We start from the raw sequence: 144,179 nt of genomic DNA, 5'->3' as shown, positions 1-144,179 counted from the left end.
ACAGTTTTTTTCACAGTCAGAATATCAAGCCAGCAACACGAACCCCAGAAGAGGTTGAGAATTCAATTGCCAATTTTATTCATTTTTTTGGCACATGGTATCGCCAAATGGTATCGCTAGCATGGTCCTAAATATTCCACTTTCTGTATTGAAAGCTTCTAAAAACAAACTGGGGTAAATTATCGTAGCTCCTTCGCCTACTTGCTCGGAGAGACCAACACCCGTTTGCGGTAGATTTGGTTTGCCATATTGTGTTAAAGAGTGTCTTTCTGCTAGCAATTTCAACATCGGTTGGAAAACTAATTAACCCTACCTGGAGTGGTGAAAGTGGAGCGGCAAATTCCTCCATTATTTCCTTATTGTAGGGGATGGCCAACCTCAGCACCCAATCATTATAGGTAAGGTTAATTGTATCAGAAAAGGGAGTGAGCTCTTTTTTTCCCATCCAGTCGGTAAAGGTAGAGCTCACTTACTCAAAGATGTATCCCCATGCACCAAACATGCCCAAACCCTCTAAAGACCATTCTCGTCACAGTGCTTCTTGGGGAGGTTATGCTGAAACTGGCATAAATAAAATGCAGATTTCTTAGGAGCATCGAAGCTTGGTCAGAAGCTTGGAATATGGAAATTGGTGTCTCGGGTAAAAAAGATTTTCCACTCGACAACTCAGGTCTTTTGTCTAGGGCTGTTGAAGTTGAAGCATCATTCAGAGAAGGTGTGGTCCCGGATTCATCCATTGCATCCTCCAGAAAGAAAGAAACTGAGCCCAGCATCATTGTCATATTTTGGAGTTGCTTAAATAAAGTTCTGTATCCCTTAGATGAAAAATAATGCCTTTTTAAAATATATCCTTTATCTTACAGCAAAGAATTGGAGCTGACTTTTACTCTAATTCAAATGCCTCTTTGGAAACCACAGTTTCTGTTGTTATCTGTTAACTCTAATTAATATTTTGTTAGTTTTAACTGCAGTTGCAGCCCTGACATCTCAAAACTAAACAACAGGAATGTGTTAAATGGACACACTATAGAAAGTTACAGAGAACCTACCGAAGGTTACCATAGCAGCAAGTTAATGGACATGAAAGGCATGCAATAAACTCAAGAAATGTCTTTATTATTTTTCTTACAGCTAGATTTCATTTTCAAGACACAATTAACCTTCTTAAAATCTTAACACGGAAAAGTTCACGATTATTTTTCCAAAAGAAAATCTGAGAAAGTGTTACTATAATTAGAAGGGATTTGGATTTAGAACAGCAGAATACTGACTAAAACTCGATTAAATTTACTAAATTATTTACTGTCATCTGACACTAACATAACTCTTTAGTTAGCAGACATCAGGATAAATCCGATTTTGTCAGTTCTAATAACTGTCTCCTGCAGCTCAAGTGATTCTATTAGAAACATTCTTAGTTTTTCTTATTCCTTTTAAACTCCTCACCCTCTAAGAATCAGAAACCCATTGCCGTTTGACAGATGATTCATATAACAAAGCCTGTTTGTGTGTTTCTGTTTGACATATCAGGAGTTATTTCTTCAGAGGAGGCAACACATATTAAGCAAGTCAACAGAATGAGTTGCTGGTTGAAGTGGGCTAACTAGGATCGTCAGTGGCAGAAAAACTCTTAAAGAGCACATTGGTGTGTGAAAGTTACAAACAAATCAAAGCAGGCTGCTCTCTGTGGTGTGCACTTTAAAGACAGGAAAAATAGCTGTTCTAAAAATGCTTTTTCTTTGTCAGGAAAGGATAACACACATATTTAAGACATAAAAAAATTAGAAATATCCCTGTTTGTGACTAGCTCAATAAAATATGCTGTTGGGTGACAGTTGGGATTTATATATTACACGATCTTTTGACGTATTTTACACGCACACAGACAAAAAAAACACAATTTATGGAAAAATATTTTCGCAAATTCTTAAAACACTTTACTTTACTTCCATTTAAAAAGTTAGGATATGTCTATGAATTATATGTATTTAATTTTCTGCTCAAAATAACTTACAGATAATTATACATCAACTCCTCAAACACACTCAGTTGCTCTATCCAAAATGAAGATAATCAGAGCCCCTTGCTCCTATTCCTTTTCCTCTTTTGGGGCAAACCTTAAGAACACTGTCATAGGTAGCTGGGACTCCCTGTACCACATCCAGACCTTTTAACTGCCAGCACTTTTTGGACTTTTATTTCTACTGACTTGCTGTATTAGCTTCCAGCCAATGTTCACACTTGCTCTTTACACAGATGGAAATGGTTGTAAATAGATGAACTACAGTAGAACAGTATATCTCTGTTGATGAAAGCTAGAGAACAGTTTGGCTTTGTTTGCGTGTTTGTTGTTCAATATTATGCATTTGTTTGATGAAAAGTTATGAGTATGGCAGTTTCTATCCAGGAGGTTGTGACTCAGGTTGTGTTTACGCATGACGTAGGTACAGGCTTACAGGCTATTTATTACCCCCATCTACTGGGCTGGGATGTTTTTTTTTACAACTAGTGGTGTCCCATTTATTTGACAGAAAATCTTCAAACCCCTCACTGAGTGTACTTGACTGTGGAGGGAACTCGCTGCAGTATTCTCAGAACCAAGTGAGAGAAATGGGACTGGGCCAAATAGTTTCTGGTTCCTAGTGTCCTGGGTCATCCTCTAGGTCCCCTCCCAGTGGAACATGCTTGTAACACCTCCTGAAGAAGGGGCCATCTGAAAAGGTTCCCTAAACCACCCCAGCTGACTACTATGTGGGCAAGAATTGGCTTTAATCTGAGCCTCTCCGGAATGATTTCCTTGCTCTATCTTTAAGGGAGTGCCCAGCCTCCCTGTTCATTTCAGTTGGCTCTTTGAGTCACGATCCAGATTTCATAACTACAGGTGAGGGTAGAAAAATAGACTGACCAGTAAATCAAGAGCTTTGCCTTTTTGCTCAGGTTTCTCTTTAACACAACAACCAAGATTATAGTAAAAATAATAGTTTTTACTATACTTTATGCTAAAAGCTATTGGCAAAGAAATTCCTTAAGCTGCATAGAATCCAACACAAAATATTAAAAACATCAGAATAAAACTTTGATCCATGAGCAGAGAAAGATCAGAATATCAGAATCAAGCTTGAAGAGCTACTCTCACTGTGCAGCCACCATGAGCAGTACAGTTCTAAAAAGCAAATGCAGTGTGATAAAAATCATCAACTGCATGTGAACTCTGTTGGTGTGTTGTGTCACACCAACAGGCTAAGCAAATCTGCCAATCAAAACTCATACTGTTTAGAATGACCTGTGGAAAACAGCTTTCACATGATTTTAAACTCATTTTCTTCTTTAATCTGGGATGTTTCTGAGTAAGAGAAATAGATTAATCATCTTTCTTTCTCTTTGCAACTTTGCATATTTCAGTGAAATTTGCCCTTTGTATCTAACCATCCCTTATAAAGCAAAGAGCTCCATTTCTTCAGCCTCTGAGGCTAAGGATCTTGCTCATGAACCGAGAGTGGCAGTCTGTAAGATTAGAACCAGGGAACTTTCATCCTTCCTAGAATGCTAAAAAGATGTGTTAATCCTTTCATCCATCTTTAAGGGAGGTAACTCATAACAATTTTAGCTCAGAAGAGGAACTGCTGAACATAAATATAAATCATCCACATTTTTCTATGATTAAGTACTTCCTCCAAACTGAACCAAACTACTCTTTGCTGCTTGAGCAATAATGAGGTGATGGAAGGACGACTGCTACTGATGTGATAGCAAAAATGTTGTGATAACAGAGCAGATAAAGTGCCTGTAAATCAGCCATAAAATTGCAGGTGATAATCCTCTAAATATGGTAAATGACTACCATCCTTTTCTATACACACATCATTACCTTACCAATGAGATGGAACTTTGTACTTATTAGAAGGTTTTATTTCTCCATAACAAATCACAAATTGTTATTAGAAAAAAAATATATAAGAAGTTTCAACATTGTACCAATAATGCTTTCAGCTAAAAAAATACTTTGTCATGGGTCATGATTTAATTTACTATCCTATCAACATCCTCAAGACACAGGCATAAACACAAAGCCTTAAAATGATTTAGAGAGACATAGATCAAGTAAAGATATGTGAGCTCTGCAAAAACAAAACATGCAGTCGTATTCCGGTCAGTTAGACAATGAAATCAGATAATCTGCTTCAACATCATATAAGCATCATCTGTTGACATCTTTCATCTCCTTCAATGAAAATAAGATCAATGTCCTTGAGGCTGTCATTCCTGGAAATAATCTGACTGCTGGAATATTATGATTTGTCTTGAAATGGTGTATTTTTTTATGTCGGCGAGTGCACCTTAAATTTTTTTTTTTTTTTTTTAACACATTCTATTTAATTAACAATTAACAGAAAGTCACAAACTTCAAGGTTCAAGACAGTGGAGAATTTCATTGGGGAAAAAAGAAATTTACTTTGTAAATTCAAATCTGGCTCAGATAACAAGTTTTGATTTTTCTATGGATGTTGAAGAAAGTGTCATGCATTGGTATCAAATAACATATGTTTGAATTCCTTCCTGTTCCAACTACACTATTATAGTGCAATAGTGTAGTGTATAGTGTATAACGTTTTTTAGTGGTATTACATTACATGGAAACACAAAATGATTTTTTAAATTACAGTGTATAAGCTAAAAGATGTGGTGTCTATTTGCATGAGTTAACCTCTTAAATCTGAATTAGAACTTGCCCATTGATCATAATTTTAAGAAAAGAAAAAGCAGTTACACCACATTCCCCTGAACGGGCTGTACTGAAACTGAATTTCCCTTTGGGATAAATAAAGTATTATTGAATTGAATTAAACCCTTTATGACCTACCATAGAAAGGTTGACTCCCCCAATGAAGCAGTGTTAATGGTTCACAGATAGCGCCTTCCTCGTACTCTGCCTCTTTCCGAAAACACCACGTGCCACAAGCTGTCTTGTCCTCACCTTCATCAATGCTGCACACAGAAAGAGTTACACTATGTGTTAGATGTTTTCATATCAAGAATAGTATAATGGTAATGAATAACAAAATGAAATTGGCATCATGGGTGCCTTTATGTCGCTACCTTAATCCATTCCTACCATGAAAATCTGAAAACAATCTTCAATGCTGCAGACTGTGCTTTTGATAAGTTTCTTTGTGGGGCCAAGTTGCAGTGATGGCTGCTTTCAGTTGAAAGTAACTCAACCGTCTTACAAATATGTAAAAAGTTATGGCTGTGGATCTTTTAAGATGTCTTTCTTCCAACTATGTATATATTTTAACTGGGATTTCTGTCAATTATTATTAGTTACATGCAAAATTGGATTCCCTTGTGACATATCTTCAGCCTGGAAACTGCAGTACTCATCCATGACTTGTGGTCGCTCCTGATCTTTGTGACAAACCAAACACAGCCATATAAGTATGATTGATCATTGTGGCTTCTCATCCACGTCTAGTAACCACTCTGTCCCCACTCGGGCGTCACTGCATGAACCACCCATTTCTACCTGCAGCAGCCTTAACCTTAAATCAACTTCAATCTGGATCTCTTCATGGTTTCAACCACCTGCAATGCACAACCTTGGATGTACTTTTCTCCATGGAGGCATCTGCTTCCATCTCATAAACCAAGATCTAGACCCTCTTGTTCATCCAGTTCTATAGTTCATTCCCAAGTTACTCATTTTTCAAATTTTCTAGAGCTCCTATTCTCCTCCCATTGCTGCAGCCCATCGTATCATTATTCTCACATTCTCTTTCTATACAGTACATTTTATTTAATGGATTCAACATCTCCTGTAAGTGCTTCCTGATAATATAGTGGTGAAACCATGACAGAACGCTCTGACAAAACTGAGACCCCGGAGGCCCTCAAGAAAATGTTAACAGAACAAACAGGTATAATTTACTCTAATGGGACAGTCGTCTGATCTCTTTCAGAAGAGCAAACAGCCACTTACCAACCTCTCACCCAGTTTTCTAAAATTTTTAAATCTTTGCTACCAGGTTCCCTGATTCCACCACAGAGGGAGCTTCTGCCTAATCCCATTATTAGCCACCTCTTTTAGTTCTACTGACTTAAGATTGTTACATTTCTCCGTTGCAAAGGTATTCTAGTGAGGTGGGCAGACGCTGGTTTTCCTTTTGCAGTGCTCTTACTTTTTCTAATCATTTATGTTGGTCTCCATGATGAGATCAAGATTTGATATAATTTAGGAAGGTCCATGGAAGACCTTAAAGCTCCACACATCAGAGTAGATGGTACTCTGAGCCAGAAAAATTAAGATATATGTCTTCATATAGCATCTCATACCCAAACCACCATCTCTAACCAGTCTTGTTCTCCTCACATAGTCCCACCAGAGAAGAAACATTCAATCCCAGAATCGGAACCCATGGGGGTCTGTTGGACCCATCTTTCTCCTGATGAATGGCGGAGGAGGATGCAGTTTATTCACTGCCTTTTAATCGCAGTCTGCCCACTTAAAGGAAAAGAAAATGTCCCGAAGAAAGTCTGCTTGTGATGTCCTGGGGCAAAGATGAATCAAAGCATACCACTAGATCACCCTTGACTCCTAATGCCAGCAACAATCTCCTTTAAAAAAAAAAAAACTATAATCCATTAAGTATGTGAACAATCTGACATTCCCTAGTCTATGTTACTTGGTGAGTTTGTAGCTTAGAACCCCCCTTTGGCTACAGCCTTGAGTTGAACCACTTGACCAGAAAACTCATATCACCCATCCCATCCAGCTAATATTTCTGTTGAATTTTATTCTATGATTTGTCATCCTCATAACCCAATTATAATTTTAGGTTTAAACTGGCTCAGACTCATCCATTGATTCTCAGTATCAGCAATGACAATAAGGGGTTTTTGATCTCAAAAAGGGTTTGCAGTAAAGATAAGGCCTGTTCATTTCCACCTCATCGACCGTATGACTGTGCCATCAAACTTTTACTGGAAGCGCCTTTACTGACCATTCATTTTTAGAACAGCTCAAGCCTTGTACGTTGATGAAGCCCCTTAATGACTCCTGAGCTGGTAGTCCCATCTGCCTATCTTTCTCTGAGGTAGGGATTTTTTCCTGTGTCTAAAAAAGATGGTTGGTATATTTGCCAAATGCTCGGGATCTGACGAACACCTTCATCCTTGTGCCCAAACCCACTAGAATAGATTTACCATACGGGGGACTGGGCACTCCTGGCCATCAAGCTTGCCTAGGGGGACTGACGCAACTGTTTGGAGGGCATAATACATTAGGTGCTCGTTTGGAAAGACCACAAGAATCTCTCATAAATTTGGTCAGCCATGCCTTCATTCATTAAATTCCAACTGGCCACTGTTCATTCAAAGACTTAACCAGTTGCCCTCTCCAGACAGTTATCCTAGCTGCATTGTTAGTTTGGTAACCTGCGAGATTGAGGTGATAGTCACCTAAGCCCTTCAACAAGAACCTGATCCCAGACCACCTCCTCAGTGCACATGAGGTGTCTATGCCCAAGTGCTGTACCTGTTCTATACTGCCAAATTCTCTTGTCGTACTATTGCTCTGATCTTATGTACATTTGGTGTCCCAGTATTCACAGATATGTCCTAGATTACATTCAAGCCGCAGTCTCACATAGCTATTGATTTCATCATTAGACTTCTCACCTCTCAAGGTATGACCACCATATTCACAGTTGTCAACAGATTTTCTAATGCCAGACATTTAATCCTCTAAGAAAACTACCCTCAGGCATGCAAAATGCCAAACTTGCGGACGAACATGGCTTCAGATTGGATTCTCCAAGAACATTATGTTTGACCAAGTCTGGAAACATGTCTTCACAGCTCTCAATTCCAAGGTCAGTCTCCCATCTAGTTATCATGCACAGTCCAAAAATTAGATGGAACATCTCAAGAGGGAATTGGAAGCTACCCTTCCCTGTCTCACATCCACCAATCTGTCTGACTTTATGTTACTGATTCAACTTCCTCTGGGAGTCCTTCCTGTATGTGGGTCAGATGATTAAATAAAACAATTAGACTACCAAGGATACCTGGGAAGACATTTTTCTGCACTTCGAATGGGCTGTTATAACATTTCCTCCTCCATTTTAGATGTGATTGATCTATTCCTGTTACGGGATTACGTAACTCAGGCTTTTAAGGTAGCTGTAATTAAACCTTTCCTTTAGAAAGAGTCTCCTGACTAAGATGACTTGGACAATTATAGACTTATATCCAATCTTCCTTTCTTATCTAAAATTCTTTAGAAAGTAGATGGAAAACAAGTGTTTGATCACCTGCAGACAGAACAGAAGTTATAGTATTTGGACCAGAGTCTTTGAAAACGTAGCTGATTAGTCAGTCACTTCATCTGGATTGGATTAAATGGATCTCAGTTAATAAAGTAAAATATCTTGGTGCTATTTTTGATCTGGAGCTGTCATCTAAATACCATATTTAATTTAATATCCATATTTCATGGTTCTGTTTCTCTGACTTTGACTGGATGTATGTGCCTACTTTCATCCTCTGACATGGGAGCTGGCTACAAGTACATTTCTCCACTGTGAGTTCAATAAAGTCAATCAATATTCTTCCTGATCCCTATGCTGCCTGGGAGAAAATAAAATTCCTGCAAGCAGTGGATGCCTCAAACATCAGGAGAGCATGTGGATTTTTATATGTCTTCAAGCATTAACTCTAAAGCCAATCTAACTGTTAATATCAGATAGAAAGGCCCCACAGCCTAAAAAACAGGCATTCAAAATACCAAAAAAATGTATCATATATACTGAATCAGGAGCCTGTGGTTAACATCTCTTATTCTGTCCCCCAAAAATGAACTGTTCTTTATTATTTCTGTTTTTCTTTGTTACTTTTTAAGGTCAAATGCATGAGAACTTTGTCCGCTATTACTACTGTATACCAAACAGAGGCTGATTTCCTTAAAGCGGGATTGCATTCAGAGCTTATCCCATGGTAATTGCTGGTAATATCAAAATCCCTGAAATACAAACATCTGACATCCACTCCTATCAGGATCTTTATTATCAGCTTTCCATGAAAGTTATTTTAAAAAAAATCCACTGGACTTGGTTTCCATGGTTTGATGACGTTTCGCTTCCCCTCCAGGAAGCTTTTTCAATTCAAATGTCTGGATCCTCAGTGAGTTTGAGTCTTTATATAGACAGGGCCTTGTATTGCTTGGAAACATGCAAATTAAAACCGATGAGCGGGTCGTTTGGTTCCATTGTTAGCCTGTAATATCTGAAACCTGTCTTCATTATCAACTACATGTTTTAATGTGCAGGCATTAAAAGCTGATAATAAAAATCATGTCTGGTTAGAATTAAGAAGTAGCTGTGGGCCGAGAAAAGAGGGCACAGTTAAGGTCAGCCCACTGAGGAGATGCCTTATGTCTTCAACAAAGCAGTCAGACTGTGCTTTTTTCTGGCTGATAACCCTACAGTACTATGTGTATACATAATAATTAAGTAAATGTCATGGTTCTGATTGAAAAACCACACCTGAAAGTTTCCGTGCAACTGAGTTTTAACCTTATGAAACCAAATCAAAAATGATTTGCAAACAGACTTAAACTTAACTGACTTTTATAAAATAAGCAATTTGCAGTAATATTGTTGACAAAGAGTATTTTAGCAAATGGGACAACAATAGATTTTAGGGAGTAGGCTGTCCTACTATTACTATTATGATATTTTGCTGCTGCTCATCTCATCTATAATTGAATTGATTACCCGTTCAGAGCACAAAGATTGATGAAATGATTTTGAAATTTCTACTGAAAGAACAAAATATTTATTGGGCTCTGATCTATTTTCTTTTTCCCATTACTGCCCCTCCAGTGTGGACAAAATTAGCAGCACAGTTGTACTTCTGACCACATATATGGGAAGCTGGATTAATAACTTGCTTCAGCCCTGTAGTGTTTCAAGCAATTAGCTACATTCATTCGAATATCGCTTCCCACCCTACTTTGCCTTCTCCTTTGATGCATCAGTGCATTTTTATCCTCCTATTTATGCACTGCTCTGAAAATCGAAGCAGGTGATAGTCATTATACTGTGTATTTCCTCCACATCCATCGCAGCCCTGCAATAAAAACTTCATTTATGGAAGTAGAGCTGCATGAGTATCCATCAAAACCATACAAACTCTAATCTGACTGTGTGTGTTACACTCACCCAGATGGCCTGTAGATTAAACAGCTAATGCCCCCAAAAGCTTTTCATGACTGGGCCTCCATATTTAAATGTGTTTCTCAACTCAACTTCCCAGCCTAAACAGAAAAACGGCATCATCGTTTTCAAAGTAAACAGGCAATGAAATAGCAAGAAAACAATCTTTTTCCCACTTCCCTGCTATGGGGCATTAAACTACGTATATAATTTAACATATTCTCTACAAAAGTGGAATGGTTGAAAATGAAGAAGTTCTTTTATTGAAAAGAAATCACAATTGACATAACATTTTATACCCCTGCTTTCAATGATTAGCACCTTCTCTTATAAACAGAAAAGCAGGTTAGGTATCCTTCCTTGCTAAGCTCGGATTAAAAACTAGGTCAATTCCTCCCGAGTCTTTGGTTCTCGAAGACTCTTGCTAACATGATTTAGATCTGAGGACAGTGGTAGGCAATGGAAATTATTAATTTCGGGTTTCATTAAATATTTCTGTACTGTATCACTCTAAAAAAAAAATCTAATAATGACCTCTTTTTACTTTTCCGACAGAAGCTTTTCCAAGCTTCCAATATAAAAAGCATTTGGTATTACAAAGTCTTCGTGATGACAAGCTGGCTAGCAAGGTTTCCAACACTGAAAAAAAAAAAAAAAACAGAAACAGACCAAAAGCAAAAAAAAAAATGTTAGGTTATCTCCATAAGCAGTTTTCTACTGTACTTAGAGGCAAAAACACTGTCCCTAAGTATTTGCGGAGGAGCGAGCTCTGCATAGGGTCCAATGTGATTCTCCCAGCGCGATAGGAGACTCGTTTTGAGGAAACTACGGTTGTAGCTCACTGTCTGCCTTGCTGTGGTTGCGGAGAGGTGTCTGTCTTGTAGAATAAATCATCTGCCAACGAGTTATTAATCCAGAAAAGCCGAATCTGTGAATATATTGCCAACGTTACTGCAGTAAATCCCGCATGGTGCCAACACTCCCCTGTGCAGCCTTCATAAACAGAACTACAATGAAAGCCATCAGCTCATACACACTCATTTTCCAGCCCTGTTCTGTTCTACGACTCTGCAATTTGCAGCCCTGCACTGAAGTGACTTGAGTTATATTTGCCCTCTATTAAATTGGGCAGATGTTTATTATTGTTTAAATATTCTTCCTTTCCCTCTCTACAGCGTTCCAGCTCATTAAGCTATTTTCATTGTACAGATCAGTTATCGTCTGATCGCTGTGCTGGTGGCTCTGCTGTCTGCAATCATTCCGGTGTTGGCAACATTGATGACGTAGACCTGGTTATATTTAATTATAAATATGATTTTTTTGCCCCCTGCTCTCACTCGTCAACAGAGAGGCTTGAGCTAAAACCAAACCTGAAGGGGAATGGTTCGCCAACAAGAGCGCCAAGGGGGCATTTACATTTGAAAAGGGATTCATGAGTTGTGAAGTACTGTTGCGGGGACTGGAGGCTGATGAAAATTATTGTATCTCTGGGCTTTCTAGTGTTAAGGGATCCATTTTGGTGGCCTTAGGATCACATCTCTGTTATTCACAAATGATGTAGTTCTATTAGCTTGATCAGGGTGTGATCTACTCCTCTCAAAGGAGCGGTTCGCAGCCAAGTGTGAAGCTGCCGGGATCAAGATCAGTGCCCCCAAATCCGAGGAAATGATCTTGAGCCAGCAAAGGGTGGAGTCCGAGGAGAACTCAGAGTAGAACTGCTGCCCCTTCATGTTGAGAGGAGCCAGTTGAGGTGGCTCTGGCATTTGGTTAGGATACCTCCTGGATATCTCCCTGGTGAGGTGTTCCAGGCATGTACCACAAGGAGGAGGCCCAGGGGGAAACCCAGGACACGCTGGAGGGACTATATTTCTTGGTGGGCCTGGGAGCTCCTGGGGGTTCCCCGGGAGGAGTTGGCCCAAGTGGCCTCTACCTCATTCTAATGTCAAGCGACCACAGCTCCAACACCTTACCAAAAGGGTTCAGATAGCCAAAACGCAATTCATGACTGAGTTTGTGTTTCTTTGAGCCTTAGTTTCAACAACACACATGGAACCCCCGAGTGATGCATTGCTAATGAAAGCCAAGAAGACACTGAATCGGCCAAAGTCAAACATATTAGCAAAACTGATTATTTACAGCTGACCACACAACAAAACGCAGAAAAAAACATAAAATCTGTCCTACTTTTGCTGTTTTTTTAATCAAAAGATGTTTTAATCTAAATAAAAGTCTGTTTATGGAATTTATCCAATAATAGCTTATTATAGCTCATTGTCAGCTATACTGTATTACAGTACAACAGCATGCACATATTTGGAAACTGTATCTGTGCGTAAATCCCCAAGAACCCTTCTACTCTTTGTGTGATTTGCTGGAGCTTCTATCTCAAATTGCTGCATATCAATGCCAAATGTGTTTAGCTAAGATAAGGTAGTGAGATTAAGCAAGAAAACAAAACCTTTTTTAGTGTGAGATACAAATAGCAAACGTTCACGACATCCCTGAGTCCTGACAACATATGGTTTGCGACTTAATTATTTATGTCAAGTTTATCATTTAGCAAATGAACCATAAAAAGTCTGTCAGAGTGCTAAAAGTTTAATTTCAATCCTGCTCAACTTCTTGATAACACTGATGTTTTATGTTTTCCCCTTAGGGTCAATAAGCAGAGCACAATGTCATGGGAAAAAAGTATTCATCCTAGTTAAATAAACGGGGATCGATGGATTTCACTCAGTCGGCACATATATTCATATCTTTGCAAAGAGAGAACAGTCATCATACAGCACCTAATGGCACAGCATTCTGCCCTGTTCTGCTAGAGCAGCGTTCGCCCCCCTTACTAACAACAATGCAAAAGCAGTCAAAGTCAAAACAAATTACAGACTCTTTGGTTAAACAGTAACATGTTATGAATAAACCTTGAGAAATAATCTGGTTTGTTATGGGAAGAAGCTATGTCTGGTCTACAAACACCATCCTGCAGAGAATGTTGTGGCCTTGAGAGAGAAACAGACTGAGTGAAAACTTTTATAGTGAGTATATGGGAAAAATTAATATATAATAGAAGAGAAATAAAAATTTTCCGACAACAAAAAGAAATGGTAGAGTAAGAAAAGCGAAATAAAGTGAAGCATGCACCTGGATAGAACATGACCCATGCTTCATCTGACCTGCCATTGTTATGAATCCAGAGAAAAGCAGAGTTTCAAGAGATATTAAATGAACACCCATCTGTCTGCATCCCCTGGGTCCCCTGATACTTTTGCTCCTTGCCATGTGCTCTCTGCTGTAGCCTACATTTTATAAAAGGAGCCAACTGGGCCCACATTCGGCATCTGTTTGTGCCAGATATGTCTGTCCATGTTGGCCCCTGTCCACATTCACCACCGCCATCTTTGGAAGCAGTCTCTAAGGCTTCCTATTTATTTTTTCTAAATGATCACCTCCCCAGAAAGAGAGTGCTGCTCTACACTAAAGTTTGGTTACTAATTATTGAGTTCCAGGCTCAAATGGTTGACATGAATTTGTAAACATCATTATCCTCACTTCTGGTGTTCAAATAATGGTGTGGGTTAGTTAGGATTTAAGTACCTGACAATAAATGCTTGAAAATGTTGCAGTACTCTAACCCATGATCTGTAGTGGTGTAGCTCTAAATATGTGAAGTGATTGTAAATGTAAAAAAAAAGCTGTTATTTAACATCAATGATAGAAAATCAGCGAAGGCTGCTAATTTCTTTGGTTTATCTTTTTTTTCAAATATGTCCTGATGCCTATTTCACCTAAACTGAATTCAGAAATCAAGGATAAGAGGTGAATGTTTCGAAAGTTGATTTTTATCTGCAGTTGGAGAAAAATGGAGAGTGCAGTGATTGTGTCCTGGGCCATTTCTCTCATCTCCTCTACACAGCAATACACTTTTAAAGGCCTTTCTATCAAATATACAGAAAAAACTGCAGTCTGTAAAAATGCAAACTAGCTGTAACAATATCAACAAAAAAATATAATGTTAATAATGCTATAGGCTAACATAACAATTGTTGGGATATATTGCCAAAATGGAGCTAAATCAGTGGGGTGAGCCATCTGAAACCATTCCCCTTGTTAGCCACCTGGAACCCATCCCCCTTCTCTTCTCCACAAGGGAGAACAAAGGATTCCCTCCAAAACAAGAACAAAGAAGACCCGGCCCACTGTGGGAGGCGGCCACCTCAAATGGACCAATCAGCCGAATACTCCAACAGGAAGTTCCACCATGTCACTCATGGCACAGACAAATCAGCCGTTACTTCCACAGGAGGTGCTCCCGTGTCACACATGGTTTAAAAACGCGGCGCGAGAAGACTTCAGCCTCTTTTCCGGTGGGTTTTTAACCCGATAGGAGAGGCTCGTTTCACGTGAAATACCAGAAGAAAGCTGACTGAAAGTAGCTTTCGTTTTCCTGCGTCAAAAGTCACGGATCGCAGTGTTCCATCATGCATAGCGGCTGCGCCAACTGGGGAGACAGAAGCCTTTGAAGCTGACCGCGGAGTGAGTTTTGTTTTCCCCTTTCCTTGGACAAATCGGCTGAGAGGACGCTCTTTTGCCGACCACCTCCTAAAATCCATCCTCTTCAACTCATGAGCATATCAAGCCCTCTGCTGTAGCACCGAACTGACTGAACTTTCCCGAGGGGCGGACCGGTGGCAGAGAACCCTGCTGAATACCTGCTGCTAGCGGACATTAGTGAATGTATTAATATCTGGCATATTTTGGACAATCTCAGACGCCAGTAAACGGACTCTTATGGTTTTATTTCTTTGTTTCTATCTCGTTTAATTCTTTATTTTCAATTTTTTCTTTTAAACTAGTCATTTAATCTACCTCGTGTTTATTTTTCTAGTAGTGTGTAGTGTTTGCATAGATGTTAGATTTCTGTAATCCTGAATTATTAGAATAAAGACATCATTGGTTAATCTGTAGTGGTTTTGGTCGTTCATATAACGGAGGGTTTATCACTCAGCGCAGATCCACCCCCTTTTGGTAATAGTGCGAATAAACAGAGATAGAAGGTTCTTTATTGATAATTTAATAGCTTTGCTGATAACTTAACTGGGGCCACTAGACGGGTGGATACCTGGATTTTAACAGCCGGTCCCGGAACCCTCCAGTTGTGGATCAACAACCGGTAAGTAGATAATTCAGGGCTATAATTATCCACCTAAGAACACTAAATTGATTTTGCCTTTGATGTTGAATAGGATAATAATTAACTATAACTCCAGTTCTAGTTAACCATCTATTCATTATCTGCAGGACATTATTTTTGCACAACATAATGATAAAATGTTATAGTAGCTACTTGAGAAAAAAATAATACATAATGTTGTCATGTTTGTTGAGTGGTGAAAACACACATGGAGAACACACTCAGAGGACAGATCTAATAAATTGACGTTTATTAGCAAGATACAGAGAATCACAGGAATCAACTCGGATCTGGACACCTCGGGAGGATCAGAATGAGACTGGATCTGTGAGAGAAGAAGGAATGTAAGTAACCGAGGAGAACAACGAAAGAGAAGAAATAAGGTGTTTATCACCGGGTTCGCGAAACCTATCCGGAAGGAGCGGAGTGAAGAGCCGAGCCCAGCCGTAGATGTGCAACCCACAGATGGCTGAGTGCCGGGTGGAGCGGAATTTGGTGGAGATACACTCTGTGTGTACAAAATTATAATAAAATCTGTCTAAGTCTAGGAAGTTCCAGGTAAGGAGATCAGGTTTGTGAAGGTGGCCCAGCTTGGTAGCACCAATGGGTCGGAGGAAGCGTTAGCTGGAATGGATGTCAGCTGCTCTGAAGTACAGGCAGAAACTGAAGCGGGATTCAGCGTTCTCACCCCGGTTACCCTTAGAAGCAAGGAAACAGAGAGGAATCTGAACAGCACCTGGAGCACAGAGAGAGAAACAAGGTCAACCATGGTAAACTGAAGCTGTCAACAGACAGAGGCCATGGCAGCAAACCACGAGAGGTACGTTAGCACACCGGCGACTTCTGGCTGCTTCCTTGCTCCTTTTAGCTGCCAGTCCTCAGCGCTGTAATGAGCTGCAGCTGTAGAGGCACGCCCACCTGTTAGCTGCAAGTCATCTGTTGGGAAGAGGAGATGGAAAACACAACAAAGCAAGCAGGAACTGCTTACCACATCGCTGAGCCCTGACAATTGTGTTAGTGGTTTTTACTATAGGTTAATGAAAAAGAATACCGGAACACGTAGTCAAGGAAGCAGAATCATTGACAAAAGTCATCAATTTCTGATAACTGTAAGTAAAGTTTCTGATTGTCATGATTTTAACTAAAGCTCAGACCCACATGCAGTGAAGCCAAACAGAGAGACACAGAGTAAAGGTTCAACAGGTTTTATTGAAGAGTATTTTGAGTTGGGTGCAGAGTTCCTCCGAACTCTGCTTGGCCGGGATTTGGAAGACGAGGGGAAGACAGACTGTTAGATTCAGGCTAAGTGGGAAATTGAAGTTGTTAATCTTGAAGGAGAGGATTTGTTGCCACTCATGTTTCCAGAGAAGAAGAGACACGTAGACTCCAGTCTGGGTGTTGTTCTTCCAGAGTTTGTTTGATTCGGTGGAGGGCGGAACAGGGTTTACCCGGACGGAGTGGAATGATGCAGCCGCTGGTTGCAACTCAGTTTTCCTGTGGTACTTGATTGGGTTGTGGTGAAGATGACTTCCTTACTCAGAGAGTGATCTCAGTGTGCTCAAAGGTGGCTGGATCTGAACCTCCTGTTTGGAATCCGTCGCTCAGTGTAAGACTCAGTTGATCCCACTTGGGAGAAGGCGGTCCGAAAAGGTCCAGTTTGCAGGAATGCTTCCTGCCGAAAGACAAAGAACAAACAAGGTTGAGTCTCAGGGAGAAACAAGCGCTCAGTAAAACTCAATGTGACCTCAGCTTGGCTAGAGGACTAAAAATCAAAATGCAAAAACTCAGATTAGACTCAGAATAAACAAGGCTTGGCTAGAGTACCCCAAACTGGCAAACACTCTGGCGTCAAAGTAGTGGCAACCAGCAGCTTAAGAGGATTCCGGTGATGAGGTAACCGTTTGCAGGTGTGTGAGGAGGCGAACCGGAGCCAGGCGCCTCCTGGTGGAGGAAAGGAGAAACACAAAAGACAAGACAAACAGACAACACAAAAACTGGGATCCTGACACTGATAAGTAAAATAGACTGGGCAAAGTGGCTGAAGAAGTCAGTAAGCAGATGTCCAGTGTAGCAGGTGGTTTATTTAGATAAAAAAGTGCCAAAAAAACAATGTACAAAAGAAATGTCTCGAAAAATAACTTAGAGGTTTCACATGGCTTAACAGAACATTGACTGAACTTAAATAATGTCAAGTGCACCCAGCTACACTGACCTGGTTCTCCTCTCTTCTGAACCCCACAATTGTTTTAACTTATACCTTCATGTCTGAGAGACCCTTTAACTTACTCATGTCAATAACTTTAGGCAACATCTATAACAATCACCATACAATTACATACACATTAAATGAACATAGGCAATGTCTCAATTTCAATACATCAAATGATTTAAGTTTTCCATTCCACCTCTTCCTCTGGTACAGTACATTCCTGTGTACTCAGCTCTACACAGGAGGTTAGAATTGCAGGAACTAAGGTCACACTTCCTCCTGAAACACAGATAAGGTAAGTTCACCAAAATAAAACACAGAAGATAAATAATCAAAGCAAGAAGTTATGCTAAATAATCTGTAAAAATGAAAAACATAAACTTAGGTTGTACGTGAATGCAATCTAGAGAATTAATAAGAGATGCTTAAGTCAAGCAAGAAAGATAATACGGCAGATGTACTGAACTGGCAACTGCTGTCCTTCCACATTGCAGTAGAGGTTTCTGAATCAGGTAATTCTTCAGATCATTGAAGGCATTCTCAGTTTATTCAGACCACTTTAGTTTTGTAGGGCTGTGATCCCCCAATACTGACAAAGCTAAAAACCAGGCATTCCTGTCAGGCCAAAGTTGGGTGAGTTCTCTAGCTATCGCAAGGTCAAAGGCTGAGAAGCAACAGGATAATGCTTTGAATTGTGATGAGTTACCTTTTGCAAAGGAGGGTGTGCCATTGGGTAAGGTTAACATTTGTAATAATATGAGAAAGAGCAAATGGGTAAGAAGACGTGAAAAGGTCAGGGGAATAAGAATAGCTGGGCACATTTTAGAACCTTTAAAGGCTATTGATGTTGCTAAGCTACAGAAAGAAGATCCAACACTTAATCTTTTGTTTGCTAAATGTGTTCAAGAATCAACTCTATGTAAGGACAGAGAGGAAGTATTAATGTTTAAGGGGGATCTGTTGTATATCCGCAGCAGGATTAGTGACCAGTTGGTGATCCCACAGAGTTTTAGACCTATAATTTTGAAGATGAGTCATTCTATTCCCTTGGCAGGAAATTTGGGGCAATCAAAGGCATTTGCTTCCCAAATTTTACTGGCCCCAACAATTCAGTTACACAGTAAGGTAGTATAAAGCTTGTCCACAGTGTCAATTAACAGCTCAAGATAGAAAGTCAGACAGGGCTCCACCTGTTAGCATGCCTATCATTGATAGACTTTTTTCACGTATTGCAATGGACATAGTTGGACCTTTAGAACGGAGTAAGGTAGGTTATAAGTACATACTTGTGGGTTGTGACTCTGCCACAAGATAACTGAAGCATTTCCCCTGAAGAAAATAAAGTCTCGTCAGGTTGTAAACTGCCTTATATAGTTTTTCTCTAGAGTTGGAATCAATAAAGAAACCATCAGACCAGGTCACCAACTTAACTTCAAAGCTGCTTAAAGAGCTCTACAGCCTAATGGGAATTTTAAGGGGTCAAAACCAGTCCCTATCATCCACAGACAGCCGGTCTTGTGGAAAGATTCAACAAGACCTTAAAATCAATGCTCAGGAAGTTTGTTAATGATACAGGTTCAGATTGGGACCAATTGCTTCTATTTCTCTTATTTGCCTAGGGCAGGGGTGTCAAACTGGTTCCAGAAAGGGCTGTGTGGCAGGTTTTCTTTCCAACCAAGCAATAGCACACCAGACTCCTATCATCTCATCAAGTTAGTCCAATCTGAACATGATGACATTATGAAATGACTGGAGTCTGGTGTGCTATTGCTTGGTTGGAAAGAAAACATGCAGCCACTCAGCCCTTTCTGGAACCAGTTTGACACCCCTGGCCTAGGGAGAGCTTCCATAAGCGTCTACTGGATTTTCACCATTCCAACTGCTTTATGAACATCCATACAGAGGTCCAATGCATGTTTTGAGAGAAGCTTGGAAGGGATAAAGGTCAGAACAGTGGTGCACTGAGCTCTCATATGTTCTTAAGATGAGGGACAGGTCGGAGCAATTTCAAGAACTTGCCAATACTAATATGGCTCATGCATAACAACAGAAACCGAGGTATGATAGAGCTTCAAGAAGAAGAGTTTTTAGTGAAGGCCAAAAAGTTCCTCTTCTGTTGCCAGCTTCAGAGATCGGTCTTCTTGAAAAGTGGAAAGGACCATATCAACTCACGAAGAAGACAGGAACGGTCACATACCTGTATAAGCTTCATCTGCCAGAGTGTCAGAGGACCTATCAAGTTTTTCATGTGAATCTGTTGAAAGAATGGACGGTTCAGCCAGAGGCTGCAACATCTATGTGGGCACGTACAGTTGTGGACAAGGATTAACCTCAGGAGGAATACTTTCCTTCTTCAGCTCTGCAATCTTTACTACCAGACCTTCATCAATTGTCATTGGAAAGTCATCATGAGGTGCAGTCTCTTATGAAAGAGGAACTCTTCAGTCTGAAGCCAGGTCGTAAACACCTCATTGAACACAAAATCTCTCTGCCTTCTTCAGATCAACGGCCAATCAGAGATACCACTTGCCGAATTCCAGCTAAGCTACTGCTGGAGCTTAAGAATGAGCACGAGGAGATGCTGGCTGCAGGGATCATCGAAAGATGATTCTAAACCCAGATTTTGTGTAAACTTTTCTAAGTTAAATTCTGTATTAGATTTTGATCCTAATCCAATGCCAATGGTTGACAAACTGACTGATTGCTTGGGACAGGCTAACTTTCTTACAACCCTTGACCTCTGTAAAGGATGTTAGTAGGTGCCATTGACAGAATCTTAAAAAGACTTAACAACATTCAGAGTACCTTTTGGATTGTTCAGGTTCACATTGATGCCTTTTGGTTTGTATGGAGCTCTGGTGACATTTCAAAGGTTAGTGGATCAGGTTTTAAGAAAGACAGAACAGTGCATAGATTGATGATATTACTGTCTTCAGTCATACATGGGAAGATCATCTGAAGCATCTGGATGGGCTTGTCAGAAATGGTCAGAAATGTAAAAGCTCCAAACCTTGGGTGGAGTACCCAGGGTATCGGGTAGTATCCCTCCTCATTAGGCAAGCCAAATATGCAGTCGACCACCACGTTGGGAGTGAGAGAAAAAGTGTGATGGCAGAACTTCTGGATAAATTAGAGGAGAGTAAAGATAGATTGAAGAAGTGGATTGCATCTCCAAACTCCACTACTGCTGCTAGTTTCTTTTTTTTTTTTTTGCAAGGGTGGAAAAGCATCCACAGATGAAACAGGTTGTCTGATGCAGGTGTGTGAACTTTTTCCCATTTTTTTCCCTAAATCCTGAAAATAAAAATAACACCAAGGAACGCTGGTGACAGAGGGTTTGGGATTTCAGGGTTAGGGAGCTCTGCTCTGATGGATGTCAGTTCCTGCTTGGTTCCTTATGAATCAATCAACTCCTCCCTATAGAAACATGTCCACCATAGAAATAATCCTTTATCCTGTTTCTATCATTTCATCAATGCAAAAAAAAATTATACCACGCGGTGAAGTGCTTCACTGCCCCACCGTGCACTTTGCTTAAGCATTTTTATAAGCACTTAAATTCCGAGCACTCTGACAATTATTTGAATGAACTTAAGAAATGACAAATTAATGAAGAAAGTTTGATCTCGTATTTTTGAACTCAATACATTTTTCTTATATCTGAAAAAAAAATTTTCAACTAAATTATTTTTTTAAGCTAGCTGTTATTTTCCGAATGGGATTTTTTCCCCCTTTGGAACAGATCCCAATTTAAGGATCTTTTGGGCTTTTAAAGGACTGAAGTATAAAACCTTTAAATTAAATTAAATGTGACGTCTCTGAACTTATTTCTCATAAATCTTTGAGTTTGAACATTACTAAGGAGATGTTAAATTAAATTGCAGCAGAACGATCTGTCACTGAGTTTTTGCTTTTCTGTTGCAGATAACATTGGATCTAAAGCCCAGGTGACCTATTTAATTGAAAATGTTGCTCTGATAAGGTCTTGGTCCCCAGATTCAGGTGATCTGCATAGAATAAATCAGGTAGTGGAAACAAAAGATTACAGACATCAGATTCTGAGTCTCACAAATGATGTCAGCTTGGCTGGACATGTTGGTGTTAAAAAAAACATGTTACTATGTGTTGCGTAATTTTTTGGGGCCAGTCTGAAGTGGTGAATTATTGTTGGCATGTCACACATGCAAATTAGTGGGGAAGCCAAATAAACCAATTTTAACAGTGCCTCTTCATCCCATTCCAGCAGTCGGTGAACCATTTGAACTAGTTTTTAATAGACTGTGTGGGCCCTTTACCAAAAACCAAGTCGGATTATCAAATCAAATCTAATTTATTTGTATAGCCCTTTACAATAGCCAAATAGTACCCAAAGGGCTTTACAACAAAGCCATAAAACAATACATAACGCATATAAAACATACAGATACAAATAAAAGTGCTGTAGTGGTGCAGCGCTGCAGGACAGTAAAAGCCTTCCAGAGGTGCATAGAAAGGATTATCTGTAAATCTTAACTATAATGTGTGCTGCAACTCGTTTTCTGGAGGCTATTCCATTAAGCAAGTTAAAGGTGAAGAACATTGTGAAAGGCCTCATAATTTTTTTTTTTAACCTTTGGGTTTACCTAAAGTTGTTAAACAGATCAAGGGACAAATTTTATGTTGAAGGTATTTGCGCAAGTTTTGAACAAACTGAAAATTAAACATCAAACCTCCAGCCCATATCATCCAGAGTCCCAGGGTGCGCTGATGAGATTTAATCAAACTTTGAAATCCATGTTGCGCAAATTCTGTGTTAAATCTGGTAAAAGTTTGGACAAAAGTCTACAACTTCTGCTATTTGCAGTTAGAGAAACCACTCAGGAATCCCTTGGATTCAATCTGGCAGACTTGGTATTTGGACACACTGTTCGTGATCCACTCCAAATCGTTAAAGAGAAATGGTTGTCAGAGTCGCGTCAAACTCAACATAATGTGTTGGATTATGTTAGTAGCTTTAGAGAGCATCTTTTTCATGCGTGTCAGTTGGCCCAAGAAAACCTTGCTAAGGCTCAGAATAAAATGAAAGCTCGTTATGATAAAAAATCGGTGAGCAGAGATTTCAATCCCGGTGAAAAGGTTTTGGTGCTACTTCCCTTGAGTGAATTGAGTCTTCATGCACAATTTTCTGACACTATAAGGTGGACAGAAAAACAAATTAAACAAACTATGCGATTGAGACTCCTGATAGAAAAACAAGGGTTTGTCATATTAATATGCTCAAAGGTTATATTTCCAGGGAAGGCATTGAAGATAAAAACTCATCTGTTGCCTCTGTTTCTCTTTACTCGTCATCCCCAACATATAATTTTGCAGATGCTGATTTGAGGGAGAACAGCGGTTGTATGCCTGTGGCTCGTTTGCTGAACTCGGAAGTGATGGGAAATTTGGAATCTTTTCTATCACATTTGCCACAGCCTGCAGGAAAAGATGTCAGTGATCTGATTGAAGCTAATTTATTGCTTTTCTCAGACCATCCACACCAAACATCCGTGGTGTTCCATGATATTGATGTGGAGAATGAGAAGCCAATTAAACAACATAATTACAGAATAAATCCAACAAAGTTCATTTTAATGCAACAGGAAGTGGCTTATCTGGTTGAACATGGTTTAGACTTAGACTTAGACTTAGACTTCTTTATTTGTCATTTTGTATGCACAGGGTGCATACAGAACGAAATTGCGTTACATACAGCTTATGAACGTTGCATTGATATTTCAAATGGCACAAGTTATAGAAAAATACAAAAAGTGCAGCAGTGGTCAAAGTGTGAACAGTGCAGAGGATAAGAGACAGTGTGCAAGTTGCAGTGGTTCAGTGCAAAATGGCATTTGTGCAAAAAATGCGTTATTGAAAAATAGAATGAGATGAACAATTAAAGGGCTAAAAGTTAAAAGTTCAGCAGCATTTGATGCCCGATAATGTGCAATAGGTTTAGCAGTGCCCAGTAACAGCGCATGGTGTTTGCCCTGTATTCTAGTCCCAAAACCAGATAATACAACTTGGTTTTGTACTGGCTACAGAAAGGTTAATGCTGTCACCAAGCCTGATTCTTTTCCACTTCCTAGAATAGAACACTGCATTGATCGTGTTAGCTTTGCTAAATTTGTCACAAAGTTGGACCTGTTAAAAGGTTAATGGCAAGTTCTGTTAACGCCTAGAGCTTCTGAAATTGATTGTTACCTTCAATATACCGTTATGCTGGGTTGCGTAACGCACCTGCTACATTCCAATGCTTACTGCAAAATTTATTATTTGGAGTGAAAAATAGTGAAGCATATTTGGATGATATAGTCATTTATTTTGCAACTTGGTCAGAGCATTTGGAAACGCTTTCAGAAGTGTTCAGTCATTTTCTTGATGCTTCTCTCAGATTGAACCTTTTGAGTTTGGTAAAGCCACAATCACTTATCTAGGAAAGCAGTTTGGGCAAGGACAAGTACGTCCTATTTCGGCTAAAGTGCTGTAGATAACTGATTTTCCCATTCTGCAGACAAAGAAAGATTTGCGATGATTTTTGGGAATGTGTGTTTTTTTACTGTGGGTTTTGCAAAAATCTTTCAGGTGCAGTGCACCAGTGCTGGCTGCACCAATTTTTGAGCGTCCCTTTAAACTTGAAGTTGATGCAAGTTTGCTTGAAGATGAGCAAGGCATAGATATCCTTTCTGCTACATTTAGAAAAAGTTTAATAAACATCAGCTTTATTACAGCACAATTAAAAAGGAACCTCTTGCTTTATTACTTGCGTTACAGAACTTCAAAGTTTATATTGGTTCTAGTGTGAAATCTGTACAAGTCTTTACAGATCATAATCCACTAGTTTTTGTCAAATGCGAAATTCCAACCACTGAATGAAGCACTGGTCTCTGTTGCTGTAAGATTTTAACTTGCATATGAACTAAAAAAAGGGTAAGGATAATCTAGTAGCTGATGCTTTATCTAGAAGTTTTTTTTATTATTATTAAACACTTAGGGGTGTGTGTAATTCTTGTGAATGGGGGTGTTATGACTGGCGTTAACTTATGTAAATATCAGTGTGCAGGTGCACATATATATATATATATATATATATATATATATATATATATATATATATATATATATATATATATATATATATATATATATATATATACACTCACCGTCCACTTTATTAGGTACACCTGTCCAACTGCTCGTTAACACTTCATTTCTAAGCAGCCAATCACATGGCGGCAACTCAGTGCATTTAGGCATGTAGACATGGTCAAGACAATCTCCTGCAGTTCAAACCGAGCATCAGTATGGGGAAGAAAGGTGATTTGAGTGACTTTGAACGTGGCATGATTGTTGGTGCCAGAAGGGCTGGTCTGAGTATTTCAGAAACTGCTGATCTACTGGGATTTTCACGCACAACCATCTCTAGGGTTTACAGAGAATGGTCCGAAAAAGAAAAAACATCCAGTGATCTGCAGTTCTGTGGGCGGAAATGCCTTGTTGATGCCAGAGGTCAGAGGAGAATGGCCAGACTGGTTCGAGCTGATAGAAGGGCAACAGTGACTCAAATAACCACCCGTTACAACCAAGGTGGGCAGAAGAGCATCTCTGAACGCACAGTACGTCGAACTTTGAGGCAGATGGGCTACACCAGAAGACCACACCAGGTGCCACTCCTTTCAGCTAAGAACAGGAAACTGAGGCTACAATTTGCACAAGCTCATCGAAATTGGACAATAGAAGATTGGAAAAACGTTGCCTGGTCTGATGAGTCTCGATTTCTGCTGCAACATTTGGATGGTAGGGTCAGAATTTGGCGTCTACAACATGAAAGCATGGATCCATCCTGCCTTGTATCAACGGTTCAGGCTGGTGGTGGTGGTGTCATGGTGTGGGGAATATTTTCTTGGCACTCTTTGGGCCCCTTGGTACCAATTGAGCATCATTGCAACGCCGCAGCCTACCTGAGTATTGTTGCTGACCATGTCCATCCCTTTATGACCACAATGTACCCAACTTCTGATGGCTACTTTCAGCAGGATAATGCACCATGTCATAAAGCTGGAATCATCTCAGACTGGTTTCTAGAACATGACAATGAGTTCACTGTACTCAAATGGCCTCCACAGTCACCAGATCTCAATCCAAGAGAGCATCTTTGGGATGTGGTGGAACGGGAGATTTGCATCATGGATGTGCAGCCCACAAATCTGCGGCAACTGTGTGATGCCATCATGTCAATATGGACCAAACTCCCTGAGGAATGCTTCCAGCACCTTGTTGAATCTATGCCATGAAGAATTGAGGCAGTTCTGAAGGCAAAAGAGGGGTCCAACCCGTTACTAGCATGGGGTACCTAATAAAGTGGCCGGTGAGTGTATATATATATTGGGGTACAACTGCTTTTCTATTACACTGTAAATGAAGTGCGTGTTTTCCATTGAGTTATTTTTCTCAGCATGCTGCAAGAATCTTTTTTAACAAGATTAAGTTGGATCCGGAACCTAGATCACAATAATGAGTGGATCATTAGCAATAATGACTCCAAGTCTTCAGTCACAGACTTCCTATTGATCATACAAAATATGGGTTTATAAAAAACAGTCACACCACCAACAACATTACTCTATTATAAAATCTGTTAACAAATGTCTGCTTTTATACAATTGTATTACTCATCCATTTGTCCTAAAAATCTTCAGAAACACTTTGTAGAACCTTCAAACATCTAAATATTTTTTATTGTTTGGGTGTGATTCATTCTTTTCTCCCCCTGCCTCCTTCCTCAAAAATCGTTGCTTGCAGGAACCAATGCGTTGATGAATGAAGCATTCATACAAAGTGAGTTGCACACGGCCTTTGGGATCAGGGGAACCAATTCATTTGCAGCACTACTGTGATATGTCGGGATCAGTCCCCGAGATGTCAAGCCTGTGTATTCTGAAAAGAGTAACAGACTTGAGCTGGCATTGGAAGCTCAGCTCAAATCCAAGTGAATCTTTATTTTGAAAAGCAAAAGCTTGCTGTGACTACTGCAGGATTTCTCATTATCTGTCATGAGAGGAGTAGGACATTTGATTTTCTTTTAGATGTTTTTGGGAGGAGATTAATAAGCATCTTCATGTATGTCCAGTTGAAATGTGATATTAGATTTTTAAAAATATGGTAATCCCTTTGGTATGAAGGATAAAATGCAACATACTATGGAAATGTTATCCCTTTTTTAATACATTTGTAGCAGTTGATGATTTATCATTTGTTCTAGATTTAATTAGCCTGAAATACAGTACTATGGCCTTTGATTCTTTTCATCATTTAGCTAATACCATAATGAACTTTTTGAAGAGTTTCAGTTTGGCTTTAGAGCTCATCATAGCACTGAAACAGTTCTGGTGAAAGTCGCTAATGATATTGTCATGGCCTCAGATAATGGACTTGTATCTGTAACTGTCCTGTTAGATCTCAGTGCTGTATTTGATAAAGTTGATCATAATATTCTTTTAGAAAAACTTGAATATTTTTGTAGGAATTAAAGGAACAGCACTAGACTGGTTTAAATATTATCTATCTGATTGATTTCAGTTTGTTCATGTTGATGACAAATCTTCCTCATGCTCAAGTGTTACCTGTGGAGTATCACAGGGATTAGTGCTAGGACCAATTGTCTTGAAGACATAAAAGCCTGGATGAATCTTAAACTTGTGCTCCTGAATGGAGAAAAAACGGAAGTTATAGTCTTTGGACCAAAGTCTTTGAAAAAGAAGCTGATTAGTCAGTCACTTCATTTGGATCGGATTAAACTGATTTCAGATAATAAAGTAAAAAATCTTGGTGTTATTTTTGATCAGGACCTGTCATTTAAATCCCATAACAAAGATGTTTCTAGAATTTTCTTATTCATCTACGCAATATAGCAAAAATAAAAAATATCCTTTCCAGGGGTGATGCTGAGAAACTAGTGCATGCATTTGTCACTCCAAGGCTGGACTATTGCATTACTTTACTATCATAAAGTCCACAAACTGTAGTTAAAAGTCTTCAGCTGATCCAAAAAGCTGCAAATGAGTTCTGATGAACATTAAAAAGAGAGATCATATCTCTCCTATTCTAGCTTTTCTTCATTGGCTCCCCGTTAAAAAAAGAATATAATTTAAATTCCTTTCTTCCAAATATAAAGCCTTAAATGGCCAAGCTCTATCTTATATCAGAGATATGATTGTTCCTTATGTTCCTATAAGAGTACTTCACTCTTAATCTGCAGGTTTACTATTGGTTCATAGAATTTCTAATAGAATGGGAGGCAGATCTTTTATCAATCAATCAATCAATCAATCAATCAATCAATCAATCAATCAATCAATCAATCAATCAATCAATCAATCAATCAATCAATCAATCAATCAATCAATCAAATTTATTTGTATAGCTCTTTACAATAGCCAAATGGTACCCAAAGTGCTTTACAACAAAGCCATAAAACAATACATAACACATACAAAACATACAGATACAATTAAAAGTGCTGTAGTGGTGCAGTGCTGCAGGACATTAAAAGCCTTCCAGAAGTGCATAGAAAGGAGCACACAGAAAGATGACATCTAAGAGACAGTATTATCCTAGTCAGAACTAAATGCTAATTTAAAAAAGTGGGTTTTAAGCTTTTTTTAAAAAAAGGCTGAGGTCAGTAGTGGTGCGGATGTCAGGGGGTAGTTTGTTCCACAGTCTGGGAGCAGCGATGGAAAAAGAACGATCCCCCCACTGTTTCAGTCTTGACCTAGGGACCTCTAACAGAAGCTGACCCGAGGAGCGTAAAGCTCTGCCACAATTGCGAAAAGTTAAAATCTCAGACAAGTAAGAGGGGGCCAAGCCATGAATGGCATTAAAAACAAACAGCAGAAATTTAAAATCAATTCTAAAATGGACCGGAAGCCAGTGGAGTTACGACAGCACCGGAGTAATGTGTTCACGTCTGGACGTGCTTGTTATCAGGCTCCTCTCGTGTGGAACCAGCTACCAGTTTTAGTCTGTGAGGCAGACACCCTGTCTACTTTTAAGGTTAGTCTTAAAACTTTCCTTTTTGATAGAGCTTATAGTTAAAGTGGCTCAGGTTATCCTGAGATATCTCTATAGATACGTTGCTATAGGCTTAGAATTCTGGAGACATAGGGACCCCTTTTTCGTCATTCTGCTTCATTCTATCTTTATTCTCCCACTCTGCAGAATCTGTTAGTTTAATCTCTAACATTATGCTCTCTCTGCTTTTTCTCATAGTAGCTTGGCCTTGTCTGTCCGTTTGGCTGGAACACCATCTTGGAGAGAAATATCAGCTGTGCTGGTGCCATTAATGCCTTTGTTTATAGATGTCGGAGATTGGCCTGTTTTTCAGTGTAGTCCTGTTTCTCTGGCTGTGACTGACTGGATGTGCTCTCTTAATCCTCTGACATGGGAGCTGGCTCAGAGCTCATCTGCCTGGCTGTGTGTTTCTTGGATGGGGCCGCCTTTTACAGTTGCCTTTTGTACCTGTTTCTCCCTGTGGTATAAGGAATATAACAGTAAACAAAGCAAAAATTTCATCAGTTTTGTCTGCAATTGCTCGCCTTCAAATTCACCTGGTCAGTGAAAGCAATTCTCAGAACAGGTAAATTCATTCAGCGGGCGAAGGGCTCCTACATCCCCTGGTCATAGGACATTGGTCATTGATGTGCATGAATTAATGGGGCAGCTGGCAGTGCTGCTTTTACTTTTGAAAGCCGAACGAAGCTGTCAATGTTCCTGGGCTTACCAGATTCCCAGAGATGGAACCAGTATGGGGAATACCTCCACCTGCTCCAGATGCTACATCTGGATGACAGTACTTCTGCCCACTATTTACCCACTATAGGGCCCTGCTGTACTGTTTTGCGGGATGAATTACCAAAACAAAAGGGGGAATGTGAGACAGGGACCTGGAGCTCTGGCAGGAGCAGCAGGAAATCAGTGTGAGAACACGGACAGAGACAGAACCAAAACCAGAAAGAGGCAGCCAGCCGTGTCCCCCTCTGAAGCTAAGGAACCGGGAGATACAAGGAGCCCGCCAGGGAAACAGCACATTTGATCAGAGAGAGAGGAAAATTTTGGGTAAAAGAAAAAGAAGCTTGTCTCCGATGCCTCCTTCACTGTAGCTCACAGCCACATTTAGTCCCTGATTGGACTTTGTGATGCAAATGTAAACAAAAGTTCAGATTTTTTTAACTCCTGCAAAGTGCACTTTGTTTTATTCACAGGCGTGACAGCGATCAAATTTAGCTGATTTCACCAAAATTGCACCATTGACGGTGCTAAATTTGCCACCTTTGTCTCGATCAGCTTCATTTCAGACCAGCCTTTGATAGGGTTAATAATAATAACCCCTTATTGTAATACCATTGTCAACCAACACAAACACAGGTTACTTTTCTGTAGAAGAGGAAAGTGGAACCAGACGGAGAATGATACTCCCTGTATGTCTTGGCTCAACTCTGCCGGTTCATCTCTGTCTTCTCTGCCTTTATTATTGGACTTCAAAGAAGTATCAGGAGGGGTCAGAGGTTTACACATACAAAGGGGTGGTGGTGCAGTTTTATTGCGGGTGGTGATCAGTCACCTGCAACCACACAGTTGGAAAAGGCACAACACTTCCAATTCTGGGAGAACCATTTATTCTCCAGGTTTGAAGTTAAAACAACAGAACATTCCTAGCAGGCCAAATGCCTGTAACTTAATACAAATAAAATAATGACATTTACATTTTCTCACAGCCCCCTCTATAGAGCTGGCATGGAAATCCTTTGCTCCAGCTGCAAAATTTACATTTGAAAATGTAAAGTAATTCCACAGTTTCAAATATGTAGTGTCAAAGTGCATTGACTCTTTTAGAGTTATTACATCAACAACTGGAGTAAGATATACACTATGTAGAGTTCTAATTTAAAACTAATTCCGAGTGGGACCAATTGCACTCTTAAAGTGTTACTTTAACACTGCAAAATTTACTGTGCATTGTCTTTCTTTTTACTTAAAAACCCTCAGCATTTTAACCAGGGTAAATTTCTGTGATTTAACAGCATGGTAGATATATCACCTGACAAAACATTTGATCTACTGTTTTCTTTGCTTCCCTGAAGTCTCCCTCACAGCTCTTTTGGGTGAAACATTGAAGGAAATTTATACAGCCGAAGAAAGGGCTTCACTTTTCGTTTCCTTTTTACTTAATGCAGCTATTTTTTTTTCCCCACTACAAGACCTTCGAGGCAATACTGACGTTCATTTGAGTCTTGTATTATTTATACCTCTGATTTTGATGAAACGCTGCTGGAGTGCTTTGTCTAGGGGAAAAGCGCTCTCGCTCGTCAGAGTAGCTCTTGGAAGTCCACCTTGTGCTTGAAGTCATTGACCCCCCCTCTGCTCTATTCATCACTCAACAAATGGTGATGCCCAAAGAGAGGTTTGCCTTCTATCCCCTGCTGTGAATTCCATTAGCAGTACAGACACACAATAGAGCCTTTTTTTTTTCCTAGAGCCGTTGAAATTGCTATTGTAATGGACTGGGGTCGTGACATGATATGTAAGCTTTGAGGCATATAGGACTGCTTAAGCCTTTGCTGCTGTACTTTATGTCTTTCACCTCTAACATATCCGCTGCTGCAAGGGCATCATCTGAATAACATCTTATATTTAAGAGTGTGACCCCATGATTTGCTGCAAATACCAAAATAGGACCTATTCACTGACTCACTTGTGTCACGCCTGGGGTGTTCCATGTTCTAAATACAAATCTAGAGAGGAGGTGCAGTGATAGAGCAACCTGAATGTTTCTTACCGATGCACTACAGACAGAAATCCATGGTTTGAATGAATGCATGGGACATTTCTTAGGCATCTACTGTTTTAGGGGAAACACTGATGATTATTGGCAAACAGGGTGTCAAGATAGAGCTACTGAGTGAATAAATAAATTAATTAATTATTTAATAAATAAATGAATAAGTAAATTTATTTGACGGTATTATTATTATTTTTTTTAAATCAGAAGTGTTAGACCCAAAATATAAAGTGACTGTTTACATCAAATGTAAACTATATGTCCTTATAGCATGGTAGGAAGATAACATGCTGAAAGGATGGTAAAGACTCACTGCACAAAAAATTGGCTTATTATGCAGTGTGAGAGTTTACTGGGAGTTGTTACAGAAAAAAAAAACGCTTAAAAACATGCTGGTACTCGGTAGAGTACCTGGCCATGGAGATGCCACAGGATGCCACATATATATGTAAGTCTTTCGAAACAGGTAAAATGATATATAATAGGTCTATGTCAAATTGTATAGTTCATTAATAACTACCAATAGACTACGAATAGCTTACAAATACATTATATTTTCTAAATGCATTTTGAAAAATATTTTTTTTTACCATCGCATTAATTGAAAGTAAATACAGAACAGACTGCCGGCTTAGTGAAACCTTGTGGCAGGAGGATCTGCTTATAGTTACGGTGGCTGGACTGCCAGCCATGTGACACCTTGTGACAGGCAGCTGGTAAAAGTTCCACAAGCTTTTAATATAGATAATATAAATGAAATATGATTATTTTGTAGAATAGGCATCAAGAGCAAACAGTTTACCCATAAATCGCAATAGAAGTGCTGCAGGTGGCCTGCTAGCTTGGTGACACCTTGTGGCAATCGCATGCCAGTGAAGTGCAACTGGAAGTACCACTACTCTCCAAGTACCAAAAGGCAATGTCACTAGTAGATCTAGCTGCCCCCTGGAAGTGCCACTACCAGGTGCCTCTGTGGTCATTGAAATCAGTGGCAGGCAGTCTGGCACCTGCTCCCGTAGCGTGGCAGGACATGGAAATCAGTGGCACCACTCCTGTGACACGGCAGGTCATAAGAATTAGTGGCAGGCTGTCTGACACCTCCTCCGGTGCTGTGGCAGGTGCCGTTGCCCTGATTTGCACCTGCTGTCTCTCAAGAGATGTCTACATTGTCCTTCTGCTTTGCAGGTCGCTTTGGGACTGTGGAATGAGGGTCATATTGATATAGTGTGAATGACCATGTCAGAAAAAAAACTAAGGATTTTGGCTAAAAAATTAAATTGTAGATGATGTGTGACATCACTTGAAAGATGAAGGGACTGCAAAGGAAAGGACTCACATTCAACACAGTATAACCAGGGGCTGTAAGAATAATTCTAAATCCTTAGAGGTAGCTCTTAGTGTCATTATTTTAATTGTAGACTTACTTAAATTCTATGATTTGTCTTAGATTTCAGCCCAGAGATTAAAGGTACACTATGCAACCGGTGTTGATTTTCCAGTGAGGCTCCCTCCAGAGGGCGAAAGTAAAAGTGCACTGTCGTAAATATGCACAGCTGTTCTCCTGGTTTCTCCGTCAAGCCAGGCGCGGTTGTTTTGAGCTTAGCAGCGAATGACTAACGCTGCGTTCACACTGGATATAGCTGGCGCGACAGAAGCAGCGAGTTTACATGCAAAGTCAATGGTTGACGCGCGTCAAGGCGCAGCAAAAGGTCCCGGGGCGCGTTTTGAGATGCAGGCGCAGCACGTCTGAGCGGCTGCAGCAGCGCGTCGGGTGCGTTTAACGCAGGGAGAGAGACACAGCGCTGATGATCACTGCTCTTAAACAGTTTATTGACGCCTAAATTAACTTAAAATGCAGAAATCTGCCGGCAGAATATGCAGTTTGGATTATTTAGATGAGAAACACCTACCAGCTGCCGTGGTGAACCGCTGCTGATGAAGGGATCAATACTGTTGGCCCATCCCTGGTATGTGGGGGTCTGAGCGGCTCCGACAGAAAAAATATTGAAGGCAGGATAATAATCTGAATGAACTGACTGCACTGATTACGTTTTCAGGTGTATTTTCTCACTTAAAAACATATTAAAACTACTTTATTCCCACTGATCACAGCAAATATAGCTGCAAGGCAGAGAAAGGATAGTGAAGCTCCGCCCAACGCGCCTCAGACACACTTTTGCAGCCAGAGCAGCGAAGCTGCTTCAGCCGCGCGTCAGAACTAACTGGTACAAGCAGCAAAAATGAAGCAGCAGACGCGATTTTGCTGCTTTTGCTGCGTGAACGTAGCATAACTGCACAAAGATTGCCACTGTGCTAGCAACGAGAATGCTTTTAACTGGGGGCGTGTAGCAATTCTCGCCGTAAAGCAAGACTGACTCTCACGAGACTTCTGAGCCTGTGGGTGCGGGTCGGTGCTCCTGCAGTTGCAAGTGCAGTATTTCCCCCACAAACCACCAGGGCGGCCGAGAATACCTTTGTTCAACCTGAAATGACTCATTTAATCATCCATAACGTTATGGAACACATTAATTAACTGAAAAATGTTGCATAGTGTCCCTTTAAAAGTTTTTTTTATAAAGCGCCTAGAACTGTTAAAGAACTAAGTGGAATTAAGTGTTAAGCAGAAATGAGAAGCCTAAGAGTGTCTAAAGCAGAGAAATTGTAGAAACAGAGTGAGGAAGGAGAATTATCCTTGCACAATGAACGATTAACTCATGTTGTGGTTTACCTCATCAAGGAAAAGCTGATGTTTCCCACCCAGTGCATAGTAATGCCATGACACCTGAGATGATGGTCAGCACAAACTGCAACACCTTATTATAGGAAAAATGCAGCTGTTTTTAGTGATGACTCAGGTACCAACTCTCTGTCAGCAGAGTGGTCAGTGAGACCATGATGGTGCTGAGGTCGCGAATATGGGCCCAAGTGTATAGCTACATTGGTGAATAAATTTTCTTTGAGTTGTTCAGCTTCAGTACTAGTCTACATTGAAGTTTCGGTGCTATAAAATGACGAGGCATCATCTATGCTGGGCCTATAATTACCAATTCCCTAATTAGCTTAAGGCTTTGTATATCCTAAACTCTAATTAAACTCAAGGTTCAAAAGACCGCTGTGCTGCAAGTAGATATGGTGAATATGGTTACTTGAAAAAAAGGAACTCTTTTATGACTTTGTATAACTTTGGCCCTTCCTCTCTAAGTGTCGCTGCAGCAATCTGCCAGGTAGTAACTGATATGAATCCAAAGCAGCCTTTGCTTCTACCGCAGCAGAGATTAACAAACCCCCCTACTTTTTACCAGCTGGTCCATGAAAGCCCAATGCTGCATACAAAAACATCGTCTTGTTGGTCTTGCAGATGGGAGTATTGCTTGTTAAATGTGACTGGAGATTTAACAGACCTATTTGAGTCTGGCTAAGTGAGCTCGGAACGATGATGCCTTCCAAATCAACACAATCTCTGTAGATCTAGAAGGAAATGTGTAAAATTGTAGATACTTAGCTGTGTCCTAAAAATGTTACTGTCTCAAATGATCCAACTCCTCTCTAGAAAGCAATAGACTTTGAGTCAAAGAATTAGGCAGGCCTCTGCATTAGAGACTGACCTTTTTTCGGGAATCCCATGGGTCACGGGATTCCCGTGGGATTCCCGTGGGATGGGAGTCAGTTTTAGTAACGATCACGTGATTGGGACGGTACAGGATTAAACATTAACGGGAGCAGACGGGAGCGGGAGAAAACCAATAATAATAATAAAATAAAAAAAACAAGGATTGATGCCAAAAAATAAAATAAAAAAGAAAGAAAAAAAATCCAGTACTGGCGCGGCGCCGCCATTTTGTAGTTTTTTTCCTTGAAGCCTACACTATAATGCGAGTCAAAAAAACTACACGACCCAAAAACCAACAGTGCTTGCGCTCTGAGTTTTTCTGAATGGGAGCGGGATGGGAGTGGGAGTAATTTCACCAGGAGTGAGATAGGACAGGATTTAGATTTCTACTCTGGCCTGGGATCGGGACGGGACACAATTTTTTTCTGTGGGAGTGGGACGGGACAGGAGTGAAAATCCACTCCCGTGTCAGTTGCTACTCTGCATGTTTAGGAACACACTCAGCTCTTGACACAGCTTTAATAAAGAGTTAAGGCCATTCATAATGACTTCCAGAGGGTTTATTACTAGGTCCTAGCCTTTACAAAATGAGGCTGGGAGTATTTCAAGCAGACATGAACCATGCAGTCAGAACTCTCATGTTGATACTCTTCACTTCCTTCAGACATAATTTTTGCTCCTTGATTTAACCTCTGCTCCTGCCTAGTTTGTCTTCTGTTATTTGTTTTTGTCCTTTTCCTATCCCGTTTTGAAGCCAAAGTGAACAAACATGAAGACTTCACTGTGATGTGACATTGGTGAAAAATATGCTTCCAGTGGGATAACTTGTCAAACAAACTGCAGTTTATTCAGATGGAATGAGGTGGTTGCTTTTTCTCCATTTCAATTTGCAAGAAAAAGGGCAAAGACTTGTTTCTGGAGGTATTAATATCCTGCAAATGCAAATAGCAATGAAGGTTTCAGGAAGATTCATGATCTCGGGTCAGCGATGACTGAAAGCAGACAGACAGAAGAGTAACACAAATGTAGGAAAGTAAAGCAATTTAATGACATAAAAAAGAATATCAATCGACATTTGTAACATGCAATGGCGATTCTTTACAAACCATGTCCATGTTTGTTAATGGAAATATGAAAAGAGAAAAACAGTGCTTTGCATGGAAGTGTAAGGCTTGTTAGGACATTTAAATGAAAATTACTGCAAGTTTTGAATGTCAAGTATACGCTGCCAGATAAAGTTATCAGATTATAAGGACCTTTTGGTCCAGTGTGTGTTGAAATAAAACTGGAGAATGAATAAAAAATGCAGAAAAAAAATTCTGAATTATCATGTGTTGTTTAAAATGTCCTAGCATGTAGCACGAACGAACACTTAACAAGGAAAGTTTCACATCTTGTAAAGATATACTTATACGTGTCTTTTATGCATTAGCTGCAAATTATCAGATCCATTTCCATTTGTTGCCACAGACATTGTAAATTAGTCAGCAGTCTCAAGTTTTCTGCACGCACTGATGACACGAGGTTGACACTTAAGATTTGCAATTTGATCCCATCAAACTGTGTGTGTGTTTGTGTGTGTGTTTGCAAATAGGCAAATAAACTTCCCCGTAAAATTGGCCAACCCCGTAACTGTTGGCCTTTTTGTCACGTTACATCTGAAAACTTCAATGCATTAGAAATAATGTGCATAATTTGAAAAAAAGGCATGCATATGTATTCAACCCCTTTAATTCAGCTTTTCTCTGAGGCTCTCAAAGGTTTGTTAATGAACATTACTGAAGGGACATGGAAACCTAAACACAGCAGACAGGCCAGGAAAGTGCTGTGGGGAGACTTATGAAAATCTTACTGTTCTCTGTTGGGTCAATTACGGAAAATATTTTGACTATGGAGCAGCTGCCAACCTGCCAGGATTTTACCATCCGTGTGGTACCTTAAACACACTACCATCAGCTTATTTCGACCCAGATACAAAAAGTTGCACAATATGCCCTATTTATATAATTTTCCATATGAAAACCATGTCGGTGAAGATGGGAAGATGGTTAGGTCTTAATAGTTGGTAATCCTGAAAGAAGACCAGTTGGACTCTACAAATGATTGAGGCCCGAAAAAGATTCTATAGCATCGAGAATGCAGGTGCATTCTACATGTTAGATTTTTATTTGTAATAATTTTTGAAAAATATAGACCTTTTTCTCATTTTGTTAACATCTATTACATAAACTACCACTTGGTCATACTAAGGTTGGTGGTTGAACAGCATAAAAGATGAACGAATTTAGGGATAGAAATATTTTTTCAACTCACTGACATTGGAAGTGAAATATTTTAGGTTATGCTAACAGTGTTGAATGTCTGTAAGTGCACCTTTCAGATCAGAAGACATGTAGTAAACACACGCAGACTTCAGGTGTGACATACAGTTCTGTGGGAGAGTTGGCCTAGTGGTTAGAACAGTGCACTTGTGCTCTAAAAAAGTTGCCAGTACCTGGTTTGAGCCCCACAGCCTGTCCTCCTGGTTCCTAAGCAGAAACCTTAACCCCAGGCACCACACAATGGCAGCCCACTGCACCCCAATGGGATGGGGGACAGTAAAGGGATTTATACATTTAAAAAAAAATTTAATTACAGACGCATACAGGCTTTTCTTTTGACTGACTATATCCTCAGACTATCATTTCAGTCTTAACAAGAGGTTAAACTAAATAACCACTCACTGTAGCTTTGAACATTGTTTGCTTGAGTTGGAACTGGCTGCCTTAAAATCCTGAGCAAACTGGGCTCAGGCCAAGAGTTCCCTTGTAAACTTACATGTCTAAAATCTTACCTGAAAAAAATAAAAATCAGTGATCATCTTACAAAAAATATTTGATGCTTCTGATTTAGACTCATGACTCAGGATACTTGCGGCGGTACAAATATTTTCACATTATTTCATAAGGTATAAAACCACTGAGAAAAATAAGTTAATAGGAAACTTTTTACACAGCTTACATTATATTTAATGAATAGTTTCAAATATAAAAGGTCAGTAATAAGTTCTCCACTTGAAAAATACCAACTCATCTGTGGCCTGCTACACAGTGACATCAGTGGCAGAAATTCATTTCATGATGAGGAAAGCAATGGAGAGTTTACCATTTGTACAAATCAGGGTGCAGCTCAAAACACCAATATGGAGGTGAAATAATACAAAACAAATCACGACCTCTAAAGTTTTTGTGATAATTATAAAAAAAAGGAACACTTAGCACATACAATATACACTATATATACATGATATTTAGTAATGCTCGTGTTGCAACATGAAAGAACAGAGCTTTAAAGAATGAGAGTGGCAGTGTGCTGTTGGCAATGACTGTTTATGACACAAGTGGTTTCTTATTTGATAAAGTCGTTGTGCTCCTCCATATGTGGCTTCTCCAGAAGGTGGAATGGAGTCAATGTGATGATATGCTCATCTGCTCCTCACGCCGTGGTCTGAGTCGGGGCTTTGATCTCAGTGGATGCCCTCTTCTCCTTCCGGCTTCCATACTCGCCGATAAATGAGCCGTCTTCGTTGAACTGAACGTCCTCATCACCGTAGTCCACCAGGCTGTCGCCGCTGTCTGCTGCTTTGATCTCCCTGCTAAGGGAGCGTTGGCTGCCCTTCAGTGGCTTCTCGTCGTTGTCGCTATGGGAGAGGCACAATGAATTTAGAATTCCAACCCTTACACCTTTGATTTTACTCTATGGACTAGAGGAGAAGATGGAGGGCAGGTAGGAGCTATCACTTCCTCCACAAAGAGTTTCAGTGATCGACACCAGCTTCTACCATGGGCAAACCAATGGGAAGTAATCACACAGGTGAGACGAAGTAACATCCAATTTTAACGTGCATTGATGCTTTTGACAAAGGATAAAAATTTAGCCATGGCGGGGTGACGGGGTATCATGTACAGGGATAGGGCTGATGATAGCTTGTTCATGCTGTCATCCTCTGATGCATTTTACCAGTGAGAGTATTACATAGAATGTTCTATGTAATATTATGTTAGCTTAACTAAATATTGAAACTTCTTATTGAGAATATTTATGCACAAAGCAACAAACAGGTGAATAAAATGTTTAATGCTAAAAGAAAACATTACTTGCTTAACCCAGCAGGAACACCAGCTGAACAATATTAAATAACGCTGTGAATAGGAAAGATTTTTGAAAAGGAGCTCCCTTCCAGTTTTAGTCTCTTATTGCATCTTAAATCATGTCAAACACAGTTTCATATCAGACAAAGATGACCAGAGAAAACCCAGAAAGCTGTAGAAATCAACCTGGCCCTGTCTAGAAAAGTTTAACGACAACATCCTATACTACAACAGTTTGCTATGAAGTCCAGATAGTGACTAGTTCTCACCTAGAATTTCATTTTGCTTTAAGCAAAGAATGGATTATTTTCCCGCTTTCTAACAAATACCTGCCTGAGCTACCTTTTCTAAGCTGGTGGCATGTTCTCCTCCTGGAGTTTCTGCTAGACTTAAGATTACAGGGTTCTATTTATTACAGAAAGTCATACCTGTCCTGACGAAGCAATGAACCCAAGAACATTTCATTACCATCCCCTTGTTTAGCTGCTAAGTTTTAAAACAGATGTAATGGTGTAATCCGCCTTGAATTGTTACTTGGTACCAGATCCATTTAAAAACTACTTGGCCAGGGTTTGAAGAGTTGAGATAAAAAAGAGAGCACAATGTATCTGATTGGCTACAAGGTAGGGCCATTGGTTTCACCACTAAGGGTGGGAATACACTGTAGGGTATATTAAATCTTTGTACTCGACTATAGCTCAAACTGTACGACAAAACCACATGGTTCAAAAGTTCAGAGGTCACGATGTATGATGTATGATAGAAGTAGAGGAATTCCCTTGTTTGCACAGTGCGTGTGGTTAAACACATACCACGAAATCTGTTTTAAGCCTTTTTCTGCCATCGGATGGTTGAATATATTTGGATGACTTATATGCAATGAAATCCCATACTCAATACTTAGACCATATTGTATGTCTGATTTCAGTTTACAATCTGTACTTGGTAGCTGCTGATAACATACAATCCACAAACCTTTGTTGATGTTTAATCTCTTTTTCTCTGTATTATAACTGACTAATATTGCCAAACATACAGAAATTCAAAGTTCTAATTGATCTAAAAAAATATCTAGCTAATTATGTTTTTTTAGTTACAGGGTGGGACCTTCCAACTTTCTGTCTTTATTATGAAATAAACCTTTTTGACGTCTGGCAAAATAAAGAGTACTAAATGCACTTTTTATCATATCATGAGGTAATGTGCAAATTCTAACAGTGGTTATAGCACAACATTTTATGCTAAAGTAAGGAAAGTAAGGATTATAAACAGGATTTTGGTAGATATAATTTCATAGTCAAAAAAAATGAAATTAACTTCAGGATGGATTTTATACATGTCTAAGGAGCCATACCTTGATATACAACTACCATATCAATACTGACATTGTCAACAGTATTAAATAATAATAACACAAAGTTACATCTACAGTAGAGTTTGCAAACTCCATATAAATTACAACCCTAACCTCTTTTCATGCCATTATAATCTATGCAAAGCTAAGTGACTGCAGCCAATTTTAAAGAGAAGTATAAATCTGTTTTTCAGAAAATCAAAAAAAATGCTGAACTTAGTCAGCGGTTATTTCAGAATTTGTGTATCTTTATAAGTTGTCACACCACAGTGACGTTCTAGAAAAATTAATGAATCCACAGAGAGCTAAAGCTACTAGTTTAATGTCTACAAATACATGACTGCATTCAGTGTAAAAAAAGCCTTCTAGTGTAAACTGTATCAACTAGATGTAGCTGTAACAATCCACACCTCTTTTGCCCTTCAATAAATATTTGGACTCCTTGACTTTTCTATAAACTTATTATGATAAGACTTAAACTAGTTCAGGTTACTGAACTACTAATTATTTGAAAGAGTTTTATCTTAAGTTTTTTCTTTTTAAGTTTAAAATCTTTTAATGGTAAAATTATGTATTAATCACTTGAAACATCAAAGCTTTAAATACTGACTGCAAATTATCCATTTGATGCAAATAGTAGGTGATGCCAACCATTTAAAATGCAGGTCAACGGGCTTCTGAAGTGAATATGAATAAAGATAAATGCTGACACGCTGATCAACTTTAACTTCATCACATCAGAATTTGTTGTGATATGTAGCCTAGTAAATTAGCCCCACCCGCCAGCGGCCAAAATCATTTTTGCCTGCGACTGGTCTGTCCTTGATCAATCCCCCACGCCCTAGAACTGGCAGGCCAATCACAACGCAGATATGTGTTTTGAATTTCTGGATGCAAAGCGGGCGGGGTTTTGAGGGCATGATGACAAAGCTGGGCGACGCTGGAGAAAGCACAACAAGGAAGATGGCAACAACTCTTAAACATTTCTCATTTGACTCGGCTTTGGAATCAGTTTTGGAAGGATGAGACTTGACGTGAGCAGGAAGAGGCTCTACGCTCATTAATTTTGAAGAAGGATGTATTCGCTGTTTTACCGAGAGGTTGTTTGTTTACACTCCCCCACCAGCTTTCTGATGCACTACCGTCGTCAGTCAGTTGCGCTCATTGGTCAGAGTGTTGGCTAAAAGGTACAGACAGAGGTTTGAAAAACAACGGGTTGTTCTCATCAACAATCTCCGATGTCTCATTCATCGGGGCCTGACTAAATGACACATTTAATCTCACATTTAGTCTGGTATATCAGGCTATATGATATGTAGACCCCACTGATGGGAGAATTAGACAATAATGAATAACAACACTAAAGGATCAATGCAACAAACAGTGACATTACTGTCCAGGAGATGAGGCGCAATCAATTACATTATTTTAGGCTTCTGCGGGGTTCTTGGCAGCCAGATTTTAGCTTCTTTAAATTAGAAACATCAGAGCAGAACAGTGGCTCCCTATCAGCTCTCTGAGCTTTCACAACACACCAACACAACACCAAATCTAAGGGCAACTATTTTGATGAAGCCGATGTGTAAACAGCCATTTCACTCTTGCCGTTTATCACATACTTCACAGTTACTCAGTCCGTCAAATGTCTTCGGCAGGACAGGTGCGAGGCTCCATGGGAACCTCGTGGAATCTGGGGCGCCTTTTTAGGGAAGGCAAGAAGGCAAAGAGAATTATTGTGAAGAGAAGATGGAAAAAGACCAGCTGACATTCACAGGGATGTGGTGAGGTGGTGGAACGTTCTTCTCATGGGGAGGGGGGGCACTTACCTATATTCACAGAATGTGTCATCATTCATGCCCTGGGATTCCACGTCTGGATGAAGGTCTTCTTTTTCTTTCACTGCACACAAATTGATGAAACATGATGAGAGATTTCTACTAGAGATCCCTTCTGCTGAAGTTGAATGGGTCCCTTGACTGCTCTTTGAACAATAATAAGTAATTTCTCTACTTGAAACATCAATGAGAGCATTTTAGAAAAAGTTTTAACACTTCATAATTCATAACATTTTGTTTTCTTTACTAAATGTTATTTACACACTGCAAACACCATACACACTCACACCCTCTGATAAACATCATTCATCAAAAAACATTTTCTTTTTAATGCACCTGTCTGTCTGTCCGTCTGTCTGTCAAACGAAAGTGAATATATATATATATATATATATATATATATATATATATATATATATATATATATATATAATTTGGTGTCATTTTTTTAATGAGTTTTGACTGTAAAAGAGAATGGTGGACCCATTTACAGCTGTGGCGTTCCCAGTGGCATAGTAGACTAAAAAGGGAGACAGGTGAACCATATCAAAATCGGCTAATAGAAGTCAGTGATAATGAGGGCTAAAATGAGAAACACATTTTAGCTTTTTTCCGCCTTTACGAGCAAAGTAGCAGCAACCTCTAAGTTATTAGTTGTGAAAAATTATGTTGATAAGGGCTCCTAATTCTGCAATGAGATGAACAGCAAACTCGGATAGCACTGAGCTCATGTCATCACTCTTCTTGAAGTAACCTTGTCCACAAGATTTGCATTTGTCTCTTTGTTTTGATTGTTTGTTGAAGCTTAAACCCCCTATGCAAGCCATGCAAAAAATTAAAATGAGAGACATGCAGGGAAATGTTCATTCTTTCAACAGCACAGCACTCTATTATGTCAATATTTGCATTAAAATAGTTTTGCTGTCTAGAAATACACATTCCTACAGTGTCTTCTTGAATGACTGATCACTCCTTTCACATGAACAAACAATATGGAATAAAAATGATACTTTAGGCAACAATTAGTATTCAAACATGGAGATCTATGTGTGTATGTGTTTATGGCCATGTTTTTAATAAATCCTGGGGATGATTTCCCAGGAATAAGCTACATTTTGGGGATTTATAGGCACTTCTGGGGACTTACGTAGGTTCTCTTTTCGGGTGGGTGTCAGAATAAGAACAAAGGTGTGAATTGAGTTTATACCAGATTTAGGATTAGGTATGTGTTGGTAATGGTTAAGATAAGAAATGAGTGGGAAATGAATGGAAGTCAATGGAAAGTCCCTACAAGGAAAGGATGATACAACGTGTGTGTGTGTGTGTGTGTGTGTGTTTACACCTACCAGAGTACTTTCCTCCTTTATTTCTATTGACAAAGCAGGCGATCAGCACAATGAGTGTGAGAAGAGCGATGGCACACATCAGACCAATAAACCAGCCCTGGGTGGATATTCCTCCGTGGATGCTAGCCAGACCTGTGGAGAACAATGGCCCATGACTTTGACTCGGCTTGGCCTTTTCATCAGGACACTTGATTGAATGTTTGCATCGACAAATCTTATCTGATGCTCGGGTAGAAAGTGGCAGGCTGAAATGCTGATGGAAATGGTCCAGTATTAATATTAAACAGCTAATCTTGCTTGTCTAATTAATCAAGCAAGGAACGTTGGACAAATGTAATTCCTCTTGGTGAGCTAAATTAAATTCTATGGACAGCATGAAGGACTGCCACGTCGTGGCATAAGGCAGAACTCAAGGACACGGCTCTGTATTCTAATCAAGAGGTCAATAACTTTTCTGTTCCTTTATGTCTGAGAGACCCTTCTCACCTGTAGACCCGGTCGTGATAACATCTTCAAATATACTAGAATTATCAAGCCATCTGTTAGGAATCAGGCGCACAGTGTAATCAGTCTCAGGTTCAAGCCCGTCAATGATGTGAAAAATCATAGAGGTGTTTAAGGTCTCTGATATCTTCCAGTGACCCTCACCTGTGCACAGGGGGAACCATTGTAAAGAGTCAGCACTCGTCAAAACTCATAGTTAGTGCTATCTAATGCAGTAATTACTTAAAAGGCACAATATATCCTACAGTGCTTTGCAAAAGTAGAAAGTATTTAACAATAATTTTGTACTTTTAAAACAGCATATCTCAAGATATTTAATAGAGATTACATATGATAGACCAAACAAGTAGTGCATCAGGGTGAAGTTTTCCAAATATTAACCAAAAAACTGTGGTAAGCCTATCAAATCAGATTTATATAAAATGTTTAGATTTTGATCTGGGGTCTGGGTTAGAGCCTTGTGTAGGCACAAAAAGGGGCCTCACAATTTGTATTGCCACTTTCCACACAAAGGTTGGCATCTATCAAAAATAAACTTGGTATATAAACATGTGGTCTCTTCAGGCCAACTCTGACCCATGCGTACACAGGTTTTGGAAGGGAAAACATGGCAACACAGACTGTGAGGTGAAGGATTAAAGCCAGATTACATTCTCTCAGACCTTTAATTTCTCTCTATCATAAAACATGAATCATAGATCGACTTAGCTGATTTATGACAAATAGACATCACTTAAGGATGGGTTTCCTCCTTTGTGATACTATAGTATGCTAGGCCTTTACTGCAGCAGTTTTCAATTGTTGCCTGTTTGTGAGTATTTATGCTATATGTTTTGTCTTGAGCAAGGGAAATCCATGCTTAATTGAGTTGAGATATGTTGATTGACTCAGCAGTTGCAGAATATTACCCTTCTTTGATTTAAAAAACTCCTGGGTTGCTCTTACAGTACGTTTGTATCATTGTCTATCTGTACTTTGAAGCACAGTTCAAATAACTTCCCTGCATTTGGCTCAACCTGAGCAGAAAGTATATTCCTATAGAAAAATATTTCTTGGAATTGAGAGTATATCCCTCAGAATTGAACTAGCCGCTTCTATCTTTTATCAAATCATCAATAAAGATATATGATCCAGTTCCATTGGAAGTCATGAGTGGCCATGCCATCATATAGCCTCCATCATTTTTTGCAGAAGATGCAGTGTGCTTTGGATCATGAGTTGTTCCAATCGTTCTCCAAACCTTCCCATTATTCTTGAATAATGAAATCTAAGTATCACTTGTCCAAACAATACTGTTCCAGAACTGGGCTGGAACGGCTGTTTTTCGGCTGTTTTTGGTAAAGCCAGTTCTGGCCTTTCTAAGTTTTAGGCTGATAAATATGTTTGCAAGTTGTGGTGTACCTTTTGTATTTACTCCAATTTTTTTAAGTTCTCAAGCTCACCAGTGCAATCTTTTTTTCACGAATGTACCAAACTGCTGATTTGACCACTCCTAACATTTCTGCTAACTGATGAAATTCTTTTGTTTTCATCCTCAGGATGATCTGTTATACCTCCATTGAGAAGTTCTTTGACCCCATGTTATAGGCTCACAGAAACAGCTTTCAAATGCAAAAGCTACTCCTGGAATCAATCCAGACATTTTATCTCCTTCATTGATGGCAGGTTAACAAGGGAAGAGCCCAATGTTACCTTGTGTGAGTGCTCTCAAATTACATCTGAGGGTCTGCACTTTAAGCCCACATTGATTACATCATTGTATCCTGAATATGTTTTTTTTTTTTTTAACAGCTGAAATAACAATATTTAATTCATAGTCTGAATATTTCTGGGTAAATGAAGCAGAGAAAGTGGATGGTTACACCCTAACAAGTACACACCACACTCTCCAGATTTTTTTTTTTTAATAATGTGTCCTTTTCTTTTCACTTCACCATGCACTGCTTTGTTCTGTTTAATCACACAGAAAATTTGAGATTTGTGTGTGAAAGAAAAGAAAACTGTAAAGCCCTTCAATGACAAGTTTACTGCATACTTTTTCAAGGCACTGTGGATTGTATTACTGCTACTCTAGAGCAACCACAAACTGGGGCAGAAAGAGATCCAAAGGGCTTACGGTTGTTCATATATGCAACATAAAATTCTTTGTGCTGTCCTCCAGGTATCCAGCTGATATTTACAAAGCTGCTGTTAACAACTGAGGTGACATTCAACAGGGCTTGGACTATAGGAATAATGAGACACAATGAAGGGAATGAGAGAATAGAAAGTAATTGTTAATAAAGGGTAAAGCAGATGAATCATTCATTCAATTTAAGTGTTCAGGAGTTTTGGTTCAAAGACATGTATCTGAGAATGCTTTTTAAAAAAACCTAAAAAACCTAAAAAAAGAAAAATGATATTTTTACTACATATTTTTTGGATTAGTGAATTTATTGACTATCCTCTATCCATCTTATTTTAATTTGCCAAATAAATGCGGCTTGTATTGTCAAGACATTTCAACAGCTGAATATCTGCCCTATATGTTAATGATAATCATTCTTAGAAAGCAGAATGCAGCACTGATAAAAGTTGGATTGTAGCACTTATTAACACCAGATGGTTTAATCCAGGGCATGTTATTGTTTTTTGCTCAACTTATTGTTAATATAACGTGATAAGGATGGTGAAGGTTTATCACCCAATGCCTTCCGATGCGCTGTTGAACTTTAGTGCCAAATGTCACCTTTAGTGACATTTAATGCCTTTTAAACCCACATATGCCTTGTTTTACAGTGTTTTTTTTCTTGGGTTTTTAGGTTTACAAAATATGGGGGGAAAAATCTGTAAAGAGTATTTCTGCCATGGCAAAGCACTGTGTAAACAGACCACCTCTGTAAATCATGTCTCTTTGAAACGCATTCAACTATGTAATATATATATTTTTTTGACAAACTAAATTTCAACCATCCAAATCTTAGACATGCATTTAGCTTACTTTTTAACTGTATACTACAAGAGGGGTTATTGAACTATTTAACTGAATTCAGGTAATTTTAATTTTATTTGACTCCATCTTTATGTCTGATATTAATATTGAAAATACAAATAGGTGCTAAAGATACCTCAAATTAGTATCATGAATGCGGCGCTAATTATAATGTATATTTCAAGGAGCGATAATGATTTGTTAGTAGTTAAACCTTCCTCCAAAGGTCTATGAAGTGTTCTATTCTTTTAATTGGATAACAGCTAATGCGGGGGAGTAATGTATGTTAGGTTGAAAAACAGGTGCTTTAACAGCAGATTTCTAAGCTGGTCAACAAAGCACGAACCAACTCTTCCCAATAAGACAAATATGCAAATCTTCCCCTCTGTCTCCAGCTCAGGTGCCTTATTTGTTCGGGTGATAATTCAGTTCACAAACACACCTGTGCCAAGCCTGTCCATCCCTAACACAACATGACACTCTCCTGGTAATGCAGATGGATTAGAGTGTAGCTATGGTAATTCAAGTCACTGCATCTGTCTGAGACTTCAACTTGCAAGGGCTCTGGACTAAAAATACTGCAGCGCACATTGCTGTGTTTTTGTCTTCTCTTTCCTCAGCCTGCAATTAAACGCTGCACAGAGCAGCAGCTCAGCCAGCAGGGAGCCTGAGCTCTGGAAGACGCCCCTTCAAAGTCAGAATCCTCTTGGTAAAAGGCAATGCTAGGAAATACTCTGATACAGGTGCTTTCATCAGCTTCCACTTATCCACTTAGGGCTGTTGAAATATCACCCTCCCAACATTAGCTCACACAGTACCTTAGTCCTGGCATGGCCTGGAAGAATGTCCTCCATGCTTCCTCTCTTTTAATATGGCTGCACACATCTTTTCTTTTTTTTTCTTTTCTTTTGTGGCTGTTTACCCAGTTGAAGATTACATGGAAATCTCAGGTGGCTGCTGGGTCAATATATAGCCGTGTAAAGGTGGGGCCAGGGCAAAACAAATCAATCAATTACAATTAGACATATTTGTCCTGTTCAAGTGACTGCTCTCTGCAGACACACTAGTGAAAAAGGATATAGATCGTATGTCCTAGAGTTCCCTGTTGTATGGCAAAGATATTAAACTACTCTAACAGTAATAAAATAATAAAAAAAAATGTTAACTTCTACTTATGTTGCTCTAAGAACGGAGTCCTCTTCCAATACCTCAGACATGCATTTAGCTCTATTACCTGTGAAAATGGTCAAATGTTACCATTACGTTTTACTTTCTTGGAGGGGGGGGGGGGGGGGGGGGGGGGGGCGTCAAAATAAAAAAAAAACACACTGATAGAAACACACATTTTTATAGTTTTTAGACCAATGTCCACTAATAACATTGGTGCTACTGTATGTTGCCATAAAAAGCAGGTAGTATTGTCAGAGAGCATCATGTCGTCACTTCTTTCACACCAAATTCAATAATGTCGGCTAGATTATTTTTTTTACAGATTGCATTCTCACATGTTTTGCTGCAGACATAAACACACTACTAAATGCCTTGAAGGGGGAATTGTATCAAACACATGCATTTGTGAATCAGGGATAATAATACCACTTGCTTTATAACATATGTGATGTAATGAAAGACATGTTCATGTAAAAGCATTTCTAGAGGGGAAGGGTAGATTTTAGATTTAAACATTGTTTTATAAACCATATGGAAACACTGTTTATGACATTTAGTCCTTTAAGGTTTAAACCACATTTAAAGTGTTTGGTTTGACAAAACGGTCTGGCAGTAGCTATAATAGTTTCCTTGCCGTTTGTATCAAAAAGGTCTGCTGCTATACCTATGCTCGAACGAGTGGGTTTGGTTACATGTGACCTTGGAGTGCTCGTGGTTGAAAGGGACTTTCCTAAAAGACAAACAAATCTTTTGGTTATAAGAGGCAAAGCTAGTGGCTATACATCTACAAATACTACAAAACTACACATTTATTTTAAACAACAAGTAGTTCTTAAAGGATGATTTATTACCATAGCTACCACTGTGACATGAAGCATGGAGATTGCTGTTGCTAGATTAAAGTCTACTTTTGTTTACAGGTGCTAATAAGGGGAAATTAATATGAGTTTACAATTAGCTTACTCATTACTGCTGTTATCATAGGGGAAGCCACAAACTTTAACTGAGAGGAAGTTGACATTTTTCTAATGAAAGGAGGCATCGAGTGCTCTCTGCTGATGGCGAGAGCAAGCAGCAGACAGGGTCAATTATCTGCAGACGAGCTGTAATTTCAGACTGCTATAAAGGACCAATAGGATGTTTCCTTTTGATTGAAACTGAGGCCCACAGCAAGCACTGATGTCTGCCCACCTACATCTAAAACATGCAACTGCTACTGTATCTAATGCATCTAAATTATAGGACAACTCATACCAACATGCAACATGTTCATAAGCATTTAATACCGAGCAAAGGTATTCAGGGCTTCACATTTTTCTATTTTTTTCCTATTAAAACTACAAATTAATTTCATTGGAATTTTTTTTTAGAGCAAAACAAATTAGAAGACAATTGTGAAATACGCTTTTACAGATTTAAGTCTGAAAAGTGTGGCATTCATAAAGATCCCCCTCCTGTTATTTTTATACACTTTTCTAAGATCCACATTTGTGAGACCATTTTGTTTCTATAATGTTTTGCTGCTCTAACACCAGAATTTCTCCATAGTGGGACAATAAAGGGATTTTTCTATTATATTATATTCTATTCTCTTCCCTTTACTCTAATAATCAGACCTCTGCAGCGTTTAATAGTGCTGAGGATGGAATGAAAAGATTTGTAAGAGGTGTGCTGGAGCAGTATCGTGTGTCCCAAGCATTGAGTTTGTAAAGCACTGATTTAGTTTGTTTATGTGTAACAATGGACAAAGCCAAAGACCCAAATCCAACAGAGAATCTGTGGCAAGACTTAAAAAACTGCTGTTCATCATGCTGCTCTCATTCAAATCTGACAGTACCAGAGCCATTCCAAAAATAAATAACTACATAAATCAACAAATTGGAAAAATAAATCTTTTGATGGAAAAGAAACATACCCCAAATAGCCTGCATGTACAGTATGAGCCAAAAATTGTTCAGTATATTTTGGCTAAGATAGGCTAAATAGAAATGCATGCCACGCTCTTCAGAGTTAAAAAAACAAAAGACTTTTAACTCCATGAGTTCAATTTTGTTCTACTATGCGTTAGCTTATCACTAAAGCCCCAATTAAATATTACAACATGAAAAGAGCATCCAAACATTATAATACATATTTGCAAAAAAGTAAAGAAAGTTATAGTATGCATGTTGGTATGATGTCCCGATTTCTGGATAAACAGATCTACATACTGATGCCAACAGTAGGGGCCGAAAAAGATGCTGAAAGAGGAAAACAATATGAGAACAAAATGAAAGGAAGAGCACACAAACATTGCATGGCTGAGCAGATGTACGACATTCACATACAAATTTACAACACACACTGAATGATCAAAGCAAAATCAGAAAGCAATGCACAATTTAGTGGCATGTAAGAGTACAGACAGAGGGCCATTAGCAGAAACAACACTGACATGTTTGGTGACTGAAAGCAGAGCACCCTCAAATAGCTTTCTGTCTCTCCACCACACATAAAGCCGCCCAGTGAAATTATAAGTAACTATATAAAAATGAGTCATTCTCCTTGTAATCATTTTCACTGGCTTTTAAGCTTGAAAATAAACCATAGCCAATTAAGTGTCTTTCTGTGATTATGAGGATTTCATCTTTAAACACCAAGTAATCTTTGCATAATGAGCTCCAGTACAGCCAATATATTGGTCTTGCAGTTAGGTAAAAAAAAAAAAAAAAAAAAAAAACACAAAAAATGAAAAAGAACAACAAAGAAAAAAAAACTGTATGCAGTGATTTTCACCACTGCACTTCATTTACAGACACTAAAGTAAAATCAATTTTCCGAAGTGAAGTACGCATTCAAAAACGATAACACGAACACATGCTGGCTCACAATAATTTCCCAGAAATTTAAACCTTTGTTTTAAATTTTACAGAAAGCCAGATGGTTCTTTACTGACATGGGAATCTACTCAAAAGTAGTTTTCTGAACAGACCCTCATTTACTAGACTAACGTTGTCTGTGCAACGTTAGTCAACCCGCAGACCCGCAGTCTGTGCATTTTCGCACACTGTTCACTTGTTAACCTTAGTAGAAACACAGTCTGGGATAAGCTGCCGGTCTAGACCCCCAGCACCCACCGCCTGTCACTCACTTGATTGCAGCTTGGTGATGCTCTCCTCACTGACGACAGGCCCACAGCCAACTGCGGTGCAGGAGCGGAGATAGAACTTGTATTTGCTCAGAGGCTCTAACTCACGCAAGATCCATTTAGTGGTGTCAGGGTTGTTTATGTCAACAGCCTGTAGGGCCCCAACTTCCTCCGTGTCATTAACTACAAAAAAAAAAGAAATAAATTAATTGAAAAATGTTAGAATAAGTACTGTTAACATTTACAGCATCTAGACGTTGGTTGATGTGAAGTTGACACTCTTATTATTATTTAATTTTATATAAGTGCACATGTGATTGTATTGTATGTGATACTGGCAGTTTTAGAGAGGATGTCAAAAAAAAAAAAAACAGAACAGGTTCTAAAGGAAATAAATGTGGAAAGAGCGAGAAAGATCTTTGTCTGTTGATTGTCAGTGGAATATATCAATTTGGTCATTACAATATTATCTTCATATTGATGAACCAACACACATAGAAAAAGGTTAGCACATCTGCTGAATTGCAAGCCCAAATTACTTCTGCTTTGTGGGTACAAACTAGCTTGTTTTAAGACTTGCAAACTTTCTGAGGATTAAGGTCTAAGATTACACTGCAAAAAACATCTAGAAATAAGTAAAAAATGTCTTAAATTAAATGTATTTACCCTTAATTTGAGCAGGTAAATAAGATGATCTGCCAATGGAATTAGTATTTTTACTCCTAAAATAAGATAATTAGATAATATACACTTGAAATAAGACAAAGCAATAGTTTTTTTCTTATTTTAAATGTAAATTTTCTTGTTCCATTGGCAAAGTGCCTCACTTACCTCCTCAATTCAAGAAAAAATGCACTTAATTTGAGCAAAAATGACTTATTTAGATTTCCATTTTTTGCAGTGTACATCCAGGAAAAGAAACATTTAAAAGATCACTCTGGACATTCGAATCCAGGCATGTGAATCATTTTGACTGAATTTTATGTTCTGTTTTTGCTTTTTGAAATGTAAAGAAAGGTTGGAATGACCAGAGATTATGCTTTTCGTTGCACCTTTAAGAAGGTAAACTTACCTAAATGTATTTACCTAATGTGCATTCTATGTAGAGCATAATTAAAAATAAACATTTTTGTCTTTTGACTTACTGCTGTCTTCAGATTTATTGGGTCTTATTTTTCACACAGTGTAAGGCTCCCAGGTAGGTATGGATATGGCATTTATGTTCATTGTAACAACAATAAAAAGCAGGTGTTAAGGTGACCTTTGCTATAAAAGAGGTGCCATGTTTTTCCCTGCATTAGGGCAACTGAAATACTGACAGGAATATATTCAGTGTGCATGACTTTCTTCATTGGAACCCTTTCCTCCTCAGTAAAAATCTTGAAATTTGTTGATTTTCCATTCAAAGGATAAAACTGTTTTTGGTAAATCATGCAATCCAAACTGGAGCAGAGAAAATGCCACATGCCGGATGTTTCCATCTTGCTAATGCTTGATGTTGTAACTCTTCCACAAACCATGTGGCCTGCCAGCTTGTGTTCACAATTTTGTAGAGTGAAATGGTGAAAGGCTGCAGACTCTTTCTTGTCAACTGCTGACAAACAACAGCAAATCCAAATATTCTTCAGCCCAGCGCCAACCATGGCTGGCTTTATAAAGTGTGAAACAAGCCAGAATTTGCAACACAGAGAAAACTGATGCCAAAGTCATTTTCGACACCCACTTGGATCAATATTGAATTTCACTGGAGTGCAAACTATACTAGACTGGTTTTAAGTGTCCGTGCCCATTTGTACAAACACAAAAGCTATAAATGAAATAAAATAATGAAAAATTAATTTAGCAGTGTTACTTTTTAACTCAGAACTTTGAATGACATCTGTAGATGTTTGCTAAAAAAGGACCCAGTCTATATACCTTTGATAAAACTAAAAACCACTTGAGATGCAAGGAAAGGTGACCAGATGTTAAGCATCATCTGCCCTGGTCAATGATTGGAATATAGAAGCGTAAAATCATAATCTGTTGATAACAGTAAATGCTACAGATTGCACTGACAGGAGAATCTTACAGCAAGAGTGCAACAAATAGCAGATAACAGGCAGGTATGATGTGTACACCAAAGTTGCTCCAAGCTTTCACCATCTTTGCATTATGGAGCACCAGTCTGGCATTATTTGGAAAATGTCAGTTTAGGAAAGGCTCCACATTCATGTTTATTTCACTAAAACTATTTAAATGTCAGCTCAGTAATCATTTTATATTTTCATTTGCCCCAGTTTTTGACAGTTAAGAAATAAAATTAAAAAACTACATTCTAAATAACTTTTTTTCCACATTAAAAATTTGCATATTAGTAGTGATGACGTTTTTATGATAGGCAGTCTAATCCTCTTGAACCCTGTAAAAGACTCCTTACGCACTCTTAATAAACTATTCAGATGTATTGCCATCAAGTTAGTGGCACCAAAGCAGAACAAATCAGCCTGATTAATCTTACAGTCATGAGCAGTTAATATTGCTGTTAACGCTTTGCATTTGCACTTTGCATTTTTATACTTATATGCACTGATCTGTTTAAAACTTTTTTGATGTAACATATTAATTTCTATCAAGTATATTAAGTAAACTATTTAATGTGTAGGATGTTGCTGGTTTGTCATGGTAAGTTAAAAAAATTTGAAGACATTTTTTATAAGGGATTTCAACTCAGTGATAATCTGAACAGCCCAGACTATTAAACATGTCATGTTAGAGGTTCGTCAGAAACCTGTGAGAGCTGATGTTACTGTATGGCTGCCTTGGTTCCTGAACAGCTGTGCTGCAGCTTGAGATTTCACTTAAGTCACTGATGATACTCTAACAGCTGGCTGAATTGTCCTCAGCATTTCGCACAACTTCCGTCAAGGGTACTTCAACAAAGAGTCACACTTCAAACAGCCCATCAGCCTAATTGCTGTGGCACACCATCTGAAACGTCCTTTCCTGAAATAATGCCTGATGCTAAGCCATCTTGTGCAGTGACCAAATCAGCAGTGGCGGCCGGCCCATAGGGGGCGCTGGGGCACCGCCCTCCCTGATAAGAAGAGAGAAACGTAAAATATATTTTTAGAAATTAACTCATAAATGTCAGTTTTACTCTCTAGACTGTGTAACTATAAGCAAAACAAATTATATATACTACATTTCCCTATCTACTGTCATTAATTTGTGGATTTCCACAGACAGACTCCTACCGTCTCTGTTCTGGGGGCGTTGATCAGACTGACCCACATTTGCAGAGAATCTGTCAATCATGTACTATTGCTAGGTGAATTTAATGGCCAATCAGCGTCTCGGAACTTTATGGTATTGGGGCGCTGAAAATACTGCGCTTTTACAGGCTTCTGAACCCAAGCGCAGGTGCAGACAATTAGAGGGAAGATGGCGAATGTAACGAGCGAGATGCAGCTTCCACCAAATTCGGTGAGATCCTTATTTATCTAACCGTTTGCCAGAAGAACATCCCTGTTGTATGATATGAACATTTCATTTCATGGTTATTGGGACTGTGACGAATCCACCTCGTCGCTTAAAACAACCTCTCTAACTTTGCGCGCCACACACACATTCCTGTTATACTGTGCTTGTGAGGACCAATACACTCGCGCTGAGATCAGTAGCTCCATGAACTTAAAACACACAAGCTGTTCCTGGTTACCTGCTGGCGTATTGAGGGTGCACACTTAATATTTCAGTGGGGTTAGCCGTGTGTGTGTGTGTGTGTGTGTGGGTGTGTGGGGGGTGTGGGTGTGTACGTGTTTATGCGGGGACTTGTCATCTTCAGTCTGGCTGCGTCTTTGCTGGGTTCAAACCCAGTTTGGTGTAATTGAATAAGTCAATGAATCTCTGTAAAAGAATTAAGTTGTAAAAATTATTTGTTTTTGTACATCAATTGTTTGTGGAGGTAATATATGGACAAAACTGATTAATGAGAAGAAATCAGAAATAAGAGAGCCTGAGGTGAGGGGCTTAAACTATTTAATGAGGGCTGTGGGAAGAAAAGCGGCAATTTTTGTTTTCTGTTTCTTTGTTACATTGCTGGTAACTGGAGGGAGGCTGAGGCCCAGAGGATCTTGTATATGTTTAGTTTCTTTTGCACCCTGTTTTGAGTTTTTGAGCTCAATAAATCACCAACACCGGTAACCCGACTGAGACTGGATTCTTGGAGGCCAAAGAACCCCGTCACAGTGACCCAAATCATCACTGTTACTGTTATTATATAGTAAATTAAATCATTACTGTTAAATTGTATGTATTGTCCAATTGTTTATTTGAATTCTTATTCCGGGTTAGTTGGAGACATACACTAGGCTATATCAGCCCCACCAAAAATATTTTTCACCAGCCGCCACTGCAAATCAGACTCCATTTGCTGAGCTGCACTAAAGCCGGGCATACACTGTACAATTTTAATCGTTGCATGCAGTTACAACTCGAACTGTATGACGACATGGCTGGGTTTAAAAGTTCACAGCTCATGATGCATGTTCTCACACTGTATAACCCGATGCTCTGATGCGATCTACCTTCTCACGCTGCACATTCAAAAACCACATGTCGGACTCAGTGCCGAGAGATGGCGCTGGTCAGACTTGTCAATCTGGAAGAATTAGAAGGAGAACTCCACTGTTGGCACATGCGCAGTGCTCAAGGTTCTGGTAAATCAGCTCGTAGCTCTGCTTCAACAGAAGGATTTTTCCACAAACACCTCACCACGGCTGACTGCATTTCAAACATGTTTGATTATCTCCCAACCTTATGATTTCTGATCGGGAGGTGGTCCTGAGCGGCTAATCACCCCTAGTTACCCTCTGTATACTACACAGCGCAGGACATATGATCAGGCTGAAAGTCTGGAGAATCAGCTCGAAAAGGGCAAAGACTAATATATTGTATGCTTGGCTTTAGTCATTACCTTTGTTATGACTTCTGCTCAAGATCAGCAAAGCATGTGCACATGTCAGGTGTCTGGATACAACACTCTGAGATACAGCAAGCTTAATACTATTTTCCACTAACCAGCTTATGTTACTGCAAAAGGTAAGGCTAGAAGATTTGCCAAAAATTTACATTTCTATTATCTTTGAGCAATATCGCAAAAGCAATTTTCTTTTGCACTTACCACAAAAATGTAAGTTTTTCACCCCAGACAAATATTGTGTTTATGAACTTGAAAGCTTGCTTTTTCAATCTCCATTTTGGCTGGACTTTACTATCATTATTGTGCAGGAAAGTGCTTACTTCTACTCATTGACGTAGATCTAAGACATAACGGGAATTCTTTCTTCCCTTCTGTGTGGCAGCAAACTGACTTTAAGCGTATTACTGCCACCTAAAGGGTTGGAGTGAGTCAAGTCAGTATGTTATGCTTGTTAGAAGTCATGTGACCAAAGTTGAGGGACCAAAGCTATATAATTTAAAGAGCCACAACTGGCTTGCAAGTTGCACTTTGGACATCACTGAATTATGTCATCTTATACTTGTTTATTTTAAAAGATTTGTCTATAGACCGTATTTCCGTAAAACATTTGTAGTTTTACTGAAAGTTTTTATAAAGATAGAATTTCATACTTTACAAGGCTTAGTGCAACATAGTACAAAGGAAAGTATCAATATTTAACATGTGAATATTTGACAAATGATAAATTTAAATCTAGCTTGTAGAAGCATACTTTAGAAGGAAGAACATCTCAATTCAGCATCATCAGTCTTACCAGTTAAAGAGAAATACGTACTCAGTTGGTACTCCAGAAGGTACCCTGTTAGAATCCCATTAGGCTCTATAGGAGGGCCCCAGGCCAGAGAGACAGATTCCCGCTTTACATCAGTGACTCTGAAATCTGAATTTTTCTCTGGGACTGATAGGACAGGGAGCAAAAAGCACACAGTAAGTAATAGAAATATACTTTCTTGGTTAGACCTTTCTTTTTGAAAAGCTGCAAATCAATACTGCTTTGCCAGAACCTTACCTCCCTCTGGGGTTTTGAAGTTGACTGGATGGCTGCCTGGACCGTTACCCCGCCCGTTGAAGGTCATGACGATGAGGCTGTACTCAGAAAAGGGCGTCAGGCCCGGCACTGTGGCATGGGTTCGGTCCCCAGGGAACGTCAAGGAGTGCTTGTCTCCGTGGCTTTTCTTCGAGTCCACCAGACTGCGCAAACGCCACCAGTTTATCTACAGCACAGACAGAAGCTTTCTACATTATGCATATACATCTGTGCAATGAGATGCCAAAAGAGTTGTTGCGAACAAAGAAAACACTGAGATTATCAGTGTAGATGGCAGACAGGGGCACGAGAAGCAAACGTTGAGAGCAAGGTCGAGGCCATTCCTTTTAACTGTGTCTGATAGAAAGGCTGTGTTTTAAGAGGCATTACCCTGTAGCCTCCCAGATGTCCATGCAGCTTGTCCTTGTGTACGCGTGTCCAGGTAACCTTGACTGCTGAGCTGTTCATCACCTCCACAGCAACATCATCAGGGGCAGCAGAGGGAACTGCCAAGGAAAACACACATCAGAATCAGTTATAAGCTGAGTCAGTCTGGGAGAGCCATAGCAGCGAGACAAGGCTAGTCTGAGGAACTCTGTGGACAAGTTTTCAAAAAAAAAATAAAAATGACACTTTATAATCTATAAAAACAAAATCCTTTTAAAACACACAAATGTTTGCTTGACTAGCTATAGAAAAGGGGATCTATGGCTCAGAAAGCAGATAAAAAGCGGAACCAAATAATTAACACTATATTACGGATTGCACACAACACTGAGGTGGTGTTATAACCTGAGGTGACATCCACAGGACAAGTCCAGAAGAATGCTAAACACAGGAAATACATGTTTAACACAAACATTGTTATCTTGGATTAAATCATACATTACACCTCCACTACTCCGGACCCTGTTAGAATCCAGCTGTTTGAGACCTTTAAAAAACTTTAGACCATACAGAAAATATTACTGTAGCTGCCTCTGCTCGTTAGCGAGGCCCTGCAGCTGGACAACACAACATCATAAAAAGTCAACAGCAAAATGCTGTTATACTATATTGCAGCTTAAAAAGGTATTTTCAGAGGTAACAAATATTAGACAACTGGTCTGCACTTGTGACATTAAGTGAAAAGTCAATTAATTAGTTTCATTAATTGAAGTTTACCATACAGTGAAGACAAATAAGATGAAAACATTAAAAAAAGGTAATAACTAATAAAGCAAACCATATATCTTAACTATTTTTTCACATTGTCTGAGACTAAAACCACAACTTTCTATATGTTACAGTATTTCGATAATATGGGGTAGACCAGCACAATGTAATGCATCTCTGCAGAGTGGAATCAGAGGAATTTGTGGTTATTGCCCTGCTAAAACCTGAAGCTGGGCCTCAATCTTAAGTATTTTCTTACAGCTTTTAGGCGTTTATCTAGAATTTTTCCAGCTTTAGCTCCATACCTCTTTTGAATAACTTTCCTCAGCTTAAATGTCCTTCCTGGAAAAAAAGCACCCCGACAGCATGATGCTCACACCACTATGCATTACAATATGAGTTGTTCAAGGAAACAAAGAAGCTCGACATATGTATACAGTGCAGCACTTCACCATTAGGACTGTAAATTAAATTAATGAATATGATGATTTTGGTTTTCAATATCAGAAGGAGGAGTAAGATATGTGACTTTCAATGGAAGGCATTTAACTTGTGTTTTATTCTCCAATTCCCACTCTTGTATTCATAGACGTGACAATTTTTTTGCTAGTGATAGGTGATCTGTGTATGGAATATATGCAGAAGTCTAAATTAATATGCATCATACTGTGATTTATCTTTACAAAAAGTGTAAGCTTCGTTTTTGAGTTTTCCTTAAGTTTTGGTAATCACATGCCAGCTTTTTGGTTCAAACCAGTGCTTCTTGACATAAATCAAATATTAACGGAGAAAAAATGAGAACATAGTAAGAAATTAAGGTTTGTGATTTTTAGCCCTGTGTTACATCAAAGCCACAGCTTGAGGTGAAGGTTTCATCTTTTGTAAGATATCTTATAGAATGGTGTCAAAGAAAATGACACGGTGTCAGGTTGTGTGGAGGTTTTTAGACGACCAAAATGCAGAGAAAGAAGCAAGAGGTGGTTTCTGGTTGATTTAATAAGTAGTGGCAACAGAAGCATAAATCCAAAAAAACAACTGCTCAAGCTGAACAAAAAAACAGAACAACAGGGAACACATGGGTTAAGAAAGGAATGAAGAGACTTCAGCAAACCGCAGAGGAGGAGGAGTATATATGCCAAACAGAGCAAAGAATGGAGTAATGAACTGATTGGGAGCAGGTGTGGATAGAAGGATCTAGAAGGGAGCTAGGGGAAAGGAGACTGACACAAGGGGACAAGAGGTTAAACAAGAAATACATAAGAACTCAAATGAAACCAGAAAACAAATAGAATGACACAAAATGGATATTAAACCAATAAAAACTCAAAAAGAAAAATTAAACAGATCCAAAATATGCACAATCATGACACAAAGGCTGATGTTTTTCTTTTGCAAATGTAGAAACATTTCAAAAGAGAGTGAAATGTTGATAGAGGGCTAAACTGTTATCAAAATATAACTGGCTCTAAAGCACTATTCTATTTGATAAAAAAATATCACCATATATCTGTTTTAAGTAAGTCTAAATTTGTGTAAAAATGTGTTAGGACTTGACAATTTTTACTCTCCTTACTTTTAGAAGGAATACAGCTAATTTATCAGAGCTTTTAAAGCAGGCTATTGGAAGCTAGTGTGTAATTCTGAGCAAAATCTAATGATCAGACGACAACAACATGAACCACTCCCCCCACTGCTTCTTCCTCTCCAACAATACAAAGGCTGTCATGGTACAAAATTAATTCTGCAAAGTCTGCATCACCTATCTTGTCAAGTGATGACAAGGTTTGTTTACAAAGGACATTTTAGGAAAATATTTTATTACTCTGTGTAGCATACAGTTTTTATGTAGACTTAATTTGCAGCAGTCACATTCAAACATAATGGTGATCTCTGTGATACCAGAGCATAAAGATGGCTGCCTCCATACATGCGAGGCCTGTTTCTATGTATCTAGAAATAGCAATTTGTAAGGCAGCACAAACATAAAGATTAAGACTTTCAGTTTTTAGGTCATAATAAATCACATACTTATCTATAATATTTTACAATTACGTTAGTAAATCCCTCTATTTATTACACCCTGTAGCTTTAATGGATATGGACAGTAGCCACATTAATGACACTAATAGTTAAGATTTGTACAAAGCCTAAAAATAAAGTAAATAACTATTAGTGGGGATGGATCAATTGCAGCATTGTAGCTGATCACCATCTTTAAAGACCTTACCTGCAATTTTTTATTTATTCTGATAATATTTTTATGACAAACACTTTTAGTTGCAAACAGGAAATATACAAAAAAGTTCCGCTTTGTTTTCGAAAAAAAATTTTTTTAACACCTGTGATAACTAAATTTTTTCTGCGTTCACACGAGATAGCACTCTAAAATGTAAATTACAACTTTAGAGTATTTACAGTAGCTAATCTTGGGACCTCTGCGGAGGTAGATTGGATGGGGCCAAGCACTGACTGATTGCACATCATCCAAATGAAATAAATCAAGGCTGATGTAGCGGTAAAAGCCTAATAATTGCAGCAGTCTTTAAACAAGAGTGTTCTGAACAGATGAGACAGAACCTTTGGACCTTAACCCAAAATGCTACATGAAGAGGAAAACTAGTACTGCAAGTCACCTTGAATATATCTTAACAGTACTACATAGTGAAGGTTGCATCATACTGTGGGAATGTGCTAGTTATAGCAGGAATTTTGTTCGAAAAGCTTTGCTGATTCTATTTCAAATTAGAATTTCTAATCATGGAATTATATTCAGTTGAATTAATGGAGCCTAGGTGGAAGTTCAACTGAAATAACTCATTGCTGTCCTACATCCACCTGCGACACAGCCAATCAGTTTTGAACCACACCTCCGTGAAAGCCAATAGGCATCCAAAGTTCATCTTAAAAGGCCTCCGATCCACCTGTCTGCTCTGTGCGCAGGCGGCGGATGCGCTGTGTGACTTCATTCAGATTACACTGTTTCAATCCACCTCCAGCCCCTCCTCCACCATCGTAGCTAAAGCTTCATCAGAGTGTCATTCCTCCCGGACTCTTACTGCGTTCCTTGTCTCATCTCAACCGGTCCAGCAGAAGACTGCCATGTTGAGCCTGGTTCTGCCAGAGGTTTCTACCTAATTGGGAGTTTTTCCTCTCCACTGTCACTCCATGCTTGCTCATCATGGACAGGTTCTCTCAACCTGTGTTATCCAACTGGACTTCCATCTTCCAGTTCCCTGAGTGAAGCTCTAGCATCAGGTCACGCAATCCACTGGATCTCCCCATAAAGCTCAGCATACTGTCTCACTAACCAGCAGTCTACAGACTGACCAACTTCATCCATCTCGACTCCACCACAAGTTTCAGGCCTGGAGGGAAACAGCCTTATTCTTCGCTCCGCTTCATGCATATCTATAAAAATTAACCGCTATGTTTCCTGCCGAGGTCTGAGGGCCAAAGACAAAGTAATTGCATAAATACATTTCTCCTAATTGTCTTTTCTCATCGTGTGAGTTTTTCAGATTGAAATACACTTATAATATCTGACTCAAGTCAGGAAATGTCAGAATAATTTATACTAAATTTATTTCAATATTTATGGAACTTTTAACATGGGTTTGTAATAGTGTTTCCGATTCCGATACCAGTATCGGGCGGGGCCCCGATCCAGCACTAAAATGGTGGTATCAGTATCGGTGAGTACCAACAAATAGGGCACCAATACCATTTTGAGAGGCAAATGTTCATTCAACTATTGTCACCCATTCCAGGTAGACAATAAAAAGTTCTACTGGGTTCAATTTGTATCAGTCTTTTTCCTGATCACAAAGGTAGGCAGCAGCTTGACAAAGCCATGATGGCAATTATTTTACATCCAAATAGTATGCAGTTCATCATTTCATGCACATCAATTTCAAATTGATGGTATCGGTATTATATCAGTATTGGCCAGTTGTTTTTATTATGTTGGCATTTTAAACCTTGCCCAGGGACTACAGTTGAAAATTAGCTACTTAGCTAACACTGGCTCATTTACAGAAATGTTTATTAATGTGCACTGTCCCTGTTCAAATAAACACATAAATAAAAAAAAAATAAAATACTGCACAGCCAGATATCGGTATTGGGGCCAAAAAATGGCATCAGCGCAACACTAGCTTATAGTAATGAGTCTAAAAGCACAACCAAAATATGTGTAAGATGAAATGCCATTAGGTATCATTAACCAGTTTCTTTTTGTACCATAAAACCTTCTAAAACCCAAATAGGTATAAGTGAGGATTCAACTGAAATGCTGTAGTACTCACAGTCTTCTCCTGAATAGCCACTCACAATCCTGGGCTCTGGGCCCCAGCCTTGATTGTTCTTGGCTTGGATCTTGACTTCGTATGGAACGAATGTGGGAGTGTTCCAAACAACAAATGAGTGCCTCTTCACAGTGTGCTCCTTCCAGTCTTCCTCCACATCCTGTCGCCTGTAGCTCACCTTATACTCTAGACCAGGGCCATTGTGCTCTATAGGCATCAGAGGCTGTATGTGTGAGACAGAGGGAATAAAAGTTTCATTGACACATTCAGAGTTGCATGAGATGCTTTGTGGGTGTGACTAGTTAGTGTCAATCCCAGTGTGTGCAGGATTAAAATGACAAGCATAGCCGGGGAGCTGCACTTGGATCTGTGTCAGAATTTCTTCCTGGTGTCTAATAAAACACTGGAGCCACTGACATGGTCCAGCAGCAAGGCTTTTATTTAATACAGAGCTTGCTAAGAAGCTGCAGATAAAAAGATTAATCTTCTCACTGAAATCAGAGTGTGAGAAATAGAATAAGATACCATTATCCACAAAAGCAAATCATTAACAGTGGGAGAGCTTGAATCCACAAATCAGAGGCTATATTATGGTGACAGGGCAAGCAGATAATAAGTGAAGAAGAGATTCATCTTTCTACAATAAAGGCAAATGGATGACTGTGAACGTTAAAAAGATTTTCTTTTCACCGCCTTCTCTTTTGCTTTCTAATCAAAGAAAAGAAGCTGCTTTCAATAGAAACATATTCATAGCAATACCAGGAAAGGTTTTCCTCAGATCTCCACTAGAGAGAAATATCAGAAGTAGACCATTTCTACTTCTTCAATTATTTCTGCTTGAAAATGAAACATTGATAAAACTTCATCTCTGATCATAGAGAGGAATTCTATGAGCTCAAGCGAAAAGGAAAATCATACTATGCAAAGGTAGGGTGCAAAATTTGAAGTAAAAAAAAATAATAAAGGGCCATTCTCTGCTTCTTACCTCCCAGTTGATATCCATTTCATGTGGCAAACGACCTTCGATTTTGATATTTTCTGGGTTCTTGTCAGGGGCTATACAAAAGAAGAAATATAGATTTTTGTCAGCATTGTTAGTGGAAGAAATCTTCAGTGAAAGGGGTGCACAGGAGAGCAGATTTTCAACAAGAGTGGATTCAATTATGCAGCAGGTCTGGCCGCTTTAAAGCTCACAGAGCCGTGGCATAGAAAAGCTCAATGGCCTTCGGAGACCTTATCACAACATGGAATAAACACCTGACGGGGGAGTTTTGTATCTTTCTGTGGGCGCACTAGGTGGCCCTGCCCCAACATCGCTGACGGCGTACACCCGGAAGCGATATTCGATGTGACCGTGGAGTTTGAGGACAGCAGAATTGTGATTTCCAGGGACTCGGAGCAGCTCCTTCCAGTTTCCCGGCTCCCACTTGTTTTCCTCGTATTCAACGATGAACTCTGTTGACAGACATAAAAATCATTAAAGTGGACCCTTTCCAAAGGATTGCTTATCTAAACTCCAGCTGTGCTGAACCCTCCTCAAACCATCCTTTTGGCTTCCCTCCTCCTCTGGGACACAAACCAGAATTCATGCTTGGATTAATCAATAACGGATTTAGATTTTACAAGATTTAATTAAACAGTTCTGTGATGGATCCAGTATGATGAGCAGAAATGTGTGACTTATTAATGCCATTCATGGCTTTGATGTGGTGTGTTCTGTGTATGTTTACACCTATGCACCTGTGGGTGGGCTATTGTGGTCATCCCCGGGTATCCATTTTAGCTTCACACTGTTACTCTTGTGCTCAGACAGTGCCAAGTTCTCAGGAGCATCAGGGACATCTGAAAATCAACCCAACAAAGTAGCTTTTAGTGAAAGAAAAGAAAAAAAAAAACACAGACACACACAAAAAGAAAAAAACTGATACACACAGACATCAATCTCTACAAGCAAGAAAGGCCAAAGCAAAAAATGTTCAATCAAGTTGTCCCAAGAGTCAGAGGATGTGGAACGATCTGAATCTCTGACGCTTTTGTGTTTACCATTGTGAGATGTCAGCAGTATCTTGCACTACGGCTATGGGGGGCAGGGGATGGTTTAGTGGCTTGTCAGAAATGCTGCTGCGCAACAAAGGCAAGCACTGTATTTTCTGTACTCCTGATCCTTTTACAAATATAATTCTAGTTTTTTTTTATGCTTTGACCACGAGAAAAAGTAGAGATCCTGTGTTTTCTCACCTAACACCATGAGGGAGGCTGAGGCAGTGTCTCTGTCCAATGGAGTCTTGGCCACACACCTATACACACCCTGATCGCTGTGGCTAACATTGACGATGTGAAGATTACTATCCTCCAAAATGTATCTACTGACAGAGAGATGGAGAAAGAAAATAGGCTGACTAATCTTATCTTGTTAAAACATTAATATCCCTAAATGTACACTTTTATTTCAAACCATAAAAACATTTTTTTAAACAACACACATTCAGACATGTTGTATTACACTATCCTTGTGGGGACTTTGCGTTAACTTCCATTCATATTGTGTTCATTTCATCACTGACACATACCTAACCCTAAACCTAACATAAACTCTATACATGCCCACATACATGCATGCTTACACCCATGGTAAATTCCTGCATTAATTCAGAGCAGCCAATCTGTTAAATAAATAGTAAACAGGGCACACCTGCACATTATTTGAGCTCAGTCTAAATCCAACTGTTCTGTAAATGCCTGAGAGTTTTGCTAGAGAACAACAGGTAATCAGAAAGATCAAGAGACACAGCTGTAGAGAAAGCCATGAGGCAGGCCTAGTGGTTAGGACATAGGGCTTGGAATCCTGAGGTTCTGAGTTCAAGCTCCACTCCCACAGATTGCCACAATGGCAGCCCATCGCTCCCCAAGGGGCTGGGTTAAATCACAGAGTTCATTTTGTTGCTCTGTATTTGTGACAGTGTAATGAGAATAAAAAATACTGGAACAGAAAAACATTATATATTAAACTTTGGAGATCTATTGGTGGTAATAACTAGAAATGGCCATACAGTCTACACTTGGTGGCATATTTGTCAACTATTAAAAAAAGTAGGAGCATATATCATCTCAGTTTGGGGATATGAACCTGTCAATGACATGTAATCTCCCTGACTGCTCTGACTAAAAACAGACAATCTGAAAAATGTTCTTAGTATACTTCATTAATAAATTAAACAAAGAGCTGATTGTATGGCAGCCTTACTTCTATCAGTCTGCCCCAGGGCAGCCTTAACTACAATGTAGCTTACTGTACCAACATCAATGTGTTAATGAATAAATGAATAACTGAATGTAATGTAATGTGCTTTTGGGTACCGGTACTTGAACTTGATACAACACTATAAAAGTACAGGCCTTCAACCATTTTAATAACAATGTTGTTCAGAACAATTGAGAGAGTGTAAAGTACAAAAGGACTGTTATTAAGGCCTTAAAAAAACAAAACCTTAAATAAACAGGGGGAAGCATTATGGGGTGAGGGAAGGTATAAAAAAGGCTGCAAAGCAGTTGAAAAACAGGACCTTTCAGAGGGAAACCCCAAAACATATAGAGCTACAATGCAAATATGTAAGTAAAAGTAGTCATTTGTAAAAAAAAAAAAAAAAAAAAAAAAGGTCCAGTCAAAGTCCAGGCCTCAATCCAAATAAGATTATTTGACACGGTTAGATATTCATATACACAGATTTTCTTTATTTAACCTTAGAAAACTAGTTAACTAAGAAGAAAAGGCAACCATGTCACAATAACCCATAAAATGCTAACAATAATAGCAGCATAGAAATGGAATAAAATTCAAGAACAAAGACATTTTTGCCAAACAGTGTAAGGTAGAATAAAAACTACTATTTGAGCTTTGACTATATCAGCAATGTTTGAAAAATAAACAAAAATCAGTATCTTACCTTGAATCCTCAGTGTAGTTGAGTGCTATTTCTGTGTTATCTTTCTCCCATAGGAGCTCAAAGTCATTGCTGAAGGACTTGTCGTACTCTGCCAGGCAGGAGAGTCGAGCTGTGGTACCTTTTAAGATCTGTAGGTCCTCTGGGGCCAACACTATTCTAGTGGGATCTTCCACAGGAAAGATGAGTTAGTTGCACAGTGAGCTTGCTGCTGGTGCTACATTTTTGGTTTGGGCCAAGTGTTTACCTTTTATGTAAAGCATAGCATCAATGGCAGATGATCCCTCTGTATTTTTGGCCAGACATGTGTACTGTCCCGCATCACTTTCCTCCACGCTGTTGATCTCCAGAGAACCATTGTTATGAACTGTGAACCTGGGACCGTCAACAGATTCAGATAGGTCATCTTTGCTCCTAAAAAAAAAAGAAACAAGATACTTAAAAAAAATCAAGTTTTTGGTATAAAATAATCATAAATAATTTAGAACACATAAAAAAGTTACTACAGGGAAATGTACAGCCTCAGTGCTTTGTAAGAGTATTGGAACTATTCCATATTTTTACAGCATCGGTGGACATGAGTTTTTGAGTTCTTTCACAAATTTTCAGTTTACCTGAACTCAGGAATTTCTCTGGGCCATTCCAATACAAGAATACACTTCAATCAAAACCATTACAGTGGAGCTGTTGGACAAAAACCCTGCCTCAAGGTTCACACTGGAGAAAACTATTTTTATCCTCATGTAGAGGGTGGCTAACGGGCAGTGAAAGACAAAACTTAGCAAGAGTTAAAGTTCTGGCGAGGTGAAAGGCAAGTTTATGGGCAATACAGCAAAGAATGGGATCTGCATGAGTTGAACAATCTCAACTCTTGTGTATCTTCAGAGACTAGATGTTCCTGTGTCACAGAGAGAATGAGCTCAGCAGAGACACGCTTTTTTTGATCAAAATGGATTATAGAGAAAAAAAGCCCCAGTCAGCCACCACCTCTCCCTCGTTCTGGCGCTCTAACTGCCTGATGGACTGCTCAGATCTACTGCTGTGGTTGCTTAGCACCAGAGAGGGGTGTGGCTGGCCATCTTGTCCCTGTTCTTGTGTTCTCATGCTGGGGTTCTTGCTTTGATATCCTGCTGCTTCTGTCTGGGTTCCTGAATGCTCCCATGCACACAAAACTGGCAAGTCTTTAATTGGTTTCACAGAGGGTGTGAAGCACCATCAGTCTCCAGGCTGTTGCCTTGCATTTATTTAATTTTTCCAGGAAACTCCAACAAGCTAATTTGCAGCTACTGCAATGATGCACCAAAACCCCACCTTCCACCCTAATTTTTCACACTTTTGAGGGTGTTTTTTTTATGTAATATGCAGCGTTGGTTTAATCTCAAGCTATAATATTTAGTCAATAGCTATAGGATTTTATCTATACAGGCCAAAAAAATTCTATCACATCTGACCAGAGCACTTTTCCTGTTCCCATAATTTTCCTTTACATAATTTGTGACAAACATTATTCTAGAAATGATGATGGTTTGGCTTTCTTGGTGCCACTCCTCCTATAGGGTAACATTTGTAAACTAAAATATATAACATTTCCGTCAACATATTTCTCCATTTGAGCTGCAGACTGTAGCATCTCTTGAATTACATTGTCTCCATTGGCGGTGAAGTGGTTTTCAGGATATTATTTAATATTCTCAGATTTAAACTTCTCCATAAATCATTTCCCCTCACCTGTCTGCAGTGGTTCCTGTCCTAATTATGCTAATTGTTCACTAATGCTCTTTAACAACCTTCTGAAGCCTTGACAGAACAGCTGGGTTTATACTGAGATTAAATTACACACAGGTGGTCTTATCAATCAGTGGACTTCTAAAGGCAACTGTTTGCACTAGATTATACACATTTAAATCTAAGAAGATAGGAAGCTAAGTATAAAAGCACGTTATCTTTTATTTGCAGCAATTAAATAATTGGTACCTTAAACGTACAGTATGCTCTACTTTTTATGGATAAAACCTTCAAGTTTGCAGCTGTGATGCAAGAAAATTATGCGTTATCAATATTGTGCCAAGGCACTGCAAATATTTGAAAAATGTTTTAAAAGACTGGCAGGTGTCTGAATCGTTGCAGACAATAGAGCAACATGCTGAGACTCTACTGCTCCCTGCTGGGGGATTGGGCTGAAAGGAACCAGAACACTTACCAAGTGATTGTTGAAGGAGGAGAACTGAAGACCTTACAGTGCATTATCACACCCTTCCCTTCCACTGTAGAATAATCTTCCCCATTATTGGTCAGAATCATAGGCTGTAGATCTGCAAAGAATACTTGTTTAAGTGTTTACTTCTTTAAAAAAAAGAACGTGGATGGCTTTCTGTGTAAAAACATAACAGCTTTTTACTAGACCAAACCGGCAGGTGGGGAGATCTGGCTTCCTCTTTTAAAGTTCATAAAATAGCAAAGGAATTATGCAGTCAATTGCATATTAATTGAGGTGAAAAAGGTGAGAGCGCTGTTCCCTTACGCATGTATTAACAACACTTAGGTGAGTAAGTGAAATAAATGAGCCAGGAGTCAGGATGTCAGGAGTGTGAAAATCAGATCGTAGCAGAACAAAAATAATAATGAGTTAGTTGAGTACATGCACCTTATCAATTTGAGCCAAAGCCTCCCATTGGGATGCTCTGGCTCTCCTTTTTGTTCACTAGAGCAGGTACTGGGAGTTAGCATTCAGACACTGTCCAGCTTTAATAACTCTTGTGTCACTGAACGGAAACTCCAGACAAAGACATAAACTAAAATCCTATGTTTGCTGTTTCATCTGCACTCCTATGGCAGCATGTGTTCATCTATTACTAGTTAAAATAAGCACAGAACGTAGGGTGAATCTGTTAACATATAAATGGCAGAGAACAGAAGCTTGTTGCTTCTCGTTGGAGAGCTGCGTGGCTGAGTGAAATGAAAGAGCTTGCAGACAGCTCTCCTTCCCTGGGATCCTCACTGCTAAATGGGCATATGCCAGCATGGGTGCCAGCTCTAAAGCGCGACACATCAGTCAGCAGCCTGTAAATGATTCCCTGCAAAGTCTGACACATCCTCACAGAGGCTGTGAAAGTGAGATTTTGCAGAAATTTCCATCTATATGCTTTGTTTTTTTTTTTTTTTTTCTTATGTACTTGAGAAAGACATGATGGTGAAACTGAACTGATGGAAACTGGGGCCAACACAAACAGAAGCTGTTGTACTCACTCATGATCATGATGTTGGCATTGGATAGAAGGGTCCCGTGTCTGTTGGAGGCCTCACACTGATAGACTGCACTGTCAGAAGCTTTAGCATTGTGTAAAATGATGGTATCACCAAGTAACTTCCTATTGGGTGCTGGGGATTCTGCAGTAGAAGCAAGGGTGCAACAACATTTTAGATTATTGGCATATAAAAACTTAATTCTGTGAGGTACTGTAAGTGTTTTTTATTTATTTATTATAATTATTCAGTGCTTTCTGTGTTACAAAAGAAAAAAAACTTTCATCTGTGACTAAACCCACCTTATTTTAAAATGTATTTACTCTCTGTCTCCAAAAGTATTTCAGCAGCTACATAAGGATTAGAAAGGGCATTGCAGAGCTCACCAAGAAGAAGTTCACCGTTCACCCTCCATGTGATGGTTGGCTCTGGGACCCCACTAGCGGAGCACTTTATATGCACATCTGAGCCAATCATACTGAGCTGGCTCTCTGGCTCTGACACCCACTCTGGAGGCCCTGGGAACACACAGTCAGCACAATTTTATCAAACTGTCAGACAAGACTAGAGACTGCAGAGCAAACAGACAAACAGACCTATTCAGTGTCTATTATGCAGGATAAATGAATGCTGTTTACCATCCAAGGCCTTTAGACATAGACTGACAATGTAACACAGGACCTAAGATTGACCCTCAGCATAATGCAGGACTAAAGTGCAATTCCTCCTCACACATACCTGTATTATACTGTTCATAAAATGAATGTCAGCATAGAGCAAATACAAAACTTACTGTATATCAGAGTGAAAGTAAAAAAAAAAAAGGGGGGGGCTAACTTAGTTACCTAAAATCAAACAATAACTGTCTAGAGAAACATACAAGAAAATCTGTGTTGATTACCTGTTTTCAGCGAAACCCAAATAACAGAGCATCAACAGTAAAGGGCTTGTCATTGTTTATTTTATAGAATTTTTTTCTTGGTAACTAAATCTCTCAGTGAGTAAATTTTTAATGTGCTCTGTTTCAATAAAAAGCACTTATTGTCTTCCTTGAAAAACAGGTCAAGGCAAATTAATGCTATATAGAGTGATTACAAACATTAAGTAAACCCAATAATTGATTATTTTGGAAACAATTTTTAGTGCCAGTAAGTTGGATCAGTAATTTTAGTCTGACCAGCATCTTCTATAGAACAATGCTTAAGTTCATTCTCGTTTTAGGGGTAGTTTCATCACACAGTTTGTTTAATGCATTTAAATCAGTTTGAGTTCTGGACGTTAACTGGAGCATTTTAACACTGATTATTTTCTCTTCCAAGCATTCTATTTCTAGATTTGCTGCTATGTTTCGGTTCATTGTCCTGTCCGTGATGCAATTCCAGCAATATTTCAGTTGTAAGACAGAGGCCTTAGATTAATAGAAGAATGTTTTGGTGAACAGAGGAGTTTGTATTCAATTCAAGAACTGGGTGCTTCCTGCAAAATATGCATACTTGATTTTCCCTGAAATTTTTCTTTGTTCCATTTGTTTAGAGCCTGCAGGCTATAGCAATTGACCTAATCTTTCCATCCACCTTAAGTCTGAGTTAAAATGATAACTAATAAAATTGGCACGTAATTCATAAAGTCTGGGAACTAATTAATAAAAATGAAATTAATTACATTCCAACAATACCATCAGATAACAGGGAGTTAATTTCCGATGATTATCCTGAATATAAAGCATCTAAATGACAATTTGAGTTTACTTCTTAAATTGTTTCAAACATTTGTAGTGTCCTTCCTTACCATGTTGTAAGGATGTGGATAAATTTAAATCTTTATCATCCATAATCTCTGTGAATAGGTCAAATTTATTTTTTACAGAAGCTGCCAAGTTGATTTAAAATTAATGCATGCCTAATAAATTTTACATGGGGTTGAGATCAGGGCCTTTAGCCATGCTTTTCTCTTCTTCTAAAACCATCTTTGATGCTTTGGACCATCCAGCTGTGTCCAAGTTTCAACCATTTAACTTAGGATTTAAAGTTAGATAATGAGGTTAAATGAGATTAAAGAAGTCTTCTTTTTTAATGTTATCCGCTTTGTGTAAGGTACTAGTATCACCAGCTCCAAAGCATGCTCTCATCATTATGGCACTAACAAGTTCTTTGAGATTTGGTCCTTCTCTGTTTTTAGGTTTAAAATCCCATACTTAAATCCTTTAAATATTTTTCTTGATTCTGGTAAAAATACTTCAACCTTTAATATGCGAGTTAACATCTCTGCATTCCTGTTGATACTGAGTGTAAACATCTGACTGGAGCTGTCTAATAAATTTAAATAATCTGGGCTTTTTGCACCACGATACATGCATGCTCTTTTGGCAGATTAAAGACACAATTCCAAAGGCAAAATGATTTAAACTAACTCAACTTATTTACTCCACAGTATGATTTAAGATTATGCTGTTTTTTTTTTTTTTTACCTTCAACTGTCACAGTGAAGTAATGGATAGCTTCTCCCAGTAGGTTTTTTGCTCTGCACATGTACTTCCCACTGTCCTCCTGTTCTGCTCTCGGAACAATCAGCAGTTTCTTGTGGTTCTCCAGTTTTGCTTTAACAGGAAGCTGACCTCCTACCTTCATCCATTCCACTTGCGGAGTTGGACTGAAAAAAGGAAACAAAACAAACAACAACAAAAAACAGCACACTTGTTAGTTACTCCTTCAAACTACTTTCAGAGGTGGAGCAACTGTTTGCTGAAAGTTTTTGTTCGTTTTAGTTGAAGGACATATGGAAATAAATGTATATAAATGTTGTTTCACTCACATTCCTTCTGGAATACACTCCAATTCTAAGTTATCTCCTTTGACCAGCTGTTTCTCCGACCTGTCACCAGGGGGCGTCAGAAGAGAGGGTTTTCTCTCTAGAATAGCATTGGCTAGAATGCAGAAGAAAATTTGACAATATCAAAAAAACTGAAACAAGTAAAAGCTAAACAGAGGTGAACACTTCAAACTTACCACTGTCACCTTTTCCTGACATGGAAGGGAGTGATACATCAATGCACAAACAGGATACGCGTTCAACATGAAGATTATGTGGGTGAATCATGGGAAAACAAAACACAAAAACAACAAAAACATGCAAGTAAATCAGGAAATGTGGCATTGAAGTGGCTTTTGAAGTATTGCTGTGATTGTTGAAGATGAAAAATCAAATTTTACATCAAGTTTGGCTTGAACAAAAAGCAGTGCCTGAATGAAGACATGGCAGTTGACCCGGCACCTACTTGTCTTGACTTTAACAGACATGGCGTTCTTCTGAACGATGGTTCGTATCTTCGAGAAGGCAGCAAAGCAGCAGTAGTCCCTTCTGCTATCCTTTTCCACAGCATGGGAGAAGTAAAGGTCTCCATTCAGGCCGGTGGAAACCCTTTCATCTTGTTCAATGTGCTGAAGATCTGAGTGCAAAAAGATCATGGAGATAAATTCCTTTACATATATCCCATTAGTCAAATAAAACTGAAAAAGTATTTTCTAAAAATATATTTATCTAGTATGGTGGAAAAATAATACCCTGATTTCTGTATCTGCTCATTCAATATCTTCACATGTGGTGCATTAAAACATCTAAATTCATATTCATTTTTGGTAGGTAATATCCTGGCACATTTATCGCCTTAGGCTATGATGAAGCTCTTAAATTGGATTTAAAGTTAAATGTCTGTCTGCACAGCATGAGATTGTAAATACTGACACATATTGAGATCATGGATGTTTAAAGGGATTATTGCAGCTTAGGGAAGGTTTTATGTCTAAATGTACCTTATATATAATGATCCAGTGGTAAGTATTCACAACAAGCTTTCTGATTTATTAATATGAAAGATCAGGAAAAAAAGTTTTTACTTACTGATGGTCATCCAGTAAATCTGAAGAGGAGGTATGCCGCTGGGAGGGTCACATTTAAGAACAAATGGTTGGCCTTCTTCCACTTCAAGAGGTTCAAGATTTTCTTTAGGGAATTTTGGAACATCTGGTAAAAACAAGAAAAACAAGCATGAATTAAAACTGTAAAGCAGTTCTATTTTGTTCCACAAGAGGGCAGTAAGATCATTCTTCAAATCAACAGTAGATCCATAGTACGGTAGTTTTTCTTGTTTTCATTGAGGGAAATTGGAATTTTGGCATTTTAAAACAGAATTCAAACTGATATCACTTCTACAAGTGATATCTCACCCTTTAACCTCCCTTGGACTGTTGCCTCCCAACCCAAATGAGTTCTTGCCCATCTAGTGACAGTTTTTCAGAATGTGTCCTTTTATACAGTAACTAGAAATTTCAATATACAGTAAAACATAGCGATTTTTATGTGATAGACCAAAAAAATGAAAACAGCTTTAAACAGTTTAAAAATCAAGCACAGAGTTAAGATTAATAAGCTAAAATTTAAGTATAAATTTGTATCTGGCTCACATTTTCTCTGATAACCCCTTAATGCAATCTGCAGTATTTTCAACATTTAGCTTAAAGCACATGACATTCCACCTGCATCTAAATCAGTCTTAGTACAGCTCTTCTATGGACGTCTCAGAGGTTTGTTAATCTACTGAACAGCTTAGAAATTTATATAACCTTTTGGTTGATGGCAGCATCATGTTGTTAGGCACAAATAGAAAAGCTGCACATAGATGATAAATAAAAATAAGTAGCTACAAAGAACAAAGCGTGCAGGATATCCTGAAATAAAGATCTAAAATGTAGAAGGGTTGACCTTTCACCAAAACAATGTGTATAAACACACTGCCAGAGAGCTACAACAGAATTTAAATTTTATGCACCACCTTAAAGTTTTAGGTATATCATCATAAAGGAATAACCAAAAAATACCCTTAAAGGTAAAGACTATGAGGTTGGGGTGAAGTCTTTTACATTAATCAAGTAACATTAGAAAACAAAAAATAATACAGTTTTGCGAGAAACTATATTTTGCAAATAATACTCAGAATTATGTGATTTCCTTTCAAGCATTAACTTCATATGCTTCTACTATTGTTTTAAAAGGCTCTACAGTCTCACTGATGTATAGCATGCTTTGTTGCAATGAGACACTCAAGTTTAGAGGTTTTGAATCCTTTCCAGACAATTATATCCCATATGCACACATACACAGATTACTCACTTGGCACAATGAACTCTATATCCTTCGATATGGCTGTCCCCAGTTTGTTTGATGCATAACATCGATAGATTCCCTGGTACTCTGTGAGGTTCCCATTATTAGGTATCACAAAGGTCCCAGAATTCTCTTCTTTGATCAGACGGGGGTCAAGATAAGGGTCAAAATCTTCCCCATTCTTTTTCCATTGGAATCTATATAAAGGAAGTGTGAAAGTGTTAAACTTTTTAGATGAAACTAAAACCTTCTTGAACCTCTGGTTCAAAATAGGAACACAAATTATGCTTATGGTAATCTGTTGTTGTTTATATCTAATGACAGTTATGCTCGCTCTGAAGCTCTCCAGTCTTTTCTGCTCTTGTCTGAAGTGTTGGAAGCCTCAGTACTCACTCTGGCTCAGGATTCCCTTTGGCCTCACACGTCATAGGGAAGCTCTCATCAAAGGGTAAGGCGATGAGAGTGCTGGGAGCCTGATCTGTGATGGTGGGCAGCTGCTCAACTGGGAAGCAAACAATCAAGCACACATTAAAATCAAAGACATGACACAGGCCTTCATTCTGTGAGAAAAACTTTATCTCCTACAGCAGTGCTTCCATACCTGGCTCATTAGTCTGTGTAAAAATTCCAACTTCGGATTTCTTTCCCAAATGAATTAAGCTGTAGTCAAATTTTTTCGAAGACACTGCAGCATAGACTTTGAGTTTCATTAAACTTTTAGTGAAACAAAAATGCCAAGGCTTTTAACCAACAGATCTTGGTACTGTTTGTATTCTAACACACAGGTTGGGAACCACTGCTCTGCTATGTTTATCGTTGCATAAGTCTATATGGAGAACTAATACTAAGTGTTAAACAAAAAGGCATACATATGAAGAGGGTTGGCTGAAGGATGGATGGTTTTGTGATCCTACTGTTGTTTCATAAGCCCTTTTATGCTTAATTTTTGTTGTGACACAGCTAACATCCTGTTTACTGGGTTCCCTCTGCATAACAGTAGTGAAACATCTTCCAAAGACACAGAAGCAGAGAGCAGATCGACCTCCGTGAAAGCATCGTTGTTAAAAGTCTCTCTTGTCTTGGACTCTGAGAACTGTGAATGCTGACAGTTTCTGTTTACACTCGATGCTTGAGTTAATCACATGACCTCTGCATCTGTGTCGGCATTCATTTTAATCCCTTAATGGATTCTTTACACAGCAGTTAAAGGGGTCAGATAAGATTCACGTTTTCTCCAGCGTATTGCAGCTATTTCTTGCTTAATGGCATTTTGCTTAAGTTTAAGTAATTTTAGGAAACTAATTAAGCTTAATGCACAGTGGATTTAATGCTAGCTTTCTAGCTATGGATAATTTCCACTCTGTAAGAGTAGTAAGTCCTGCTGAAAGGTCACGATTTTTTTTTAAGATTTGGTGACCCTAAGAGGCCAGTCTGTATCGTAGTGCTTGAACAGTGAGCTTTTATCTTAGTTTAACCCAGTGGTTCCCAAAGATTTTCTTCTGGGCCCCCCTTTGGATTACAATAAAATTTCCACGCCCCCCCATCAACAACCCCCCCCCCCCCCCCCCCCCCCCCCCCCAAAAAAAAAGAAAAGAATAAACTGGGCACACACATCGTTCAACCAGATATAATAAATCTATACACATATTTTGTTTTCAAACTCCCCTGAAGTTTATTTCACACTTCAGGTTGCAACAAAACAAACTACACACCATCTTTACAGTGGAACACTTTTGTGTAACTGTATTTTTTTCATAGTTCTATAATGTAGATTAGAAGAGGATTATTGGTTGTCTGTGTTATTTTAAACATATTTCTTTTTTTTTATTTGTAACAATATTTAACTTTGCTATAATCTATACATTAAAAAAGCCTCTGTGCAAAATGCAGTGAAAACATTGAACAGCTCCCTGAGAGTTTTTTCTTTGTACTTTAATCCTCCATCTTTTCAGTGGCTGTAGTGAGCCTGCTTGTTGCTGTAGATCTTCTCAAATCTGGGTTGCAGTGTCACAACTGTCCATTATGCTCAGTCAAGCAAGCGCTGTTTTTTTTTTTTTTTTCTTCATTCATCCATACCGCTTCCCGCGCCCCCCCTGCAATGGCATTGCGCCCCCCCTAGGGGGCGCGCCCCACACTTTGGGAACCACTGGTTTAACCATCTAACACACCTATAAACCCAGATCCTCATACAGCCATGTTTTGTTCTAGTTTCACATTCAAGAAATGCTAATTCTGCCCTCCCTATAGATACAGAAAAATTTAGGTGAGTTGTTTTTTGTCTTGTCATCATTTGATGGATTATAATGACCAACACACATCCACCTTACTCTGATAGGATGTTTTCTCATCTACCGTTTCAAAGAGTGGCTAAGAGAAATGGGCCAGTGTGTCTTATCTTTTTGTTCCCCAGGGGAAAATGGAGTCAACAATTACAACTCCAGGATTTCATAGAAATGTTGTTGTACTTATTGGAGGAATTGTTAGAGGGCTTTATTTCTTAAGATTAGGGATTTTTTCAGTATTTGATCTATTTAAGGGCTCTTTACCGGGCGGCAAAATAATATTGGAAGGTGTCACTTATGATGGATGCGCATAAGAATTCATGTTTATTTTGAAATTTCTTTTTATCTTCCTTAAAACATTTTGTATAATTTGTCTCATAGTACTTCAAATACTTTCATGCATTCATAATACTAAGCAATAAGATATTCCAGGTTCTTTTTTCATCAATTCTTCCTACTTACATTTGCAAATATTTTCTGTTCCTCTAGTTCTTCTTGATTTTTCCTCAAATTCTAAACAGTAAACTTATAGAGACTGACCCAAAGAGACTTCCAATTTAAATAGCTGGAAAAATGTGGCTCAACAAGGTTCTAATTTGTAGGGGGTTGGGCTTTTTGAGAATGCTAAAGGTTTCTGTTACAGTATTTTATCAATTTTTTTGTTTGCTTCATAAAAAATAGAATACTTTACCTTTGAAACTTTTGGCATTTTCTCTGAATTAAGTGGTTCGAACTCTTATACAATCCATCTTAACTCTAGTTTGTAAGGGTTGGCAGGGGGGTACTTTGAACACAAGTTCATCTTTAAAACTAAGGGTCACTTAGGAATTTGATTTCTGGCATGAATTAGTCGATTTAGACTGAGTCATGTGATATTATGACATGTACTGAAATGAAACAAGCTCAACAAATACAAATGAACTTTTATCTTTTCAATAAATTTAGGATAAAATATTATATATATATATATATATATATATATATATATATATATATATATATATATATATATATATATATATATATATATATATATATATATATATATATATATATATATATATATATATACATATATATATATATATATATATGTGTATATATATACATATATATATACAATGTGCATGAGAAGGTCAGAATCCATCTTCTTATATATATATATATATATATATATATATATATATATATATATATATATATATATATATATATATATATATATATATATATATATATATATATATGTATATTGGTATGTTTTAATCCGTGTAGTAATGGCGACTATTATCTTCATGAATATTGTTGAAGTGACGGCAGACAGGAATGTCTGGGATGACTGTATGTTAAACCAACACTGTGTCACTTTTGACCCAAGTTTTTGCTGAATTTCAGATATACTAAATTAATTTCCAGTTCAATTTAAAGCAATTAATGCATATTGATGCTCCATGCTGGCTGACCTTCTCATAACCTCACCTATGTAACATCAGTGTCTGCACAAGAAACTCAATGACAAAGGCAACTGTCATCAGACTCCAAAAAACTGAGGGTAACTGTTAAATTTCATAAAAGTGCTCTCAGGGGTTCTAAACATTTCAGTTTCTTGTATAGTGCTCCTAGTGGTTAAAAGTTGCACAGTGTGGCTTTACGATGTGGATGAGGAAAATGAGAACTCTACAATACAAACGACAATAATGTAGAATGAACTTACTGTTTACATGACCTAAAACTACACAATCCGTGGTAGCAGGGGGAAACATAAACAAAACAAAAACTGTTAGCAGCTTGGGAATAATCCCTGCCTGAAATAAGTACTCTCTGGACACGAAAGGCTTGAAGAATACACAAATACACAATGAAGAGAGCTGTGTGACAGTGATCCCTACAATCCATTAGCCTTTTCAGATAACCTGTTTTTGTAAGTCCTTCAGTGATATTTCTGAATAATTTACAGGGATGTGTTTGAGATGCGTTTCCAAGGGAACTGGGAGAGACACAGATGGAGCACAGAAAGAAGCTAAAACGTAATTCAGACACGATATTCTCTGTTTGTATATTCAATCCATGGGATGTTTGACAGTTGTGACAGATCTGTGGTGTGATTTATTTCTCAGTAAATAATTCAATAATTTTAGACTGATAAATTGACATGAGCTCAAGTCTGTGTGCATAACGAAAAAAAGAAAAGAATCCCAACACATTTCTTTATTGAGTTTCTCTATTATTTTATACAAATTAACCATTTCTTCGTTTTGTGTCCTTAAGCCTCTCACATTGAGTTGGCCTGAAGTGGCAGAGTCTCCCAAAGAGACACGTGATTAGACTTGGACAAACTTTGCTGTCATTTTGTATATACAAAGTTATACACATAGCTTTCAGACATTTAATGAGCAGCAGCTTGGCAGTGAAATGAACATTTCTATTCCATAAAGTGCAGCACTGATCAAATATAAACAGTGTGGGTGGAAAAAACATGGTGCTCTTGATTACTTTGTCACTCCTCAGGTGAGCATACAATTATATTTTCAGACTCTAGATTTACTAGGCATGATCGAAAGAAAAAAAGCATAAATGTAAGCAGAAAGTTTTTGAACAGCTTTTCTAATGAGTAGTGGAATCCACATAAAGTGGAATAGCTGTCACAAAACAGAACAGAGGACCCGGTATTCAAGGCCAGACAGACAGTGAGATAATTGAAAGTGTTTATTTAAAATAACACAAGTGAATCCTTCGTAGCTGCGGCTAGCGCGGGGCACTGCCCATCCCTAGAAACTCTGGTTTAAAAGAAACACAGTGAAACAGATCGAATAGGAAGGCTCACAGGTCCAGGAGTCTGGAGCCCAGTCAGGGATATCGATGAGAACTGGAACAAGCTGATTCAGGGTTCCAGGAGTCCACAGATAGTTCAGGCAAAACATTCAGGCGGGAACAGGCAAGCTCAGTGGTTTAGAGGCAGGAAAGTCGAGAAATCGGGAACACTATGGAGCACTAAAAAACACTCTGTCCACTGAGCCAAGACAGGAACAGGGCACGCACAGTGGGTAAGCGTCAGATCAGGATCGGGAAATCCGAAATACTACGAAATGTTAAAAAACCCTCTCTCCACTGGCCCACGAGAACGGGCACTAGAACAAGAGCATGATTTGTTTCAATACTCTGTGGATTGTTTACTTTTAGGAAGACAGAAACAGCACTATCAGTTGTATTTTTTTTCCAGCTGTGAAATCTGCACTGAATGATTATGGTTTAGGAACAGATACATATTTGCTGTTTTGCTTGATTGAATTGCTATTTTTTGCTAAAAAATGCAACATACTGGGTGACACGGTTTAATGAACATTGTTGCTGCCCCTTGACAAATCAGCCATTTGGGTAATCGTTTTGAGCCTCCTGATGGCCACTCTAATACTGGCTTCATAGGTGGTGCTCTCTGTCTGCTAGCAGGAGCATGTTTTGTGCCTACAAATGCATGTACCTCTGCTAAAGTTTGAGTCTGAGTATTAAGTGTGAAGGGAATATGACATTCACTTATATCTTTGCCTTGAGGACAGCTTTTTTGCCTTTATGTTCAAATAAGGAGGTAAATGTGTCTTAAAAACACAGTTTCTTCAGTCATCAGGGTCATTAAAATTCAGTTTAACATCCGATCCCGTACCATTTTTACAACTTTCAGTATAATGGACCATTATGCTGAAAAGCGCTCTTGAGAATCTGGCCATGGTGAAACCTTCTACCATCCACTCTTTTTAGTAGTAAAGAGAGTGAGACACAGAAAACAAATGGAAAAGTGTGCAAACAGAAACAGAAATTATCATGTTTATTTAAATTCATTATACAATCATAGTGTTGTGAGACTGTTGGGCTAGTGGTTAGAGCATTGTGCTTGTGTTCTGACAAGGTTGAAAGTACCCGGTTCGATCCCCACAGCCTGCACTCCCTGATCAAGAAACTCAAACCCACACTGCTCCCTGAGTGCCGCACAATGGCAGCCAACTGCTCCACAAGGGACTGGGTTAAATACAGGGGTAAATTTCAGTGTGAGATCCATAAAGTTCAATTATTACTTTATGGTGCCATTATGAGATTAATAGATTATTGCTTATTACAACAGGCTTAGTTATAACCGAGACAAACACAAAAGAAGAGAAAAAAAGAGGGAATGTGTGATGCTCATAAAATGCTCATAAAATAAAGGAAACATGTAAACAACCCAATATAACTTCAATTAAACCAAACCTCTTTTAAATTACGGCTGAAGAAATCTGTACATCAGGGCTTTAATGCATACTCTTTAAAGAGAACTGTTTCTTTTAGCTGCTATATTTTCTGCTGAAGAAGACTAAAAATAAAACAAATGTGGGCCAATATTCAAAAAACAAACTACTTTTCTGCACCTAGGCACATGGAATATTGGCTTCTTTCATTAAACCCTCTTTTTATTTTTTACACCCTTTCCATCTATTTGCCATATCACAAAATTATTTATAAAATTCTATAGATGGAAATTTACCCACAGGGTGAAGCAAATCATTTCTTTTAAGGGTTTTACTAAGGTAAAGGGTCAAATTTGATCACAATTTAATTGAAACAAAGATTTTAGACTTAGAGTTAGACTAAGACAATTTGTTTTTGTTATTTTGTATACACCAGTGTAAACAAAAATAAATTTTGTTTAAAACAGCTCTTGACAATTTCATTTTTTTCTCTTCATATATGTTTTAAAGCACAGCAGCTTTGTTCTGTGATTCAATCAGAGGAGCATTTTGTCCTATGACCTGATCAATTGCCTTGTCAGAAGAACACTATTTTGTAACCCACCCCATGTGTTATGATCTGCTAATAAAAAGGCTTTGCAGAGGAAGTCAGTGAGAGAGTAGTGAGCTGAATGTAACTCTCTCCTTCTGCAGAAGCCATTAAAAATCCCCCTTCTGTGTAGACTCAGTTTCTCTTTTACAAACCTACATTTTTGAACCCAACATTTTATTCAACAGAAATCTTTAATGTATGAGGAAGAAACTGGATAATATCTGTCAAACTGGAAGAAATAAAATTCCCCCAGAAAACAAATCCTGCGATAGCCAGTTTGTTGCAAGTAAATCTGTTATATGTTGCTGCTAGAAAGCTACATGAACAATCTTTACTTATGTAAAATTTCCAGAGTGATCAAAAATAGACAATATTTTGGTTCACCATCATGCTTCTTGTTTGGGAGCATGATTCAAGGCTTCTTCTTGTTTTCTTGTCATAATTTACCATCAAGACGCTCCCATCATAGAGATAACCCAATTTACTTCAAGATTTATGAGGCATTTTCAGGAAACCACCTTTAATTAAAATTGGGCTTGTCGAGAGTAGGATGTAATGCTGATCTACGTTAGCATATTACTGGGAAAACATTAATAACTCCAGATATGTATGCACATGCTTTGGTAATAAATCTTGTTATTTTTAGTGAGGTATGTCCTTGACATTTTGTGCACCTGTGTGCTTTCAAAATCTGTCCTACGTGTGATTTAATAAATTAGGCCCCTAGATTGATTTGAATCTGCTGATGTCTTCTTTTCTAACCATCATCCAACATACCCTACTCTACAAATTACTCACGAGCTGTCAGGAGAGCAAAAACTGGCAGGAGGCTCTGGTTCTGTTGCCAGGAAAAAGCAGTTTTTATTTTTTTTTGTCTGCAGCAATAATTTGAATGTACTACTTCCTTACAGTCATGTTATAGGCAAGGTTTTCATGATTCTGCCCTTTGTGGACTTTTCAGTTACACTTATGACATTTTATGTCATTGGTTTCTTTTCCATTTTGTGATATATTTAAGCAGTGTTATATTTTTTGTGTAACTCTCTGCAGAACTACAGTTATTAATATAATCTGTGATTTTTCACAATTGTTTTCTTTTTTCCCATCTAAGTTCCTTTGAAATGGTTAATGATTGGTCTGTATAATAAAAGCTTTAGTAAGTTTTTTGTGTCTAAATTTTCTTAGAAGAGAAAAATAATTTAAGGTACACTGTTTTTCTGCCATTTTAGTGAAATAAGCTCAAGAAAACAGTGAAAGTGCTTGTGCAATTTGGACAATAATGAGCAAAATGAACGGTGTTAGTGATTTTATTTAAACATAATAGTTTTTCCTCAATTTTTGGTTTTAATCGGTAGGGGTGTCAACAATAATCGATTCAGCGATGCATTGCAATGAGGGGGAAGCACGATTCAGCATCGATGCGGCAACGTGCCATAATCGATTATGTCACTGTTTATTTTCTGGCCTCAAATGGACAAGTTGTGAAGTGTCAATTACTTGCGGGGGTATACCAACAACAATCAAGATGGCTGAGGCGGAGGGAGATGACCGCGATAGACGGGTACGCCTAATTAAAAACGCACCAAAAGCTTGGAAAGCGGATATCTGGGCACACTTCGGATATTATGAAGTCAATAGGATTTTGATGCATCGCAATGCATTGTAGAATCGAATTGAATCGAATCGTTACCTGGTGAATCGTAATCGAATCGAATCGTGAGGGCAGTGCCAATGCACACCCCTATTAATCGGGTTGGAAGTTATGTGTTCAACCAATTTTTTTGGTTAAACCAACCAATCTAATTTGGTAGTGGTTTTACCCAATCTATAGTTGTACATGGGCAAACCAATACACATTAGTCACAATACTTAGTTTTATCACAACTTTCAAAAGTCTGAGGTGATTCTTGAACCATCAACCTTAAGAGTGGAAGGACATCTCTTATTGCTGACACTAATAGCAAGGTGACAGTTCATTGGAAAGCTACTTACTACTTAAAAACCATTATATCTGTGACAAGTGGCTAGCTCAAATTTTGATCATTACATTGTTTCATCTAACCAAACTAGTTTTAACCAAGTAGATTGGTTGTTTTTCCAACCAATCTATTCTTAGAATATATCCAAACTCCAACAAAGTCCTACACCCGCGGAAGATCTGGGCGAGCTGAACCACTTCCAAAACAGTCATGTGGTATGGTGGGGTAGCGAGGCTTCGGAAGTCGTCTATTTTGGCATCTCCTCCAAAGGAAGCAAGCCTCGATATGCGCTTCACTAAAACACCCCCTCCAGTACTCGACACATGTCTCTGCTCATCTCATAACATGATTACTCAGCATTCATCTTAATAAAAAAATATTTCCAGTAAAAGCTAGAAAGATTCTAGAAAACAAATTTTACTCATTTATTTGTATTCTGTAAAACTTAAAAAGTACACATAGTGTTGTTAGCAGTAAAAAATATTATCTGATGAAAAAGGTGTTATAGTTTGATATCTGTCTCGATAGATTTTTTTTGTGCCAATATTAGGCTTTTCTTGTATCGGCTGATACGTGAATAAGTTGACTCCATAAGTACATTCAGCTACCATGCCATGACATCATGTGAAGGACAGGCATTCATCATTGTTTAATTTTTTGCCATGGAAACTCAGGTGGAAAAAGCAAGATATCAGCTTTAAGAATCGGGCCCAAAAGATGGCAGCATATATTGGGTCGGTAAGACTAATGTCAAATAATGGGTATTGGTCATGAGAAGCACACCGGATGTGTTTCATTTAATTTTATACATTTGGAACATATAAATGTATCCCTCTAAAAATAATATTTTTGTGAGAAATAAAAGCTCAACTGGAAATCTTTTTTGTTATATTTAAGGTTGCCCAATAATTTCCCTTCTTTACCCAGAAGATAAAATAAAAACAATAAAAATACTATTTTTTTAGCTCACTGGTTCCTTCCAACCTTAGCCAAAGAAAAGACAGGCTTATGCTCAAAAGCTGGGAAATCAACTAGTTCAGATAAATTTGTCAAATTCTGCCAGTAGGAGCGGTCAAATATTCAGGCATTATAATGCTAGAAGAATAATGTGATAAAATGGAAATATCTACTAGACCGGTAGACAGGTTCCTATGTATTAGTTTAGATGTGTGCATTATTTTAATCCTGTAGGAATCAGAGAAACAAACAAGAAAGAGAAAGCTGAACATTACTTTAAAACATTTTTTTAAATACATCTGAATTTCCCATTCATCCCTTGAAGAGTTATTGTGAATTTCTCATCAGAACTGCACCTATGCTACATACTTTTATAAACTAAAATTACTAAAACACTGTATGGTCTGGACTCACCCTCAAGAGGAATGTCAATGGCTGTAGCTGTATGAAAGGCACAAATACAGGTGATCACCGACAGCATCAGCGTGGTAGCCAATCCTGGGCTTTGTGACCTCATGGTTTCACTGCAAGATTTAGGACTTTATCAACCAAAGCGTTCTGTCCCTTGTGTCCTCAGTTCATTTCTGGGTACGGCCGAAGATGCTCTACCTGTGAAGACAGCACAGATGGAGAAGCCTCCATGAGTCCACCCACGCATACACTGACAGTCAATAAGGCAAACTCCAAACATAACAAATCGCTGGTGACCGGGAGCTGCTCTCTGCTAAGCCTAGCGGAACAAGATGTGCTGCACTATCCATTTTTTTTTATCAAAAAAAATATCTATGCTGTGAGCCCATTCAAAATCTGCTTAAAAATACAGATATTTCCTGCCATCATATGTTTTCCTTTAGGATATTTTGTTGCTGGCTGAGGTGAACTTTACAAAGGTTTTTCTTTCTTTTTTTTTTCTTATTCAAAAAAGGAGAAATAGAAAATAAACCACAGGGGCTTGTGGATTTAATAATACATGCAGATGTTCAGCCTTGCTGTGAAAACAGGAATTCAATACAAAAGCGAGCCAGCGCTGAAAACAACATGAACGTTAACATCAAAGCTTTTGCCGATTTAATCTCTGCAATGTTTTCATCTGGGGCTGCATTTTTCTGATAATAATAACTGAATGTGTTGAAGAATGCAGCAACAATCTCTATCTATTATTGCAGAAAGAGCAGCCTGCCTGAGGGGAAACATAAAAAAGTATGCAAAGAGTCAGACAGCATTAGCTTTCACACAGACCATCTGCAGAAAACTGCTTCATTTTCCAGCTAACAGACCAGCGTTTGGACCATAATGAGCAAAGGTCCAGTCTGCTGAACCACAGAGGGACAAAAAGCCAACTATGGAAGCTCTAATGTCAGGACTGATGCTCACTGAAACCTCTTGGGTTTTATTTCATTATTCTTCCTTATATTAGCTCTGACCCAGCTTAGCAGGTTACAATGGTGTAATTAGCTCAACAAATGGCACACCCTAATAACAAAATGTGGTAATGTGAGGCACACTAGAGATTTGTAGAAATGTGAACTTATAAAGTTTCTGGTCCGCTGGAATTCCATCAGGAGGACTTTAATGGAAAAGTAACACAACATGGATAAAGTCCAGTAATTGTATATATGGGGAGTTCAATTAGTGTCCAAAAAGGTGTGCATGTGTGTTTTGATGAAGCAGTAACCAACATAGGAAGCTGTTCAACAAGCTGTGAAATTTCTTTAAGAGACTGGAATCAAACTCCTGCTCTGTTTTAATCTCACCCGTCTCAGTAAATTCAATAGAGAAAGCTGAGGTCAAACTCATGGTCAAGAGTTGAAATTCAATAATCGACCGCTGAACAGCACAGTTTATATATATATATATATATATATATATATATATATATATATATATATATATATATATATATATATATATATATATATATATATATATATATATATATATATATATATATATAAGAAGATGGATTCTGACCTTTTCATGCACATTTAAAAGCGTCCTGATACACAGGCCCTCATCATATTTCACCAATTAAAATGCAAAATGTGGAGTGCGTTTATATTTTGTTTTTTGAATAGCAAACACAGACTGCATACAATACTGTACATCTAAAAGCAATATTTTCCTATGGATTTTATTTGAAGGAATCAAACAGGGTTTTTAGGAATACAATTTTCTTCATGCTCACAGTTATGAGCTACTTTATGATGATCAATCACATCAAAAAATCACTTTGTGGTAGTAACTTGAAAAATGTATAACTCTCAATGGTATGACTATATTTACTTCTACTTTTGTAACTATGGGTTAAAAACAGCATCACCCAAACTCCTTAATCACAATTCGTAAATTCATACCAACTGTTCCCAGCACCAGATGAGATCTGCCCCACGGCGTGATTATTTTTTGTTTCATCTTTCCCAGGCAGCCTTAATTTATGCTTCTGAAAACAAATCCAAATGGAAACATAAGGGCTTTACTTTAACTGGTTTGTGGTTGATTGGTGAGATTGATTGGGTTAAGCAAAGAGGGGCTGAGGTGGGGGGCTGCAATCCCCACAAGAGAGTGTTTCTCATTATCTTATTGCCGTGGCCAAAATCTTTTACCTTCCTAACACCGGCTTAGATGGATTACATTTTGTTCAAACTGGGTCTTGAGATTTAATTTGTTCTCCTCTTTCCAATGTTTTGTTGAGGACTGTTGAGGCCATCTGGCTTGGAGAGGCCAGCTTAGAACCTAACTGCTGTGCGAGATAATGTGTACATTGAACTCTAAGGGTATGGTGCCTGTTGGACACATATTTCTGAGGCCTTCCTCTCAACTCCTGCCTGATTTACAGACCACAGGTTTTTCCTAATCCCTGTCCCTCTTTGGAGTGATCACACCATCATGAAATTGGGAGACCTGGTAGGGGGTTAAAAGCTGCTCTTTGTGGGAAGGCCATCATGAACTCCAACCTGACAGAGCCACCGCTGAGAGGAGACAAAGCAATGTGGGTCTAGAAGATACTGTCTCAGTTATGGCAGATAGATAGAAAAAGTGTTCATAAAAATAACTTCCTTTCTACACTACTAAAGCTATTCATTATTATTAGATAACACTGGAACAAGTGTGAAAGAGTCCCCTACCATGCTGAAAATGTTACCCTGATGCCTTACTTGAGTTAGGAATAGTGCCAAACCAAGAATTAAGTTTCTTTAGTCTAGTAGCTTAGACTATTTTACAATCAGTGAGGTATGTAGCTTTTATAACATTAATTTCCCTTTAGGTTACATGTCTGGGACAATTTTTCCAAAAAAAAAGTTTCAGAACAGCTGAGTACAACCCAAACTTTGTAAACATGTAAATAGTTCATAGATAAACCAAATGTCATACATGTAATGATAATGTTTTCAGAAATGAAATATGCCTTTGTAGCTTTCCGGAGTCAACCTTTGGTAAACTTAATTCATGTTAGGTTTAGTTGCAAATCAGGTATTTCTAATTAATTTTCACAAAGCTTATTTTTTGTCAACTAATCTGTGCACCTTGCCCCACATTGCTTGAGGAAAACTGTAAACAGCTCTTCAGAAAGATCAGATTTGTAGATTGTATTTCTGACATTCTACCTGTTGGGTATCTGCAGTTTCCCCCAGAGCTGTCCTGGGTCTTTTTCTGGTCTACCTTAGACACAAAACAGCCTTAATTATGGCTGCAAGGCTTAGAGCACATGGCAATATGCAGAAACTAGCCCTCCACACAGCATTTGCAGAGTTGAAGTCCAGACTTGAAGACCCTTTGTTGCATGCCATATCTCATCTATGTGTCAGTATTATCTCTCTCTGTCTGCTGCAAAGAAAAACCAAAAGTGTAAGGAAAACAAACAAAAGTAATTGAGGTCAAGGGTTCCTGGACATGGTCAGTTGTTTAATCCACAATGGCAAATCAAACTCCAAACTTTTAAGACTGCATGAGAATCTTTTGATTATAAGAAAAACAACACTTTCTGTAAATGTTGGATGGGCAACAACACTTTGATGTTATTAAAGGGTTTCCAGTCAAATCAGAAAACTATTGGTTGGATTCATAGTTTAATATTTTCAGGTGCCAGACTTTCTGTTTAATGTAATCCATGTATTTAGAACTCCGTCTGCATATGGTTAGTGCTTGATTAGTGCAGGTTTAAGGAGTTAACATGGTAATTTATAAAAATGAAATAAATAAATAGATAAAAGATCATGTAACTGTTGTTTCTGTCATGATCTTGGTACTGATTACTGGCTTAATGGTTCATTCCATTTACCTACCTTGCTCTGTTCAGTTTGTAAACACTGTTCATCTTATCCACCTGCTCCTGCCTCTATTTCATCTGCTTGCTCCCATTCACCATTGCCAGATAGAGATGGTGAGATGAAGCCTCATGAGGCATTGAACCGTTTGCTTCAACGATCCCCAGAATTCATGAAGCTTCAGATGGACATGTCACCACCTACTGGTCGAGTGCATAACTACAGTTAGTAATATAATTTGTGGTTTTTTTCTTGTTTTCTTTTCCATTTAAGTTCCTTTGAAATAGTTAATGACTGGTGTGTATAATAAAATCTTTTGTAAGTTTTTTTGTGTATAAAATGTCTCAGAAGACAAAAATCATTTAAGGTACACTGTTTTTCTGCCATTTTATTGAAATAAGCTCAAGCAGACAGTGAAACTGCACTTTTTATTCAAAAATAATAGTTTATCCACAGTTTTTGGTTTTATTCAGGTTGGAATTTATGTGTTCAACCAATCTTTTGGCTAAACTGACCAAACTAATTTGGCAGTGTTTTTACCCAATCTATATTTGTAAAAGGGCACATCAATACAAATTAGTCACACAGCAACTTTTAAAAGTCTAAGGTGGGTCGCAAACCAACAACCTCAAGATTGTGGGTCAATGTCTTACAGCTGACACCCCTAGCAATGGTAACTGCAAGCTAGGAAGCAATAGTATTTATTACTTGCGTTACAACTGTAACCAGTGGCTTGCTTACACTCTGATCATTCCATTGTTTAGGCTAAGCAAAATAGTTTTATCCTAAAAGGTTAGTTATTTTTCCAACAAATATATTCTTAGAATATACCCAAGCTCTATCCAACTGACCGCAACTCTCCTACAAACTACCACATCTTGACTGAATACTGAGGCAGTTTAAAGGTTGAAGCTCCGGGCGAGCTGAACCACTTGTAAATCTACCCACGCAGAAAGCATGCTGCAAGCTGGGGAGTATGCAGTGATAGACTTGGGTCTTTGCTGGAGGTAAAGGAGGTTGACGAACAGACCTTCTGAGGCTAAATTAAAAAGACTTTTTTTAAAGCCACAGAAAAACATCTTCAGAGCATTCATTATTTCTACATTTGTTAACATTATTTTGTCTGTGTTCCATTTTGACAAAGAAAGCTTTCCCTCCCACCCGTCCCTGACTGGTTGTCGTGTTTTGATTTCATGGACGACTTCAGCTTTTTTAACTTCAGCGATCACCGCTCTGCTCTCCCCATATGGCGCCGCTGTTTGACAACACCTCAGTTCTATCTGGTAGCACAGGGTGAGAGCAGGGCAGTGAATATCCTCACCGAATGGGATTCACCGCTGGCGACTCCCCTGCCCTTCCCTACAAAGTTTGTATAAGTATACTATGTAAATCCACCACCCACCACCTGCAGACACAACATTTGGTCTAAATGCAAAAGTTTACACAATTTTATGCCTGTGATCAAGCAGTAAATTAGCATCAGTTTTGTAATTCCCACTGCCAACTGTTGACGTAAAGCTTGGCACAGAGTATTTAGAGCATCTTTCAGACCTTTTGATTAAAATTTTAACCTCAACTTGACCTTTATAATACACATTTCAGGGGCAAACTACAAAACTTACTAGTACATATAGAATATTTTAAACAAAAAAAGGAAAAAAGGCAACACTCTTACAGTAAAATGGTTGCTTTTGTTGGGTATTCACTTCTAATGAAGAATAATTAAATTAAAATGTTAAGTTCAATCAAATGAAATGTCCGTTTTGAAATTTATTTTAAAAATACAATTCAAATAAAGAAAGTGACTTACTGGATAAAAACAAAAAAACAAAAACAACATATGAAGACAATTAATTACATATAACTCTGGGAAGTGTAGAAATCTTCCCAGTTGTGTCTGCTATGTAGTAACCGGTTGAGAGTCCCAGCTTAGCCATTCAAAGTTCACTACAGTAGACTAGGCTGCTCATTTGGCACCATCTGCTCCTTTCTCCACACAAAGACAACAGGAGGAGAAGTGTGGGTCTACTGTAGTTTAATGTGCTGTCTGTTAATAGGATTAAGCAGATCCTCGTCTTGTCAGGCTGGATTAAAATATTCACTTTACTAAAGACCTGCGACGGGTAGACATAAACTCCACACTTCCCTCTCACAGACCTGAAAGCCCTCGCATTCATTCCCATTTGATCATTGAAGAGCAATTAAAACAGCGGCTGAGCTGATTAACACTAAGAAGACGGCAAATCTTCTGATGTGTTTAGAAAGAGCACAAAAGGTTTTAGAGTCCTTTTTTCAGTTGACTTACAGATTTCAAAAGCTGTCTGTGTTTCAGAGAAAAACATTGGCTGTAGAGAGTGAACTTTTGTTCTAAAGCATCAGCTTTGATTCTGTTTATTTTAGCTTTTGTTTTTATCCATTCGTTCTTTTTGATATGTGGAAAATATATTGTTTGATATTGTTTTTTGACAAACTTAAGCCCAAAAGATTAAACACATTTTTCATCTTAAATATCCATACTTTTCCAAAACAAAAGGTTGTCCATAACAGTAAAAAGAAAAGTTGAACTTAGAAATTTGACAAATATTTTAATAGTTAAGATATGGGATGGATGATAGACAATTTTGCGAACCTTTCAAAAACCCCATAATGCAGTTCCTTTTTGTTGCACCAAATATTTTTGGAGCCTAGGAGACTTAAACCAGAACAGCACATGAAGACAAACAGGATCAGCAGAGAATATATATACCCTAACCCTAAGGCTGAAGTGTGAAGGGGTCTCAGGTGCAGGGGTGTAAGCCTTAGTTGGCCATATATATACAATGGGATCCACTGATGAAATGTCGCACTTTTGACGAACAAATAGTACAGAACGTCTCCGACCCTGGGTGATCTCAGTACCCTATTAATGAAGTCAAAGCACTGCATCCACTGTTCACTGGACCCTGAAGCATCTCCTGTTGAAATGCTGTACACTGATTTCAGCAGCCTGCATTGATAGACAATTAAAATGACACACAGCTCAAACCCCACAGGGGATCAATGTGTTTTTTTCTTTCTCAAAAGTGTGAGGCCTTTCTACACATTTGTCTAAAAAGCAGCTCTGTGGTATGAAGCAGTTCTTTCATATGCATACTCAGTTCAAATAAGATGACCTTCTGTGGCATCTTCAGACAAGACCTTGTCTCTAAATTATTACTTCTTATCATATTTATGAGTTTAATTAACATACTCAAACAGCCTAACCAAGCATGTCAGAGAGGATGGGTAACCATGCAGTGTGTCTGAAAAACAGCACACAAATGCTGTGATCCTCCTGTTTGTGTTCATGAGTCAGAGATAAAATAAAAAGGTTTCAGATGGTGGATTGCACCTGTCTACATCACCACTCCCAGTTTCTCATCCCCCCTCTCTCTGATCTGCTCTCTTTGAAGTGGCACAGGAGTGCCTCTTGCTCGGGACAATAATCACATTAGCGTGTGATCCCCTCTGAAGAGGTGGCAGAGAGATGACTTGGACTTTGAGAACAGGAATAATATTTGTGTGAACTAACTCAGCGTGCTGCTTTCTCTGCTCAACCTCAGTGATGCTGGCAAATCCACCTGGAAAAAAACTGCACCGCTGCAAGACATGATTGATGGCTCTTATATCGCAAATCCTTACCTTCATCAGACCTCGAAGCAATTTATTTCTGCCAAAGAGTGAGAACTTCAGATGTCCTTGTGGGATAAAAAAAAAAAATGTCTCTTCGGCTGAGTTGTAATCCTTTTTGGTGTCTCAAACATACAGTCAGAGCGATGATTTCACTCTGAGAGATGAAATGAAATGTTCCCTCGCTCCAAAAATGTTTCATTTCAAAATCCTGTTCTGTGCAGCAGCAGAACATCTGGACAGTGTTACTCAGGGTAAGCTGTTTGACACAGTTGCCGGATATGTGGCCCAGTTCCTGTTCCTCTCTACTGCCTGCACTCAAATTCATCAAAAGGAAAGATTTGAGAAGAACGGGTAGACACCAAAGATGTATATATTTCAAACAAAAAATTGAAGAATTCCTATATTAAAATTTTAATGCATTTACTAAAATCTCCCTTTTAATCTTTCCATCTAAATACATAGATTGCAATAATTCTTGACATTGTGTTATGATTCAATGACTGATGAAATATCAGGCCTAAATTAAACTTATCCAAACCAAATGATAAGTAGTTAAACTGGATATGCTGGGTGAACAGAAAGGTTGTGAATTTAACAGTCAAGTTTCTGTTCATATTTTCTCCAAAGTAATGTGTTTCCTGCTAATTAACTCAAACCTGTATTCAAATAACAGTCAAGCCCACAACTTTAACATATGACACCATTCCTGATTACGAAATCTAAAGCATTGGTTTCAAGTAACTAATGAAACAGTTCCCTTTACTGTTTTGATGTCAATTTGCTTTGGCAAGAAGCGCAGCACAGAAACACCATTTTCCTCACATGTGGATACAGTCTGTATTTGTTCAGTGTGTACTCTGGAAGCCATCCACCTCCTCTCTATTGTGTCTTTAGTCTGCTGCTAAAACCTGAAAAGATTCAGGTTGTCTGAGGTCAAAGCAGCAGACTGTTACAGCTGAAAATTTGATTCAAAGGTGAAAGATTATTTTTCATTCTGATATGGCAATAGCTGTTTTTCATTTCACTATGTTATTTTGCTGAATGATTAACCACTTTCATGATTTTGTTCAATAAAGATGCAAACAAATCACTATTCAAAGAAAGGTTAAAGTATTACTTCTAGTAGTATTACTAGTAATACTAAAGAGGCCTAGTCACATAGAGTGACTATATGAATCCCTTTGGCAGTAGCTCACGTTGGTTAAATACAAAAACTTTCAAATTAAATTATGGCGCCTTGGGTGCTTATTTTATTTTATTTCTGTGTTTAACAATTTAATTTTGGTTAATTTGTTAGTAAACTTAACACTTTTTGGTATATGTCAAAACAAGTCCTTGTAACCCAATGTATGATATTGTACATACATCCAATGTGTAAACAAGGAAGTAATTAAGATTGAGTTTAAAAGAAAATACAAAAAAAATTTGATACCAAGAAGGATAAAGCCTGGTTTATGCTTGATATATCCACGAGATCTGTGCAACCAAATTATTTAAATTTACATCCACACCCCTCCGCAGGGCCGGATATACAACACTGTCACATATAGTAGAAGAAATTGTAAATATCAGGACAGGTCTGCATTAAAAAAACATGGTGGACAAGCTACAGCTCCTACTGGTAAGAGTTCACCAATTTAAAGATTTCTATTGATTTCACCCATGAATATTACTATGATCAACAGGGTGTAAAAAAAAAAACTTTTGAAAAAAATTACTTGGATGACACAAAGAAGCTTTGAAAATGTTGGGAATAAGCTGTGTTTTCTAATTTTTAATATTGTGTCGGGTTGTAAGCTGGTTTAATCTGTGGGGAAGACCTCCACCTAAAGTCAGTATTAGCAACAAGGGAAAAGCAGCATTGAGTATAGAAGCTGCAGACTTTGTGCCAGTGCATCTAATTTCCCCACAGACCATACATAATTAAGCATACTTAGTATTTCTTGTAGTAGTACACAACATACTATATGAACATTAGTGTTCACTGAATTAGACTTAGACACATTTTATTGTCATTTTGTATTAACAGACAGTATACAAAACAAAATTTTATTTTGTACAGCTTTCAGAACTTTTTCATTCCATAAAGTGCAGCAACGATCAAATTAGGAGCTAAAGCCTAGGAAGCTGATCCTGCCCCCATATAAACATTTTTGTGTCGGCTTAGTGCAAAAATTATTTTTAAAAAGGACTAAGTTGAAACTGGATAATCAGGATATACTGTTGATTTAATTTAATATGAACATATTTTAATTGGTGGTGGTTTAGGTATTAGCTTGAGAAAATTCAGCTAATTCTTATAAAAAACTGAAAACTATGATGCACACATCATTACAAATGTATGCAAAACTGAGTCAATGCTCTATATCTGCTCTATATTCTATTCTATTCTAAAATGGAAAATTAAATGTTCTGCACTGTGTTATTTCCATTAAATAAAAAATACAATGAAAATTGCACTTAAATAAGTTTGTGTTGGGATCTGGAGGTCTGTCCACCTTTCTCCAGCAGAGGGCGCCCTAGGTCTCCTGGAGCTGAAGCTGACAACCACACCTGCAGCTCATTGGCTCATCAGGAGACCAGCATTTAAGCAGCGGCAGGACAACACTCCAGTGCCAGAGTGTTAAGCCAGTTACGGTTAGCAAGCCTGAGCCAACCAGCCTGTCTGAGTCTCTGACTCCCCTGAAAACCAGAATCGGAATCTAACAAGTTTTTGTCCTCTCTGCTTCTTAGAAAGAAACCTGACTGAACCCTGGAACTCTGGAAGAGTTTTCTCAGCTGAAACCTGCCTGCCTGCTCTCAGAATCACTTCTGTCCTCAAACTATCTGAACCTGCCTGTCCGCTCTCAAGAAGAGAACTGGAAGAAACTTAGAACCTGAACACTGACAAGTCTAAAGTCGAGCCCTGCCGTTGCCTAGCCCTCTGCCAACCATCTGCCTCTGGACCCTCCTGGTTCCCTCCCTCTGCTGCTCGGCCTGAACCACATTACAGGTACAGACCTGCACAACTCCTCTGACAAGATCAACTGCGTCCTGGCTAACCTAACTATCCCCCTCTGCAGAGAACCCTATGTGACCAGTCCTGCATCTGTTTCCCAGCATCAAGTTAATTAACTTTGTGTTTTTTCAATAAACAGTCAAACTTTTCATCTGACTCCGTTTGTGTTCTGCATGTGGGTTAGGAACCTTAATCCCCTCATGACAGTTTGTGGGCACGATAACTCATGAGATATGTCCATATTTCAGCCAAGGCACTAGTTGGCACCATCATAATCCAACTACTTCCAGTCTTATTCATTTTTTTACAAGCTGCAGATCACATGACTCGTGTTTCCGTTGTAGTTCCAAAGTGTGTCCATTGTTTTGAGAATTATAATAATTTCAATATCACGGAAAAATCCCCCATCACAGCAAAACATTTTTTTATTGAAAAACGACTTTCGAAATTGCAGTGTTTCCATTTAGCAAATGTATTTTTGTAATTACAACTTGAAAAATTTGATGGTTAATTGAAATGCAGAAACTCATTTTGAAATTTGTAAATCATTATTAAATTAAATCATCATTTAAATGAAAATGCAAAGATGGAGGAAATGGTTCTCTGTGAAGAGCACACAGCAAGGAGAAATGGGCAAATGGTTAGTGGATCAATCAAAAAATTTAAAAACTGTAGATACCTGTACTCTACAAGGCTGAACTTATGCACAACAATCTTTGGTGTAGAAGACACGTTGGGAGAAAGCATAAATTACTTTGGTAAAAATGAGAAACAAAAACTGTAAGGCACAAAACAGGCTTAAATCTGAGGTGGACCTTCGCCAAGATAACTGAGAAATTGCACAGGCAAGAAATCTAAGAAGCTTTTCAAAAAGGACAATGTATATTCTAAAGACTGCTACTACAATACAGAGCTAAACTTCGTAAGAGTTTCTGGTCATTTTGCCCCCTTTGCAAAGTCTTACACTAACAAACCTGTAGACACAGAGCTGTAAGAAGATAGCATGAAGGCTCCCAGCCTCTTATAAAACTTGGTGTAGGAAATGTTAACAGACTTTAAAATACAGCTACAGTTGGTAACATCCAATTTTTTCTAAAAATCTAGAGAAATCTCTCTACCAGTTGCTATCCATACTGAGCTTACCATGTTAACTACACCAATCACTAATGAAAGATGCAAAAGGGAACTTAAATGTCAACTCAAAAATGTTCTACTTCTATTTATTGAGTAAAACACTGCTTCACAACAAATGCTCTTCTATACATACTACATCAATAACTCTCGGTTATAGCTCCACATATAACTGATTAATGACCCCTGAACCTAAATATTGTTAATCATGTGCTCTATAGCCCTTAAAGAGAAACTAAAACCAAAGGAAATCAGTAATGCCGGATCAAACAGGAAAACTCCAATCAGTGCAGATCCAATGCTGATTGCTTTGATCCTGATACTGTTTATCTTCAGTTTTGAGCCTGTATGGAATTCCTGCACCAAGCATGATGAGCAGATATAAACATGTGAACCCTTTGCTCGCAGTACCACAGAACTGACACAGCTATGAACCTAGAAGAGCCAGACCTTCCTGCAATGCCATGCAGGAGGATTACAATTCCATGCATGTGCCAATGCAGGATTTGAGTTTTTCCCTGTTTAGGGTGAATATATTGATGTGCCTGGAACAATCACTCTTATGGCTGAGCTAATATACCAGATCTTGCCTGTCTACTAATAAGGCCAGTTTCTTGTGGTTAAAACAACGGTCTATCCTGTCTATGAACTTTTAGAAATAATTCTGAATCTACTGCTCCTATAAATCTCACCTTGGCATGGTTGAAGACCAACCCGATCCACATCAACTCCAAGTTCTAATCAATACTTTACAGAGCCTCTAGCACAGCATTAAAAAATAAAAATTTTCCATCTAAATGCAAACAGATAAAAATCTTCAGGGTAAGAAATATTTCTAATAAATGGAAAAAAAAAAGGCAAAGGCTAAAACCTTTTATTGAAACGAATGTAAAGAAACAGAAATGCTACATTCTGGTAAGTGAATTGTTGATGAGACCTGAATTTAATGTGATCTCAAATAGTCTTCTAAATTCTAGCAACTGTAAAAGAAAACTGACTTCTCTGTTTATTTAAATTGATCAATCAATCAATGTATAATGCCATTTGTACTTAGGTTGTAAAATAGCATTGCTATCTCTAGTTTCAGTATTAGTAAAGACGTTTCCTCATACATCCATCACCATCCCAGTGACATCTTAATGCTCCCCCAGCTTTAACTCCTACTTCAGTGAACACAAACATTCATACTTTATTGGTATTCCAGTATCATTCCTCTTTGAATAAATTATTTTTGTGCTTTTCACAGTGAATCTTGGATTTTACTCTTTTTTTAATTTTACACCTCTGCTGGAAGGTGCATACTTGTTTAGCCCCAATATTTCTTTGTGTAACCATTGCATACATTAGCACTATCATACTCTTGACCACACAGTTTTGCTATGGTAAAAATACACATAAGGGTTGTATCTGCTAACAAGCAAAGCAAAAGAAGAAAACATAAAACACGAAAACAGCAAATAATTTGGCAGCAGGATGCATAAATTTTTTAGAACAACTTGCTGCTCAACCTCAATGAGCAACCAAGCACCAATAGCATTACTTTGCAAAAGACAACAAAACCCTTCAATTGCAGGATAACAATAAAGTGTACAGCAATGGTATAAAGCTGGGAGAGCTTACTCCTAAAATAATAATAATAACTGCTCACAATACAGCAATTTGCAAAAAATGCTGTATCAAAAAACACACACTGGCTTTCAAAAGATGTATGTATCTTGCATTCTACAAAAAAAAAAAAAAAAAAAAAAAGATAAAACCTTCTCTAGGTTGATGTCCAAATGTAGCTGCAAAATTTAAAGTCAGTGTATAGTGCAGCTGGAATAACCAACACATTCCTTGGTACATATAAACAGGAATCCAAGAATACTTTAGGGTTACTTACAAGATCTGACTTTCTCATTCTCAGCCCAGTTCCCCATGAGAAGAGTAGCAATGTCTTTTTTTTTTTTTGAAGTTAGTAAAAATTCAGAGAAAAATGAAAAAAAGAGTTATGATAGTTGTGATTTCTAGAGAGAGGAAAAAAATCTGGGCCTGCTCTACTGTATGTTGTATCATCCAAGCTGGAGATAGAGGCAAAGAAGCACTGCTGTCACATATGTTGCCAAAGCCTTTAGTTTGGCAAAGAAGCTCATTAAGCTACTGACAATCAGTCCCACAAAAGCCGCTCTAAAGGCTATTCAGCAGGGGGTGCGCAAAGCAGAGTGGAGGAATGTGATTCTCATCTTGCAGCCCACCCCTTCCTATATTAGCATATTGTAAGGCATTTGATGCACCTGTAGGCTCAGCTAAAGTGTTTATTTACATTTATCTACTGGAAGAGCCATTATAAGCAGTATCCAGGATTTGAGCCCAGACTCCCCACTGACTGGTAGTCTATTGAGTTTTGCTCCTGCTGCAAGCTGGTTCTGTTGGCCACTGACAATCTGCTTAATTGCTAATACTTCTGGAGACTGTCAGGCAGCATTAGTCCTGTACTTTAATGGACAATCCTTTTGTATTTACCATCTTAATGCAGGAAAATGTTCAAAGTTTGATTTCCACATTTTTATTTACACAGTTAGCTGGAGTCAGCCTGACTTATCATAGAACCACCATAATGAACCGGAAATGGTTGAGCTTTGCAAGTGTTGAGACTGTTAGTAAGAGTTTTCAACAATAAAAGAAAACCAACACAGACTCTCTCCCACGACATGCAGGAGGAGTGAGAAGGCGAATCCCAGGCTGGATGATGTATGATGTGGACTCACGACAGAGGCTTGGGTTTAAAGGGGGAAAAGAGGCAGAAAATGAAAGGAGGGAGGAGGGTCATGCTTGAATTATGCTGATGTGGGTTGTAACCTCAGTGAAAAAAGCTAGCCAAGCACGGTGCTTGGACAGAACTTGCAGCCTTAGATGACTAGGTTGTTACCTCAGTGGGCTAAGAAAAACTGACAGTTCTAATGAGATGATGTACCATTAGTCGGGTTTAGTTTTTAACACATTTTCAAATGAAATGAAATTACATTTAAAATTTAAACATTTTAGTTCACTTTTGTCCGGTTTTATTGGTGTATCTCAGAATAATTCTACAAAAGAACACTTTAAATATTGGACCTACCATTCAAAACTAGCAATAAAATAAATTGGTAAAAAAAAATGTTATACTTTTTTTCACTGCAAAACCATTTAATGTAAGTAGATCGTTTTTTTCTTAAAATAAGTGATCAGGTAAGTAAGAGACTTTGCAAATGGGTTTAGACAATTTATGTTTAAAAAAGGAAAAAAATCAATTGTCTTATTTCAAGTGGATAATATCCAATCATCTTTTTTAAAGGCAAAATACTAATTCCATTGGCAAATAATCTTATTTACCTGCTCAGATTAAGGGTAAACACACTTATTTTAAGATTTTTTAAACTTATTTTTAGATTGTTTTTGCAGTGTACTTCTCGTCTGTAAAGATACGCACTGAGACAAATTTAGCTAGATGTTTTAATCTTGCAAATTGAGGAAACTTTTTGACAGTCCTTGCAAAGGAAACCCTGATACTGCAGGCTCAGATTTTGGTCTGATGAGGGGGTAGGAGGGTAATGTCATCTCATAATGAAAGCAGTCAGCCAAAGTCAGTAACTGAGAACACTCTCACTTCTCTGCACAGCCAGTGCCAGAGCCTGTGAGCCCATAAGCTCTCTTTGAGCTACAACAGGATGGAGCCTCCATTATGGCCACACAAACAGAAGGAAGCCTTATGAACTTTGTACAAATGCTTAGTGCTCCGGGGCTGGACGGTTCTGGAAGCCGGACGGTATGGGCTGGTCTCGAGGTGGGCTGCCAGTTCCGAATAGCTTAGTGTTGGTGCACTTGGGCCAGACAAACCTCACATTGTCCTTGGCATAGCCTCTTTTCCCCTTTCTGTCCACCACTCTGGCTTATTCACAGACTAAGCCAGACTGATTAAATGATCTGAACATGACTATAAGAGGGTGAGAAGGCAAACATTTATTCACACCAGGAACCCAACAGAAAATAAAACCTGTAAAGAAAAATGGACAATTTTCTGCTCTCACTGTATTTGGGTGACATTTGTCATAAACTCTGACCTCATGCTTGCAGATATACTACAAACATTCAATATATTTCTTTAATCCACTGTGTCCCGTAAACTGTTCATGTGAGTCTTAGTTTATGACACTTCTCTTATCTGCCTCCAGCAGAAATCACAAAACCTTATCTGACATTACAAGATGAGGGTTAACAGCCGTACGGTGAGAATGGAGTTAACCTAATGCTCTCTTTGCCTGCTGAGTCAGCTAAGCAAAAGAAAGCTTAATTAGAAAAAAAAAGCATGACTAAGGTTTCAAAATAAAGCCAGGTTCTTTTTACAGAGGAAAACAACTGCAGATGGTTTTCCTGTACAGCGTATGGCTTCCATACAGTGTTAACATGAAGCCATGTGTTTCCAAAGCACTCATGTGTTGCATTAAAATCTCCCTCAACCTGTCAGTATAAGATAAATGCTGCAGCTTTGATGGGTGTTTTTAAAAAATGAGTCGAGGCAGAGCCATCAATACTCCCCAAGGACAGGCAGGATGCTGAGGAAGCATTAAGACTGATTTACACTTTTCTCCCTGTTTGGCAAATTTGAAGCTTTCATGCAGAGCGGGGCTTTTAATTGAACTTTGGGCTCACAGCCCATTTTACCCAAAAAGACGTCTGTTAGTCAGTCTGTCAAAAACGGTCAATAAGCCTCTAACCTGGCACTGGGAGATAGAGGCTGAACAACCTTCCTTTGACCGACACCAAAGTCTTCATTCTACATTCTGAATCAATATGAAAACCCATTCTTTTTTCTGTTCAATTTTTCTTTGCATCACCATGGTAACATGTACCCCATCTTCATTCTTATTGCTGAGGTTTTAAAAGTTTCACAGGGTTGCAGCATTCTAGGGCTGAGCGCTACAGCAAAGCTTGTGTAGCAGTCATTACAATATTTAAAAGTGCATTATGAACATTTTACCTATTGTAACTGAACGGTAAACTGTACATTACTCAAAAACCTGTTTTCATGTCACTATATATGAGTAAAAGACTAAACCCCCAAAATGAAACTCTAGATCTTTATCCTAATCCCACTGATCAAAAATGTATGGTGCCCAACAAAAATATTTATTCCCCTTTTCTCTACATTCCAAGCACAGACATTGAAGAATTGTAAAGTGGTGTGATGGAGGAGCTAGTTTACAGCTGGCAATTTTACACAGAAAGTGATGCACATCGTTGGCATCAGACATATATTTAAAAAATCAAATTAGTTTCTATCAATAGATCTACACAGAATGCCTCTGAAAGGTTTGGCAGTGAATTTCAGTATTTACTTATTTCTTATTCAGAAATTCCTCAGCACGTCACCAATCTGGCACTTATGAAAGACAGCCAAGAAGAAGCTACTTTTGAACCAAAAGTACATTCTGTTTAAAATCTAGAAAAACTCAAATATATAGGAGAATGTGTCCTGGTCAAAAGAAGCAAACTCAAAATGTAACCTTCATACACATTATACACCATCTGGCCTCTTGACACACCATCCTAACAATGCTGATGGCAAAAAACTGATTCTTCCTTTTAGAAGAGGAAAAGAAACTGTCAAAAGATGACAGGAATTACATTTGTATGAAAAACTCTAATTTAGTCACACTTTTCTTGTTATTATTTGTAAAATAACTTAAGAAAACCCTATACCATTGCCCTTCAGATTTAGTATTATGTAATACTTTTGCATGAATCCCCAATGAAAATAATTGAGTATGTTTCATAAAGAGACAAAAAATGAAAAACGGCAATTTCAAGGAATGCTTTAAAGAAGCCTCTGCAGACAAGCAGTACAGTTGTAAGGACATGTAAGGACAGAGATAAGGTTCTGCCAGACTATTCCCCTGCTCTCTCAGTGAGTCTCCCGGCCACTGCAGATGGTAAGCTCAGCGATTGTGGCAGCAATAGGGGGGATCTCTAGTCCTGATTAGCACACCTACTGAACACAATGTGCACAGTCCGTATGTTCCATCTCCTTGGGTGCCGTACAATGTGTTCAAAACCTCAAAGTACTTAGTAAATAAACCCCAAAAGGCACTGAATGTGATCTCTATGTATTTCTATAATTTGTCATATTCAATTGGACTTCTAGATCTCAAATGTGTCAGGAAAATTTACACTGAATTTTCAAACAGCAATATTGAGTGACAATTAATCCTTAAACATGCCAAAATATAAAGGAACCAAGACAAATGTAGACTGGCTTTTAAACTATCCTCTCCTGCTCATAAGTTCATATGAAGCCTCAGATCCAAAGTACATTTAATTACCATCAACCCATTGCCCTCCACCCCCACCGTCAATCAATAACCTATTTCCCCCAGGTCACTATCAACAGAGGAAAAGTCCTTCAATCCACTACTATTTTGTGTACACAGCTGACAAAAAATACAGAAGCAAACAGGAGCCAGAAAATGAATTCATTAAGATAAACGCAGTGTCTCTCAGTAAAACGTGTAGGCATGGCAACTGGGCTTGGCCATGCTCTCAGATACACCCTGGACACACAGCTTTCAAATGGCTGAAGGGATCAGCATGCACACACAGTGAGCAAACACACTTATCCAGATATCTCAGATAAACACACTAATAAAGCTGAATGGAAGTCTGATTCCAAGAAACACAGTTTAGTAATAATTTAAAAGAAATATCCGGCAGGCAGGAAGCTCAGTGGGAAGACGTCTAATCTCCAATTTTTATTTCAGAATTATAAAGAAACACAAAGCATTAGCCATGTTTTTGCCTCGATAATACAACATCAACAATTGAGATTAATTATTTCCGGAAAACAGGCTTTTTTCCAGTTTATAGTCCCTGAAAAGGCTAAGCAGGGGATGTTGCCTAGTCACCCCACCTCTCATAATAAGCCACATAGATCTAACATCCTTTTAAGGAGAGTCCTGCTGGCTACCTCACCTCAGGGTCAGCCCTTCAGGCCCACTGAGGCGGATCAGTCAACTGCAGCACACGGCTAATCCTGCTGTGGAAAATGATGGTGAGCTTCGTCTCACTTGGATGCCCGGGGAGAAACGAAAAGAATGGTCGAATATTGAGAGAAATTAAAAATGGGGGACGTCTGTGTGTGTATGTAGGAAGGGGGTTAGGGAGAGGCCTCTTTCTGTGTGTGTGTTTTTACCCAGACAGACCCCTCAAAAGGCTTGCTGCTTAACTTTTCAAACCTCGTCCTCATGGCCTTTCACAGAGCACAAAAAAGAACACTTCACTGTGTGTGTGGGCTGAGGACAACAGCAACAGCAGAAGAAGCCGCACAGGTCTACATTTATAGTCTAATTTTTGTCCAGATTATTGGAATATCATTGAGTCCAAGATATATATAGAGGATCATGCAATTTAGCAGGTGTTTTAGTCAGACTTTACATTTCACCACAACATGGGGTCTGTTCTGTTAGGGATTTTTTATTGACAGCTTTGTAGATGTGGATCTTAGTGATTCTTGTTCTTGTTCTACTGGATCTTGTGTTTGTGTTTAACGTCACTGACCATGAGTTCCTCAATGTTCAGCAAAGTAGTGACTGAGTAACACAGGGTCTGCCTATAAGTGGTAAAGGTCCTTCCTCGGATAGAGCCTAATGGGTTAACACTAAGGACTTAGTCTTCACAAGAACAGTTTTTTTACCTCATCACGCTCATCTTCTCCAGGCAATCACCTTCAAGTCCTCCTTCCCTTTAAGCCTACCATCCTGTAAGTTTCTGTAAGTTTCTCTCCAGTCGCAGACTCTCCTGGTCTTCAGCTGAGCTTCGACCCACCTCCAACCCATTTTCTCCATTATGCTCTCAAGCTCCCTCTGGATTCCTTCTCCTCTGGCCTGCACTCCACCACCAGTGTACGGATCCTGGGAGGAGACATATCTAATCCTAATCTCACAATGATCATCCAAGCTCATTGCCTCTCAGAGCTTCTGTCTTCTCCCAGGGTCCAAGAAACAAAGAAATCTCAAATTCATCAATAATTCTCTCTAATTTACATTTTCTTGTGTGTGAGAGTCTCTCCAGGTTAAAATACTACAGCCCGCTTTTATACTGTTAAAATAATTATAGATTTTCCACAGGTTTGGTAACTTTGCACTGGCTTCTGGTTTATGTTCAAATACATATTCAAATTCTTTTGTATATTTTACAAATGTCTTAACAGCTCTGTTGATTTTCTTTGTACAGCATTTAAGTTGAACTTGTTGCTACTTTAAGTTGCTGTATAAATAATATACAATGGTATATAGTATGGCATGTGGTGGGAAACCAGGGTTTCCTGGCACTACTCTGTGAAAACCGATGTGTGTCATCCTTGGATCAGTTAACCGTGCCTCCAAGTGGTGATCTACGATACTACTGCACTCTAGAGGTAAACAAGCAAACCAATAGTGCGGCACCCGTATCATTTAGGAAGTTATGTTTTGTTATTATTGTGATATTTCGTTGTTTGTGGAGAATTAGGCGAAAACGGCAGCCTTTTGTGAATTTACTTACTTGACAGAATCAACTTTTGGAAATTGGATACGACAAACGATAGTCTAATCAGGGCTTACAGGCACAGGAAACAACAACAGACATTGAGGCTCATCACACTGCTAAGCAGAATCATCACTGTGGCACTGTACGGAAGCTAATATTTTTATGAACGTCTGAAGTTTCATGATTATGGAGGCTGATTGTAAGGAGATGACGCAATCTGTTCATGCCCTCTTTGTTATCTGAGAACCGAGCTTCAACTGAACCACGCAGAGCCCTACTAAAAAACTAGTACTAGTTTAGCACGGCTCGGTTGTGTCTGGCATGGTCCGGTCCATTTGTGCATGCCATTAGACACAACAGTTATCTCGGTTATCGTGCTCAGATTGAACTCGGCACGGTTTCAAAAGGGTAGTGTAAATGGTGTTTTTGAGCTGCTCTTAAAAGCCATTTATCCAACATCACATGTAGCAGCCCAAAGGGAACAATTCAAAGTTTGTCTGGACAATGCAAATACAGTAAACCTTTAATTTTGCTTGATGGATAATAGTTCTTAGGGTTTTATTGCATAATTTATACTTCACATGTTCTATAAATTGCACTGCAGAATAATTGAGACCTGGGGCAGTAAAGACTTATAAAATCCTTCTTAATTATTCACTGCGCCGAGAGGGACTTGTTCAGGAAGTGCAGAAATGTGACATTTTCCTACAGACCAGTGAATGGCAAAGGCAGTTAATAAATTACACACCACCTGGGAAATTAGGAGGCACATTTGAAGTGGCACCTGGTGACTTGGGAAAGAACAGATGCAGACTTATTTTTTGGTGAATTATTGAATGGCCGATAACGGCTGCAGCAGATAGGCACTGGTCAGAAATTTACTGGCCAGACCAATTTTTAGTACTGTTTTAATTAAGATGTTCTATCCTAATTTACTTTTCCAAAACTATGATACACAAAAACTAATTTGTGCAAACTTTATTTTAATTAAAAAGATAAAAGTAACAAAACATTTCCCACAAAAATATACTGTAAAAAAAGACTGCTTGATCCTAAAAAGAAAATCTAAATAATGCACCAAAGAATTGTCCTTAATACTAGGTCAAAGCATTTAATTCAATTAAAAAGACATTCTTAACCCCCCCAAAAAATACAACGTGCAATCAACTGGTTTTCCTTAGGTCGAAAACTCTGAAACAGTTTGACTGTATGATCTGATTGAATTGTCTCTATAATGTGCCTTGACATGACATGTGTTTTGAATTGGTGCTATATAAATAAAGTGAATTAAATTTAACTTTAGTGTAACTCATATCATATGGATTTCTTGAACTACATGTTGGAAATGTTGATAGCTATAGGTAGGAAGCATCTCCTTTAGTGATCATTCCAACTGCGGGATCTGGAGGATACTGCTTCTCTATGTCCCTTGGACAAACCTTTTACTATACTCAATTAGAGATGCACCAATCCATTAGTTATTTTTTTTCAAATCCAATCCAATACGTATACCTGGGCTGGGTGTCAGCCGAGAGCAATATTAAGCTAAACTACTGTGTGACAATATAACTGGTGTTGCAACCATATAACTGAAATGACCAGATCTCTGTAACTGTACTGCTGTGTATGATATTCATTGAAAAATAAATGACTGGATTAGAATGCTGAACCAGCATCATTCATGGGATATCTGATCCAGCTAATTAATGAATACAGGTGCTGGTCATAAAATTAGAATATCATGAAAAAGTAGATTGATTTCAGTAATTCCATTTAAAAAGTGAAACTTGTATATTATATTCATACATTACATACAAACTCATATATTTCAGATGTTTATTTTGTTTAATTTTGATGATTACAAATGACAACAAATGAAAATCTCAAATTCATCATATCAGAAAATTAGAATATTACTGAAGACCAATAAAAACAAAGGATTTACAGGTGCTGGTCATAAAATTAGAATATCATGAAAAAGTAGATTGATTTCAGTAATTCCATTTAAAAAGTGAAACTTGTATATTATATTCATACATTACATACAAACTCATATATTTCAGATGTTTATTTTGTTTAATTTTGATGATTACAAATGACAACAAATGAAAATCTCAAATTCATCATATCAGAAAATTAGAATATTACTGAAGACCAATAAAAACAAAGGATTTACAGGTGCTGGTCATAAAATTAGAATATCATGAAAAAGTAGATTGATTTCAGTAATTCCATTTAAAAAGTGAAACTTGTATATTATATTCATACATTACATACAAACTCATATATTTCAGATGTTTATTTTGTTTAATTTTGATGATTACAAATGACAACAAATGAAAATCTCAAATTCATCATATCAGAAAATTAGAATATTACTGAAGACCAATAAAAACAAAGGATTTATAGAAATGTTGGCCAACTGAAAAGTATGACCATGAAAAGTATGAGCATGTACAGCACTCAGTATTTAGTTGGGCCTCCTTTGGCCTGTATTACTGCAGCAATGCGGCGTGGCATGGAGTCGATCAGTCTGTGGCACTGCTCAGGTGTTATGATAGCCCAGGTTGCTCTAATAGTGGCTTTTAGCTCTTCTGAATTGTTGGGTCTGGTGTATTGCATCTTCTTCTTCACAATACCCCATAGATTTTCTATGGGGTTAAGGTCAGGAGAGTTTGCTGGCCAATTAAGAACAGGGATACCATGGTCCTTCAACCAGGTACTGGTAGCTTTGGCACTGTGTGCAGGTGCCAAGTCCTGTTGGAAAATGAAATCTGCATCTCCAAAAAGTTGGTCAGCTGCAGGAAGCATGAAGTGCTCTAAAACTTCCTGGTATGTGGCTGCGTTGACCCTGGACCTCAGAAAACACAATGGACCAACACCAGCAGATGACATGGCACCCCAAACCATCACTGACTGTGGAAACTTTACACTGGACTTCAAGCAACGTGGATGAAGTGCCTCTCTTCTTTTCCTCCAGACTCTGGGACCTTGATTTCCAAAGGAAATGCAAAATTTACTTTCATCAGAGAACATGACTTTGGACCACTCACCAGCAGTCCAGTCCTGTTTCTCTTTAGCCCAGGCAAGACGCTTCTGACGCTGTCTGTGGTTCAAGAGTGGCTTGACACAAGGAATGCGACAGCAGAAACCCATGTCTTTCATACGTCTGTGTGTGGTGGTTCTTGAAGCACTCACTCCAGCTGCAGTCCACTCTTTGTGAATCTCCCCCACATTTTTGAATGGGTTTTGTTTCACAATCCTCTCCAGGGTGCGGTTATCTCTCTTGCTTGTACACTTTTTTCGACCACATCTTTTCCTTCCCTTCGCCTCTCTATTAATGTGCTTGGACACTGAGCTCTGTGAACAGCCAGCCTCTTTAGCGATGACCTTTTGTGTCTTGCCCTCCTTGTGCAAGGTGTCGATGGTCGTCTTTTGGACAACTGTCAAGTCAGCAGTCTTCCCCATGATTGTGTAGCCTATAGAACTAGACTGAAAGACCATTTAAAGGCTTTTGCAGGTGTTTTGAGTTAATTAGCTGATTAGAGTGTGGCACCAGGGGCCATCAATTTTGAACCTTTTCACAATATTCTAATTTTCTGATATGATGAATTTGAGATTTTCATTTGTTGTCATTTGTAATCATCAAAATTAAACAAAATAAACATCTGAAATATATGAGTTTGTATGTAATGTATGAATATAATATACAAGTTTCACTTTTTAAATGGAATTACTGAAATCAATCTACTTTTTCATGATATTCTAATTTTATGACCAGCACCTGTATAGGAGACGATATCCAATCCAGTTATCAGTGCACCTTTTAACTCAAATAAAGGGCATTAATGTAAGGTTTTCAGTTTTGTTTTAATACATTCAGCTCAAGAGATAAAACAACACACAGTATTGTTAGATGTATGAAACCAGATAATATTATGTAATATTACGATAATAATCCATCCATTTTCTGACACGCTTAATCCCAAGTGGGGTCGCGAGGGGTGCTGGTGCCTATCTTCAGCTGTCTACAGGCAAGAGGCTACGATAATGATATATTATTGAAATAAAAAAATAATTAAGAATAATCATAAAAGCTTTACGTTTAATGTAGAACTATCCAGAATTTTCCAGTTTAAAATCTTCTATTCTTTTTATGTGTAAATGTAAAATGGAATAAATGAGACCAATACACAGATATAACTGGAGGTCAATGAATGTGTATATGTTGAGATATATATGGCAGGACTGGTAGGCTAGAGTAAGGGCATTGCACTTGGAATCCAGAGGTTCTGAGTTCAAGCCCCACTTCCACAGACTACCATTCTGTGTCTCTGAGCAAGACCCGAAACCCCACACTGCTCCCTGGTCGCCGCACGATGGCAGCCCACTGCTCCCCAAGGAGATGGGTTAAATGCAGAGAGTGAATTTTGTTGCTCTGCACTTGTGACAGTGTAATGACTATAAAAAACTGGAAAGATATCTCCAGAAAATCAAACATCGCTGACAATCTTGAATACCAGATAAAGAGCTCAGAGCTCTAAAGAGTGGATACCACAAGAAGGGGTACTTCACCTGTTGTCATTATCATTACATGAATTCATCTGACAGCCTTAAAAATCATATAACCAGAAGCCCAATTAATTAAATCTGATTTCACGGATATCAAAATGGCCAAATCAGTTTCCAACCACACAATGTGACTGATTACATTCTAGATAACATGCAACACTAGCATGATGAAATCTCAAGAAAAGACTGTATGAACACAATAAAAGAGAAAAGGGCTTCATTCAGAACTATCCTGCAGCTGACAGCTTTAATGATGGAGTTAATATTTAAGGTCTTAAATATGAATATTGCAAGGTTGGTACCAAGTAATATCTATTTATAATAGTTTTATTTCAAATAAAAAGCTTCTACCGTCTTAAAATTGGTTGTGCAGAAATATTTTGTTAGCTGGTTAAAAACCAATTACAGACAGAATGTAAAAAATGTGTGTGCTCTATTAGAATAACCTGGCAGTCTAAAAGTTAATATCTCCTTCTTGCCAGTGCGGAAGTCTGTGTATGTTTAAATGATAATGTAGTTTGAGATTTATAAAAACATTTTAAATATGAAAGCTCAAACCTAACATTTTCAAAGCATTTTGCCAAAAGGACTAGCTTAGATGAAGAAAATCAGAAAAAATTATATCCTAAACCTGGACTAAAACACCCAAAATAGACTACAGATTTCCACATGATATAACATGATTTGAGCTTTGAGATACATGTACTTGACTTGTGAAAAAGAAATAAAAAACAGGGAACTCTTAATTGTTAAGCATATATTGTTGAAATCTCTTTTAAATTTCTTCTTGTTGGCCTTATTTAATATTTCCATCTCATCTTCTGAGTTGGACATTTTACTTTGCCACTACTATAAAATCTATTTGTTCAAAACTAATCTTTATTCTAGTTCCAAACCCTCCAACTTAACATATTTGTATCCCCAAAGCGCTTTACTATTTAAAAATGATGACAAGCTGTGCAAAAAGTGTTAATCTTCTTTTCGTAGAAATATTATATATATATATATATATATATATATATATCTATATATATATATATATATATATATATTCTACCTTTTTTATATCTTCTTTAGTAAAAAGTTCAAGCTCTACAACAAAGCACAGTCACAAAGGGATCTGTAGGAGGCTGTAACATTCTGCATTCATAACAGTTCCTTTTTTAAGTGTGGCAATTGTTTTTTTTTTTTTGTTTTACAGGAATTTCATTTATTTTTTTTTTTTACATACATAACCTGATAAGTGCAAACATACTCTTTGCTTTTTTTTGTCTCTTGAACAACAATTTAGGCAGTAAGAAGTTGGGAAATAAAAATGATGATACTTCAAATGAGCAAAAGGAGGAGTTTATTCAGGCCTCAAGAGATCCTGAGTGGTTGGAGCAAAAAGGGCCAGGCTTCCTCACTTGAAGAGTGGATATTAAAGTGCTGATGGAGCAGCATGATTTAACTGCTGTCTGTGGTCTGTACAAAGTGGGATCAAATCCAATTTGCTTAATCATAAAATCGAACCTCCAACAGGATAGGGTAAGGGGAGGAAATGGAGATAAAAATCATTAAGACTGGTTTGCCAACTGCAGCTTCAGGCTCTATCATCGATCACAGCAATGCATGCTGCTACAGAAACACCTACAATATAGGTTTGCTCTGCGGTTACTGTGCATTGTGTCAACAGGTTGAACAATAATGATGTTTCTCAGCTGATCCTCTACAACTCCATGCCAAGGCTGAATAAAAGACTTCACTGGTGACTCAACAAGCTGTATTTATTGTTTTGTGCCTACAAAAGGCAAAAAAAGAACAAAAGAAAAAGTGATTGCTTACTGAAAACTGTCAGTAACCTCAGTCTCAATACTTCTTTTGATAGTTTTCAAAGGACTGCCTCTGATATAAAGACAAAGCATGTTTGTACAGTCAAGCTACGAAAGGACAGAAATGCTACAAAGGGATAGAAGAATAGATGACTCACTTTCTAAGCATTAGGATGGGTAAAGTGATTTCCTTTTCCTAAATGTTGAGCTTTTGTTCATTCCAGAGTGCACAAATTCTTAATTCTCTTAATTCTGCATGTAGGAAACATATTAAATCAGATCCACACCATCAGGCTCACTATTAAGGGCTTGTTAAACTAAGAGAGAAATCATTTAACATTAATTTTGTCATTTCTACAAACCAAAGAGAAGCCAAGAAAAAAAGAACGGTAATTCAGCTCATCCTCACTCTACACCACACAACACAGAAATCCAGTTAAAATTGAGTTTTTTTAAAGATTTCTTAATCACTAGACATTTTTACATTTTGCACTGTTGCAACCACAAACCTCAATGGATTTAATTCTCAAGATCCAAATAATTGTGATGTATAGGTAAAATATATTTTACAAGATATAAAGTATGTGATGGACTTTCATTCCCTTAAGGCCTAAAAATGGTTGTTAGAGAAAATTAGAGGAGATAAAAAGGCATTAAGATGACAAAGAAAAGCCACACATTCTGGAAATGTTTATAAAAAATTGGTCTATAAAAAAAACCCCTCACCAATTCAAAGCTTGAATATCCATCATTCACATTTACAATTGTATAGTAAACTCTTAAAAGAAACAATTAGTATCCCTCACAATCCAGCAAATCGGACAAGCTGAACTTTTATCAAAGAACCTATCTAAGGAAGACCATTATAACTCCGGATGAGCTGCAGAGATTCAAAACACAGATTGACAAATTTTACATCAGGGAAACATGCTTGAATTCCGGCCAACGTAAAAATTATTGATTTTGCAGTTTTCATATTTGGCCTTCTCTGATGATTTGCAGGAAAATCACAATTCCAGTCTTCCACAAGCCACAATGGAAACACTGCAAACTTAAAAAAAGATCATCTAGTGAGACCAATCTGTTAATTTTCACCTGGAAATAAAATGTTGTAAAAATATATTGCAGAATTCCCTTTAAGAGAACATAATTTGATTTGTGCACATTGGAAAAACTGAGTGATGATTTTAATACTGTTATTAGTATTTATTATTTAAACTGTAAAACTAGTGCTGTCAATCGATTAAATTTTTTAATCGCGATTAATCGCATCAATGCCTGAGTTAACTCGCGATTAATCGCATTTTAATCGCACATTTTTTTTCCTGATTGAAAATCATTTAAATACTCTCGATGACATACAAAAAAATACATACAGGCTAGTTTTGTGCCGATGTTCTTTTTTTAAAATGAAAACAGGTCACAGATACTGATTTATGCCATAGAAACATATGGCAAGAAGATGGGGAGGCATGTAGTAAAAAATAACAAATATGTAGCCAAAAAAAAGGCCCTGAAAACAGGCTGATGTAAAAGACAGTCTTTACAGTTAATACAGTCTTTTGAACAAAGACAAGCATTTTACCCTACTGCTATAAAATTTAGTAGAGTTAACATTAGATGTTAATTAACCAAGATAATAATGAACAATTTTCAATCAATACATCAAAATCAATAGACCGACATCACTAGATGAAGGTAGTCTATGCTCTCTAGAAAGTTACTTTTCAGCCTCTTAACAAAAATGAGAACACACACACACCCACTCACCCACACACAGACACACCCACCCACACACACACACACACGATACCGACAAGAGTGCCGTAGCAGATTCCATTTCACCTCAGTAATCTGTTTTCTCAGCGTATTTCAGGTTGCTACTAGTTACCAGACACTCAACTTGTTTGTTGGTGGTGGGGCTTAAAGAAAAGGCACTAGCGTCACCCAGTGTATGAGCGTCTTTTTCCCTTGAGGAGGTCCGCTCTCGAAGCCTATGAGAAATGCATACACTGGGGGAAAATAGCCCCGCCTTCCCGCAGGCTGCAGCGGGATGTACTTGGAAAATTGTACCATAAAACCACATAGCGTTAATCTCACGTTAAAAAAATTATCGCCGTTAAAATGGCCTCGCGTTAACGCGTTAATAACGCGATAATTTTGACAGCACTATGTAAAACAATACCATATTGTCACTCAATCTAAAAATAATACTACTACTACAAGCCTGAATGTTGTCATGACAGCTACTGTATTTTGGTCTGTTGAACATTTGATCAGTCCTCTCAAAAACCTCATTCTGGATAAGCAGCTGTGCACTTGATGGCCACAGACAAGTGGTGATTGACAATCAGAGCTGTCTACTGAGGTGTATTGATGCTAGAAACACAATGCACCCACCATTGTTCCATCATTAGCCACAGCTGTGGAGGATGCATTATGGATGAAGCTCGCCATTCCACATGTAAAATGGTAAATTGTTGAAAAGCTAGGGTGATGAAAGCCAGGATGTCACACAGTAAAGAATCTGACTAGCGCTGACAACAGGTCCTGCTGTGTTCGCAGCATGAGGTGGAATCACAGATCAATCAGAGGGCTTCATTAATGGAGCCAACACTAGAGACAAATTCTGCTCAGCATATCATCAGCTTTATAAAAGAGCAACACTGCAGAATCTTTATGCTCTTCCGTCACTATGAAGTGTCCCAGCTATTTGAATGAAGATGGACAGCCAACAGATATATATAGTAAATAGCTGAATGATTTTGCTTTTCTGAGATAAAGTTAGAAAAAATTAATACAGGGTTAAAAACCAAAGACTGAAAACAAAACAATCATTTTAATTCTTCCAGTTTGTTCAGTAATAAGCAGTATGCTTATTAAACAGCTTGTTGCAGTATTTTGTTTTCTCGGAAAATCTGCTGTCAAATGTTCTCTCCATGTTCTCCCAAGTCCAAAACAGAGCAATTCCTAAACCTCCCTTTAATAGAGTCTTTCAGGGAGGCACAGGAAGAGGAACAAATGCCTCTATTCAGAAGCGTCCAAAATGCTAATGCCTCCAGCCCTTAACACGTTTATAAGGGTTCCCATGTCACGACATGGCATGGTCCACCCCTAATGGTAGATGTGGTGGGGGCAGCATGAAAAAGCCAGGACTATTGCAGAAGATTAAAAATATGACAAGATAGGTGGTTTTCCCTGGAAACAGAGAATCTGAATCATATGGTCTCATGAAAAAGGCTCATTGGCACATTACATTTTAGTAAGAAATGTTTGTCTTTGTATTTTTCCCTGCTCTGTCACTGACATGGCTTTCAACTTTTCCTTGTCATGGACTTTGCTCACTAGTTTAACAAGAAAACTAGGCAGCAATAAGACTGATAACACAGGAGCTGTTTTTTAAGTCTTTGGGCATGCCATTATAGTAAAGTCCAGTAACTCAATGAGTTTTTAAATTAAAGAAGTTTTCTGGAGTCAAACAAATGAAGGCCAGGCAGAGCTTAGTGATTGCTTGGGAAAGTAATTATTCCTTATCTGAGTGGCTGCTGGAACACAGACTGCAGAGCTGTGGCTCCAACCTCTACTGGGTCTCTTTGAATTGATATTACTTCAGCTGCTCAAAAGGTATGTTTTGTTTGACCATCAGTCTAGCTCTCAAACAGTTCCAGCATTGTATAAACCCACTATGTGATTGAATCAGAGAGTTCATCCTAGTTTTCTCACAACTTCTAATTTCATTTTTAATTGACATGTCCCAGGTTTTAAGTATGCAGTGATGTTTGAGAAGACAGCAATTTGATTGACATTACTCAAGTGGGAGCGATGCTATAGGGCATGGGTGGGCAATTCCATTACATGAGAGCTGTAACTTTCAGATATGTCCTGGTCCAACACACATGAATCAAGTAATTAGATGATTAAACTATGTTAGGAAAAAGACTCTAAGAAAGAGCATTAACGCTCGTAACAATATCAAAAGTAGCAACAAAAAAAAAAAAAAAACTGAGTTACAGCATCAACACATAATGGCCAAAAAAGTGGTAATGGCAAACTCTTAAGCTCAAACGAGAATTACTAATATGCTGACTTTCACGGTCATCTGTCCAGTAAAGATGAGGGAGTCAGAAAAGAGGCTGCCTGAGGCTAGAAACATGGAGACCTAAAAAACTGGCATCCTACCAAAAAAATATCAGTCTTTCTAGAGAGCTACGTTCAACAGTGATTATAAAATTTGTGATTTGAAACAAATATTTGGCAGAATGTATATATTACATAGCAGCAAATTGCATTGATTGCATGTGTTGACCAGAAAAGTATCTTTATATAAAACCTTTTTTATTATTATTATTATTATATATAAACAGGAGCCAATCTGTCATCTATTTAGCTTAGATACAGAAAAACGTGTTTGGCTCTACTTACAATTGTTCATAAACAGGGTAAAGAGGAACATGTGCAGGGACTATTTATTTACTATTTATGAATTTAATATAACAGTGTGGAAAGGAAGTGGAGGTTTCCTACAAACTGGGGCCAAATAAGCATAGGACCCCCAACCCCCCACCCCCTAAAACAACAGTTTATGCTTAAGACAGTTGTATCTTGAAGTTCAATACAAACTCTCATCATCTATTTATGGGTTCTCTTTGTGTCCATCAAGTAAATTTCAAAAATAAAATTGCAATTATTTATGCATCATACTGTGTACTCCTAAATATATATTTAGCCTTTGAGGTTTTTTATCCTTTCCTTCCCAGATAACCCTTTTGATTTGACATTTCCAACCCCCCACAGATCTGTAGAAAGTAAATTACAGTCCGGTTATTGGTAAAGCCATTTGTCTTAGAAAAAACAGATTGGTGTTAGTGTACATGCAGGACAAAAAAGCAGTGAGTCACATACAGCACATTTAAAACTCTGCAATTCTAATACTAAGAATGATTCATAGAATAACATAAAGACTTGGCATCAGATTGTCTTTTTGGAAATCATTATGGGAATTGTCTCCAAGAATTTAGATTTTGGGTAGATTCCAACACATAAGTAGGATGGTCCCCAGCCTCCTCTACATAAGTGGAATTGATTCCATGCAGTATAAGTATTGATTGTCATCAGGTAAGAGCTGAGTATGGTCACTGAGCTAATGAGAATCAGTTATTAGATTCAGAACTGAAAACATAAATTATGAACTTTGTGAAGTGAAATGTTGCCAATATGTAGAAAATCAAGTTGGATCCGATATGGGCCCAAATTCAAACAAATCCATACAAATGCAACAAAATATATCCTCTACAGCTGTGACATTAATTAATAGGACTTCAAAGCACATGGGATAATGGGGAACATACTGATTTAATTCCAACCACTGGTATGCTGTGAATTTACACCAAGTTCTCAAAGGCACATAAAATTCTATCATTATTGATTGGGCAACAGCACATGTTGTGGTGGTGGTTGGCGGGTGGGGGGCGGGCAGGGGGCTGGTCACTAAAACCAGAGGCAAAGCACAGAACAATGACTTTAGGCCCTAAAAGGGTTCATTTGGATGGCTAGAAATCCATACTGCCCCTGTTAAAACAACAGAGGGACTTCGATCAGTCCGCCTTTGCATGTAATTCAAAAAATATCACCATGGAGAGCATTTTACCAGGACTGTGAAAATAAATAAACTTGATAAATGGGCTGTGTTATGACCTTATATTGATTTTTAAATATTATGTTTAAGAGTTTCTTGAGACGTACATAAATCTCAAGAAAATATAGCTCTTCCTTCTGCTGCAGTCTACATTCAAATTTGCCAGTTGACCTGCTAGTACAGTATAGTGATGCACCTTTCACTGAACACTGTTGTTTTGGTATTGGCAAATCTGGGGACAGCTCATTCCAGCAGCAGTGATATTTCAAAGCCCATCCCCCCAAGACTGCAGCCACTTGGGGACTGTCCCCACATTGTAACTTGTAAACAGCACCATCTCCCCCTGCCTTTAGAGTGTAGACAAATGGGGACAAACTTTCCAAATAGACTCCTTTTATGACTTTTCACAGAGGACAACACTGCTAATATGCTTTTTGTGAGCCTGCTACTGAGGGTCCAGTATTATGAATCCAGTTTTAAAGCAAGAAATGGAAATGTGAATTCATCCGTCTGAATCAGTTCATGTGTTCACACCCGGGAGCCTTATATGAGGCTCCTGAATGTGCTGCGGCAGCAGTACAGGGACAACCATTAGGGTCCACAGGCCCACAGCTCTAATGATGATGGCTGTGGACTTGCTGCGCTTTGCATTTTGGCTCGGGTCAGACAGCAGAGAATTCATCTAACATGCTCTACTGAAAATATGAACATCTTTGCCATTAAAGAGTCAAAACAGGAACTAAATGGCTTTGAACAATATTCCTTTGATCCATTGAAAGTTATTCTTCTTTCATCTCTTCTGTGTTTTAAGCCTTTCTCTTTTTATGTAAAGGCTCCACTATTTTATTTAAAGGGTTTTCCTATGAAAGGTAAGAATTTTGAACAAAAGGAGATAAACTCTACACAAATACAGACTGCAGATCCTAGTGGCCATAGTAGCCCTGGGTGCGGGGGGACCTCCTTGCTGACAGCGACAGAGATGCAATGCTACACCATCCATTTAATAGCCCCACCTCCTGCTTTAACACAGCGGCAGGAAACTGGAGACAGGCGCTATTATAAATCAGCCTCTGTGTAGAGAAAAAGAAGGAGGGGGGGTACATTTCCAACCATTTTCACCACTTATTGACCAAAACAAATCAAATCCCCCCCTCTGGTTCCTTTTGGAGCCAGTGTGGGCTCTGAACTCTGTAATGGAATCCCCTGTATAGAGCTAGCTTATGGTTTGCTTGATCAGTACTGGCTCTCATTTCACAGCTCTCAAAAAAAAAAAAAAAAAAGCAGACAGACGTGACTCCACTAGCAATACCCATACAATCTTAGTAACAATATGTTCCACCAGCCATAGCAAGTATGGGCCCCCACTCTCATACAGCCTCCACACTGATGCATCTCTCCTGGACCACCCGAAAATTATGCACTAAGGAATGGTAGATTACGTTAGAAATTTTTTCCTAAGTTACTAATTCGTTCACAGCTGTTCTGCCATCTGTGGCACAGCACCACAGTTAAATACAGCTTCAGTGCCAGCTACAATCACTGTGTATGGTTTACAGGCAAATACCATTAATAAGTAAATAACTGAGCTTAAGTCACAAGCATAAAGCAATTTCAAACGTATTTACACTCCGAGAACTTTTCTTTGAATATCTGTAAAATTACAGTTAAAAAACTTTAACTGATTTTTTTGTAACAGAACTTAAAATTGTAAAATTGAAGAAATTTTATAGTCTTTGTTTTTTTTACTTAATTGAATAAAACATATGGCTGAACAACATTCATTGGAAGTGATTGTATTCAGAAATAGATTTAATCTGTGTGTGATTTCATTTCATAATATATACAGCTCTTACCGAAGGACTGAAAGTCTTTAAGCTAAGCTAAAGCAAGGACTGGAAATCTGCTCAGTTGAAAAGGTAAAATGGTTAAAGATAAAAATGGTCAATACTGGAAGAAGATGCTGCAATGGTGTAAGAGACTGAAGCAGCAATTTGCATTCCAGCAGGACAGCAACCTGACCCTACTGTTCGAAAAAATACCATAATGCAAAATGAAAGGTGGTCAAGAAAATCACTATCTCAGGGAAGTAAATACCAACATAAGCACATATTTTAAACTTCAACAAATATGCATATATAGAAATGCATAATTTATCATTGACTTTATTAAACAGTAATGTAGGATGGATTATTGAATAAATTGAAATAAATCCCAATATCATTCCATAAAGTGTGAGGTTGTAAGAGAAAAAGATGCATAAGATGCTCCAAGGGCGTGAATACTTCTGAGCCACCTGAGGTGCATTTGGAAGACCTCTTTGAGATCACAACTTCATCATGTTAGTGCTGTATTACTCGCTATGATTGTTAGAAATTTCTTCTCTCCTCACAGGGTGCAAACATGGCTCTGTCAACTTACAACTGTAGAATCACTCTCTTTTTGTTAAGCTTGCAAAAACTCCCCCACATACTGGAGCACAGCCATTGTTTTATCTTTTGTTTGAATAGTTCATTCCAGTTTTTTTTTTTAAAGATTGTTTACTTCATCTTTGTGCTAGCTGAAAAGCTTTTGTGAGGACAGAAAAATGTAGGCTTGTGGAAACAGGAGAAAAGGCTTTCTACTGTAGCAAAACATGAGCCAGGACACACTAGGTGTATGGAATGAACCAGAGTAGAGTCTGCCAGTCAATTGCCGTTCATTCGAAGACACAAAACACAAGGTTAATACTGGTACTCCTGGCATACTTTTAACCCAAAATAAACCCCCTCTGCACTGCAAAAAAAAAAAGAAGGTCAGCTCAAGTATCAAAAGGTCCTGAGTGTTAATGACGGCGTTAAAGAGAACAAGAGAGGAAGACCTGCCTTTAACCTTCAAACTCTCCACACCACCTCCATCGGTGAATCCCAGGATAAAGGAAAGCCATCTGTAACTTCGTACTGCCCACAAAAAGGCTGGCCCGGAGATGGCTTGGGGGTCAAAGATATGATCCAAATGTTTAAACAGCAGGTGAGTTACAGTAGGCGGCTGGACCAAGGGGCTTGTAATGCTCAGGTTCAACCTGAAGACTAGAAGAACAAACCCAGTGGGAGAAAATGAAGGTATATTGGGTTCATAAAATGGTTCATCACAACCCCCTGACACAAGACACCAACTGTGGCTCAGCTGGGACTAGCAGCTGTTAAAATGGGGATTACTGAGGTGTACAATGCTTTAAAAACATGAAGCGTGGATTTACTATTTACGGTGAGAGGATAACATGTGTGAGCTCATCAAGTGTCAGAAAACCGACACACCTCGAGGGTAATGGTGTCAATTAAACTGGATTTTGGGGGTGATTTCTGCATCAAGCTGTCAACCCTGAAGTGCCACAGCCCTCTAAATTATCATGACCCCTGCAGAGCCGGCTGCTTCTTTCTCAACTATTTTTGTACGGTGGATTAATCACAGAGGTCACAATGACATGAGTCAAAGGGGCTGTGGATTATTTTTTAGCCCAAAATACACACTAAATGGCATTATTTTATAAAGGACTTCATATCCAAATAAATTTTCTTTTATATATTCATCACGTTACTATCACAAATCCTCTGTGCTTTTCAGTAGTATTTTACATCAATAAATCTGGGGGAAAATCTAGCAATAGACAGAAAAAGAAACACACTTTACTGATTTTAATAAATAAAAGTCTAAAAATGTTTTATTTAGATTTTTTTTTTATGAATTTATGTATAGTATTAAATATAAAATATATAAAATAACCTTCCTGGGTCAGTACTTTGAGGTGTGTCGCTACCAGCTTTGGAAAGAATAACATTTATGCCAATCCTCCATTACTTGAGTGATTAAGAATTTTTTTTTTAATTGATTAGGAAGTTCTGGAAAAAAAAAGCATCAACACAGCATGATGCCAACACCATGTTTCAGTGTGAGGAGAGTTGGTTCCCGGTGATGAGCAGAGTTAAGGTTCACATAGTCATTTTGCAAAACAAAATATTAGATAAATGCCTGCAAAAGGGAAATAAAACTCCCTGGTTTAAAAGGAGAAGAAAAAAAAGACATAAATTCATATAGTCACTAACTTTAAAAACATTTTGCAAACTAGTTATACAATAAAACTTGACAGAGAACTTGAAATGTGAAAATCAGTCACAGGATGAAAAATTTAAATAATCAAAATTAAAATAAATATTAGGTACTGAATAGGAAATGAAATAAATCCTATCATAAAGTTACTTTAAAAAATCCTATAATGCTTTGCCTTAAATAGGATAAGGTCTGTGTAAAAATGTGACTTTGATGGTCATACAATTGATTTAGCCTAAAAGTAATAAAAAAAAAGAAACTTAAACACATGCATAATAATACACTTTGTACATTTCCAGTTATTTGTTTAGGGCATTTGGACTGATAGAAGAAAATTAAAACTACAAATCTGCTAAAAAAATTGCTTACAGTAGCAGTGAATACTTTTGTTCGAATACGTTCTAAACATAAAAAGATACCTTTATAAAAATGGCTAACATTTAAGAAAATACAGAGGAGCAGGATTGACAGCCTTATATCCTCATAAATCTATGTAATATGCCTGACTGTCATGTCTGAAAGGCCTATGAATATATTCATCCATTTCAGATAGAAGTATTTTTAACAAAGAAAAAGTTTCTATAAATGCAAGAACATCGTTCACTGTGTCACAACCATTTTCAGAATCATAAAGTAAAATTATGCAAGGACCACAAATGTTTTTAAGCTCAAGAATCTTTCATGGATGAAAGACGTGAATATAATCTTTAGTCTTCTCAGACTTTGTCAAACGCCAGTACAGGGTGGTTTAAGAGTGTCTACAGCAGAGCATGAAACAAACCTGGGACTGCAATTTCCCTGCATAATAATCCTGCTTTGGTTATCACATTTGTAGCAGATCCAACAGAATTAGAAGCGAAGTCAATGATAAAACTCTCTGTCTCCAGAAAAATAAATGGTGACGCTTGAAGTCAATTTAAATGCAAATTCCAACGCTTAAGACAACACTATCTGAAGAAGCTGTGGTGATGAAGGGGAATTTTAAAACTATAGGACTGCCTTAAAGTTTTACCAGGGAGAGATGACTCAGTGCCTCAATTCATGGAGGTCAACAGACAGCCACAGAGAAATACATACAGAGTTGCACAAGATGCAATGACTGTTGAGTGTAATTCCAAGATATCAAAGCTGGATTGTGATGGGATCACAACTATTGATCTACTTTTGTTTCCCGAGGCTTCCTCTTTAAGCCTTTAAGCCTCTTCAAACTGGCACTTGACTCAGGTTTTCTCTTACACAGAGAACAGAAACATTTTCTGTCCCTGATTGGTGCTAGTTCTGCTTCTCTCTGCATGACAGCCAGTGGACTAAAATAGAAAGAAACAAATATGGTGTGGGTTGCAGTTCTATCTATAAAGAAAAGGTTTCTTGTATTATTAAGATATATTTTTTAAAAGAAACCTCTCACCTTCCAGAAATGTCTGCAAGGTTCCCCATAAAGTACTTTAGCAAATCAGATTTTTACATCTGTGACAAAAAAAGGTGGCATATATGTTCCTTTGGAGCCTTTTGTTCAGTTTAATGCACCAGGTTATTGTAGATATTAAGTATTTTTCTTTCTGATAAAAACAAAAACATATCAGCCTGCTATCAGAGCTCAAAAATAATGTTATCTCTCTCATGGGTTCATGGATGATGGAAATAGCCTGCAGCTGCATATCTTTACCAGAAAGCACAGATGCTTTGTAAAGCAGACTTCTGGCAGCTTTGTTAGAAGAAGTTACAAAAGAAATTACATTGGTATTCTAATTCTTTTTACATTAAGTCATGCCAGCACAATAAACTTCACTGTATTTCATTGGATTATAAATACAGCAATGGGAACCAAATGATGAATGAAAAATCTTTAAAAATAGAAAGAAAAAAATTTTGAAGACAAAGAAACAAAGCAGGCAGGCAGGCCAGGAAGATTGTTTGGAAAAGGTTAGGTTATAAAACATTAGTCCCAGCTTTGAACATTTAGCACTGCTGAATCCATCATATGAAAATGCAAAATATATTGCCTATCCACACACGTAGATGTAGCCATCAACTAACTAGGTTCTTCAAACACTAATCCTTGGGGGCCGTTATCTTACACTGAAAGGCTGTACAGGGAAAGCTCTAGGCCCACAGTAACTCTGGAGGAGCTGCAAAGATCGACAGCTTAATAGTTCACCTAAAAGTTGGTAACGATAAACAGGTGTGAGATGTAGGGAGCATGGTACACATCTGGGAAAAGGTAAAGGAAAGTTCAAAGCAAAATAGTTAAAAAAAACATGAGAGTAAACTAACACTGCAGATCATCCTAAATACAGTGCAACTCCCAAGACACATAGTGGTGGAAATATCATGCTGTGAAGTTGTTTTTTCCTTAGTAGCTTTTTCCTTAGGGGAGCTTGTCAGAGTTTATAGGAAGATGAATTGAGCTCAATACAGGGGGAAAAAAACACATGCTGTTGCAAAATAAATTGTACTGGGGCAAAGATTTACCAACTAGATAAAAGTCCCCCAAATATACAGCTTTAGATTCAATGTAGGGGTTTGCTTAAAGCCTGTATATGCAGCTCCTACCAATTCCAGCCATAAATATACAGTAACTGACAAAAAAATAAGTCTCGAAACTGATATTTAAAGGTGCTCTTCATGCACTGACCTTATGCTATCATGTAAAGAGTCCATACCCTTAAAGGACTTGCAGAGATAAATACAGCAAAATGTAGTTCTACAAAATTCAGACATATGGGGACTTAATATAAAGATGTACAGTAAACCTGTTTGCATGAAACATTTGAAAAACAATATAGTCTTTTTCTTTCAGTCTACATGACTGAGTTATGCATTGGCTTTCTGTAGCACATAATGTCACAATAACATATATTTAACTGTATGTTGACTATGACAAAATGCAGTACAGTAAAGGACTCTGATTTCTTCTGCAAGGAAATTGCTTTCATTAGGAGAAATCCTAAATTGATATAAAGGCATTCTGATCAAACTTTTTAAAACTGAAACTGATTAGACTTTAGTGAGACGTTTATTGTGGCTGTGTTTAGCAAAGTCTATGTGAGACTGATTAGCTTGAGCAATTAAAACCACACTCTTACCTTTGACCTACTATGTGTCTATAAGTGACTGAAATGTTAAGTATTTTGGTACCAAGCTATTTTCTTTACCCCTATATTCCCCATCTGCTCCAGTCACAGGCATCTAGCCTTGTAACTGGTAAATTTTACAGGCATTTAACCTCACTTACTTGTTAACATTCCACTGAAACCCATTTCAAAGTCTTAAGTTGAGGTAATTTTTGCAATTCAGTGTGGAGCCATAAAAACAAGTCTTCATTTCTAGCCAACATGAATGTGAAGCAGTGAAAATAATGAGGTCAAGGAGTCTGTGGTTCATAGCTGGTGTTCTGCAGGTCATGCTTGTAAAAAAAAAAAAAAAAAATCAAGTCCCCCCCAAGCTGATGAATTAATTTGGATCTACACCAGCTTGGCAAGATTCTCTTACTCAACATTTGCCATGTCTTGGGGTGAGAACATTAGAAATTGTCACGCTGAGATCTGGCTTGAAGGACCCTAAAGGGCAGCAGCAAAGACTTTCAGAAGTAAATAACTTCCAAAACTGAAGTGAATTTTGTTAAAGGAATAGAAGTTCTAATAAATATGAAAAAAAGAAATGAGTAATACTGACGTATTGGGTCCTCGGTGCTAAACAGCTCACTGCCACACTGTTGTTTTCATCAATAATGAAGATGGCGAAAACATGTCTTTAACAAAAATGTTCTCATTACAATAATAAAACTGTGAGAATATATTTGATGATTAAAACATGCTGTGCATCAGTTTTGGTTTTAGAGACCAAGGCTTTATGAAAATGGCTTTTTTGCCTATTATGTATTAGGGATGTCCCATTGTCCCAATCCCGATCTCAAGATTGGATTGTTTTGATCTTTTCCTATTTTGTGGTGATCGAAGCTCGGCTAAATTTACTGATGAAACATGCCGATCTTTACGGCAACTGCTGTAAAGTACCCGCTAGTTATGGCTGACAGTAGCAGTGAAATACAAACCTCTGTGGCGGTGCAAATCAAGCCCGTCAGAAGTGTAGAAATATTTTACTCGAGAGAGTTAAATTACAATGTCTTCAACATTGCAATTTCAAGAGGATATAGCAGCAGAGCTAAATTTAACACCACAGACTTGATTTGTCATCTGACGATAAAACATTCCAATGTCTATATAGTTTTGTAAAGCTGTAGATTTCTGTTGATTGCCAGCTGTACATTAAGGTTGCTAAAGTAGAGCAACAAATGCTGGACTTTATGAACGAAAACAAGGGCAAAGAGGATTACAGAAATGTTGGTCGAACATATTGGTCTTGACAACCAGCCCATCTCAGTAGTTGAGAATGTCAGACATAGACGTCTGCTGGAAGTTTTGGACACATGCTATGCTCTGCGGACACTACAGTACCGACACAGCCATACCACAGCTGTACAACAAAGTTAAAGAAACAACACAAAGTCACTTGAATTGGAATGTTGTTGATAGTTTCACTACTGATATTTGGAGTGCATACATTTGCCCAATGTCCTTAATGAGCCTCATGGCACACTGCGTTGATCCCAAAACTTGATTTAAAGCAGTCCGTACTGCATGCTAATCTTTTCTGTGGGGCTCACACAACAGATCATGTCAGACAAGCAATACTGTACCAAGTCAGTGTTTTGCTTTTTACTTTTGTCTGAAATATTATATTGATGCTGACCTTTAATTCTATGTAAGATTTAGATTTCATTAGATTTACAATAATAATAGTAATGCTTATTAATGAAATTATTAGTCTAGTAAGTTACTTGCTCAATATATATTTCAGTTTTATAAATTTTATTGCTAAAGGCAAATGACCAGAATAGGACTCAAAATCTGTTCGGATATGAGGTTAGAACATTGGTACGCTGTTGGCCTTAAATGCTGATCGGACATCCCTATTATGTTTGTAATCTGTCAGTTAAGGATCATCAATCCTGCACATTTTTGACCAGCACCCACACCCCCTGGGAGCAGGAGAGGCACGTTAAAAGACTTGACCTGGTGGTCAGACTCAACCACAGATCCTAACTACATAGTTGTTCCATTAATATGATCAATCCAAAAGTAAATTGAATATATTATAGAGACATATGTTAGTTAATGTGGACATGAAGATGGAGGCGTCTAACTCAGTAGCACGTTAAGGCTCTCCATGCTGATATTACTGAAAAGGAAATCCTGTTAAAATTAAGTATAAGTTGGGTTGGTCGCTCTAACATTAGTTGTTGTGTGCTAATTCTAGTGCTTGTTACTGCTGTAGCTGCATCCGATTTTAGCATTTTATAATTGAGAAAATCGTGTTGTGTGTTACGCTAGCTGCAGGTAGCATGTTGTGCAACAGCAGTAGCTGTCACGGTAACAGGAACAGCTCATTAGCTAGCTGTCATGCCTGATGGATAGTTGTCCTATGATATGATGTGTGTAAATTTATTCATGTTTATTGTACCGGTTGATCCTTTCTGTAAACAAGGCAGCAATGGTTCAATTGAATTGGTGACCCTTAGTGTATACTTTTAGAGCCATTTATGAACAGTTTAGATCATTTATCAAAATAATTTATGTTATTTGTTAACACTGACTGTTAGGCTTCAGAGTGTTTGTCAACTAATTTTGAAAATATGTAAGTTCCTCATAAAATATTATGGAAGGAGCAATAGGCAACAACTGTATGAACTATGAATGATGAGGAGGGAGAGATAATAGCCCGCTTAAATGTGTGTTTCTGCATTATTGGCTTGTAGATTTGAGAAAAAAACAAACATTTGTTTTGCTAAATCTAGTACTTTTGCAGGTTTATCGCCTGAGGAAAGTATTTACATAACTAAAGAAAAAAAGCCTTTGTTTCAAATTGATCAGTTTATGAAATGTAAATAAATATTTGTATGTGTAAGATTTTGTTTTTGGGATATGATACCAACATTGAATTGGTTTGTATTCACGTTTTGACATATATAGTTGTAGTTTTTACAAAGATAAAGAATACACACAAAGAAAACTATTTTTTCTTAAAACAGACCAAAACTAGACTAAAAGTTTTTGAGTTGTCGCGTTGCCTCTCTCTCTTTCTCTCTCTCTCTCTCTCTAATATAATCCATATCCTAACTTTCCTTTATAATCTGTATATAGTTTTCATATTTATTTATTTATTTATTTATTTATTTATTTATTTATTTATTTTATATCCTCTTACAATTGCTCTCTGTTTATATATACCATTTATTGTCCATAGTCTCTTTGCACATGTAAATAAATATTTATATCAAACTACATTTTGTTCCTATGTACTTGTGACAGTGTAATGACCAAGTTGAATTCTATTCTATTCTGCTCGATTCTAAAACTAGAATTGCTGCCAATAACAATACTACAGATGCAGAAACTGTTACAAAACATCAAACATTTGTTATATATTTAATGTCCTCATAAAATTATTGAGTTATTATAAACTAGTTCCCTGTTTCCCTGTAGATCAAACAAATGCAAAGGTACCATTATGCTGAGCTGCAAAAGAAAGCATATAGAATACATTACTTTTTCTCATCTTTTGTTTGCCCACTCAACAAATTGACCACTCAACTCTCACCTCGTTTTAGGTTTCTAATCATGCTTGATCTGCTCTCTCTGTGCTTGACTCTGAGGCTCAATGGCCCTGTAAACAACCTCTTTATATGCACAACAGACACTGAGCTCAGATGTTCACACCACATCAACATACATGGAGGCGAACTGGCTCCCAACAGTCCACTTCTGAAACCCAACAGGCCCCGACATAGTGTAATGAGGTCCCAGGGGAGCACTGAGCTGCAATTATGGCATTCCTAGTCATTCTCAGTCATTTACCTCACCTCATCCACAGACATCATGTGTTTTATTTCTGACTACATAACGATACAAAAATGTATTGTACAATCAATTAACCTACAGGGTCCAGTTCTAGATGCAGTCTTAATTTCATAGGGTCAATGACTAAATCAGGATTCTCACTCAAGACATCCTTTTTAAAGAGCTAAACTCCTCTGGCACATGTAAGGAAGCAACTTCTCCATAGGCTTTAAACTGACAAAGTTGTCTTCCCTTAAGTGTCTATATAATAACACTAGATTGCCTCAAGAAATCAGCTGTGGAAAGAATTTGGTCAGTTTACAGATTAACTGACCCCTAATGATTACAGACAATTGACAAAGATTATTTTTCAAACAGTGACCACAATGAAATAGGCAGGGTCAGTTTACAGTATTTGATCATTAATCAAAATGGTTAAAAATAAATGCCAAATGTTGCCTCCAAGCAGTTGATTATGATTATGATACTGTTTTTACATTATAATGATGATTTCAATTCTGATATTTTCCATGTTAAGGAGAAATGTAAACACCCTGGCTATTCTAAGGTCTTCAACTATTATTGCTCTAAAATACCAATGGGATTAAGCCAGAATGGATCAAAGCTTGAAAAAGGCATAGGCTACATCTAAGATTGGCAACAAATTGGTTGATCACTCAAGTTCCACGTTATCTATGATGTCACTTGATTAAATATGATAAACTATAATTTATATTGGTGTAACATTCTCTGGGATTCCTTTTGTACAGTTTACATACATTCAACATAAACACAATATTAAGAAAATGTTTGTATTTTTCAGAAACTTCTATTCTAAAGTTCTTCTAAAGTTTGCTGAACTAACCTTTTTCAGACACTACTGGTGCAGTAAAACATTACATAATATAGGCAGCTTTAAATGAAACAAAATGGATAAGCTTTAAATAATTTCCAAAATTATCTATTTGTACTTCAATAATAAATACTTCAGAAGTTTGTATTGTGAGCAAGGAAAAAAAATCTAACCAGCATTGGCAAATTTGTATTTCTAAGTTAAAGAAGGATTTGATTCTTCAAGATTAAGGCTGATACTGCATGACACTGTATTTTGCCAATACATGTACCACAGAATGTTCAATTTTGGAAGCAGGTTGGTGAGCCAGGAAGTAAATCAGTGAGACAAAGTATTACAGAGCAGCTACAGCACAGTTTATTACCTAAACTTCTTATGCATGAAGCAACCATGCTGAATTATGAGATCAAGGATGGAAAAGTCGCTCAAGTTTCTGGGTTAAAAAATCCAACTTTTAGAATGATGCCTGGAATTACTTTATAAACTTTTTTTGGTTTTATTTTTATTTGAAGTAGGCTTCTGTGGACAGTATATGAATTTATGGCATGATCAAAGATGGTAAGATGGTATAATAATCCACCCTATTAATATTATCTCCGAAATAAAATGTATGATAATTGAAATCTCCATCAAACTCACTAAAGCCTGCAGCATTGTTCTTTTTGTTGCTTTTAGCCTCAACAACTTGGGCACGTGCTACTCAGTTTCAAATCAGTGTGAACATCCTGTATTTTTCTGGACCATTGATTGAAATAACAACAACGTGTGAAAGTTATTGCTTTGCAAGAAGCATTTTTGACACATTTACTGGCAAACATCCAAGCTGCACAGGGCCGGGTGTGTTTCATTTCTTAACAGCTATGTCCTCTGTGTCCCCTGGCTGTCAAGACTGTCCTCTTGACGCCCTTCACTTTGATCTCCCGAGGGTGCTCCAGTAACCTTATCCATGAAGGCACGCACAATACTCTTCATTGGACACAAAGCCGGTGATATTGTGCTTCTCTGTTCCATTGTCTACATTTGTCACATCTAGACCTGTGCTCTTTGTTTGTTTCATCTCAGTATGAATCAGTAATTTGAAACTGAGCCTCCAATTGAAATTGAAAGCACCCATGTTTCAAAGTGAGTTAAGAGCAATACCTGCTTCCTCTTTAAGGCATAACTGGCATGTTTGTTGTTCCTTTGAGAATCGTATGCTTATGTCAGCCTTTTCACTGAGGTTTAATATATCAACTGAGAAGTCAAAAGGAAATGTAAACCAGTACAACAGAGGAACAACAATTCTATGCTGACTTGCAAAAACCAGGACAGTCAGTTTGGAAAATGAGTTTGAAGCTGACAGCAATGCATTGTGGAATTTTAGTTCCTCTCGTTAAACTTTCCTTTATTGGCCCTCATTATTGCTTAAGGTTTTTATGTGGGCCTAATCTCAGATGATTAATTAAACATAAAGACTACAATTTCATAGCCAAATGAGGCAGAACAGCACTACAAATAAAAGTCTTCAAAGTGAATGCCACTAAGGAGGGAATACACATCTAAAAAGCATGTTTCAAAGCAGCCTGGAGGCTGGTATTATAAAACAACAAGTGGCACACGGTCACTAGGACATCGATTCAATTCATTTTATCATCATTAAAAGTTAATCTCTTTGTTATTTCCATTTTCTGCTTAATTTTTTTCTCTATTAAGATATTTTAACAAAACAAAAAAGATCAATGTCAGGGACTTATAGCAAGGACTTAGAAATCCAGTAATCTTCTGATCTACATGGCTGATATTGATTCTGATTAGGACCAGTATATATATATTTTTTAGGATAATAATAAATGAAAGAAAAAAATTGTGCTTTGGGTGCATTAGGGGTTGGCATTCTAGTGTCAAAGAAAATAAAAACAATTTATCCCCAGTAAAGCATCTGAGCATATCTCCTAACCTACTTCTAATTCTAAGAAAATACCAGTAAATTAAGGTAAAATGTTCTATCTCAAAGAAAACAGATCCTTTAACCAGAGGAAGGGAACAATGACAGGTAAATCTACATCCTCCAGCATGCAGGGGTGCATACATAACACCTTGTCAGCTCCGGCTCCTGACTTCTTATTCCCCTGTGCAGGTAAAAGAAGCACAGAGCATACCGGATAACATTGACCACACTATAGGCTTGTCCTTTTGTCTTGACTTTCCTGATTAATTGGGCATGCACAGCTCCAAGGCATTGGTCAAACCAGCCCCATTTTGCCCTGATGATGCACAGACCTGTTAAATAAGAAATAAACCTTGATTTTGATTATCAGCAGTTCTTATCTTTGTCTGGGGAATTAATATATGTATCATGCTGAAAAGTAGGCAAAGGGATGAATATTTAATGTAACCAAACACATTTCCAGAACACACTGAGTGGAATGGTGCCCCTTACCGCTGTCATCGATGACAAACATGAAAGAGGAGGGCTCCAGTTCGGCTGAGGTGCAGCACCCCCAACTCTGCCTGCAGCTCAAGGAACACGAGTTCTCGTTGTAATTGCTTCTACTACTGGAGCCTGAGCTGAACATCAATTAAGGCCTGGGTGATTGCTAGTCACTGCACCTTCAAGATGCCTCTGCATCACCTTTGCATTGACTTCTTTCCCAGACAGCAAAAGCAACAAACTCTTGATATAAGAGATAATAAAGCTACTTAGACAGACAATTAATCTGATGGTGCACCTAACTAACCCTCTCTGCTGGCAGGCTGGATTCTCTAATCTCTGAACATCATCCCATACACCGAATTTCATCCACCAAGCTGGATTCTATCCTGAAATTAAATTTCTGTGGCTGGTGAGCGATGGATCTGTTACATGCTGTGCACAGCAAAGCAGCAAGGATTTCAAATATTTAACCAGAAAATGTTTTTTTTTTTTCCTTGCCTCGATCCTTCAAAGGTGGAGAGCCTCCACCATGCAGCGTTTTCACACATACATCTTTCAGTCAGCTCTGTTTCACATGAGGTCTGCCTGTGGCTAAAAAGAAAGAGCACTATGTTTCTTTCTCCTTCTAACTCCTAAACATGCTGCAAACAGGAGAGCAAAAGGAGCACAAACATGCCGTTGGCTTAAACACCAACACTGCTAGGCAAATATTCACTTGGATAAGTAGAGATACAGTGCCCAGCAAAAATATTCCTCTGAATTACGCTACATCTAATCCACCAATGTTAATATACTGTAAGTCAGTCATGATTTTTTTTTCTTGGTTGGCTTATATAAGCAGTGGATCATTAAAAAGTACAACGAAAATAATAAATAGTTTTTAAAATTTTTCAAAGTGTGGCATGTATTTGAATTAAGACTCTTTTAACATGATACTCTAAAATAAGATGCAATGCATCAATATTTATTCAGACCTGTAGACAAAGTCCACTTGCGTATAGTTGAGTCTCAGGAAAAGGTCTATAGCACTGAAAAAATTTGTTGGATTAATCATTATTAATTGATGACTGAAATAATTGTCAACTAATTCCTCCATTTCTGAGCATTGGATATAGCTTTTCCTACATTTCTCTGCTTAAAATGCTTAAAAGTAAAAACATTTTTAGGTTTCGTTGAAGTGTGTTAATTATATAAGGGTATCACTTCTTAGATTCATTGAGTAAGTAAAATATTCCCCAGACAGACCAATAACTACAATAATCGTGAACTGCAGCCCTATCCAACAGTTCTGTTTAGTTCTTACATATGTTAAGTTAGTGAAACAAAAACATTGTGAAGAACAATGGAAAGTGCAGACAGGAATAAGAGAAATTAGTGCAGAGGTTTAGAGATGAATTACTTTATAATACAGAAGCTCATACTTTGAGCAAGAATAACAAACAGTTAAAAGTCTTGCAAAGCTCTGTTTTAACCTTGTCACAAGTAATTTATATGGCACACAAAACAGGTCAGAGAAGAGAATCTCTATGGTGTTTTGGGCAGAAAACTAACACTAAACAGCAGTCTGAATACACTATCCCTTCAATGGAATAAGATGAAAAATTATTTTTTCAGTGGAAGCAAGAAAATTAAAGTGAGTTGACGGGAAGAAATATGCAGTTAAAAGGCTTAGATCAAGGTTTGGATCAAGGTTCCTTTTCTATTACTGCAGCTTAATAACCCTTTAAAAAGGGGAGAGTTGAAGAGAATACCCATTTGACTTTAAAATCCACCTGTTATTATATAAATTACTGATTGAAACAGTGCCTATATACATAAGAGGTTTTTAGTCACTTTATCAACCTCCAGACTACTCAGGTCTTCTAGTTCAAGCCTACTTTGTTCTCCCAGAACTAAAACCAAAAATGGAGAAGCAGCATTTAGTTCCTATATTCCACGGCAGTGTTTTTGACAGCCATCTTAGAGTTAGTCTTAGTCTTCAGGACCAAAACTATTATTAGTTTAGTCGCATTTTAGTCATTACGATATGTGATAGTTTTAGTTGATTTTAGTTGGCTTAAACTTAAAAAGGTTTTAGTGTACTTTTAGTCAGTTTTATGTGACAAAAAATAAAAATTAATCTTTACAATTTCGAATAACAACCAGATTCTTTACCAGACTGACGGCTCTTGCCAAGATACTATAATTGCTGGGTATAGAATGCTGCCTTGCATCATTGCAGTTGGGCAGAAAACTTTGATTTATAGAATTCATATAAACTTTCGATAAATTAATGCCCTCACAGAAGTTGTGAAAATAACAGATCTAGTTCTCACTAGAATTTGGTTAATATAGCAGACAGACAAGCTAACAAAATGTACAACAAAGGAATGGTTTTGGACAAACAAGGTTTCCATCCAAAAGCAAACACTTCCTGATCTACTATGAATTATGCATTACACACATATCAATAAAATCTTCATTGCTCCAAAAAAGCAAAGAACAAAAACATTCTTCTTTCTACTTTGGCAATTTTGGCTTTATTTCTGAGAATTTAACTCTCGGTTACCGCTGCTCAGGGGTCAAAGTAGATATAAATTCACAGGGTTTTGATATAAATAAAATACAGAGAGAACCTACATAATTGCCTTGTAATGCCATGGCAATCCAGACCTAATGTGAATGAATATGCTAACTAAAATATTGACATATTTAAAGGAAACAGAAAATATTTTAATTAAAATACAAGGGAACATTTACATCATATTTAAATAGATAGAAATCAGAACAATGAGAGAGAAATATTCAAAGATCTATAGACCTTTTCATCGGGCCCTTTATCCAGACACAAACAGAATTCAATGAAATATTGTGTTTGGATATAACTTAGGGATTTCTGCTTTTGGTAGAAATTAAAGAATATTTAGTATCACCTCTTGTGGAGTGGAAGAAATCAAATCTTGTTAGTTAGACAAAGGTTTTGTTTTTTTTTTACGCTTGGCAGAGAATGATCAGCCACATATAGTTTATAAAGTAGCAATGGAAGAGCCATACTGCTGAGAGCAAACCATTAGAGTGGAACATGAAGAGCAAACTCGGAGCTCCGCTGCGCAAAGACGCATTTCTGCACAAGCAGAAAGATCAGAGCAGTTTGTCAGCATTGAGGGCACAGTACCGGACCATTCCAGGCTATTTTCTCAGACCCTGCCGAGGCTGCCAAGATCCATCTGTGCTCCTGCAGCATGTGCAACGCTGCACAGCAGGTGGGCGGCGAAACAAACTGGACGCAGCTCCATGGGTAATACTGCTTAGCAGATTGCTGCACAATGATGCAGTTTAAATGTCTGACCGACCACCCGCTATTTTTTATTTAGTCTCGTCTCGTTGACGGAAACTCAAACCTATGGCTTGTCATGTTTTAGTCATTAAAGATCCATGTTTAACTTGTCATTTTTTGTTATCATCATGAAAAAAAGGAGTGTCAATGAAAACAACACTGCTCCACTGATCTGGAAAAAACTCCCAGAAGACTGGAAAAGTGCTGAAAGCCTGAGTTCTCTGAAGTCAAATTAAAAAACCCATTTGTGTAGAACTGCCTTTGACTTAAGAGATTAATCTGTAAACTGTGGTAATATAAGTTTAAGGTTGTGGTCCAAATGTTTTATTTGCTCTACTACCTGCGTTTATCATGTTATTATATTTACTTGCTATTATTCTGTGTTTATTTTCCTTTTATTTTATTGTTTGTCATTCACTGTCATTTTACAATAAGATTGAAAAGCTGTTCCTCTGAACTTGAAGGTGAAGGTTTCTGAGTATAATGTAGAAAACGTAGACAAGCTGAATAAGCACACAGTGGAGAATATAAAGCAACTATATAAATTCTGGAGCTTCAATATCCTTTCTGAGAGAGCCACTGGCATAGCTGGGGTATTCACACCACCTGGATGCTTTTGTTTCCTTTTTTACATTACAGCCAAAAACTTTATTGTATCTCATTGGGATAAAACACAGTTTCAACAAGCACAATCTAATCTATAATGGTAAAGTAGCATTTTTATCCCCAAAAAGTCAGACAAATGTTGTGTTCATTTGATTTTAGACCCACATATTCAGTGGGGGGAACTACAACTTTAAGATTCCTCTCTGTTACTTTTTAATATATTTTTTTTTTATATTTTTTAAATCATATAGATATATGTCACTAAAAAGGGCTTGAGATGTTGGGTTGAGCCATGGAGCAAAGCATCTATAGCTTGAGACTATACACCTGCAAATACCCAGAAAGTGCTACAGAGCTCTGATAATGAGAAATTCAGGTTAGTTTGGTGGCTGAAGAAGGAACAGCATCTTATAAAGTTAAGGGAATAATTTTGGGGAGGGTTAGGTTAAAGGACTGACTTGAAAAAAAAAAAAAATTGCACATTTCTAAAACCTCAACTTTTCTATAATTGTTGTTGTTTTTGTATTTTACACTCTTTAAAACACCTCAATCAGGTGCTGGAAGGGGTCAGGGTGTCCCTTTACCTTTGCACCCCTATATAGAGACATGTATTTTGAACTCATAGTCAGCTGAATCCTTATTAAGAATCTGTGCGCCTGCGGACACAACGGATGTTCTGTTTGCTGCTGTTTGAAAATTCAAACGATTAAAAGGATGATTAAAAGGGATGAAAAAGGGTCCATGAAATCCAGCAGGTTGGAGCTGCATATTAAGCGGCGCAGCAGCGCTGCCTGACACGGACCGGCTGGGAGATGGTCGACACATTGCTCGTCCAATTACTGGCACTGGTTCAAATGTGTTTGGTGAGAAGCATTCGACCTACTTCTGGACACAAAGCGCCACTGGCCTGAATACAAAAAGGGGAGGCAGGGGACCCACGTGTGATGACAAGTGCTATTAGAGGCTGTTGTCTTTGGCCTAGAAGTGAAATTATGGGCTTCCTCTGCTTACCTGATGGGTGATAATTGTGGGTATGAACATTGGAGGACCTAGGAGCTTTTGGCCCATCTCTCTGGGGTAAATGGGACACAGCATAAATAAAAGACCATTAGAAGTACTCACGGCATCCTCCACTTTACATGGTCTTTGTATTTAACACTATAATGAACCCAGAGCACCAGTTTAAGAAGATTTCTGCTAGTGGCATGTTCTCTTGGATGGAATCCACATTCTTCCCTCTTTGTTTTCAGTGACAATATAGGCCAAGATGATTTTTTTTTACAATCCGAATAAAGCATCAAAGAGAATACAAACAGCAAATCAGAAGTAAACTACAGAGGATCTCGGTTTCCTGGGATTCTCTCAAAGGCAGCTGTCTGCACGGAGAAACCAAAAAACAGCAGTGAAGAAACGAAACACTAAAATTTGCAACAGTTCCACACATGCATTAACATACCCTGTAAATATTCATTACAAGGGAATCTCTATGACGACCTCTTGAGAGAAGGGGTGCTTTATGAACGCCAAGAGCCGATCAGAAACAGCCGACAAGCTCTTCCATCCACACCCCATCAATTACAGAAACCAGTGATGACCACTATTTGCCTGTGATTTAAATGCCACTCTAACGTGATTTTAATCATGCAGATTTAACTTTCATCAATCATGTTAATGTTTTGTCATGCGTGTTTACGCTCTATCGTCAATGCCTGTAATGAGAAGCTGTTTTCTCAAGTGTAGAGGAGGAATCGGGAAAGCAGTGGTAATTTAATTATGAAAACATGATTTTTTATTTTGCCTGTGAACATATTTTGACTTTTAAATCTGTTTATAGTGCAATGTGACATTTGTGATAATTTCACACCACAACCCCAAATTTTCTTCTAAGTGGAAACTGTATCTCCCCATGTACAAACCTGCGTTCAGCTAATGAGTGCAAAGTAACCACAAACATTGAATCTATATAATCTCCCATCCTGAGGTGCTCTAATGCACTTATTCCTGATATAGAGAGATGTCTCAATGTCCATCACACTGTTCAGTTCTCATGTGAGAGCCAATAGTGAGCATCCCTGTGCTGACTAGCCTCTATTTACTGGCCTGCTTCAAAACTAAACAATCCAAATCTCTGTGCTGCAGAAGGGACATCTGTATTTATGTCCTTTAACTAATTTATATGAGTTCTGGGGGGATGAATAACTCTTTTCCACACGACTGTTTCAATACAGACTTTGCTAACACCAAACCAGTTCCATATTGTCCAGTTAATAATAAGAGAAACTTGGAGGAAACCATACCAATATTCTGTGCATGCATAGGATGGGAGAAATGAAAGGCTTCAATTTTTCATTGAAGTTAGATGAATTCAGATTAGTTTTTATATTAATTGTAAGATAATACTTTTTAAAGGCAGTACAAGTGGTTTGGTTTTGTGCAAATGCATAAAACAGAAAAAATAAGCATTTTTGTATCATAGTAGTGAAATTAAGTTCCAGCAGCATCAAGTAAGGGACAAGTTTACAGCAAAAGTTTGCATGAATTAGTGTACACAAAAATCATGTCACATACTAAGCCTATAAAATACACCAACAACCGATATGTTTATTTTGAAGTTAAACAATGTAAGGCCAGCGTTTGTCATGACAGTCCTTTTTTTTAACCTGAAAAAGACTTTTATAGCAAGCTTGATCATTTAACAAAAAGTATTGCTCTTTAAATCTAATTTTTGGATAAATATATAATGTATTTTATTTTAACCTCTTTATTCCAAAAAAAGAAGAGGTTTGATAGTGTTAAACTTATTTTTTGTCAATTATTTATATTGACAAAAATTGACTTCGTAGGGGAGTCATATTTAAATGTCAAATCATTCTGGCTTAAACATGTATATAAATGTACTCTTTATCAGACAATATTGTCCCAAAAGAAAATTTCTATTAAAAAAAATCCTGTTTTTTCATTATCTTATGCAGGCCAGTTAGTTATACGTCAGCTTGTACACCTAAATTTGGCCAGTCATATATTAACGGTCATCTGTCAATCAAATTTCTTTTGGTCATATCATTTTGATTCATATGTCAAAGCTAATACATGCAACGGTTGAAATAAGAAATAAGAATAATTTGCTCTACCATTGAGTTGCGTCCCAGTGTTCACAGGGATGACGTCTGTGACTTCGGCAGACGTAGAGCTAACAGAAGAGTTGCAAGGCAAGGGCTCAAACATGTACAGTTGTGAGCCTTCTACATCAAACGATGTTTCTGCCACCCTGGCGTCCTCTTCCATAACAACTTTGTCCCTGCTTTCCTCCTCTAAATAAAAAATGTATGACGGAGGAGACACATCCACAACTTCGGACACAAAACTCTCCTCCTCTTGCGTGTTTCCGCTGTTGATAGCGTCCCTTGGCAGTATCGTTTCTAAGTGCTTATTGGTCCAAATGTAATTTCCCATTGGGAACCTACTAGCACAAAGTTGCTAAATGGTTAGCAAGATGCTTCTGAAAAACTGGTCACAACCAAAATTGCTTGCGAACCTTCTGCCACTACAATCCCGCCCCCTAGATAAACAACCAATCGCATTCACTTTATTCACTTGTGTAAAGTCGGGCAGCACTCGGGAAAATTCGGAAATGCAACGGTTGGAACAGCTGTTTCGCTACTACTTTGATATTTAATACAATGTAACCATTCTTTAAAAATAAGCACCTTATAAAAGAGTTAATTTAAACTGCAGGTCACCTCACTTTTGTGCTGCTGTACTGAGGGAAAATAATTTGGCACAACAGAGAAATGAAACCAAAAAGACCCTTGCTGACAATCAACCAAAGCATTAACACATTTTCATAGACTGTTCAGCTCAAACTGCACTATAGTTAAATTACATTTACATGTTCATAGTTTTCTTCAAAGGATGCTTCTACAAGCAGCTTTTCTTCAAGGAGTTGAAACAGATTTTTTTTTACTTCGAATAAAAGTCGTATCTTTCTTCTGAGGGTGTTTTTATCAGAGTAAAATTGAGAGGGTCCATAATCTGACCAGCATCTATCTAATTGACCTGAAGTGTTGACTGCTGGGCAGCTGAGTGGACCCGACCTCACCAGAAAGCCATGAGCCGCCGTTCCTGGCTGGCTCCCTGCCCCCATCCAAAGGGGTTCGCGGGCAAGCCCCAGACTCTGTGGCTGAGTGCCCAGTGTGTCTCGACTATGTGCTGCACTGTAGTTGACCAAAATCCCGGACGATTTTGAAATTCCCCCCCTGAGATTTTTTTAAGGAATGAAAAGTAGGACAAGTCAGGGAAAAAGAGGACGTCTGGTCACCCTACCATATCAACAATTTTGATGTTTCAGAGAGTGCTTGTTGCTCTGATGCGTCTTTGTTCAGCAGCTTCGCTCGTTGTAAACCAACCAATCACACACAGCCCATCTAAATATTCTTGATCATACCATAAAAGGAAGAAAACCTATCATTTCATTCTAGGGCTAATAACCAGGCTTGCATTAGGGTGCATAGAACAGCAAATATGCCATTTTCAGCCAAACCAATGTTACACACCCAATTCAGAGACATTAAGGACCAGCACCAAATACCTATATAAGCATTCTAAGACCCCTTTAAGGAAAAACTGAAAACTCTGCACATGTCAGAGAGCTTCTACTTTGAATAAAGGTGGGTGCACAATCCAGTTGTTAGATGTTGATCTAATATAAATTTTGAATTAGAAGTACAATTTTTTGTTTAAATCAGAGCACATTTTGCACGTGCAAACATAGCTACTGTCTTTACCAACAGCTGTCTGCGTTTCCTCACTAGAAACAAAACAAACATTGGATAATGCACTGACTTGCCCTGCTGTCGACCTCCCTTCATCCTCACTGAGACCTCCATGTTGTGTCAGTTGCTGCACTATGCTGCAGATTAAGCTTGCACTTCACATCTGTATATAAATGGAGTCATTTTTAAATCTGTACATTTCACAAAGTGTATCTTGCTGTCTGGTGATACATGTAGATGCTACGTTATAGCAGTATATTTAGTCCAACTTGCAGAAACACCAGTTGGGCCAAAATCCCCTTATCTCAGGAAAAAAAAAAGTAACAGGCGACAAACAAAATCTTGAACAGTATTTACTGTAGAGTGTTGAGAGTTTATATAGATAAAATACATTTTTAATTTACTGCACTGCTAAACATAAGCAATGCAATAATTTTATTGAATTCAGTGAGAAAAGGGACTCGGATTTGGTATTGGTATAAAACCTAAATGACTCAAATAATCCTCAGAGATAAAAACAGGTGTTTACAGTCCCTCCTGAACTTTTAATTTTCTAAACAAGTAACAGCAAAAGATGGGAAGTAAAGTACAGGAATTGCATTCAGATATATATTACATTGAAATATTTTAACATTTATATCTTAATTATCATACTGGATTTTAGAACATCATCCTGAGAATGAATGCTTCTTGGTTTTAAACACCCCACACATCAGTTCAAGCCCCAAACTATGAACCACCTCTAGATAAGCATTTTATGTCTCTTTTATTTAGAAATATTGCTCAAATAATTTATATGCTACTGTGAAGAGATGAGAATAGAATACTAAAAAAACAGATATCAATGTTTCTGTGTATTAGCAGTGGAGATATCAGGTAGATCTCAAAGAGATTCCCAACATATAAAACGGTGGGGGTTCCTGTTATAAGACCAGCTATGACAGGCATTAAAATAAAATAAAATAAAATAAAGATTTTTTATTATTTTTATTTCAATAAAATATAAATCTACCTGAAACTTAGAAAAATGTATAATTATCACATTAAGCGACAGGAATGTATTATTATTTTAAAAAAGGAAAACATGCAACACACCTTGATCCAATTAAACACGTGTTATTAAAATAATACATCTGACATGTAAACCTTAAATCAAACATATAAATTCTTAAATAGCCAATATTGAACAAAGTACAGGTTTTTACCGGTGCACAGTGGTACCATTTATTTATTTCTATATTTATTTATTTTTGCAACATCCAGATGCCAATAAATGATCAGACTGACAGCTATTAACCAAGAGGAAAGATTTTCTCGCACACCATGAGCCATAAAGTGATGCAAACTCACCGTCAGGTGCGTCTCATGCCGCAGCCCTTCCCAAAGTTGATTTGCGTCCACCGGCGGCAGAAAGAGGTGGAGGTGTGACTGTTAAACGTAGAGCCGCTTCCCTTATCTGTTGGTCCAAAGCAGAACACCTCAGCGTCTCCTCCTCCTCCTCCCTTTTCAACCTTCCCTGGATGCTGTTGCTCCTTTCGGCTCCCCTCCTCCTCCTACTTTTCCTCTTGCCTCCTCACGCGCCTTTGCGAGACTTAAGGGGAAAAAAGTAGTAGGGGGTCCTTCCTCCTCCCCCTTTAACAAAGACAGACTCAGAAGAAAAGCAAGGACCCTATTGCAGTCAATAGGTTTGACAAATCCCCATGGCAACGCACTAACACGGTGCGCAACTTCCCTGCGCTGTGACCGGGTTAAAGCCCCCCTCCACATGCCCCCCAATGCCGAGCGCCCCCCCCAAAAAAAAAAAAAAAAACGCGACGGACATTATTCCCAGGCTTCAGAGGGAGAACAGGTTTAAAAGGGAGGAGGCAATGAGGAGGAAACATTGCTTGTGAGAATGTTGTTCAGACATGGAGGAGCGTCAAAAAGAGTGAAAATTCCCTACATCACTAATCTATTTAATGTTTTCTTTTTTTTGTTTGTTTGTTTTTTTTGTTGAAAATTGAACTTCAATATGTGGTTCAGCCTACAAAAACAAAATTAATTGAAGCCGATGGCTCAAATGCTAGGAGGAGATAATTAAAATTCGACGCCCAGAGAATTGAAAAATTGTAAAAAAAAAATAAAAATCGACATTTGACTCAAAATGGCCGACTTCCTGTAGGTTTTAGGCCCCGTCCACACGAAGTCAAAACAAACACGAAACGCTAATATTTTCCAGAACGTTTGTCGTAAAGACGGAGACGTAAAATAAATGTGATCGACCACACGAATGCATGAAAACGCTGCAAAATGTATGCCAGGCCTCTAAGTGGCGCTGTGGTGCCAAAGCAAAAATAGGCAAAAACAGGCAACAAAATGTTGGGCATGCGCAGTAATATTTATAAAACAACCAAACCGGAAAACCGGAAAATGGTCCTGCGGGTCCATTTTCGTGGTTCAGTCAAATTGAGGTGATGAACTATGTCGTCTATATTGCTCTGTTCTTCCTGGAGATATTCCAGAAGAAGAAGATTCTGTTGTAAGCCCGACAGCAGGGTGAGTAGCATGAGCAGCAACCATTCAACACAGTATGGTGCCATTGTTGTTGTGATACTGTGTCGCGCATGCGTGTTTAGAGGCAACGCTATTACGCATGCGTGTAAGAAAAAAAATGCGGTTAGAGTTTCAAGATGGAAACGCAAAAACGGCGTTTTAAAATCTTCCCATTCTGAAGGCTTAATAAAAAAAAGATTGTTTACAGACCCCCGAAACGCCGGCTTCGTATGGATGAGAGGCTGGTTTGGTGAAAAATTTGTGCGTTTAGGCCAGGGTTTGACTTCGTGTGGACGGGGCCTTAGAGCATACCTCCAAGAGATTTCTTTTTTTTCATGATTCGTTGAGATCTACCTACCTGCCATATTTCAAATCTCTGTGAATTGCAGTTTTCCCCATCTCCCTTTGGGGGCCGCTGTAGAGCCATTTGGCCACACCCATTTTTGAATTCCATTAAAATACTTACATTTTCGTCGGGGGACAATTTACTGCCAAGTTTGGGGAGTTTTTGAACATCTTAACGCCTCCAAAAAGCCACTTGTTTTGTCAGGAGAAAAATAAGAATAATAAACACCACAGATATAATAGGCCTTTGGAGCGCTGTCGCTGCTCGGGCCTAATTATTGTGTCTTTAAGTAGAACTAATATCCCTTAGTTTGTGTCTGTGTTTTCTACCTTTGTGTCAAATGCTATAATTTTGCATCCATAGATTTCAGTCTTTTTCACTGGGTT

At 38.0% G+C, this 144,179-nt stretch overlaps 1 protein-coding gene across 14 annotated transcripts; it reads right to left on the bottom strand.

Annotated features, from left to right (window-relative positions):
- Nucleotides 1-36,100: 36,100 nt before the first annotated feature.
- Nucleotides 36,101-142,622, bottom strand: chl1b (cell adhesion molecule L1-like b). Of its 14 annotated transcripts, XM_038299872.1 has the most exons (32): nucleotides 142,266-142,622; nucleotides 85,787-85,981; nucleotides 79,342-79,359; nucleotides 75,739-75,847; nucleotides 75,352-75,542; nucleotides 74,083-74,205; nucleotides 73,460-73,630; nucleotides 73,191-73,205; nucleotides 72,997-73,108; nucleotides 72,653-72,834; nucleotides 70,572-70,703; nucleotides 70,189-70,329; nucleotides 69,143-69,254; nucleotides 67,190-67,356; nucleotides 66,946-67,111; nucleotides 65,240-65,367; nucleotides 64,742-64,843; nucleotides 64,259-64,456; nucleotides 63,987-64,057; nucleotides 63,002-63,224; nucleotides 57,933-58,048; nucleotides 57,525-57,729; nucleotides 57,291-57,413; nucleotides 51,517-51,696; nucleotides 50,597-50,626; nucleotides 49,051-49,116; nucleotides 46,362-46,469; nucleotides 44,228-44,389; nucleotides 43,742-43,873; nucleotides 42,387-42,459; nucleotides 42,180-42,259; nucleotides 38,617-38,755 (listed from the first exon to the last, which is right to left on the bottom strand). In XM_038299872.1, the coding sequence occupies exons 2-31, from the start codon at nucleotides 85,887-85,889 to the stop codon at nucleotides 42,199-42,201; spliced, it is 3,720 nt and encodes a 1,239-aa protein (XP_038155800.1). In that variant the 5' UTR covers nucleotides 85,890-85,981; nucleotides 142,266-142,622; the 3' UTR covers nucleotides 38,617-38,755; nucleotides 42,180-42,198. The 14 variants fall into 14 exon arrangements, with proteins under 14 accessions (XP_038155791.1, XP_038155794.1, XP_038155792.1 ...); XM_038299863.1 differs by lacking the exon at nucleotides 42,180-42,259 and having other exon boundaries at nucleotides 36,101-38,755; nucleotides 142,266-142,619; XM_038299866.1 differs by lacking the exon at nucleotides 42,180-42,259 and having other exon boundaries at nucleotides 36,101-38,755; nucleotides 65,240-65,364; nucleotides 142,266-142,619.
- Nucleotides 142,623-144,179: the final 1,557 nt, after the last annotated feature.

Source organism: Cyprinodon tularosa, unplaced genomic scaffold, assembly GCF_016077235.1.
Source record: "Cyprinodon tularosa strain WSP-4 unplaced genomic scaffold, ASM1607723v1 ctg439, whole genome shotgun sequence".
NCBI lineage: Eukaryota > Metazoa > Chordata > Actinopteri > Cyprinodontiformes > Cyprinodontidae > Cyprinodon > Cyprinodon tularosa.
Note: the sequence above shows the minus strand (reverse complement) of the source record. Positions and strands in the feature narration are given on the sequence as shown.

What these genes read in the sequence shown, in the direction of transcription:
- chl1b (XM_038299863.1), bottom strand. Translation starts at nt 85,889, where the DNA reads ATGAGGTCACAAAGCCCAGGATTGGCTACCACGCTGATGCTGTCGGTG. An exon ending in GATTTACTGGATGACCATCA is followed by an intron (nt 73,631 to 74,082) that starts GTAAGTAAAAAC and finishes TTTTGCACTCAG; the next exon opens with ATCTTCAGCACATTGAACAA. An exon ending in CATCACCAAGCTGCAATCAA is followed by an intron (nt 50,627 to 51,516) that starts GTGAGTGACAGG and finishes TTCCTCTTTCAG; the next exon opens with CATCTTTTTCGGCCCCTACT.